At 40.4% G+C, this 106,057-nt stretch overlaps 5 protein-coding genes across 5 annotated transcripts; 1 reads left to right on the top strand and 4 right to left on the bottom strand.

Moving 5' to 3' along the window:
• The first annotated feature begins 2,044 nt into the window (after positions 1-2,044).
• On the top strand, positions 2,045-15,153 carry LOC103354313 (semaphorin-7A). The gene is made up of 14 exons (XM_008277639.1): positions 2,045-2,438; positions 4,550-4,683; positions 4,793-4,837; positions 4,929-5,027; positions 5,384-5,492; positions 5,701-5,808; positions 5,893-6,041; positions 6,203-6,381; positions 7,075-7,183; positions 8,090-8,279; positions 10,669-10,784; positions 11,013-11,158; positions 12,744-12,817; positions 14,769-15,153. Exons 1-14 carry the CDS (start codon positions 2,339-2,341, stop codon positions 15,125-15,127), a joined length of 1,917 nt encoding a protein of 638 aa, XP_008275861.1. The 5' UTR covers positions 2,045-2,338; the 3' UTR covers positions 15,128-15,153.
• Positions 15,154-22,819: 7,666 nt separating this feature from the next.
• On the bottom strand, positions 22,820-75,166 carry LOC103354312 (AT-rich interactive domain-containing protein 3B). The gene is made up of 9 exons (XM_008277638.1): positions 75,095-75,166; positions 73,323-73,955; positions 50,993-51,067; positions 50,362-50,434; positions 31,771-31,954; positions 25,853-26,112; positions 24,009-24,281; positions 23,761-23,853; positions 22,820-23,441 (listed from the first exon to the last, which is right to left on the bottom strand). Exons 1-9 carry the CDS (start codon positions 75,128-75,130, stop codon positions 23,245-23,247), a joined length of 1,824 nt encoding a protein of 607 aa, XP_008275860.1. The 5' UTR covers positions 75,131-75,166; the 3' UTR covers positions 22,820-23,244.
• Positions 75,167-78,450: 3,284 nt separating this feature from the next.
• fam219b (family with sequence similarity 219 member B) lies at positions 78,451-86,399 on the bottom strand. The gene is made up of 6 exons (XM_008277637.1): positions 86,193-86,399; positions 85,520-85,628; positions 83,328-83,421; positions 83,148-83,225; positions 82,593-82,644; positions 78,451-81,138 (listed from the first exon to the last, which is right to left on the bottom strand). Exons 1-6 carry the CDS (start codon positions 86,265-86,267, stop codon positions 80,989-80,991), a joined length of 558 nt encoding a protein of 185 aa, XP_008275859.1. The 5' UTR covers positions 86,268-86,399; the 3' UTR covers positions 78,451-80,988.
• A 2,099-nt stretch (positions 86,400-88,498) lies between these two features.
• Positions 88,499-91,619, bottom strand: cox5ab (cytochrome c oxidase subunit 5Ab). Its single transcript, XM_008277636.1, has 5 exons — positions 91,474-91,619; positions 89,748-89,864; positions 89,417-89,538; positions 88,794-88,916; positions 88,499-88,627 (listed from the first exon to the last, which is right to left on the bottom strand). Exons 1-4 carry the CDS (start codon positions 91,544-91,546, stop codon positions 88,803-88,805), a joined length of 426 nt encoding a protein of 141 aa, XP_008275858.1. The 5' UTR covers positions 91,547-91,619; the 3' UTR covers positions 88,499-88,627; positions 88,794-88,802.
• A 3,326-nt stretch (positions 91,620-94,945) lies between these two features.
• Positions 94,946-102,774, bottom strand: LOC103354331 (synaptosomal-associated protein 25-A-like). Its single transcript, XM_008277657.1, has 6 exons — positions 102,696-102,774; positions 102,347-102,439; positions 101,977-102,094; positions 98,539-98,658; positions 96,303-96,447; positions 94,946-95,644 (listed from the first exon to the last, which is right to left on the bottom strand). Exons 1-6 carry the CDS (start codon positions 102,772-102,774, stop codon positions 95,576-95,578), a joined length of 624 nt encoding a protein of 207 aa, XP_008275879.1. The 3' UTR covers positions 94,946-95,575.
• Positions 102,775-106,057: the final 3,283 nt, after the last annotated feature.

Here is a 106,057-nt window from a genome sequence, read left to right as displayed (position 1 = left end):
TGGTTTAGCACAATGGAAGTCACATATTACTATAAATTATCCTCATGGAGATGCAGCAACACATTTATTTTAAAGTTAGTTTTTATGATTCGTCATCCATTGAGCTAAGTGTTCACATCCATCTTCATTGTGATAAAAATGTTTTGTTTTCTTAAAAATATTGAACATTTCCTGCCATCTACTGGAGGTTTAAGGAACCTAAAGGGTTTCACAAATACTGTCTGCAGGAAACAGCTGTTCAGTCTTCTGAATGGATTTCAGGCACTGACTTAGATCAAATCTTGAAACTAGGTTTTTCTAAAGAAAAAGAAAAAAAACATCCTTAATTAGATTAGATTACTTGACTGGTTTTGATGGGATCCGACGCCAGCATGTAATCAAGACTTTTGAGTAGGATTAGGATACCTATGATCTGAAAAGGATTGTCCTGATCACAGCAGAAAGATGGATTTAGACTCAATTTCAGCAGCAAATTGTAATAAAACTTTAAAAAATTAGTCAAAAAATATAATACTTGTATCATGTAGTATATATACTTGTGTTTATATTTTGAACTTGATTAGTTTAATTGTTACAATGCTAAATGATCATTAAAGATACATCTACAGTAAAGTTAGGATTTTATCTCCATAAATTAATCCACCAAAAATCTGTTGATATCAACCAAAGCAAATACATTTAATTTGACTGACATTTCTGTGGTCTTGAGCATTTCTTTGTCACATTTACATAATGATCTATAATCAAAAGTCATGTAGCTCTTCAGCTCTGTTCCCGTATCATTTTAATGACAAAAAAAATCATAAAAGAATTTTTCAGCTCACAAGGGTTTGAGCTAAAGACCTTTAAAGAGTTTGAGTAATTATATGCATAATGTGTTTGAGCAAATATTTGAAGATGAATTGTGACGGCCGTGCCCACAGCCACACAAGTTGAAGAATTCCCACACACTGATAAACACCATCACCACATGTTCAATTGAGTTACAGCCACTTAAACTACACACACACACATCGTTTGATCTGTTAAAAAAATAGGTTTATGAACACTTTGACAACACTGTTTTCCAGATGGAGGGCACACATTTAGTTTACATTGTTTTTCATTTTGCTATTAATTCAGTTGTCTTTTCTTGGAGTTACCTGGCTGCTGCATGATGACAGATGGGGGCGGAGCATGGCTTTATTCTGAAGGCCCTCTCACAGACCAGACCAAGAGCTCTGATATCATGGAGGGGATTTGGGTTTCTTTGTACTGGTTGTAGTTGTTGCTTATATACTTTCCCCTCATGCGTTAAATTTGGTCTGATCAGCCAGTATATAGTCTGACAGGACTGTTAGTTGAGTTAATGTCCAGTTTTGTTCGCCATATGTATCAGTAGAGTTATATTTTGTTGACCTCTTTTAAAGGACCCTACAGCTCTGATTTTAGTACTTTCAGTTGTTTTTTTTGTAAAATAATAAAATAAATCTGTCTTTTGTGAACTTTAAATCTGTGTTTTTGTGCTTTGACTGCTTGATCCACGACATAAATACTGAAATTAGTAAAGTGAAACGTGCCAAAATGGAAAAGTTGGGAAAGGTAGATTTCAAAAGTAATTTAATTTAAATCAAGTCATGTCTGAAATCAAATGTTTATTTGATTATATTGTTACTATATGTACCTAATGGTAAAGGAATTATAGCTTTAAAAAAATATAAATCAATCTAGCTTTTCCAGGTACCTCCATGTTGGTAACAGGGTGAAGCCAAATATAGCAAATAACAAGTCAAACATACAATAAAACGTAGGCCTTTGATACCTGAGCTGAGCCAATCAAGCTTTTTATAGTTGATTACCTATTACTGATGAATACTTAACAGAAATTTGAAAAGGAGAAGGTTTATTTTTCCAAATTTTTGAAGCCCAAATGTCCTCCAATTCTGGAATGACCCAAATATGATTATTACATATCTGCACTTGAGTCTCTGAACTTGATCCAAGACATTTGCAGACATTTGTGAATTTCTGACACAGGTTAGGTCACACGGCTGTTGATACCGACGGTCTGTCATCCACAACTCTGATGTAGTCCAACAATCTGGCTCCATCTCCAGCCGTAGTCCGGAACGTCACACCCACAAACACGCTGGAGCGCTGACTGTTGATGCACTCACTGGCAGGATGTTTAGTGTTTATCTTCAAGATGCGGTATTTAAAAAATCTTATCGACTAACGACACACACACAAACCATGACGGAAGTGTGTGTTGCGACACACCCACTGAGAGAGCACTCTTCTCATCCTGCAGCGCGCAAAGACGCGGCACAGTTACGCGTCGGTTTAACCTCAGATCACAATGATTCTCCTGCTAACATTATGTGTGTTATTTTTACGTCTGGATGGTTTGTCTGGGACAAACTCTACACATTCACCCAGAATGATATTCACGGACAAAGGTAGGAAATATTTCTCTTTACTAGTCCGTGTATGTTGTCACAGTTTCTTCAGTGGGTCAAAGTCAAAAGTAGCACGAACAAGAAAAATGCGTCCTGCCTCTCATTTAGTTATTATTTCCTCTGTTTATTCAGATAGTCTCACTGAGACACGGGGTCTCATTCTGAAGACAGACCTGTTGACAAAATAAATAACGAGAAATACTATTGCAATGCAACACACTTCTTCTCTTTTTGTTTAAAACAAAGATAAACAGCAGTAGAAAGGACTAAACCAGCTGTACATTTACACTGTCCGCAGCATGAATGAGGATGAAGTGAGCTATTTCTTTGAATTTTGAGAACTGATGTGATGTCTTATCATTTAAACCTGCTTGCATTGTTTTAAGAGTGTCGTGGTAAAAATTTAATACACATTTTTAATTCCAAGGTGCCATTAAAGTCACAATAATGTTGTGATATCAGACCTTCCACAAAGTATTTCTGTACAGAAGAAAAAGAACTGAAAATTAACAGGTTTACACAAGGTTGCAGTAAGGGAAGTTGTGACTTCTCCAAAGACATGTTGACATTTTTTTTTGACATTTAATGAAGGCTGAGTTCCATTTAGCTGCTTCACTTTCAGAGCCTGCAGTGGTCCATTCTGGATCTATCTCCGTCCTACAGGGAGAACAGAACTGAGCTACAGCTGATGTTATTAGTTACACTTATGATTACACTAAGTCAGCATGTCTTCAGAGAAAACAAGTATATCCACTGGAGTCCTGACATGATATCTTATAAACAAAGACTCAGTTCCATCCCCGTCAGCAACAGCAGGTGTCTTATCACATGAAGAAGCGGGAAGAGTGAGTGGGAACTAGGTCACATGAAAGGACCGCCATTGTTTTCATGAGATCAATCACACCGGCTTTTCAGTGGAATCATTAACTTATAAACGAGAACTTTGGTCATGCAGAAGTCTGTTAGCTTGTAAAGTGAAATTGAGCTTCATTTTTTTGTTGCTTTTCAAAACCTCCGTGTATGTTACTACCAGTTGGCAGCTCCTGTGTTCTTCTTAAAAGGCTTGATGTTTCCCGCTTAGGCTGTGTTTTATGACTCCTCTCTGCTGGTAAGGACTTGAACCAGCATTTGGAAAGCTTTGTGCACAAATAAGCTAAACAACTACACAAGAAAACAAAAAAGTTTCAAAGCTTTTCATTAATTTCTTACACTGACAACAAACCCACAATTGTTTGAGCAGCAAAAACGACGACAAAACTTCTCCAGCCTGCAGCCCTGAACTGAAAAGTGTAAATATTCATGATGAATTGTCAAAAATACACAACTGAGGCTCTCAAGTCAGTTTCTGCATCACAAATTCAAACAAAGAAAGATGGACAATGAATAGATCAAATTAAGAGACCAGTGTCAAACTGGTTTAACAGTTTTCCGAGACAGTGTTCTTGCAAAATAGTGACGGGGGTTTGTTCTGTTGTAACGTTTACATACATGAAGGTGAGCAAGGTCATTGGAATGGCTAACTCAGACGCCCCTCTAGCTCACCTTTAGTGACCCATGAACAGGGGCTGTCGTTCCCCAACGCAGCGGTCGTGAGTTCGACTCCCGCTCACGACAGTTTGCTGGTTAACTCACTGAGGAAAATCTGGCACAGCTGCATGGCCCAAATCATCAGCGTGGTGGGTTGCTGCACTGAGTTTTATTTAATTTATCTGACCTTTATTTTACCAGGTAAAAATGTTTGAGAACCAGTTCTCATTTGCAAACTTGACCTGGCCACAACTCTCGCCTCTTCTCTGAACGCTGCAGGATCTCTTTGTAGACGTTCTGGTTGATTGTCTGAACTGGAAAACTCGTACTTTGTAGTTTGGCTTTGAAATACATCTTTTGTGACCCCGCCTGTGGAACTTTTCTGACACACCTCATATGTTAGTCTGGATCAAAGTAGTGAACCGACTCGGTAACATTACTCCCCATGACACTGCTAACAACACAGTTCTTTGTTGTATAAATACATTAGTGTACAGTTGAAATTTGACCCTGTCCTTTGTGCACCCAGTCCATGTCATGTTTATCATTCAGTTTTTTTTTTTTTTTTTTTTTTTCAATCTTAGAAACTACAGTTAAAAGGTCGTCTATACCTGAACAACACAGACCTGTTCAGATCCTCCTGGAAGGACAGCCGGATACTGTCACAGCTGTTGGACACACATACCTGGATTCCTACGACTTCCAAAACCCCAAGAAGGTACTGAATGACTGTACTACAGCAAACTGAGCTGTTGAATTGCTGCTCTGAAATAAACTTCATCATGATATGGAGGAAAGTAATGTCCCTGCATTACGTCTCTTTACAGGCTCCTGTAGAAAGGAAGGTGTTATGGGAGGACTGCCCCGGCAATGTGAGTGGTATAAAATGATGAAAGCAGAGCAGTTGGGCTGTTGGTTCGATCTGACAGTGACTTATTGATGGATCTTCTTTTTATCATTTAGGATTGCAACTATAAAATCACCGTGGTCCACCAGAGGAAAGATGCTCGCCAAGTGTTTGTTTGTGGAACCGACGGCAGTAAAACACTTTGCTGTGACATGGTAGGACACAGCAGAGATATTGAGAACTGCTATCACAATGGGTGTACTTATTGGTGGTAGAAAGACGTCTGTAGCTGTGCTCTGTTGTAAAAAGTCTCTCCACATCAAGACACTCCTTTGTTTAAAATGTCTTTATTATGTTGACTTGCCTGAGCCGGACTGGTAAGTCGAAGCTCTCCATCTCTTCAATAATACTATAAATATATTAATAGCAAGGAAAAGTCAATACAATAAAGACCTTTTAATCTCAGGTTGTACCATAGTTTGGAGGGAGTCTTTTTCTATTGTGCTACCAGTAATGCAGAGCTTTTGGGAGGTCTAAAAATGCACTGTGTGTTTGTTTTCTTTTTTTGTAGAATTCATTAGAGCCGTCACCCACATGCATTCCCTCTGAAAAAATGAGGAGTATATCAGAGACCATCATGGAATTTACCATTAGGGATGGTGAACAGTTTGCACTTGTGGGTGAGTTGATGAGTCTCTGATTAACCAATCTTCTCTGATAAATCCTGAACGGTTACTTTCCTGTCCTGGCCTGTTTGCTGAACATATGTGCTCTTTTTTTAAACCAACCAACCTTCTTTATGTAGCTCAACGTTTGTGATAATTATGTTGCACCAGTGTCTTCTGTTTGCAGCTATATGATACCTTAACATGTGCATGTTTGTTCCAGAATCTGAACAAAGTGCAGATCTCTACATTACATACTCTGGAGCTCAAGACTATGTTGGCATTTACAAGTTTGGAGAAAAAAGAGTCAGACCAGCGAACAATAATAAAGGTATTTCTATAGAGAGAGAGACTTATTTTGTTAAATAGTGTCAACTTAAATGTTCAGAGACAAATAACTCTTATGTTTTTCAAGGTTTAGAGCAGTACTATGTGGGTTTGATGCTCAGCGGAGGAAGAGACGCTCCCCTACAGGACAGAGTTTATGCCTTTTATAGGCAAAAGAACAGAGACAAAGGGCTGTACAGTGAGATGTGGCTGCCTTTTGTGACCCAAGTTTGCATGGTAAGAAATTTTTAGGATATATATTTTTTTTAAATGGGATTAAACAACTGACAGAAACATTTTTGCTTGTATATTTTTGTGCTGTAACCATATTCATATACTAATCACTGCATGTGTGCCGTGGAGGAGTCCTTGATTCTTTGACTGTGCGTTGCTTCTAGGCAGATGTTGGTGGACCAAAGAACAACCTGCAGTTTAGCTGGACGTCTCAGATGCACGCCAGGCTCTTCTGCGGAGACCCCGACAGCAAACAGCATTTCTCTGAGCTGGTAGATACGGCCATTGTGCACGCAGACCGATGGCAGGACTCCAAAGTCTATGCACTCTTCAGAAATGAATGGTAAGACGCAGCTGTCACTGACCGCTTCTACAGGATACTGTAAGGTTTGACTCAAGTGAAAACACTGCTGTGACGTTATGAGATTGTATCAGTTGTAATGAGATAATTATCTCAAATCTGACATGAAGTGCATGATCAGTAGTCAGCTGCTTGTGTAATCACATCATGTGCTTTTCCCAAAAACGTTAGTGAACTTTCCCTCAGCATCATAAGATTAAAGTCAGCCAAAATGAAAATAAAGATTAAAATTGGAATGACTCATCTGCAGCTGTTTAGTCCTCCTGTAATACAGCCAGGTCATTGTTGTTTCATCTTCTTGAACCAAGTCAGACTCCAGAAACACAAACCACCATGAGACAGACAAAGACCTATAAATGGTTGTTGACACAGAAGAAAGAAAAACAGAACTTTAAATCTTCAGTAGACAAACTGAACAAATCGTGATATCAACTTCCTTTGACTGTGACTATCACATTTGATCGGTCAGAACAGATGACACTTTGGGGTTTTTTTGTTCCTCTTGTGTTTTGTGTACAAAGTTTAGCTTCCTGGACCGGCGTCGTGTCGGGTCAGCTGTTGTTTTTTTTGTCACAGTTTATTACTAACGTGACAGAAATCTTGTTGACCTCTGTGCATTGTCTGGTTGATGCGGATGCGTCTGTGTAAACCTGCTGACTTCTTGTGTCTCTGCAGGGGGATGAGTGCTGTTTGTGTCTACAAAGTACAAGACATTGACAATGTCTTCACAACCTCCCTGTTTAAAGGCTTCACCCCAGACAACCAAATTGTCCGGCCTCGGGAGGTATGAACCGTTCTAACTTATCTGATGTGAAAAGTGTCATTATTTAAAGATCCCTGCTGTGTTTTGGCTAAAACCATGTCCTTAAAAATAGTTACAGACCACAGGATGTACCATAATTTCCGGACTATTGAGGCAACCTGAATATAAGCCACCCACTAACTTTAAAAAGAAAACTAAATTTGTACATATGTAGGCCGCACTTGTCTATAAGCCGCAAGTGTTCACGTTGTAACATGAGATAGTTACAAAGAAAGATGTTACACAGAAAGATTTTTTAAACTTTTAATTAAATACGTAACATACACAAATACGTACCGTAAATGCTTCTTTCTGAACAGTGCCTGTAACACGACAGGTTAAGAAAATAACCAGGAAACGTCATTGATCGCTATCTTCATCTTCCTCCTGTGCACTAAAACCACTAAAGTCGTCTTCTTCAGTGTCAGATTTGAACAGCCTCAGATTTACTTTGTCACACACTTCCTCAGTCTCTCTTTCGTTGTTGCTCTCAATGTCACTTCCGTCTCGAGGCAAATTTGTACATAAATTAGCCGCATCATTGTTTAAGCCGCAGTGTTCAAAGTGTGCGAAAAAAGTAGCGGCTTATAGTCCGGAATTTACGGGAACAGACATGACATAGCTTGACAATTCCACTAATTTACTGGGCTTTTTGCGTATTTTCTTTTAGCTTGAAATTCAACAAATGAAATACCCAATAACTCAAAGCTAAAGTGAGAAAAAAAGGAAGCTGGAGACAAGTTTTACCACCAACTCATGATTCTAGTTATTACTGTAATTACACAGCAAAAAAACAGAAAGCTTGACAGCAACTATGGTGGATGAGAGTCCGAGAACATTCAGCTGGTGTGCAGCAGCTGGACTGAAACATGCACCTTTTTCCTTCAGTGTGTTCAAGATAGCACAAAGATTTCCTCTGACATCCTGAGGAACATCGAGAAGACTTCGGAGATGAAGGAATGGGTCCAGCCTGAGGGTGCCTCTGGCCCAATTCTCTTTAATCATCACAACTACACTCATATCCACATTGACCGTTCCCAGCACATGAGGAACAACACGGTTCTGTTCCTGTCTCTGAGTGAGTAATATAATCACTTAAATTAGGAAGGATGAAACTAAAAATGGTTCTGCTATGCATGTGTTTGTACATTTGAAGATGACTAATCACAAGTTCCTCTAAAAAATGTGCTACACTGGGTCAAAGCATTTGAGCAACCTAAAAGTTTACTTTAATACACAGTGAGACACAACACAGTTACGGCAGCTCTCAGTACTGTAGCACCTACGAAAAGTATTCACCCAAGTTGGAAGTTCCTCCTTTAATTGCTTTTCAACATTAAATCATAGTCAATATAAACAGGAGTTACAATCTTCAACAGCTGAGATGGAAGAGACTGGAAATACAATAACTGTTGCCTGTTCTGTAACAGTCAAAGCTTTATGGGAGAGTGCAAAGAAAAAGTCACCGTTGAAAAAAAGCTGATATTAAATCTCATCGAGAGTTTGCCACAAGGTAGATGTAGGAGACTCTGAAGTTAAGTGGATGGAGTTCCTTTTGATTGAAGAGGCCATAATTGAGCTTTTCGGTCATCTGACGAGATGCCAAGTTTGGCAGACACCAAACACTGCTCATTATCACAAACACACCTTCCCCACCTTGAAGCATGGTGGTGGCAGCATCATGTTGTGGGGATGTTTCTTCGCAGCAAGGCCCTTGAGGATTTGTAGAGGTAGAGGATAAAATGAATGCAGCAAAGTATAGGGATGTCCTGTAAAACAACACTTAGGAGAGATTTGCTTTTCAGCAAGACAGTGACCCAAAGCCTACAGCCGAAGCTGACAGACAACAAGGTGAGTGGCCGAGTCAGAGCTTAGATCTCAATCCAATTTAGAATTTGTGATTGGACTGGAAAAGAGATGTTCACTCACAGTCCCCATGCTAACTGACAGTGTGAGCAGTTTTGCAAAGAAGAATGGAGTAAAATTGCTCTGTCCAGATGTGAAAAGCCAGTTGAGGCCAATCCACAAAGACTCAATACTATAGTTGCAGCTAAAGGTGCTTCTACTAAATACTGGCTTAAAGGGGACAAATACTTATGCAATCAGTTATTTTATGTTTTAGATTTTTAGTCGACATTGCTTTGTAGAAATCTATTTCGATGTTGACATCAAAGTCTTTTTTTCAACATTATGCCAAAAAGTCCAAATTGAATTGACCATGATTGAATGTTGAAAAGCAATAAAAGGGAAAAACTTCCAAGTGGGGTGAATACTTTCTGTAGGCTCTGGAGCATCTGGCTGGAAAACAGGCCTGCAGACTTGGGTCAGCAGAAGAGGACTGACTAAGGAAGCTTGTAAAGGGGAGGAATAATCACCTCAGGGACAAATGTAGATGTGTGGTGTGACTTATTGAGGGCTCAGACACAAAGGTTTTCTGTATGGATCCTACAACTTAAAGGCTTCGCACAACGGTGACCGTTTCCACAGAAAACCAAATAGAAACACAGTACAAGTTTGTGGTTCAAGTGAACTCTCTACAAAAGTGTACACACTACCCTGTGTCCCAGATTCGCTTTAGCCTGGCCTCAATATACATGCATAGCAGAGAGAAAACAGTACCTTTAATGTTGTTACAGGAAAGCTTTCTCATGTTTCTGAAAAGGCCTTTGGTTTTGGTTTTGGATTTATTGTGACTTCCCGAAACAGAGCGCATCCTGTGGGATTTTCACATCAGAATAACATTTTTTCCCCACCTCTTATGAGTATCACAATGTGTGTACACTCTTTTTGAACTTTGGCTTTGTTGAACTCCCCTCAGGACTTTCCAAAAGATACCTCAGAAACTGTAAACATGTGTTGACCCCATAGTCAGATGTTAGAGCAACAGTGTCTTCTACCTTCAGTACTCCATATATTGCTCTGTGAGTCCCGTAATGACATAGGTGACCATACAGTGAGTGATGTAGGCAATGCCAAGAACACATACAGTCAGCTGATAACTGTGGATGTATAAGGGTGGCTGTATTTTGGGCGGCTCAGGTGGTGGAGTGGGTTGTCCTCCAGTCGCAAGGTTGGTGGTTCAATCCCCTGCCCCTCCACAGTCGAAGTGTCCTTGGGCAAGACACTGAACCCAAAGTTGCTCCCAATGGCAGGCAGCACCTTGCAGGGCAGCTCTGTCACCATTGGTGTATCAGTGTGTGTGTGAATGGGTGAATGAGAAACACATTGTGAAGCGCTTTGGTTGAAGGTGCTACGTAAGTGCAGACCATTTCTCATTTATAAGGAAAGCCTGAAGCCAGCGTTTCACAATTATCAAGCTATTTTGTGTTTACCAGAGGTGAGGTTTTTGTTACAGAGGGAAGTATCATCTAAGGTCATGAAACCTGGGCTGTGAGTGGGAGGGCTCTGTGCTCAGACTGATTGTGTATTTAGTCATTGTCTTTCTTCCTTCCTTTGCCCTTTTATAGATAATGGAGGAGTTCACAAGGTGATGCAGAACAAAAACCAAGCCTTCATCATTGCAGAGTATCGACCTTTTAACCACAGAGCGCATATTCAAGGCATCATCCTACACCCTTCCTCTGTGAGTAACACACCACTGCCAACACATCTGCCTCTACTCAACCAAGATACAAGAGTGGGGGGTGTGGAACGGTTTCATACCTGTGGCACTTATGGTTTTGTCTAGTGGAAATGGTGATACCTGTTAAAGAAGAGCATGAAACTTTATCCTTTGAATGAAGTTCAAACTTGTTCTTTTTGTCAGAATATAAAAGCCCAGTACAATCATTCAATGCGTGTCTCATTGCAGAGAAAGCTGTATGTCTACTCCACAAATGAGCTGGTCCAGCTGGATGTGGCCAACTGTGGCCGGTATGGAAACACCTGCCAGGAATGTGTCTTATCCAGAGATCCTTACTGTGGCTGGAACGGCACCCACTGCACCCCTCAGACAACGTAAGACCTCTGAGCTTCACGTAACTGCACACCAGTGATCTAAGGCTTTGTTTCCACCGCAGGTTTTTTTCCAAAGGAACTAGGAACCTCTGTATGTATGTATAATGGAACTGATCCAGTAGTATAACTTTCAATTGTGTAGGTTAGAGTAGTTTCACAGTGTTTGAGTGGGTTTTTGTTTTTTTTAGTGTTTGAGCAGCATGGAGAACATTGATCCATGCACTCTAGAATAGGTAACCATGATCCAGCTACAACTAAACCATTTGAATGCAAGAACTTATTATTTTCATGTGAACATACAACTTTGATGGTTTGTTTGTGTACTTCAGGGTTGCATTTTGGACATTTTGAGTCTGCTTTGCTGCTACTACTCTACTTTTCATCATCATCCAGCATTGCTTATTAGCACTTTTCGTGGCCAACTCACCTAATGATAACATAGTATAAGTCATTTTACCACAGTGCTTGAACACTCGACCATACCAGCAACTAGTTACCAAGTCAGCAGACTTGCTGCAGCTTTTTACTTTCATATTGTGCACAGTGTGCCTTTTAACAAGCAACCACAATGCCCCCAATTCTACAGCTGTCATAACACGTGTCTCAGCCATGACTTGTCCTCACACGCTAAAGCTACAAACACTGTTAACAGAACACAATCACTAAACTCTCCCGACATGATGATGTTGTGAATGTTCTTCTCACATGGCAGCTCTGTGTTTCCACTTAAAGCAAACTGCAATTGATCACTTGCAGCAGAACTGTAAGGATCACATGTATTTTGACTTTGCATTGACAGTTTCAACCCACCTCTACGCATGACAGACTTTTTTCTCAGAAACTAGAAGTAACACATGTGAAAAGAGAACAGGACAGAGGAGTTAAAATTAGATTTCTCAGTATGTTGAAGTGGTTTTTTCGGTGTGGTTAAGCTTCAGCCTCCAGCCCCCACCTACAAGCAGGAACTACACCTGTGATCACGGAGTTTTTTTTAATATGACGCAACATAAAACATTTATCAAATAATGATTCACTCGTGGGCCGCACAAGAGAGGAAATGACTGTAGTATCAGTCATAGATCATATTTCTTCATGTGCAAGGACTGACAAAGACAAAGGAGGCAGGAGGCATCATATTCTTAAATGGGAACTTTTTACACTATGTAGTATGTTCTTATATACAATAAGTAAAGCAAAATCCCCAACGCTCCAAATGTGGGAAGCTAGTTTACGATTCACTGAGAACAGGACTGTGTGTGCAATTTGTTTGAATTTGCCATTTGTTTCATAAAATAGGCAGGCACAGTCAAAGAGCAATGGAATAGCACTTGTTAAGATGTTACATTCTTAGTATACACACTAGATAATGATCATTAATGATAACTGAGCTTATTTGTACAAATAATTCTGGAATTTAGAGAGAAATGTAGATTTCAATGTGACCATGACAGTTGTGCACCTTGTTGGAAACATTAAATCAAGTATGAATTCAAATGTCAGATGTTCTTGTGTATAGGTGGAGAGTTCCTCACTTAGGAAGTTACATAAAGGTGATACTAAATGAGCTGCACCTTTTCTTTCACAGTGGGACTCTGCAGGATGCTGAAGGGAATCACGCCAAATGTCCGTCGCAGTTACAACGTCACGTCCCTGAAAAAGGTAGTGAGATATTTAGGAGTTTACCAGTCTGTATTGTTTATTAACAGTGAACTATAGAATTATTCACATACACAATTCTACAATTTCATTGAGCTGGGTCTTTAGTCTTTTCTTAAAGACTGAGAGGGAGTCAGCAGATTGAATAGAGTTTGGCAACTCGTTCCACCACCAGGGAACCACAGAGGAGAAGAGTCTAGCTATCCGCCTCAGGCCCTGTTGTGGTGGCTGTATCAGGCGGTTTTTGTTGGTCGAGCGTAGTGAGTGGGAGGGTAGATCCGACTGAGAGAGTTCAGGGAGGAGGGAGCTGTTCGACATGCTGTATATGATGAACCAACAACCAAGAAATACCACTGATTTGTGACTTGATTAGTGGTTTAACATTAACTACAATAAATGCTGACTGCAGTGAACATGATAGAACTGATTGATATCATTCTGAAAGGTTTTCCTCACACACGAATATTTATACAAGCCACACAGTCATTTTTAATAAAACACTTGCCCTTTACAATAACCACTCAGCTCCAGAACAGAAACAGAAAAACGCTTCCACTACTCAGAGTTTCTGCAGAAGTGGAAGAAATGATTTTAGGGGTTGTTCACAGGCAGACATCAAAGAATTGAGGGAAATGCCCTTTTCAGAGTATCTGTCCCAGAGCAGGCAGGGAAACTGGTAAACAATCAAAGTTATTCAGTGCCTCGTGCCCCAAACTGTGCATTGAGCCCTTTGAAGAAGAGCAGCAACTCAGCTTTTGGACAAATCGAATTTTCATAAAATTTCTGACAGTCAGTTTCTCTCTAGAAGGTTCCTACAGCAATGTCCTCACTGCACTTAAGGGAGAATAATTTAGCACAGAGCCTACAGAACCTGCCTCCCTACAGGAGCATTAGTCAAATATATATGTAAAGCATTTTGGATATATTGACTCAGAGCAGACAGAACTGCCTCAACAGCTCATTTGGCTGTTACCAAATACTGCCCGCTTTTATCAGGTCTAATTGACCTGCCCACAGTGTTTCTGAGGAAGCTCTTATTAAGTCTGCCAGTCCTATCTGTACTGTAGTTTCTGAATCTGTTTTTGTTTGTTACATTAGTGAGGAAATGAGGCACCTCTGAGTCCCTAAAAGCCTGTACCAGTGTTCAGATTTTCATGCCCAGCAACAAAAACTTTGTCTGACCTGTTTGAGCGCTGCTTATCTCACTTCCTCTGTGACTGTTTCTGGCACAAAATTCAATTTCCCTTCTAAAGCTGTGAGCAGCACTACTTCCTACAACAGCAAGCAACCCATTTTAATAAAAGATGGTTACATTCAGTTTATACACTAATGTCAGACCACTGCAAAGCATCACCAAGAAACTGTTTGCCTACTTTGCTTTTTAAATTTTCTTAGAACATATATTACTGGATGTTGTTTTGTGGTCTGTTACTTGAGACACTCAGCTGTTTTCTAATGAAACTGGCATAATCAGAAACAGAAAGTGTTCCTCCTATATGCCCATATGCTGATGATACAGCTCTTTGCTTTGGTAATCTCTTTGGATATGCCTCAACACGTACGGTTAACCAACTTCCTCATTATCTACAAAGCCTTTACTAGTTTGCATTTCTACATAGATTAAAGTTCACATGCAAATGAGAGCAACAGCACTTCTGCTTTTTTTGATAAAACATGTTCCCTCTACAATAACCACTCACCTAACCGGTATGAATGATCTTTATCTTTGTGTTCTACTCTGACTTTAGATCTGTTCCTAACCTACTTTTACTGCACATTTGAGCCTTATTTCTCAGGTTCATTATTAGATGTACAACCCCTCCTGGCGTATCCATTGCATCGTGAAAGACGTTACAAAGAAACCAAACTGGTTACAGATTAAATAAAGAAAACAAAGTAAACATACGCCTTAAAGCTAAATAGTCTTTCTTGTGGTGTTGTTTTTTGTTTTCAGTATCTAGGTATTCCAGTAATGTTCAAGATCGACACAAGCAGGTGACCAGCATCACACTTCGCCCTCAGTCAAAGTATTTCCTGCAGTGCCCAGTGTCATCCCGCCATGCCCAGTACAGCTGGCGCAGCCTTCAAAGCTCCACATCCTGCAGCTCGAGGGAGGAGCAGTGCCTCCTTCTGATCAACAGCATGGGACCTGAGCAGGTGGGAACTTACGAATGTGTGTCAGAGGAGATGGGTTACAGCAAAGTCCTGGCACAGTACCAACTGCAGCTGGAGAGCAGAGCAGTGGGTCAACTATCAAGCCCAGTGGTCTGGATTTGTGTGATGGTTGTTCTGATTAAGAATTTACCCTGGTAGTTCAGAGTATTAGAGAATACAGCAGAAGCGAGTACATCCCTGTGCAATATCACTTAAATGTCAGGCCCCACAGTAGGTCAGTGTGACTGAAGTCAGTACACCTTTCCGTACTGAGATTCAGGTCTTTTTTTTTTCTTGCATTTAGTTTGTTCACAGGCTGTAAGGTGGCTCGGTGGTTAGCACCTCCGCCTCGTAGCTAGAAGACAGGCCTTAATACGTACAAGGAAAAACACCCAATCTGACAGCAGCCACCACAGAGTCACACCTCTGCATGGGTCATCAACGTGCAAAGCATCGAGGCAAAAGCAAATGAAGGCAGCAGCACTACCTCAGACTCTGCCTTCTCGATTAATATGGCGTCTTTCTTTACTTAAAAGAATTTTATCAAAAGGTCAGTGATGAAGTGATGATCCAGGTGGGAAAAATCGTACCTGTTTGTGTAAACTTTGCCCGCCGGGTTTCAAGAAGCAACTCTGTACATCAACAACGCAAAAAAAAAAAAAAAGAACAATGAACTAGTTCATTTTTGGAACTGTAAATTTAGTTCCAAATTTTGAATTATGATCTGAACTAGTTTATTTTAAAATTTGTGAACTAAACTTTGAATTAGTTCATGTAGAAATTGAACTTTCCCAACCCTGCAGCTGGGATAGGCTCCAGCCCCCCTGCGACCCTAGTGAGGACTAAGTGGTGTATAGACAATGGATGGATGGATGGTTTGATGATTGAACATTGACTTATTGCCACACACATTGGCTGGAACTGTGATGTTGTAAATACTTTATTTTGTTACTATTTCCTTGAATTTAGAAAGTTATTTTACTGCACTTCTAGTATTTACTGTCCATAAGAGAAAGAAGGTAAAAAGTACAATATATATGTCAAGGTCTAATGTTAGATTTTAGCATTTCTGAATCCATTGATGCTTTACTGCACTTGATGTCGTCGTGTTTTACTCCTAAACCAAGCTCGCTGCAGTGCTGAGCCCAGTTTGTGCCTTCCATCTATTACTGCATGAACATGTAGCCAAGAAGCCAAAGATGGAAATCTTAGAAACGCCTTGCTTGATTTGTGTGACACATTGATATTATTTGGAACAATGCAACATATTTGTAAATATGAATTAATGTATGGAGTTGTTATACTTATCAAATTTTGCGACTGTCATACAAATCAAGCAAGAAGAAAGCGTGCACTGTAGCAACTAGGCGCTCTGGTTTAGAAAGTGTGACAGAAGCCATTAACCTTCAGGGGTTTTTGAAAGATTGCCAGGGATTGCTCCTTACAAAACCAGAATGTAAGTAGTCATGATGTCAGCAGGATAGTATTTCATTTTAGTTCTTTGGGAAAACTACCTGGAAGTTTCTTGCAGCTTTTTTCCTTTACTGTGAAATTCTGTGTAAATGGACGTGATGCACTTTGCAGATCTTGTAAACTACCTCAGACCTCTGACCTGATTGCAACAGCCATTTTATGTTCCTCAGGACGTCTCTGTTTATCGCGTCAACAAAGTTCAGACTGTGAATTACTGCTGAGATGCTGAAACAAAGAGAGTTGAGACATCCTTTTTTCAGCCGTTCCTGTTTTTAGAAAGTGTGAATCTGAGCACAGAGATAGCACAGCTGTGACCCTCAAACAGGGCTCCCATACAGCAAGCAGTTTGCCGTATCGCCTAATAGTTGAGCTCATATGAAGCAAGCCATAATGTTATTCAATGCAAAAGTCAGTTCACCTGCGTTTCTACACTTGGCTGCTTACCGTTAACTCAAATCCAAGGAGCTGGGTAGCACTTTATTTTGTGTGTGTTGAATTCTGTGTTTTCTAAATCTATGACTATCATCAATAAGGCTGGTTGGCCGAGTTGAGCTTTGATTCATTATTTTTAATCACAACAGCTACAGTTGTCCTCAAATGTATTCATATCCTCCCATTAAGATGGAAAAAACAGGTGTCACTGAAATAAGTTGAAATTGACAAAAGTAATAATAAATAAATAAAATCATGAAAATCATGACATTGCTTTTGAATTGTGGTTCAACAGGAAAAAAAACAAAAAAAAACAAGCATGATGAGACCCGTAACCTAATATTTAGTTGAACAACCCTTTGAGCCAATTACTGCAATCAAGTGTTTTCTGTAACGCCCAATCAGACTTCTGCACCTGTTGACAGGTATTTGGATTATGGCCCACTGCTCATCAGCAAAGTGCTCTAATTTGTCTGGGACAGTTTTTTTTGTTTTTTAAAAATTATTCTTTTAAACCACAATTCAAAAGCAAAGTCTTATTTCACTAAATTCTAATTTAGCAAATTTTTATTTATTATTACTTTTTTCAGTTTCTAGTTATTTGAGTGACTATTGTGAATTTTGCCTTTTCTTTAATGGAAGGGTGTGAATACATTTGAGGACGACTGTATACTCAACTAGCGTACAAATTGCACTCAAAATAACATTGTTCTCGTTTTCTCACTTATCTCTAATTGTATTCAGCCATGCAGACAGCTTTGGCCTTATTGTATATTTTCATCTCTTATGTTTGTGTGATCATTTGAAAACTAAGGAAATGAATTCTGCTGTACATGATGGGTCCCAGTTTCAGACGTTGCTGTTTTCCGTGCACACTGGGTCTTTGTTGGCAATCTGCGTAATATAATAATTTCATTTTAAAATATTTTTTAAGAAATACTGTTAATAGTAAATTCTCGTTTCATTCTGTGTGAATGTGAGAGTGTGTGTGTGTAGGTGTGTGTGATTGTCCATTGGACCCCAAGAAAGAATATGTAGAAAATATTTGTTGGTATTCATTATAGACTTTTATACTATGCAAAATACATTTTCTGATAAGTTGATATAGTTTTGGTTCCAAATGCATGACTAACGTCCCTCTTTTCATATTTTAAAAAAAAAAAAAAAATCTTAAAAAATAAAAAAAAACAATACCTGTCGCCTAAAGCAAATGTTTGTAATATTTCCCTCCTGCTCTGTATGTGAGGGATGCATGATATTGGATTGTTGCTGATATTTATTAAAATATATTTTTCTATTATTTTGGCCCTTTGCTGATGCAAATGTGAATGTATTAAGCCTAACATGTTTTTGGGGAATTGACCTGAGAGCAGATGCAGATATAATATACAGTTCCTTTAAAATATACACAAAACATACATGTGGAACAATTTATTTTTATACAACATTTTCAGGCAGACTGCCAGACAGTTGCCGAAAAGTCAACTTTGGGCCGATCCCAATATTTAACTTTAAATCTTCTATTGACTAACATCAATGTCATCGTGCATCTCTCGTCCATAGCTAAAAATGTTTGGTAAGAAAATATTTTGTGCATTGCTTTTTTATATAAATAAAGATCTGTTTTTAATCCTGACGTTGACTGTCATTGTTCCGACCAGTTCAGTTCTCCAAACTTGGCCAGATCAACAGCTGTAAAATGGGAGCAGTTTGCTATGTGAACTCCCTCATGTTTTATGTGTCACTTGGCCTCTACAGACGTTGCAAAAACACACCTGTAGTTTCAAAGGAATTTTGTCACCTTTATAACAATGACGCGGCTGTCATGTTACACTTGTGAGGAAAATACAACAGAACCGGTCTTTCAGTAAACACAGGGCTGATGGGAAGACCAAATTTTCACAACTTTATGGCGACACTTCCTGAACATGATGTACCAGGAACCTGTAGGTTTGCAGTGTGATTGGTGCAAAGCCGTCAGGGTCACTGAGAAATATATTTATGCATCATCTTCAAATACTGGCACTCACCAAACCCAGAATGACAGAAATACTCATCTCAATAATTGAGCTTGCTCGTAGACTGCAACATGAGTTTACTGGAAAGCGCTTCAAAGGGCGTCAAAATAAATGTCTGGGTGTTTTACTAAGATCTAATCTGTGTGTTGCAGCAAAGCAGGAAAAGCAAGATTAACAGTGACGGCTGTAAATTCCACGTTAGCGAGAACAATATCAGGTGGCAGCAGAGGAAATAAAACAAACACACGTGGAAATAAGATATAAAGTAAAACTTTATCATGACATACAAGTTTAAAGCCCTGAGAACCATATCTTTATATTAACTAATATGAACAAAACTGAATGTGTGAAAAACCACTTTGGAAAAGTGCTCCTCTTAAATACAATCAGCACAAACCAGTTTTTTACAAGCATTCGTGTGTTTTGTCCTATTTTTTTTTGTTTGCTTTAATCAAAGAGAAAACTATAATAATATCAGTAATATCATTATTATCATATCCATAATAATAATAACAGTACAAAAATATGCACAAACCCCACAATTGAATTAATATACGGAGCATTGTACAAGCCAAAACAACAACATAAAATTGATAAATGAGGTATTCGATAACCACTTGCATATGCACCTGTTTTTACACAGATCAGGTTAGTTTTTAAACAATTTAAAACTGAATTAACTCCACAATCATCGGAGAGACAAAAGGTTCCGTAGACTTCCAACTTCACAGCTTCCTGAGTGACGAGACCTTGCCTGCAGTTACTGATGACAAAAAAAAAAGGAAAAAAAAAAAAGAAAAAAAAAAGCAACCAAATCCAAAGTAGCATTCAGCCAAGTGACCACAGCTTCTGTCAGTACTCGTCTCTCAATGCAGCTTTACATCGAACACAACGGCGAGTGCAGCCCACTGCCCTGAGGTACTGTGGTGTGATGAGGTGGGGGGGGGGGGGTCTCTAAAAGGACACACACAGACTCACACACACACACACACCTGTGGGTTTACAGGCACAACGCATCACATCCACACGGCAAGTCAGGCGGCAGGAGGCTGAAAGTTAGTGAAGTGACCAGAAGGTTGAAGCTTGGAAGGCTGACGCCAGAGAGAGGAATCCTACCGACCAACAGCAGAGGAGGACCGTGGCCGGACTGGGCAGTTTCAATGAAATAAATGCAACTGTGGCGCCACCTGCAGTATCTAGAATGTTATTACAAGTGTTCTCACTGCATATACTGAATATATATATATATATATACCTGCTTGCACACTTGCACACACACAAACACACAAAGGCAGTGAAGCTACACTATGGAGCAGTCATTGCTTAGACTAAGCAGATGAAACAGAAAACTTGGACTTAGAAACAAGAAAATGTTTTAGTTACACAGCCTAAAAGATTAAGCTTAACTGTTACTAAAAACAAGGTCCACCAGGAAGGAAAAAAAAAAAGGACCAAAAAACAAAAAACAACACGAATAAATATCAAAACTCAGTTCTTAACACAACAGCATGAATGAAAACTTGTGTCTAACGTCTGATTCAACTGTTTCCCCCCCCAAAAAGTGATGACTCTCCAAAGGATTAAGCTTGAAGAGAGAGTTTTCCCAGCCAGCTGAGGAGTGAAACCTGCACTGACCAGATCTCACCAGCAACTACTTTAAGGCAGCATCTATAATTCTCACTTTTATAAAATACAGTTATGTGTCGCGCAGGGGTTGTGAAGGGTACACTGAAAGACCAACAGCGCCGTCTTCGAGTCCTCAAACCCCCCGAACTGTGATCTGAACTGCAAAATGTCTGCAAAAAACCTGACACATAATGGCTAAATACAATCTAATAAAAGCAACAAGGCTGCCCACTTCAGATCACACTGGGCTTAAAGAGGTTTCTAAACAGTTAAAATGCCTCACATTCAACACAGATAAAGCTAGAAAATTTGTTTTCATCCTTTGTGGTGTTCAAAATGCTAAAAAGTTACTAGGGAGGAGAAAAGTATTTTACAATAAGAGGTACAGCTTCATCCAGCCGTCTGGATTCTCAGGAATTGGATGTTTTAATAAAAAGGGGCTTTTTATGGAGGCAGGCCGCTGTCCACACTGAGGGATGCATCCACAGTGGGCGCTGTGTTAAAAACCAGCAACAATAGCCTCAAACTGTACAAGATTAAATTAGGGAACCAGCTCAGGAGGCCACAGTATCTGGCCTTCTGCTCTGAATAATAAAGAGTTGAATATCTGCTATTGACGATCTAATCTGTACACGTCATGTCATCAAATTTTGAGTCTTTAAATCCAGTTTTTTTCTCACTGGAACTGTCCAATAACCAAGTCATGCCGTAAAATGTGAAAAAAAAGGGATTTACTACATCTCACCTAAAAGGTTTTTTTTTTGTTATTTTTTTTTTAAAACTTGTTTTAGGATACACTCAAAATCAGATTGAAAGAAGTAAGATGCAACATTTTTTTTGCAGTCCAAAAGAGACCTGCCTTGCTAAGCACCACAGCAGGCGTGAGCAGGATTGTACGTGGGATCATTCACCGACTGGGCTAGTCTTTGGTATCTAGCTGTGCAATAACCAGAGGATTAAGGTGTTAAAACACTGGTCACATGATTGTACACATGCATATCATTTCGCCACTGTCACGACTGCGATTCAGGTGCCTGCAGTCAAATTTAAGGTTAACAGGGTTGTTTTCGTGTGTTTTTTTTTATTTTTTTTGACTGCTGTGACCATGAAACCTTAACAATCCTAAAAAATCTGTCAGTGAGGAACAAACTTTTCTGTTCCTCTTCCCTGAAAAAAAAATGCAGATATATCACTCTTCTCTGACAAGAACTTGAGAAACCAAAAGAGAAAAAAAAAAATGAAAATGCAAGAAGTAGCAAGCATTAAACAGGTTCTACAAGTAAATACAGGAGCAAGATAGCAAGCCTGTCCCAGTTTTTTTTTTTTTGTCCCCAAAAACCACCAGCAGTGTGTCAGTATGTCTGTGTCAGTTTCAGTTCAGGTAGGATTTGGGGCGTCAAGTCTCGATGGCTTTGCAGCCGTATGAGGTATGTAGTGTAGCTCCCCTTCTCAGAGAGTCTGATGAGGTATTCGTGAAACAGTCATGTAGGCTTGTGCATTCTTCAGGTATGAATCCTTGTCTGTTTCTCTTTAATTTAACAGTGATTCCTTGCAGTTGTCACATTGCTTCCTGAGAAAGACGCCCTCCAGAGCAGAGAGGCCAGTATGAGGTGTGAGAACTATGCACTGACGATGACGCCTTCCCACTCGACTCTCAGCCATGCGGCTGTAGCTGCAGGAAGGATGCACGAACAAAGTGGGGAACAACAAACTCGTATCTGATTCTGTAGCGGGGGGCTAGGAATGCCTCAGTATAACCTCTGTGGGAGGAGACATGAGCTCGGGGTCTACTAGGCTTGTTGTGGGTGGGTGAGAGTTGCTGTTCCTCCAACTTTGTGCGTTCAATATTTAAAAGACAGCTTGTGCGGACCTGGGAGTGGTTGAATTTGAGATTTGTACTTCCAACCTGTCTAGTGGACTTGATCAGCACACGATCTCAGCTGAGGGCAGTAATGAAATGAGGTATTTAATGCGCTGATCTACAGCATCTGATCATTCACCAGTTTGAGTTCAGCAAGAGGCTACAGCGTGTTATAGAAACCTGAGAGGCCCGGGTTGGAGGCCTGTCACTGTGAGGTGGGTGCTCTGTACATGAGGTTTCATTGGTGAGAGTTACCCGACTTCCCCTGATTGCAACTAGGTCAAAAATAATACAAAAATAAAGTTGATTCAGGTTAAATATACTACAGCTCCTGAGGTAAAGACACCACTGCAGGTTACTTGATTTGAGGTATGTAAAAAGAGAAAAACTAAAAACAAAATCATTCTAAAACACAAAATCAAAAAAGACAACAAAATGGCAACAAACAAACAAATTGTCCTAAAATAAAACTTTTCAAGTTCAGTTGTGACTACACCTGTCAGTGGGTTTTGGCTGAGCTGATTGTGTTTAGCATGTACATTAGGATGAACAAGTGTATGTGTGTGTAGACTGTGTCTGTATGTATGATTGTGTCTGACTGATTGTGAGTGTGTGAGTGTGTGAGTGTGTGTGTGTGTGTGTTTGCATAAGATTAAATGCATAGCAGTGCGTTTGGACACATGTTGTCATACAATATTCTCAGGCTCTGTGTTCACGATTGGACAGCCAAGAGGTTGACAGGGTTGATGAGGTATTTGTTGTGCAACAGTTTCTTATTCTTATCGGTTTCTCATTGTACTGTATATTCATGCTGGGCCTCTTGGAGGAATTGAGGCCTGGGAAGCAGGTACAAAGGGCAGCCTCAGTTAGGGTGACCCACTGGGGGCCGGCTCAGCCGAGCCAGGACCCTTAGAGGAGGAGGAGGACGTGGGGCTGAGGGTCTGAGCCTGGGGTGCAGAGAAGCCAAAGCTGGTGCTGGTTCCAGCAGGGGAGGCTGAAGCAGCAGCAGCAGCCGACACAGCAGGCCCCGGGGCCCCACCAGACTTCTGGGCAAACAGGGTTCCTACAGGAATAAAACGAGAAGAAAATCAGCTGGAGCAACACTTCAGGACCACTGCACCTGTTTTTAGCCTCTCTATTTAACAAGTCTTTGTAATATTGTGTGATTTGCTGTACATGTAATCTGTTTTTGTTGTTCATTTTGTTTGTGTGCCGCCTCTTGACCAGGTTGTCATTGAAAATGAGAACCAGTCCTCAACTAACTTACCTGATAAAATAAAGGTTAAATAAATAAAATACCATTTTAAAAAGTAGTGTTATTACCACTGTGACTGTAAAGGTTCTATTTGGTACTGAAGATGACATAACGCCGCTGTACACACCTGAGTAGATCGTGCCATTAACCTCCACTGAGACAGTGATGCTGGCATTTCCATTGGTTGAGATGCTCAGAGACATGTCCTGCTGCTTCTCATCTGAGGAAACACAAATCACAGTGCACTGATTATTCTTGTGTCTCTTCACATGACATTTTACCTCCAAGTCCGAACATTAAATATACGATACATGTGTTTCTGAAAAAATGGTGGGAGTTGCTTTTTTTTTTTTAAACAAACGTGGCAACACTGACCCCTGGTGGTGATGGTGGGGGCTCCCAGGCGCAGGTTCATGGGCATTTGGGAAGCCATGGCCAGCAGGTTGTGTTGGAAAGCCTGTTGCATCAGGCGCTGCTGCTCCTCTGCCAGGCGGGCCATCTTCCTCTCTGGTCCCTCTCCACCTCCGGTCTCCAGCTTTTCTCTTAGCTGCTCCAGCGTGGCGGCTCTTGCCAAACCAGCAACCTGCTGCTGACCCAGGGCCAGCGCCATGGAGGGTCTCGCTGCCATGATTGTTGGGGTCAGGTCATCTGAGAGAGACAAAGAAGAAGAAGTTTTTAGCTCTACACAGACTAAAAGCTGAAATTCAAGAATCTCCACAGGGTCAAGGTGAACTGTTGTGTGTCTTTTAAATTGTTTATTTTTTACAAATGTTCTATCTATTGTGGTGTTAATTTTTGTTCCTTTTTAGATTGTATTATCATTAATATGACATAATGTAAATATGTTTCTATTATTATTTCAATTATTGTTGGTGTGTATTTTTGTAGTTGTTTTTTGTTCTATTATTTACTTGAGCCTGTAATGCTTGTTTTTGATATTTTATTGTCTGGATCCCAGAAAGACTAGCTGACGTCTTGGTGTCAGCTAATGGGGATCCTTTTAAATAAACAACTAAACAAATAGAAACTATGTTCTTAAAGCATTCCCTACTTTCATACATTATACTGACATTAAGCCGTTCTTTAGTCAGCTGATGGTCATCCTATGACTTCTCCAAGGGACCCTCGATAACTCAATTTTGGAAAACACCGACTTAAAACATAAAAGGCCTCGTTTGTAACTTGCAGTTTTGCATCAACAGCTACCGGGTCAGCATAACTACATGCCATGTGGCTACAGTATATAGTCACATAAAATGAGTGACAAGTTAAAAACAGTCCATTAGTCAAGTCAAACCGATACTGTCGGGGTCCACGGCGGAGTCACATTCCAACCAAGTCAAAGTGACATCAGATAACACAGCAGTGTAATGACAGTTATCAACAGGACCCTACTGATGTGGACTAGACGCTTCAAAGTTCATAAAGTGTCCTCCCTGGTGTGGGAACCATGTTATTAATCAGTAGTAAAGGTGAGGGCTCTCCAGAGCCTGAGGCAGAATCGGCTCACACATGAACTCTTAAACACCTGGACGGACTACACACACAGGCGGGCGTACACTCACAGAGTAATATAAAAACACTACAGACGGTGGGATACAGTGGAATGAAGGAATGTTAAGAGAAGATAATGGTACACTCTCGTACCAATGCACACATTTACACCCATTAGAAAAAGACAAAAAAATAAAATGAAGATGGGCAGGATCAGCAGCTCTGATGAAAACATTTTACTCTCAGTCCATATATAATAAAAAAAAGCCTCCTTATGTTGTAACAATGCTAGCTTTACTTGTAAGTACTTTTCTATTTGTGCAGCATCCATTCACAGAGGGCAGTATTACACCAGAAATGCTTTTAAGGGATCAGCACATGTGCAAGTGCAACACTGTAGTCAACACAAACCAGTACAGAGCAGCTACAGTCTCTGAAGTAAACATTTACCTGGTTCAATATAACCTTTATTAATCCAGAGGAGGGCTTCTGAGAATATATCTTAATTTATTTTTCCAGCAACACCTCTTTCACCCGTCACACTACACTCATGTCAGAGCTGTCTGCTAGCTTGCTGACAGGCTTGTTTTAAGAGTGTAAACCACAAATACTGTAAACTCATCTTCGCTTTTTTCCCCATTAATTTACCAAAAGTTTATATATCAGAATATGCAGATTTGTGAGAAGGAAAAAATAAATAACCTATATCACAATGAAGCGCCTACCTTTCTTCATAGAGGGTCCTGGTGAGGCCTGCAGGCCATTAAGGGCTGCCGAGGTCGCTGCGCTCAGACCTGAAAGGTGCATCTTGGGAGGTGACAGGATGTGAGGGGCTGTGCTGGGAGAGGGCGAGAAGCGGAAGAGGCTGCTGCTGTAGCTCGGGCGACGACCCTCACGTCGGTTGCTGTCGATGGCAGCCTGAAGCTCACCGGGGGAGCTGAGACCTTTCCTCTCGCACTCATACGGGTACAGGTATTTCATGTACCTGAAGAGGAAATCAAACACAAGGCAACACATAAGGTCACCAGAAAAAAACATTCATACAAGTAGAAGAAATACATCAGGGAATGTGTTTGTGTTTACTGGAGTGAACCACCTCTTGTTTGCTTGTCAAACAGATTTTACTATTATCTCCAATCACATCCTTTAAGCAAGTCTGTCTCATTTTGAGTACATTGGTTTTGTACAAAGCGGCTGTCCAAAGGTTTTTATTTTATTTTATTGTAAAGTTGTGTGTGGACATGGAAGGCACTGACAGACCACTATGTTTTAAGGTGGAAATGTGTCTTTTTATACACATATATATGCTCTTTATTTGCTAAATGATATAATAAATAGACATACAACATGCTGCCTGAACAGCCTCAATGCCTCTTAGCACTGATTTTCCAAGTTTCTAAACTCTGCTGGAAATAAAACATCATTCTTCTTAAAGACAGACCCTCATTTGGCGCTTTGACGACGATGCCAGAGAACACTATCGAATATGTCACCACAAAATTTCCCATCAGTTTAGGCTGAGATGTGGCGGCTGTGAAGGCCAGAGCACATGACTCACATAAAAATTCATCCTATTAAAGCACTCAGTGACCCATCGTGGACTATGGATGGGAGTGTTGTCATTGTGGAATAACCACTCCCATCAGGATGGAAATGTTGCATCATTAGATAAAGGTCACCTCAGATCAACTTTTTATTGAGTTGCAGTGACTTTTCCCTCTAAGGGGACAAGTGGGCCCGAACCATGACGTCAAAATGCTTCCTGCAGCGTAACGGAGCCACGAGATGTAAATGTTCTGGGTTTTTCTTTGAATTTGTTTGTATGTACACCACATACAGTATATTTAATTCAATATGCTTAATAGGCATGAATATCAGGTTAACAATATTGCCAAAGCACCAAGGATGGTGTAATATAAAAAAAGTAGTAGTAATTTTATACATTTCATTAATTCCTATTTACTTTGTTGAGGTGGTGGTGGTGGTTTCAGACAGTCATCTGCTCAAGAGCCACAGTCTTAAAATTCTCAAAAGATAATCATCAGTCTGCTGAGAGAGGTGGTGCTCTGATAAATGCTCTGGCCACAAAAAGATTGTGCTCTAACGTATCATGTCCATAGCTCCACATTTTACTGCAAAACTGGATAGGAAAAGAACTGATGTGGGGCTGGCTTCTCTCTCCCCATGATGGAGTTTTTTTTTCATTTTCTTTGCTTGAACAACAGGTGTTTTAAAGATTTTTTTTCAATAGTAGTCACTTCAAATTAGGGTCAAATCAAATCAGCAAACTTTTTTAGAACAATTTCTGCTCAAGCATCTGTGACTTGCCTGAAATTGTTGTAACATAAAATATGGATATGTTGATATATGAAATACTTTGAGACAACATTTAATCTAAAAGTAAAAGCCTGTCAAACTCACTGTAAGCATGGTTTTTATTCTTCTTTTTTCTTCTTCTCACACAAATAGTTTTTTTGTAATATAACTAAGATTTGTTTTTTTTTTAATATGGACCTATTTTTATTTTCTGACATCGCTTTAAATGGCATACATGTTGGCTCGGAGGAGACCCGTCTTGTAGTTTTGGGTAGTTTCTTTCTGCATTAGGTCACAGGATGACAGCAGTACAGAATAAAAATAGCAAAATCCATAGATCTGTTGGGATTGCGGGATTTTTGTAGTGGAAACTCTTCATGTCTATATTTAATGGTAATCTGATGTCCTTCATCAGACTTCAGAGGCAAATTGATTGTCATGATCATTGTGGAAACTGTCTGACAGGACCTGACTTCTCTTGCAATGCATTGGGGATAAGCTTGGCCTTTAGTGTCAGCACCTCTGTACTTGTAGTAATTAGTTAATAATTTACATTAAAGCTTTCCTCCAATAAGTAGTAATGAATATATTCCAATAAGAATATGCAATGTCTGAAATACCAACGTTACACTTCTGTATTACAAAAATATTTTCCTTCGTTATATTTGGAGAATTTGGAGCAATCTTTTCCCCAACTCTTGTGGTACAACTTGTCATACTTGCTTTATCAATTATTAAAGTTCAAAAATGTTTTGTTTTTTGTGGCCAAGTATTTATTAAAATGTATTCTATACACTTTGTTTTGTATTATTGTGACACTGTTTATGTTTTTAAAAAAAACAGTCTCACTAGTTGACTTCTGCATTTAAAATATTTTTTTGTAATGTTTGCTCAAAGAGGGGAGTTTTCATGATTTTTTTTCTTCATATTTGTATTTACTTATAATCAGGGAGCATTCATGTTTAAAAATCAAATATTTATATAAATAAGAATAAATATATACATTTTAATTTGAAAAAAATGTGCTGACAGTGAGTCAACAGGCAATTAAAAATAAATGAAACTATCTTGGAAAGCATTTGATTTATGAATCAACTGTTAACATTTTACAGAGACTGTTTTAAATATTTACTGTTTATGATAAAATAAAACAAAACAAAAACGTTTCATGCAAATTAGAGATGGCTGAGCAGAAGGCCGCTGATGATTTGAAATGCAATAACCCTTAAATCAACTTGTGGTTTTCCACATATTACTGATGTCCTTCCAAATTTCAGGTAATATAATTAAATTCAGTTTCTTCTCCAAGCTGGTGTTTGCTGACTTGTTCCAAAATATGATGAATCGTATCTAACATGATTTTAAAATCTCTATTCTTTATCTGTAACTACCTGAGTATACTATAGGTCAGGCCTTTACTCGCCCAATTTTTAAGTGTTTTTAAAAACTGTTTCAAGTTGGTTCAGTTATTTTCCTTTCTTTGTATTGAGACATTTTTCCAGGCCAATATTATAATTGGCTACATGTATTTTTACCTTTTCATGGTAATCATTTCAGCCACTATACACCACAACACATTCTATAGTCCCATTGCAAGAACAACAATTTGAGGGGAGAGGAGGTGCATCTGTCATTTTCCCTGAAATGTATTTATTCACTATTATTATGGTCTTATTTCTATTTTTCTAGCCAATTCTCTTTTTTTTTAAGATTTAAATTCTTGATGCATCTCAAATACAAAAGACATTGGCACCTCATAAAACACATGTTTCTGCATCTAACATCAATAAGCATTTACTGTTTGTTTTTTTCTTTTTTGTCTTGGAGTTTTCTGTAGTATTGAAGATAACACTATCAGCCCCGAGTTCTAGTGGAAACACAGCCTTTGCTTTGTGTTATCAGAAATGCTTGTTTTTTGTTTTTTTTTTTTACTATATTTTAAATTTATGATCTACATTTAAATGTAATATTTCTTTACTCTATTTTTAGTGTCCTACTAGCAAAATCCCAAGTATCCGTCTATTATCTACTCTCCAGAGCCCAATAATAATAATCATATATGATAATAATAACCTTCATTTACTTACAAAGTTACACCACTCAACACCCTCTGGCTTTACATACAACCCGGTCATGAATTCTATCACTAGGATCTGGTATCAATTCACCCGAAGTTCCTCTTCTAGGGCACCTACAATGAAGAAGTATTTATTCTCCCCCTCATATACAGATGCTACTTCCTGTAATGGCACAATAAAAGAATATGGTGAGTTTTAGCGCTATATAAAGCTGCCGTGGTTTGCAGTGGCGCCGAACTCTTCAACCAAAAACAGCAGCTAACCTATTCCAGTACCTTCAACCACAACATGGTGCAGTTTCCTTATTTCCAAATTACCCCTAAATGCCTCCTACGCCCCCCCTGGGGGATACAGACCCAAACAGAGATGACTGATCTCCAGGATCTATGGTCAGCTTCTGTCATTTGACAAATGTTTCCAAACCAAAATAAGAGCTGCGTGGGAGCATGAAGAATTTACTGAGGAAGGGTGGAAAGTGGCTATTGATAGGACACATACAAGCTCTTTTGGTGCCCAGTTTGGACTCACACATTTTATAATTTACTTTCTGAAGCCCAGCGATCTGACACATATCAAGGAGTAGAAAACAGACGGGACAGATGTCATGATTCTCCATGTAAGTCCACGTCATCTGTTCTATTTGGGTTCAAGGGTTTGCAATAATTAATATTTTGAGACAGTCAGTCAGTTTTTTAAAAACCAGTTTAAATCAAATTTTATCAACTTTTTTCTCTGTCAGATCTTTTTTCATGTTCTTTTTGAAGTCTCATCAGTTTATTTGCAAAGTTATGTCTTTCTTTTTCTCTTTGGTGTCTACTAAATTAAGGTAATGCTTTTATCTTTTTATCTTCTTTTATCGTTTCAAATGTAAAAATAAAAAAATGTACAGTCTTATGTTCAGCTCAAGAAGTGCATTTGTTTCTATATTTTGTTTTGATGTCAGTTTCAGTGTTTGTCGGAGCCTTAATTCCATTTAAGATCAGATGTTATACTGCAATGAAGAATGATCTTTCCTTGTATCCCAGGGACAGCTGCCATAGCGATCCTGCCCCTGTCTGTAGCTGTTAATGTACATTCACACATGTAAAAACTCTGTTTGACATCTGGTTATGTCATACATGGACCAAAAAAAAAAAAAGTCTCTGCAGAAGGAATCTAGGTGCGTTAACTGTTTCTCTAATGTCTTGTCTCTATTATAAAAACTGGGTCACTTGTTTGCAAAATTAACTTATTCCAGGAGGCTTACTTTTAACTCCATTGTAAAATACACTAATGAACACTGAATTTAATACAACAGCATGTATAACAACTATGTAGAACACATTTTGTATGCCGAGTATACTTGGATGACATCACAGCAGCTCTACAAGTATGCACAGTCACAGCTCGGTTATGTTTTCCATCCCATAAATGAGCACACTTTGTTATGTATGCTGACTGCATAATGGTGGAAAAGCAGCAGCGAGGATCGATAAGGAGCAAGAGCAGCAGCATCCATTAGATAGAGGTAGTGGAGCGACGCTACACAACAGCTCAGCAACATTAAAAATACATTAAGGTTCATTAGGGATATCTGCTGGTAGACCGAATAGAGAGGTGTTACTTCTACTGAAGGGCTTCCATCGAGAGAGTGAGAGATTTCTAGTCGAGGCTCGGCATATAAGCTGTCAGTCAAACCCCACCTTAGTCACTGTGAACTATGACCCAAATCAGGTCAATAAATCTATGGGAATCAATGAGCTCTGTGTGTGATGTAATGCTTGGAGGGATTGAATGTGAAGAAGGAAGGTGGCCTGGTGGAGAAAACAAACTCGCATGTGTATAAACACACAGGCACAGCTTCGTATTTACACTCACATTCATAGCAACACACACAAATACTCCAACACTGTATCCACATTAAAGGTGCAGCATGAGCAGCAGGTTAGCAGAGCAGCTCCTTGTGCGCCCACACAGGAGGCGGGTTTCCGTGCACGAGTAAAACGTGAGCCGCTACGACGTCTGCGTAGACAGCTGGACTGATTAAAATAGGAGTGTATCCGTTCCAATAGACACGTGTGAGATGGACGACTGAAAAACATGGCTGAAGGCTTTTTATGTGAACACAGCTTAATGCTACACACACATGTTCACTGCATTAGGAAGGGGTTGGCTTCCAGCTGAGAAGTTATGCACTTGAAATTCTTTATTTAGTTCCAAAAAAAAATGAATTAGTTTGGTTGCTTTGTGACACAAATGCAAACACTTACTGTGTACGCAGAGTAAATGCTGCACTGGTGATAGAGGTAGGCAGGTTGAGTCCCTTTGTGATTTCTCTCCAGATCTTCTTGTTGATCACCTCCACAAGGCCTCCCTTCTCTGTCACCAGCTTGTACAGCATGTACAGGTCCAGGACCTGCTTGGCCATGATGGGAATACGATTGACTGGGGTTCCTATGGTGGACACAGAAATAATAAGAGAAATCAATACGGCACAAATCACACATCTGAATCAGACTAGCTTAAGCCCTGATGGATGACTTTATTTCAAAGTGCATTTGTATATCAACTGTTTGCACAAGCTCAACAGGAGTGGAACCCCGAACGCTGAATCTTTTTCTCATCTCTGCTGAGACATTGTGGCACGTAATGACACATTTAAAGACTGTACAGTGAAAGATAAAGCAAGGGGCATTCTAGATTGCGCATATGTTCATTCAAAAGTCTACTCTGTATCATCGAGGATACTTTTGTGACTTATACACGCTGATCTAAGTGCTGTCAGGATGCTGGTTAGACAAGGGTGGCAAGCCTGCTGCCTGCACGCCTGTTAAATTTGGCTTGAAAACATATTAGCCCAGTTAAGGCAATCTGGCTTGACCTGGAAAAGGGGATTCACAAACAACACAAAGCAAAGCGGCTCTAGACTTTTGATACAGATGCATTAATCTTGTCAACAGCTTATCTGCAGTGAAGCTTGCAGGGCGCGTGTGGGGAGTAGGTGGTGGGAGGAGTAGGGGGTGGCTCCCATATGCAATAGAATCAAAAAGTGCAATGTGCAACAGTGTAAGCATGAAGCGGGAGGAGGGGACTGGGGATTGTGACAACCTGCTAATCCATGGGCAGCTGTGGGTGGGGTCTCCTGGATAGGCCAGTATAATGAAGCTCATTTAGAGGATTGTACCGAGTAAATCCACACCCCTATGCTGTTAGTGTTGCCGGACCCAGCACAGCGAGTTGTACAGATTTGCCCTCACAGTTAATGCCAGGCAATCCTTCAGCCCCTCCACAGGCTGCTCTTAACCTGGAATTGGACTCATTAATGACTTTGTAAAATAGCAGTGTGATCAGGCCATGAAGATTAGCCCTGATTCATTTTCTTAAGTTAGCAACATGTCTTTAAGCCATGTGCAGAGGGCCTAGGTGAACTCATGGACCCGTGGAGCGCGGAGATCAGGAAGGTGCACCGTCAAAGCACTAAGCCTCTAAGTGTACTATTTATTACTGGTTATAACGTTGGTGGGTAAATAAAAGTTTTTACGACTGAAAATTGTTGTTTTTTTTAAGCTTATTTTTGGGGGGCATTCCTTTATTCCACAGTAGCAAGGGGAATGACATGCAGCAAATGGTCCTCAACCAGGGATCAATCCAGGGACTTGGTGTTCAGGGTATTTGCACCCGTGTGGTATGCGCTCCAACTATTTGGCTATCAAGTCACCCCCACGAAACCCCCCCTAATGTTTGTCTCAAAATACAACGTATAAGTGGCAGTGAGTAAAGGCTTACAGCCAGTTTATGCACTGCATATCTCATTATAGAGCTCTCTCAATGGGCTTTGGGGAAACTGGCCAACATTGTCTGTCACCACATTTTGCCCTTTCTGTATAAACAGGGGCTGCAAGTTGGCTCGGTGGTTAGCACTGTTGCCTCGCGGTTTGGACACCCATGATCTTTCTGCGTGGAGTTCACATGTTCTCCCTGTGCAGCGTGGGTTCTCTCTGGGTTCTCCAGCTTCCTCCCACAAGGTCCAAAAACATGTTGAGGTTAATTGGTGATTCTAAATTGTCCGTAGGTGTGAATGTGAGTGTGCTTGGTTGTCTGTCTCTAAGTGTAGCCCTACAATAGACTGGTGACCTGTCCAGGGTGTCCCCTGCCTTCGCCCTAAGTCAGCTGGGATAGACTCCAGCCCCCCACGACCCTGGTGAGGATTAAGCGGTGTATAGATGATGGAACGTTTAAACAGTGGGTTTTGAGCAAATTTAGAGAAAGAAAAAATGTGCTGGTTAAAGACAATAGGAGTCTATTGCCAGGGATTTAAACATTCAAACAGACCAGTTAATAAGCTGGTTGTGTAACATATAAAAAAAATAGGAAATACATGTAGGAATGCAGTAAACACAAAGGAACCTGTTTATTACAGCAGTAAAATCTTGTGCAATACCTTACAACATCCCAAGAAAAAAAATCCTGCCTTTGCCAATTTTATAATGTCCACTTCCATTCACACAAACACAACACATTGAATTAAATGCTACTGATGTATCTAAAATGTAATAAACATACAAAATACATTAAACTAAAATTACCCACAATAGTTACCCATAGCACCACAGCACAGTATACGCGGTTAATGTTGTTAGTTTGTTAAAGCTGCACAAAATTCTGTTCAGGGAAAAAAGCCATCTTATCTTCAGAGCCAATTAACAGATAAAAAAACAAGAGGGGCCCTGCCAAGATGCCGGCTTCTTTTACAGATTATCTGAATTAGCAAAGTACAGAATGAGAGAGAGAGAGAAGAGGAGAGGAAAGGAACAGTCATCTAGTTTTTAATGTCTTTTTAACATCAGATCTGTATTCTCATTATGTTAATCAATAAGTTCATTTAGAAGTATTCTAATTGCACATTCATTGTAACTTTACTTTTAGCAGTCAGTGGTTGCTATTATCAAATTTGAATCCTGTAATTTTAGAATAAAACCCAACAGCAATGTTCCTTTTTACCCAGGTTAAAAGAATAAATAAATGTGTATATAAATGCATAAATTACGACTGGTATTGATTTAATAGTCAACTGTTCAATGAATGATTTAAAAATGTCCTGTTCTCCTGAAGATTGCAAATTTGATGCCACGCATTTCTATCAAACTGAAAAAAAGTTTTTATTTATTTATTCGCAGGTGGCACAGCAAACCCCATGTAGATGGCAAAACTTTCACTGTATCTTTGGGCAGCGGCAACATTTCTAGAACAAGCAGTGCATCAATACATCAGGAATGTTTTTCTGCCGGTGCTTCGTCAGTTATTTAATGCAGTGTTAGACATCAATCCTGCATTAAACAATTAGTACAACTAGAGGGGTCAGAGATCAGCCAGGGGTTATTGATGTGTGAATTAAACTGCAGGTCAGCAGGAAGCCATGTTTTCATACTGGCCTGGCCATGAACAATGACAGCACAACAAATGAGACACAACAGCACTGGCCCCATAGTGACAGGCCAGCAGTTAGTTAGGCTTTAATTCACGCCTCTGCTTTTGTCACCATCTGTTGTCAAATCAAAATCAGATTTTATGGATTTACAAGGCTCTATTTTAAGAGCCCATAGCCACACAAAGAAAGATGAAACATTACTAGTTTCCGTGAGAGAGCAGCGTGTGGTGTGCGTATGAGAAGAAACCAAATAGCTATCTGTATATCTTAAGTGGACCAAAGGTGGTTCTGAAACCAAAAACAGCATTAATTAGTCAACATGTGACATTAGCCAGGTTTCACATTTCAACACGACCAGACCACATGTGAAAGCACTGGGAAAGAACCTTTGATAATACTATAATTGACCAAAAATCGCATTAGCAACGCTTGGGCAGTTAGCCAGAGAGTTCCCTCATTTGAGAGAATCAACGTGTCGCCTGGCTTTGGTGTCCAACATCTGCTGCGTTTCCAACCCTGGAGACATTTAGCTCTAACAGGCTTAATTAGACCAGGCCAAAACATCTCTTTTGATCACAGTAGCACAAGACCTCTGCCTCACAGGAGCTTTAATTCTGCTGTTATACTTGTTCCCATTTCAACCTTATTGCCTAATGTGCTTTAGCGATAACGAGAGACAAAAAGATCGGCAGTGATACGAGACCACTTCATGACATGAGGCCTCAAGTAGGCAACTATTGGGTATTTCATCTCTCTGTAAAGCCCTGATTTGTCCACTCGGCTGCTCTGAGCCAATCTGTAATTGGCTGCAGGCTTCACCTCCCATCATCCTTTGCCCCGGACTGATTTTCCCCCAGGGACAGGGCCATCAGGAGCCTAGTGATTAATGGCACCAAGGGTCAGAGGTCGCTGTGGTGGGAAGTGCCGAGGCTGAGGGCCCCTGAACCACTCCCTAAGTCCTTCCTTCTACTTCCACCACGAACACAAGAGCCACACGGCTAGTCTTCAAACGGCTAGACTTCAAATGATAAGGGTTACAGATAGTGAGTCAGACAGGAGGGGGGAAAAAAAGAAGCAAACACTTAATATTGAAGGTTTGCCTTTCAAAGATTATGATTTGTAATTGTGTGACGATGATCAATATCCTTATATTACATGCCTGTGATGTCTTTGATGTCATGAAAGGCGGAAATCATTTACAGCATTACCAATATTGAAAAAAAATAAATTCTGACACAGAATAGAATGAGACTTAAACACATTTGTGCAAACTCAATTATACAGTAAAATACGTAATCAAGTAAAAAGCCTTTTTGTCCATCATTTCTGAGGCTCGAGGTATTGATCAGGCCATAAGGAATTTGTGACAGAAACAGGCTGTCCATCTGAATCAAACATTAACATTTTGCCCTTGCATTACAGTTCCTTCTTTTTATCTCAATGTGAGGCCACAAAAAAAAAGGAACAAGGTCATTTTATCTGACCCCTGACCTATTTTTAGCAGGAAACAGCTGTTCACATTAAAGGGCCTCTATAATAAATCAATTGGGTGCCCCTGACGCCAGTAGTGGTAAATTAAATATTGCTGACTTCACTTGATGGGCATTTCTTTAAATAATTAAGTGACAGAGCGACAGCCTTACAGCGGACAACACACAGGAAATGAATTTTTTACTGAATGAGCATTGGCTGGTATAAGGTTTCACTGCCATCTACAATAAAAAAAAAAAAAAAAAAAAGGACAGCATAAAGTAGTGGGAGAGAAGAAAACACCACATCATCTCATGGCCTCTGGTTGCTTTACCTCTTCTGATCAATTTGAAGATTAATCTAATGGATTGTCCTATTGTTTGGTATGAGAATGGTTACCATGAGTGTAAATGCAAAGTAAACACAAGAGAAAGAAATAAAGAAAAGAGTACGGAAAAAACAAACTGAAGAAATCCAGCTATTGGCCCTTTTAGGAGGCAGGGAAGGAAGGGAGGAAGGAAAAAAGGATGGATGACAGAAAAAAAAAAAAAAGAAGGGGGAGGTGTAGTAGCTAGCCAGCTGGAGAAAGAGTGGATTACTGCTGTAAGGAAGGTGTCAGCCAACACAAACAGCCCCTGGCCTCATGGCAGTGTCTGAGTCCTTTTAGAGCACCCACACCCCCACACCTTCCTCCACCTCACTGCCCCAACCACCACATCTACACACTAGATCACACCACACCAGGGCTACGTCTCACCATTTCCTCAGTTCAATTTAAGCACAATTGTTTGACGAACAAGAAGTACAACTGCTGGTGATAACCACCCAGCATAATGTCCACAAAAATGTCAGATTATTTGAAGGTATAAATTGGACCAGTCTTGCTGCTGCTATGTCAAACTGCCTAAAGTGCTGCAATACAGTATTCATTGATTCCTACATGGTTAAGATGATGGGCTGTTGGAGAGGTTTTTTAACATTTATATTGCATACGCCACCATTTTTGTGTACTCATAGACTAATATAATATAATTCTCTTTAGACAGGAGCATCCTTTTAGAAATCCTTGCATGTATCAAGGCAATTTTATGTCTGCCACCTTGCATTGAAAGTCTTGATTTACTTTGACTTGTAGAGAATACCAACACAGAACAGCCCAAACCCTTCATTAACATGGGGCAGAGAGATTCTGACAGGAGAGACGAGTGTCTGGGCTCCACATGCTGGGAGTTTACTTTATGTAGGCAGCCCCTGGCTGTTTAGTTTATATGTTCATACGTCGGGCCAGCATATTGTCAGGACCCTGCTGTACGCTGGGGCATGTTTGTTTTATTTTTAATGCATGGCCAGGGACATAAAAGGTAAAAAAGCCTTGAGTGCATGGAATTTGCTATCTTTAGTCCAGGCAGAGCCACCACTCGCATGACGGACCAATTCATATCAAGTGTTAAGATATGTAACCCTCCACATAAGGGAAGTTAAATGTAACGTTACACTATAGATACATTGCTATTCTAAGCATGAAGCTAAAGCCACAGCTGGTAGAGACACATACAGAGAGATGGAAAGAGAAGGACGGTCATCTAATAAAGTCTATAACATCAGTCAGTTAATATGCTCTAAAGCTTTGCAGAGGTTTCATTTGTGTCGTGTCAATAAAGTGCAATTAATGTAAAGCGACAGAGGGATAAAGGCAGATAGAGGCAAAGAAAGGGAAAGAGGCAAGGCAGGAAAGAGAAAAAAAATAGTGACTTATCTTCTGTCAACTGTATTTAACGACAATCTGATAACAATCACAAAAAGCAAGGGAAACAGAATCGTTCCCTCGGCCTGTGAGTTTAAACTCTAAATAAACAACAGCGTGCAGAGTGAATGACATTGTGTTCAGTAAAGGCACATGTAGCAAAATAAAAATATTGTTCTACAACAATGTCGAGTTGTGCTCTGGCAAGATGAGAGCGCAACAACAACAAAGCAGCACCGAGATCAACAAATGTAAAGGCAGCACAATGTGGTATACGCCAGTATTGTCCTGCTCCATCTGTGCAGTGACAAAGACGCCACATTGGCTCACAAATATAAAAGGGTTCTGTCATATGAGAACACTTCACCTATCCCTTTATGGTTTAGCTGAAGAAGTATGAGTTTTGAGCAAATGCAAATGACACATTTCTTTTTTTTAGCTTGCATTATTTAAAGATCAAAAATGAGCGAATCGTTCTCTCTTGTTTCTTCCTCAAAGTGTTCCTTCCGTCTTAATACAAAGAACAATACGAAGGGGGTAGAAAAAAAAAAGCAAACATTCAATGATGGATAAGTCACTTGAAGCTATATTTACTCAGGAAACAGTGAGAGTAGCTTCTTAGCAAGAATTATTACAGTGAGCGGGCGGCCAGTATATTAAAGGAGCTGTCTTCTGCACACTGTCAACTGCTTCGGCCTGTGGTGTAAAACATCGCAAAACTGGCAAGTATCCAAACAAAAGTCAGAAGCTGTAAATCTCACTGGGTGCTGTTCTCACAATGGGGAGCATGTCAGACTACACACGATGACACTCTTTAAAACTGAATTACACGATCACAAGTTTTTCAAGTTCAATTTGACAATAAATCTCTGCAGCGATAAAGCTGAAAAATTTATATGATGTTTAAAGTACTGCTAATGGCATCGTTAATGCCTAGTCTTAATCTTTTAACAGCTCTGCCAGTAAAGCATCTCGGAGCTGAATTAGAGAGAGACGGACAGAAAGAAAGACAAAAAAGAAAAGAGAAACACGACTCCTTCTCCGTGGGTCATAAAGATGGGTCACCTGGTGAAATAGAGGGGGAAGGGGGATTGAAAAGGTTGGATGGCGCGAAAAGTGAGATGGCCTCTCCAACTGTAACCCAAGTCCCCACAATCCCCAGAGACCCGGCAGATCAACTGACTAGACCCCAATCAACACCAGCTGATATGGAGCCAACAGAGAGATGGATGAATGGATGGGTGGATGGATGGTAAAGGTTTCTAATGCTTCATGGTTATTCAGAGTTCTCGGCATTTCAATTTCTGAAGGATGTCAGGTAGAGAGAGAGAGAGAGAGAGAGATTAACTGACATCTGAGAGGTGTATGCCAAACATATTTGACAAATAGTTGCATACAGTCATGTCATTAGAAAAATGAGAAAAAGAGTCATCTTCCAACTGAAATAATGCAAGAAAATCAAGATTTAGACATTAAAATGCTGTAATTTGGTGAACTTGACAGATGTCTGCTACCCATCTCCTCTACGGGGGAAATTTTCCCCAGTTTGTGCTCACCAAAAAGGAAAATTACTGACTGACTGCCTCTGTTTATACATCCATCAGTGCTTCAGGCTGTTGTCTCTTCACCATTGATTTCATTAAGTTAATCCACCCAGAGGCTTTTTTTATTGAAAGTAAGCAACTATTCTCCTGGAAATGTTTGTCTTCTGTAAACATGTATGTGATCAGAAAATGTGCAGTTGGTCAATTTGATATTTACTAGCCACAGGTGGGTGTTTATAATGTGTTACTGTGAGGTCAGCATTTTGCAGACACATTCTTTAATTAAGAAATCAGATAATAAAATTCCCTTTGCATTGTAAAGACCTACTGTGCGGCCTTAATGTTGCAATACTTGACCTTTGTAAAGTCTTGAACATTTTTCTCATCACGTCACGTCTTTATCACTACAGGCTATTTACTTCAAACTACAGCAACCACTAAAACCTGTTGCATTGCTCATGCATGAGACATGCATGTGGCGTGTGAAGAACATTTCTCCACCCTTGTTGCACCATTCTGGTAAAGCTTGGTATTGTTGCAAATGCATGGTGGTATTGCTATTGCTGACAGAAAGTCAGACTGTTCCTTTTTCTTTCTGCTGAGCTGTGACTGTGATTGGACTGATTATGTCTTCTGGCAAAAAAAAATAAAAAATTATGAGCAAGCTTTAGGCAAGCAGCAGATGACAGCTAGAGTTGTACAGACTGTGTGTGCTGGAAGGGGGAGGTAAAATCTTTGTTGACGTATGTAGCTGTTACAAACACTGATCATACAGGCCTGTATTTTGAGTTACAGTCAGTTAGAAAAAGTCAATAAAAGCTGTTTTTTATCAAGGATAAACTACTATCTAAAACCTAAATATGAATTCAGTCAGGTACATTTCAATATTTTTTTTAGCACGTGTTACAGCTGATATCAAAATATCAGAATCCTTTAATGTCATTATACCAAAAAAAGTACAACGAAATTGGGTGCAGTCCCATTCAGTGCAAAGAACAACTATAAATTAGAAGTTAACAAACTGTGCAAAATAAAAACAAGACATTGGTAGAGCCTAGAGATGTATAGAAAAAAATAAATAAGTGACAATAGGTATAAAATGGATATAAAAATGTGAGTATTTACAATAGCAGCAAGGAACAAAATACTTGTGGTAAAATATAAAACATGCTAAAAGAAAATCATTTTTCAAAGTGCTGCAGATGTAAGAACACTAAACATTAAAAACACATTCCGACAGTATGTTCTGACTACATCATAATCTGTATCACCATTTCAAACTTTACAGCTCGGTCAAATATAGTGGTTGACCTCTGCTCTATATTTACATCTAACTGGAAAATCAAGTGAGAGAAAAGTAACCCAATAGCTTGGGCTTGTAAACAACCATCTCTGATCTTGCAGCAGAAAATGTCAAGAATGTATATGTGACAGCAACATGACGATGGTACGTTCTACACATAATAGAGGGAAGGGCTTAGGCACTGGAAGGTCCCATTGATTAAGCTACAGGGGTTAGGGCTAATTTTTTCCATTCACGTAGCTTAAAACTCAACTAAAACCAAGAAAATCTGTAGCAGTGAGGGGAAGGAGACATATTTCGAACAAATAAAAAGGCATAAGAGACCTTGCATTTAAAAAAAAAAACAAAAAAAAACAGAGAGGAAGCCGATGGAGACAATCAGACAAAAACAGAAAAAACAACTAAATATAATCTACGTTGAATCCTTTATGAGAATGAAATCACATGTGTTCCAACACTGGTGACAGTTCACTGGTCTGGCCTTGTTTGGCGGTTTAAAGGGTGTGACAGTGATGTCTTTGCTGCCATGGAGGGGGCTCTCCGTCCCTTACACCAAGCTTTATAACACAGCTAACTGCTTCAATCAATGACCACCCGGACTGACAGATAAAGCCATCAAGTGACGAGCCCCATTTGGAGCCCAGCACCACTGATCGATACGAGAGACATCAGCTGCTATAAGCCGAGGAGAAAGAGGAATATGTTCAAACACAGGAAGAGATCAGTGGGGGTTGTGCTCCTCCGTCTTGCAAATTTTAACTCCCATCAATGCTAATTACTTTTGGCTTTTGGAATCCATGACAATGGCTCATACATTTACCTTTCAGGGATTTAGCTGGTGCTCTTAATGCAGAGCGACTTCAAATGAGGTCAACACTAGAATAATATTTAATTTCAAAATGAAAACAATACAATTGTGCAAGAACCTTGTTCTACTGTATTTAAAACACTGAACTGTTCTTCTGTTTTACTGCCTATATTTCTGGATGTTTAATGCTATTTTTGCAAACTGAAGTTACACAACAGAATTATGTTGTGCAATAATGGCATTAATGTGGCTTCTGCCTGAGTGTCTTACTGGTTTCCTGTTTCTGTTTCCATCATTACTATTATTACTTTCTATTACAAACTATATACAAGTGTACATTAAGTTATTGTTGTTTTTGTTGTTGTTATTACCATTAATAATACCAACAACAATTATATTATTATTATTAATAATAATAATAATAATAATAATAATAATGATAATAATTTATATCGCACCATGCTGCTACTCTCTAGTGTCACTGTTATTGTGTAATGTAAATATACATATTTATTTTATATGTATTTATTATTTTTAATAATAAACATATTATATATATATTTTTTTTTTATATACTCACCTATATTTACCTAGAATTACACTGATTGTTATCATATATTATACAGTATATTATTAGTAATAATAATTATATTGCACTGTGCTGCTACTTTCTACTGTCACTGTGATATTGTGTAATGTATATACACATATTTATTTATTGTTATATATAGAGAGACATATATATGATACACATTTATATTTTATATGGTCACTTATATTTACCTATAATTACACTGCTTGTTATCATATATTATTCAGCATTTTATTATCATTACTTTTATTATTACTACGACGATCACATCGTGCTGTTCTTCCAACTAATTTGTTTCCTGTTTTTTTAATTGACATGTTACTATTGTCTCTGTCAGTGTTGTGCTGCTTCTAGAACCACAATTTCCCTGAGGTACCCTACCAAAGGGATCAATAAAGTTCTATCTAATCTAAATACTAGGAATAAGATCACGATATACCATATACTACAGCATGAATAGTCAAGTTTGAAGCCTAACTGCGGAAGATAAAAACTCATCTTTACCTCCGTACATCATCACTTGCCCACCACCTATCTAATCACGCATCTCAAACAACAAACCGCATCAACTGAAATGTCACTGGAGAGCATCTGCATGCTTCACGTCCATTTCATCCCTCAAATCAAACATCTTGTTTTCCATTAGGCCCCTTTGCATTAAGATCTTGGTTACTGTGTGGCTTATGGAACATTGCTGCAAAGCTGCACTGGAAGTGAGCTCAGGGCTATTGTACTGGTGTAGGGCTCCTCTGGGGGCTGTAATGCATTTCATACCATCCATCACTGAGGGTGTGGAGGCCAGGAAACATTGCTTTAAGAGCACACACAGGACACAGATGGAGAAGCAAGACTTGCAGATATGCAGAGATAGCAGAAGTTTGGGAAATTTGTTGATCACAAGAGAGTTTCTTGTGTGAAATGCTTCACAAGGCAACCGCAGACCATTAACATTGATTGGCCACAGAAATGACTAGTTCACATGAAAAGGTGCAATTGTAAGATTTTGGGAAAAAAACAACTAAATATAAAAATGTATCTTGGTGTGGCTTCCTTGTAATGTGCCTTTTCTTTATTTATAAAAATGTTTAGTCGTGGTTTCACTTATATAACAACCAGAAACCTCGGTAAGGAAAACTAAATCAATACAAAGGGTGTGTCCATCATAGATGTGTGTTGTTTTTATAATGAATGAAAAACCTTAGCTATTCTCATCCTGTTGTTTTTATGAATTAACTATTAAGTTTTGTTCACATTCCTGCCTATTCCGATGAAGCAGGAATATTGGATTATATAATGCCTTTTAAGAAGTTCCTGCATCATAAGTATGTGTGAAATAGTGCTTGCAGCTTCATTTTCAGGCATATTTCCTTTTTCTGAACATCGTCTTTGTTTCCTCTCTAGCTTGTGTGTTAGCTATGCCCTTCACAGATCTTCCACCCATGTTTTTTCCATTCTGTCTTGATAAGTCATTCTCGTGCTGGACCATGCCATTTCTCCATTACCTGGATGAGTGATGGCCACATTTGTCTTTCAGAGTATTTGCGAACGTATTCCACTGAAGACAAAACAAGATGCGCGAATGAACTCTGGAGCCAGTATTATTTTTACCCTGACCAATGACCTCGTTGGGAAGCATGAATCTGCTTAAGGCCTGCACTTGTCCCCTTCCCTGCTCACTTACTTATGAGCATAGTGATTAAGAATCTCCCCACTCTGCAGCTTAGAGACTCAAATCCCCATACAGTATGGTCGTAATTAAAGATGAACAGCACAGTGGCAATCCAGGGCTGTGGAACAGTCTGGCTAAATGACAGAGGAAATAACAGGGAGGTGGAAGGGATTGGGGGCAGGGATGAAGAAACACACAGAGGAAAAGACACAAAGAGTAGCCTTGGTTGGAAGAAACAAACAAAAACAGAAAATAAAAAAGCCTCAAGATTTTAATCTGACATCCCCCAATACACCACATACACACGAAAACATCAGGAAAACTACTATTTCCTTTTGTTTTGAAGGAAGAGCATAACCACTGTGGATGCTTGCTGCCCAAAGGCTGGGCTGTAATTTGCCAGCCGACGGGTGGAGTTTACCGAAGGCAAAGATAATCTCAGCCCTCAAACATATCAACATGGTAACCACAGAATCTTTGATCACAAATGCATGGGAGGATATGTCCAAATAGAATAGCTTTGCCTCTTCTTTTGGAGTCTGTGTTGGAGCAATGATTAGAAAGCAGTGGTTGGAATCCATGTATCATTTGGGTTACCACCCTTTCCTGAGAGTAGGGCCCCTTTTGCTACCAGCTGTAGTCTTCTTGTACGTTTCCTTGACGATTATTCCGTTTGATTGGCAAGCTTAGTCAGCTTCAGCCCACTAACAATGTGCTTTGAAAGGGAAATGAAAGAGCACGGCCTTGTTTCTACACAAGCTGGCTGATGTCTCCTTTAACCTCTCCTCAGTCACCCTGGCACCCCATCTGCCCTTGTCTCCTACTGTGATTTCCATGTCTGCCCTCTTCATCCCTCAACCTCTCTTTTCTCCCTTTTCACACATAGACACGCGACGGTCACTCCCTTGTCTGCTGTCCGTCAGGGTTGCCCTATCAAAAAAGGTTGGCCCCCACTTATTTAGAGATCATTAATCATCTCGTGTAGGACAGGAGGCCCCCTAATCCAGCCACGCCTCCACCCCGGCCTCACCAAGCGAGCCACAGTGCGGCCCTCCACCCCTATCCCCCATGGTGTTATCAAGTTTCAGTGGTTGTAACTGTAGCACAATAAACAGAGGGGGAAGGAGAATTTGGTGGGGGTACAGGAGGAGGAAGGGGATGGAGACAGAGAGAAAGACAAGAGAGGACAAAATGTCATTTCCTCATTACATTTTATTGCTGCATTCTATGTTGAGCAAGCTTCTTGGGTCTCCAAAACTGCACTCATCCTGATTGTATCTGTCATGAATCAGATTATAGAAACCATTAAAAAAAAAAAGAAAGAAAGAAAATAAACTGATCACTAGATGGCAGATAAAAAAACAAACATCTACAGTCTAATAGTGCCAAACAAAATCGCTATATCTCATATCAAAAAAATGCTTCACTACAATCCTACACTTCATCTAAAATGTGCTCACAATGCCAACTGTTTTTGTTGTTAAACCAACCAGGTGCCGCCACTTTCCAGAAGTTGTGGAGTGTTAACTAAAGGAAAATGAGGCCATATCAAAGAGCCAGAGAATGTTCCTATTGTAGTGTGGTGTTTGTACAGAGGGCCCGCCTGTTACGAGGGCCAGTGAGAGGCTGACCGGGGGAGTAATATAATGCATACATGGATCCCCCAGAGTCCATTCATGGTGTAATTGGTGTGGACAGAGCTCTCGGTCTCTGGGTTACAGTTTGGGAACTTCCTCTAATGTCCTGCTGGGAGGCCACTTTTCCCACACTACAAATACAGCAAGAAGAATCCAGCTAAACCTGGACAATGAAATCATTTATTGCTTAAAATGGCAGAGGCGTGATCTATCCTTGTTTATAATTCAAATGCTTTCTTTGACATTCTCTGCATGCTTTTGAAATCTCAGACGAAGAATATACAAATATTACAATGATGCAAAATTATTGACAACACTGCCTCAGTTCTGATTATAGACCAAACAAAAAAACTTTTCTGTAAACTTCAGAGAAGCTTTACAGGATAACACTGAAGAGTTAATGAATGTCATATAAAAACTGTGACTTGAAACGATGCAATTAGCAAATCTGAAATGCTGAAATTTAGGATATATGATGTGCAGAGCATCTGACTTAGTTCATGTTTGAGTGTATGGCTTTGCAAATTAATTTTGTCCTTATTGTGTGACAGTCATGCTTTTGGTAGTATCTCATGTTGTCACACTCTGACAAAATAAAGTCTGTTCAAGAGTGAATCTTAAACTTTGGCTTCTGTTTAACAAAAAATATATTGCTGAAAAAGTGCAATCAAATATTTTATCCAAAGTATTTGGCCCTACTACAGCAGCAAAGAGAGCCTCTGAAAGTACATTTCACTCAGAAGCTGCAGTTCAACTGTTAAATCTGATCACTACCATCTGAACTTTTACACTCCTTCCTCTAATACTATTAATCTTTCTTCAACCCCATCAAGACCAGGAGAACTTAAAGACACAGACAAGTCCTGCTTATCACTTTATAACTATTAACACACCTAAATCTGCTCCGTAGGGATTTTCCCCTAAAATAACTCTAAGGCAGTGATAGCACACCATGTGGTCCCTCTTAAGCTGAAGCTACACTTCCCGTTAAGAGTGCAGCACTAGGATGGATCTTTCCTTTGCTGACCGCGACGTGTGGGGTTTTCTGGCTGCAGCTGAAGGAGGTAAAACACTTGTCTTCACCACCCCTCCCCTTCCCTTCTCAACTGGTGATTTCACTGAACAGGAGCTTCTCTCTCTCTCTCTCTGGCTCTGTCCATCACAGCCTGTGGCCATTAATCATCTCAAGTGGACAGCGCTGACAGGCAGTTGGCTGCATCACTCTTTTATTTTCTTCTTCTTTTTTTCGTCATCGCACACCCGTAGCTCCCGTAGCTTCACTTATTGCCCCCCCCCTCCTTCCCAGCTTCACAACCCCACCTCTTGCCCCAAACCCCCATCCTCAGTAACAAAGCGACCGGGTGTCAAACCAAAACAAACAATCACCCATCTGCTTAATCGAAACCTTTGAGGTGGTTAATAGCGCCAAGCCAGCGATGAAGCTTTTCTCCGCCGTAAGTGGGGGTGAGACAGGAAGACCTGTAATGGATGTAATAAACAGTGACGTCGCTATAACTCATCATACCTAATATCCTCCACCCACACAATTTAAATGTGAGCAGCCCGAGTGCATTTATTGGACGTACATGTCAGGCCATTAGCTATTGTTTCAATATATATACATGAGGTTGTCCAGATAAATAAGACTGAGCTCCTTCAATACTATTACAAGCAACAAATACTACAGAGGTCAATGGTGAAAGCGAACAGGGTTCAGTAATGGATGCAAAAAATATTCCTGTGACCCTACAATATTGTGGTTTGACAGTAAAGTGGTCACACAGCAGTAAAAGCAAAGGAGGCAAAGGTAGAAAAGGTTTATATGTGTGTGTGTCCTCTGTCATTTGTGTGATTCAGAGCCCATCAATGGGCCCCTTTACGCACAGACACTATTTAGGACAGCTGCTAAAATTCCTCAACCATTAACACACACACACACACACACACACACACACACACAGACACACACGCACGCCTGTTTTTAAGCGCACAGGCAGGAAATGGGAATCCCTCGTAAGTTTTCCTTCCGCCGTTGCTTTCCTCTCAAGGCTTAGAGGCCCCACGCCAAGGTGGGAAAAGCACTTCACCATTTGTCTCTCTCTGTCCAGAGACTCCACTGGATTTCACTTAACCTCAGAATCTGCCTCACAAAACCAGGCAGCGTTTTTTTAGCGTTATCCTTTAAAGGTCAGTCAAAATAATAGGCTGGCATTTTTTCCATAGGTCTAGCTTTCATACCTCCTTCTTAGAAATCTAAAAAAAAAAAAAAATGACATCAATTTAGAAAAGGCTTTCCAAGTGCTCTTCAATTCCAAAGAAATTACAACAAAAATTACACAAAGCAATAATCTTGACCTTATACCTCGGAAGTGAAATGGAAGGAGGAGTGAATGTACAGTAATAAGAGGGTACTAGCAGCAAGGGCTTAGCGAGGCATGCTCTTCTTCTAATGTACTCTTGGCACCAACAGTAAAAAGGGAATCCAGCCAAACAATTCCCTGTGATTAAGACTGGTTTGACAGACAGCAGAGGTCAGCCAAATGCCCCTAGTCTTAAGGGAGGGGTGAAGAACTCACTCTCGAGTAGCTGAAATTATACCCTACCCTCCTTGTACAACGGTTTCATCGGTCTCTGATGTCAACAGCAATGTCCACGTCATATCCTGCCTCCATATTTGAAGCCCTGTGCAGCCATGGTCAATCCATTTTCACCTTCACAGTTATGATGGTGTCATTTTTGCTACTACTCTTTCCAAATGAAAACACTAAAATGAAAAAAAAATAAAAATCTCTCACCTTTTTTTCTTTTCTCCTTTGTCTCATTGCTGTCTATAATAGATGAGCACCGTGTAGGTACAGTGACGTTTGTTACACAACTGTTGTCCAGCACTGACCCTTACATTTTCTCGCCACAGGTCACTTGTACTAATGATGTTACAGGAACTTGATCCCCGCGAGCTTATTCCAGTTACACTCGCTGCAATTTACTCTGGAAACGTAATTCAGCTAAACAAGTTAAACAGCTTGTCACCGTGTCGCTATGATGAGGTGGTTTCATAAGATACAAGCTTATTTGTCTTCAGCACTCTTGTAATTCACTCCACGTTTGTGTTTAGCAGCTACACGTTTTGCGAAACGAATGTGACATGGAACACTGTAATCAGCCAGTTATCTGCTGTCAAGTGGCATTTTAGTCAGCTTGATGGATTTTACCGTCTGACCAGTGTGAGTAAAGGGTCAGCCAACCACTCCCAGCGTCTGCCACTGGACAGAGATGCTAACAGGGCTCTGACAGATCCTGTCCCTCCCTCTCTGTCTCAGCTTAATTCATCACCCTCCAAACAAGACCTCCGGGTGCTAAGACCAGACCAGACACTCACAAGCTACTGCTCTCGTGAATCTTAGCTCGCCAACATACTCATACAAGTACACACACACACATACATGTCAAGGCATATGGGCCCTTCTACAGAAATGTATGCATAACGATCATCCATCACAGTCTGACAAAACAAACAATGCATCACATACATATGGCATCACCCATTGCAGCCTGTGACAAAATGTACTGAAGTATAAGCCACACACACACTCACAGACCATCAGTACCCATCATAGCCTGCCAAAACATTATGTGAAGTATGCACCACTGTAATAACATTGTGATTCACCTTGGGAAGTAATTGCTAAAGCCACGTAACTTGCTTGGCAACAGGTTTGTCTGATAAAAGCCTAAGTGCATTAGCAGCCTTGGTCAGAGGGGTCTTGTAGGCAATGTGAAAGCAGCACAAGGTCAGCTGAGCCTCCCTGGGTGTTGGCCAACTAAATAACTTAGGCCACTGCCAGATCCACTTGACTCCGATAATGCAGAAACACAGGATCAACTGGGGCAGATCTCACCTGCTGACACCTTAAAGCCTTTGCTCTTGGGAAGGGAATTAGTAAAGGATTTTCTTAGCCAGTGTGGTGTGAGTTACAGCATGTTTTTTTTTTTGAGTTGATCAGTGCCAAAGTACACTTGGCAATCATCGGACAAGCAGATAGCCTCTGAAAGAGCAAAGCCACAAGAGAAGAGAACTGTGGTATTAGACATTCTTCCCTGCTGAGTTTAATGGGTTATAACAATTGTATGGCCAAAACATCCACACCAGTGAATCAACACTGAAATTCCAGATGGTCTTTGAAATGGTCTTTGAAAAGTAGCAACCTTTCCTCACACTAAGACAGGACTATGTGTCCTAGGCAATAGAAGTTGTGCCGTATTTGCTTTTAAAACCTGGGCAGAGGGTGGGAAATTACCTCTAACCAGTGTCACATCTGTGGCAACTCATACAGATACACTGAACTCTATCATACAAAGCTTTTTTTCTGTAGTATTTACCAGCCTACATGCCTTGACAGTTAGAGAAAAGAGAAAAAACAGAAACCATAGCGATCTTCCCGCCCCCACAAAAAAAGTTCTAACAGGACCATGCTTTTAGAAAATACCACAATGTACCTCGATGTACCTCTTTGAATTTTCTTTGACTCCCAAATCTACCTCCACTTGTATATTCCACACATATGCCAAGCCACTGACATTAGTTAAAGAATACTCTACTCTGCTCTACAGAGTGAAAGAAGCAGCTGAAGCTTAATATGTTATAAATTTGTGGGAGCACACTTACCTCTTTTCTGCATGAATGTAAAGAGATCGTCCAAAAACTCCTTCCTTTTGGGGTCATTGTCCAGCTCATACAGCTGTAACAGAAAACAGAAGCTTATTAGTTCACAACTATTTGTTGTGCATCTCTTTCAGTGTCTTAAATTCTCACTGAAAGGGGGCTGTCTGGCTGCCATCTAAGAAAAATCTTTTATTTGCAAAATTGTTATCTCACATGTTCTCTATGTGGACGATTTACAAGTGGCATGAAAATGACTAAACCATTTAATGTATCTGCAATGCTGTTGGTAGTACAAATGCAGAGTAGTTCTTTCCCCTCACTCGGGCAAAGCACATCCAGCTGGTATCTTTGTAGTCTACTCAAGTTCAGCTTTTAACAGATGAGATGTGGCAGCATGAGGTAATGCATCCTTCAGTCTTTGTCATTCTTATTTCTTTGAAGCTTGTTTGGACATTGAGGTCTTTATGGAAATGTTTATAGCGACGCATTTGAAGAATGCTTCAAAAGGTCAAGACAACTGCAACTACTTCAACTTTCATTAGAATAGATGTTAGAATATAATTTACGTTTTCTTTTGGATGTTCAATGAATGAACCCACTGGAGATCCAGTGATCACATTTTTTAGGTGCTCACCTTAGCAAAGTCTCTGGAGGCCTCTCCTCTTCCTCTGCTGCTGTCAGCCTCATCTGCCCATCCTGCACTGCCATTCTGCAACAGACAAGAGAGAAAACACCAATAAGGTCAGCAAACAAACAGTCTGCACTGAGCTCAAAGCATTACCGAGGAGTTTTAACATGAATTTATAACTTTGTTTGATAGTGATAGAGATAACATGAGAAGACAGTGAAAAAAGCATGAAATGCAACATGGCTGTCGGTCACAATAAAACCATAGGTGTTGTTCAGTTCCTCTCCTCATGTAGATATAAACTAGTAATTCTTCAGAATGTGTTTCTCAGCTTTTTACCCACAAAAGATCCTATCAGGTTGACCCTGACTGAAGGTCAAAAAGTTCACATTAGTCTAAAAACCTGAGTAAGCTCTAAACTAGTTAAGACAACCAACATTCTGCAATACAAACTCATCCAAACTAATACATACTGAAACGCCAAGAATGCATTTTTCCAGAGGTTGCAGCAGTAACCTCTGGAGTTATTGTGCCCCTGAGCTCCTATATCCCCCTCCCCCTTCATCCTCAAACATCTCCATTTGACCTAAACCATCTGCATCTGGGCCTGCCCTGCCCCCACCCGTGTCTTCCGACCCAGCTGGATACAAGGGCCCCCCATCCTTCAATCTTAACGCAGCTGTGACGGGTGGCCAAGTTCATGGAGTGTAGCTGGCTGTCAGGAGGGGCCAGAGGAGGGTGGGCTGGTCAGTAGCCTTAACGCACGCACACACACACACACACACACACAAACACACACATGTGCAAAGGCTGATCATGGCTGTGTGTATGTTTGTGAGTGCAGGGAGGGGGGGGCAATGGCCCCACAAGACGGGAAGGAAGGAAAATAAGGGCAGAAAGGGGTGCACGGTATGTGCCGACCAGGAATGTCTCCTAAAGACAAAACCTATAAAAGCATCAGGAATCAAAACAAGATCCGTTTGGAGGGGACGTTAATAGCTGCAGCCCGGGGTCTAGTTTCAACCAGGAGCCCATTGGTCAGTGGCAATTACAGGGCCTGAAACGAGAGCCAGGAGGGCAAAGGTTGTCAAGGCCCCTGAGAGCAAGTCATTTTCACCCTCTCACTCTCTGTATGTGTAACGGTTGTCAACATTCATGCTCCCTAAACAAATACTCATCAGCCATCAACTTGGAAACCACTGCAAATGTGTCTCAACGTAACTAGCTGAATGCACTTTTCTTTCAAAATGCAGAGCGAACATGCTCTCTAACACACTAAACATACAAAATGCTAATCTTTACTAGCACGGAAAATAAGTTAAATAATACAAATTTGACAAATGTGAAAAATGTTTTCCTTCTAAAACTGGCATGAAATGCTGAGTAACAAAACGCTATATTTTCATTAAAGAAAAACTAAAACTTTTTAAGTTTAATGTTAAAATCTTCTGACATACCAGCAGAATGATAATACATCTAGTTTCAAAAAACAACTTTACATTCTCCCTCAGACGTCTCAGCTGATTGAAAATTAGTCTACAAACAGCTCGTTCTTTATCAAAAACACGTTTCATGGTCAACGTACATTATCTATAATAAGTGACTGAGATTACAACAGGTTGATCATGTGAAGGTGAATATACAGTATGGTGGTACATTTGTAGACCTTTGCACACTATTTGACCACCTCAGTTAAACTTTAACCATTATAAATGATTCTAACAGAAGATAATTCACATTGCAGACATGTGCTTACTGTCACATAAAAAACTTAAGAGCACAGTTTGTGCACGCTGGATGTTTCCCCATTCTACAGCCCCGAGGTCGACACTGTGTAATCTTACTGACAGTAACCGAATAATGAGCCATTAAGCTACACGGTTTGCAAGTTAGTGTGCTCTATTACTAATTTATAATGACAGTTATATAAACCTGCATGCGTCAATGTCACAGCAGATTAAAAAAAAGCAAAAGAAACCTTAAATCCATTCAAATTAAAGTGCCACTGTCAGGACATACAGATAGATCTATTAACTGTGAACTTTACTTAGTGATTTATATCGTCTAATACATTAATTCACAGGAGCAGTCACTGAAAGCGCATTACTATGAGTCGCCTAAAGCTGGTACTAACAGGACTCCAGATTAACTTTTTACAATAGCTTCACTGGTGTACCAAATTGTTTTCATTTAAATATTTTTAGCCGCACGCTTTGGCGCCGCAATAACAAGCATTATAGTGGAAGCTGCTGTATTTACTCCAATAACATTTGTTACTGTCATTTATTCTGACAGTTTATTTTGACAATAACAAATGATGAGGATAAACTGTAATGTAATAAGCTGCCTGCTGCATCTCCGCTCACAAGAGAAAACGCAGCACAAAAGGGCTGAGGATGTGTATAGATGATGGGTGTGGAGCTAGCAGTGGGGACTCGCGCTGGGTTTGTCACTGACTGGTGAACAGTGCATTCATGATTACTAAAGGCTACTGCCTTACCCCTGCCAAATGAAACAATATGAAGACCCATCCCCAAACCAAAGTGACTTGACTCACCACTTGGTTTTGCTCAGACATGGGACATTAACACTGTTTACAACTAACATATTAAATGAGGAGCCCTGATTAACTCCCAGCTTACCAGTATCAAAAGAGCTATAGCTGCTGGGTTACTGGTCATAGATTTGTTACGGGAACACAAACATGTTTATACACAAACCCCACCTACACACACACACACACACACACACACACACACACACACTCCTGCCTCCCTGAGGGACACTCTGTGTTATGGGAGCGCGGGGTCAAGGTGTTTGTGACATCAACTGAGAACAAAGGTCTAAAGTGACTGAACACCACTGTCCAAACACAAAGCCAAAGTGTGACACTACTTTGGCTTCATGTTCCGTCCCCTCCTCTGCTTCAGCCACATTTTCTAAGGTGCCCGTAGCAGATGGGATTTTGAGAAATGTTGTAATTCAGGATTTTTAATCAACTGCTATTCTGTATATAAAAAAAAAAAAAAACAGTCGGCACACTTTCCTTCACGATGCAGGTGAGGTAGTTAAAGAGATCAGAATGTTAATCCTTGTCCAGTAAAAAAATACTCTAGTGTTTAGCTGAAAGTTGCATAATGGTACTCTCATTTGAGAATTTAATTTAATATACTTTGGTGTTTGTCGACAACGGCGGTAAATTAAGACAAAACTGATACTGTGCTATATGTCCAATTAATAAATTAATATCCATATGATGTAAAAATCTAACACAACAGCAAACACTTAAAGTTATTTTTTTTATTGTTTTGCCACAGCTAAATCCAGACCAAGCTGTCACACTGTGATGGACAGCTCTTCCAGCAACAACTGGTTACAATCTCCTATCCACATACACAAAAGGATAATTTAAACCTTAAACATCATATCCACTCAAATTTGCTCCACACAACTGCAGCATCATTTTGCCTGAACTATGGAGTGCTCTGCTGTTTTGAACAAAGACTATTGGTTTCTCCTCTTCCACAGCAATAAAGTATAGAGGGCAAGGTGAGGCGGAGTTGCTGATATAATGAAAAAGGCAGATGGTGGCAAACATAAAAAAAAGAAAACTGGTGCACTGCTACTTTATATATGATGAAACAGGGATGGCTTTTATTACAGCCATAACCAAAGTCATTATAATCAACCACATGTCTGCAATAAAGATATTTCTTCACCACATTGCTAACTGGATGTCGATGCCGTTGGTATGAAACTTCTGGTTTCTAGAGCACGGGGCTTTGAAGACATCTGTGAAGGATTCCCCAAGATTACGTCTTAAGAGTTTAAATTCTGCTGTCACTGTCATAATGCAAATAAGTTCAGCTGCATCAATAGAAAACCTGTCTCCTACTTTAGCTGGTTCAAAAAAAACAAAACAAAAAAAAAACACAGTAATTATAACATGGAAGCCGTTAACCATGAATAGACATGTTGGCTCTTGAATTGGGACCTTGGTCAGCTGAGGAATGTTAACACTATGTTGCTTTTTGTTAAGTTAGAGTGGATACTGATGTGTTTGGACTGCTCCTTATGATCAGTCACCTCAGCCCCTTCATCACATTGAGCACTCCACCCAAAAATGACTTCTTTAAAAAAAGACGTTCCCACACCCTACATACAGTCCTGACAGATGTACAAGGCTTGGCTTGCCTGATATAATTCACAACTGTTTCAATGAACCGCTTAAAACATGTGACTTTATGTTATGTAGGTGGACTGTAAGTAAATTGGCTATTGCAGAGCAGACTTTGAACTTTTTTTTTTCTATTTTAAACACGCTTACATCCAGATATTTAAGAGTATACTTGTGCAAACTACAATTTCAATTAGGTCAAATGAAATTATAATATTTATCTGAAGCATTAAGACACGTCTGTGTGTCTATGCATGTGCATTGCCTGCACATGCTAGTGTGTGTGTGTGTGTGTGTGTGTGTGTGTGTGTGCTGGGTGTAAGATGAACAGAAGCCTTATGTTTAAGCAGCCCGGGTCTCCTCTCTGTCTCTCTCATGCTGTTAGCAGGTTTACTGGCCAGGCGGTGGGTGGCCTAATCACATTATGGCCATACGTGACTGACTGGCGCGGTGCCAAATCAGGGATAAGAATAAGGTAGATGACGAGAAGTGAGCAGAAGCTGGTCATCACAAAGGGGGAGGAAAAAAACTGTGCACATGTTGACATACAAATAGTACCTCTGTGCCTGTACAAGTTCTCTTGATGAAAATGGTTTTCGAGTGGGGGTTCAAAGGTCCCCTGAGGTTTATGATGCACATTTTGATTTGGTATTTATCTCTAAAAAAAAATACAAAAACAAATATGGCAAAGTAATTAACGAGAGCCACTCTTCCTGCTACCATGCAAGCGCTGATATATAAATATGTTCTGGTCGTTGAATAATCATCTACTTATTAAAACCTTTGAACTGTTTTTAGATTGGTAATAAGACTAGCATCATGGCTCTAGTGGTAATTATTTCATTTTTAAATAAACACACTGTAAAAAGCAGGCATTTGCATTCTAAAATGTTGCATTATATGCAACATTACTGCTAAACATCTCAGTGGACAACCTTCAACAAGTTGACATTCTTTGCATAACCCTCTGTCGGACAAACTACGCAACACACTCCTACTTAAATGTCGATGCATAGCTTGGAGGTAATTCTACTCAGCCATTATAGAAAGATGTCTGGAGAAGAGCCACCATTTTAGTGAGGCCAGGCATGCCGGAACAAGAAGGGTTAATGGCTGCTGCTTGGGGAGTGGGGGATGGATGGCATTGATTGCTCAGGATGTTGACAGCACTTCTCCAATTTGATAGTGGAGCTGTTATTAGATGAAGAGGCTTGTCCTTAATAAAAGCCTCATGTGATGTGCCTTCACTCATCCAGTAGGTGGATGGGTAGGCTCAAATAGCAGCCAATAAGCTAAGGCAATATTCACTGCTAAACTCACTTTGAAAATCATCTCAAGATAATATAAACTGTGGGGAGAAAAATGGACCAAGTAAAGTTCCACACATGCTGGTAAACAGGTCAGCAGGCATTTACATAGACTATAAGCACTAGTGAACCCATGTAAAGTAGGTCATTTTCATACTATAGATAACAGGTTGACGACTGACTGGTGGGAAGGCAGAAATAACAAGTGACACCATAGCTCATCTGAAACACAGAGTGGACCTGAAAACAGTTGTGGTATGGCAGCCTGTAAATGTGATCCTATGGACTAAACAAAGGCTAATGAAGAGAGGCACGTGTCTCTGGCATATTAGAGCCCTGTTAGCCCTGAGCCATACCCCTAACCCCTGTCTTCCTACTCCAAGCTACTGTCATAGCTCTCTGTGTCCCACCCTACACAACTACACACTGCAGACCAAGTCCCCAGGGCCATAGCCATTGAACAGGCAGCCCAAATCAATAGCCCTGGATGTGCAAACACAGGGAAGTCCCCAGCCCCCTCCGGACGCAATCTCACAGCACACGTCAATACTCATCATCCTCAGTCATCTACCGCCACGCCAGGGAAACTGAGATGAGGGCAGGATCACAGCTCCCAGGGTGACCTAACCCCTTCACCTCCAGCAAGACACCCTAACTTTGAGTAACATAGTAAAGGTTTCCATGGGAAACCCTCATCAAGTTGCAGTCATCTACAAAAAAAAAAAAAAAAAAAGAACGGTGTAAACAGACACACCTATCCTCAATGAAAACAAAATACATGCTCATACAAGCAAAATCCCCATAGCAACCCCAGGCAGTAAATCAAGGGGGAATGAAATGTTGCAGTGCTTTCAGTGTGAACTCATCCAGAATAGACACAAGAGGGAGGATGACTTTTGTCAAATTCACCAGCATTCCTGTACACCAGAAACAGGATCTCACAATAACAGGAGAGCCCCTCTCATCCCACAGGTACTCTTAACATCTCATTCCCGGACTAATCTTTTTTAGCCAAATTGCTGCCTGTCAAAACAGTTCAGCAAGGGAAATCTTTTAAACAGACACAGCAGCAGTAATTTAATCACAATCAAGGCCTCCAGCAGAAATCTGGATTGCAGCCAACAATAGCGATAAATAGCAAGCTGTCAAAGAAAACGCTTGCTTAGTTGTTAAACCGGATAATTTGGGAAATTTCATTTTAGAAAGCAATTAGAAACTGTACAGGCTAAAGGTTTCTATTTTTCTAAAAGGTAACTCCAATGTACTGTAGAGACCTGGAATAAATACAATTGTTAGGTCTGCAAGTATTTGCTTTGTACACCTATTTGTGGAGAGAACTGGATCTGGGATTGAAGCCGATTACATCAACAACAGTAAGCCTGTTTCCACATCTACTAGAGAGCAAAGCCCCGATGCCTTCAGTTAAGTCCATCTGCGAAGTTGCAGTCATTCTATTAACGAAAGCGAATCTGCTTCCTCTCAGCATGGCTGTAAAAACGAGCATTGTGGGGGGCAGCAATCTCTAATCCAAATCAAATAATTGGGGCCTTGATCCCTCTGCAGGGCTCCTGGAATCATTTATATGGGTTCTTTCCAGGGGGAGGGGGTGAGGGGCGGATGCGTGGGGAGTTGGGTTGAGCGGATGGCGTCCTTTATCGGCTAACTACTGTAAAGGATCTCATGGTGAGCTGGCCATACGTTACCGTCAACAAAGGCTCTGGCTAATCGTGATCCCATGTGCAACAAGAAGGAAGTAAATCTCACCGCCACTTGGGAACATATGGTAAAGTTCCTACTTACAACCAGATCCACTGCTGATTGTGTTCTCATTAGGAATTATTATGTAGCATTAAAAAAAGGTCACATATCACATGAGAGCAGGTCGGCAGCAGACAACAGGACCCCGGGGCGTTCCTGCCTCTGAGTGTCCAGTCATGTTTGTAGCTCGAAGAGATTTCAGGCTTTTTGGGGAATAGACAAAGTGGCGGGGACAAGGGGCTAAACGTCCAGGGGCAGAACGTGTTGCTACCTGCCCTGGCCTCAGCAGTGCTGCACCTCTAAATAGGCCACTGAAAAACAGGCCTCCAGGCAAGACCACCCCTCCCTCCATTAATCACTCCAATTACAAAGCTGAAAAAGAGAAACAGAGGAAGAAAGAGAAAGGGGGAGGGGGGAGTTTACAGACAGAAAGACAGAAATAGGCAGGTAGAGAGGCAAACACAGAAGAAAAACAAACACATGTGCTGATCAACAATTTTTCTTTTTCCACCTTGTTCGATTTTACAGCCGGAGATAGAACGACAGAGAGCACACTGTAACCAAAAGAGACAGACCTAAGCCTGAAAGAAAGAGGTGGATCTGCATATATAGCTCCTGGGTAAACATGTCTGTTGGTGACTAGCAAGTCTGGTTTGCCAAATAAACTGACTGCATTTGTTCAGCTCCAGCCCTTTCACCAAGACACCACATTCCACAGCCAGAGGCCCCATCCCCCATTACACTAGCTGGCCCCTTTCGCTGCCTCACACAAATGCAACGTTTATAGGGTGGTGTGGCCAGAAGTTCACACTCATTGGTTCAAAGACCCTTTCACAGGCAGAGCAAACATTTTAGTGAATCACATCTGTGCCACCACATACAGTACTCCATAAGTTAACCCCTTACACCACAGTGTTTCAGGGCCAGAAGAAACTAGACCTTAAAAAGTACATTTTCCATCTAAACTATGCACACACTTGCATCCCCCCCCAAAGCTCTCGATGCCCACTACCGGATAATTCAATTTGAAACCATTACATTTGCTACGTGGCGTATACAGTGACATATAGTGAGCTGTTTCCTATATGCTTGAGTACTTATTTCGCAAAGACACATCCATATTCTCACAGTGCTTTCAGGCAACGGAGAGTACAATAAATTTTTTCTGCGTTGTAATCAGCAGCGCTTTGAGCTGGGAGCTTACTACTGCATTCAGGTCAAAGTAGCTATTAGCTGTTTCTTCTGGGTTAAAAGCTTTGGCTAAAAATACCTTGCATATCTCACATCTTTCAAAGAGCAAGCATCCACTTCACCCCCATGCTAATGGCAGCTGGAGACATCACACGGACCTGATAGGCCTTTATATACATTCTCATTATACTGACAGTGCCAGGAACTTGATACATTCACAATCAACAAAAAAAAGCCCTCACTGCTATTAGGACACATCACATTTAATTACATATGAAATGACAAAGGTCACAACGCCTGCAGTCAGATGAATAAATGACTTCTTTGTCAAGCGTACGGCAGTGCGGCAAGAAGTATGAGGGTTGGGGGGAGGACCTCTATCAGAGAAGTTACTGTTATGACTGTGTCTCTGAATCTTGAGTATCAAATGTTCAAACCATAAGCGCAATTCACAGCTTTCTGTAGAGTCTAATCGATAGGGAGCGATTTCTCCGTTGAGAGCCAGAGGTATCTGTTTCCTCTCAGCTAGCGTTAAGTGTGCAGGGGCATTCCACCTCTGACAGGCCAGTAGCCCCCGGGGACCCAGGCTGGGATGTTGCAGCCCGTCACGCATCTGGAGCTCATCTCCAGAGGCCGACAAGAAGCTACATCTCTACTGGACGCTCGGAAGACAGCAAAGATACACATAAACCTGAAGGAAAAACAACCATATCAAACCCATGGTTTGTCTGGGAATTATTGAACAAAAATTAAAAAGAAAAACAAAAAAAAAAACTTCACAGCATCATCTGACTGTCTTTGCTGTGGAAGTTATGCAATAGTTATGCAACCATTATAAAGGTAGCAGCTATCAAGTTCACTAGTTTAAAGTGTTGTCACATGGTGCAATAGTACCCCAGGCACTTGTGTTTTCATTTGTCATTTTTTTTGACTACTTAGAAAATACAGAACTAATTTTTTGTAACTCAATACTGTACTGTACTGAACTAATGAGTCACGGTTATACAGATATTTAAAGATTCCAATGATGACTATATCAGAGTTGCTCACAGTGTATTAGGGTGGTTGTATTCATGTAAAGCAATACAAAAACTAATGTTATGCCAACCTTTAAAATTGTGGGTTTGCATATCCTTGATCAACCGTAACTGTGATCGATCAGTCTTGGGTTCATTCTTCCATTTACTCTGTAAATTACCCTTATGCTAAATTACATTTAGCAAGGAAATTATATTTGGTGAAACTAGATTTTTAAATTGCTGAGGGCATCAAAATGAAGAAGCCAATTAGTTCAGTTCAGTCTGTCCATGAACAAACATGACAGGAGTTTGGTATACGTATGATGAGATTAGATAAAACTTTAATGATGCTCATGGGGAAACCGGGTTGTTGGAGCAACAGGGAATATGATATAGATAACAGAGTAAACAGACTGTACTGAATGTAATACAATGGCTGCAAAAGAGTCCATAAAGACCAGTAAAATACATCAATGTATACGCATATGGAATTTCCAGTGATAGACTTACAGGTAAGGAAATGTTTGAACAGTGCACAGTTCACATTCACTCAGTTCAATTAAATGTCACACAATTATAATTTGCAATCTGCACAAACATAACATCACTAAAGGATGAATTTAAAGTATGCATGACAAACTGGGAATACTTCTTTTAAATGCATTACATGTAGTTCCAATTTTTTTATGTTAATTTCTTTAAAAGCCATAGTGACATAGGAGTTGCTGCTGTCTTTTAAACCATTGATCTGACTGCACATCCTCCTTCAACTGAAAGTATGGAGCTTCCTTAGGTTTTGTAATCACATTTATTTAGGGCAGGAAAACCTGAGATGTCTTTGTTTGACCAGATGGCAGGCTAATCAAGGCTGGCTCCACTGGGGGTTGGGGCATCCCAAATCTGCCAGAGACATTATTGAACCATGTTCCACATTAATATGCTGATGTTTGTTACAAAAGGGCTTTGTGATCTGATACACATTCAATGCAATTTCAAATGCAGAGAATTACCCCCTCTACCCACCTAAAACCATCAACTGGAAATAATAATAAATAACCACAAAATAAAACCTCTACACAGAAGACTGCTTCTCATTGAAGAATACCAAACAACGGATTGCCATTTCTTCAGGCTAAAACATCTAGTTCTTATAATAACCTACATTCATTGTAGACCCCGCTGTTAATAATTCAATTTTCTGTGCCACTCTTTAATCATTTACTAAAGTGGCTTTTGAAATTATCGACTCAAGTTGACGTGGTCCATAGTTCTATTCACAGCGTGATTGTCTATTAACCAGATCAGCTTTAGTTCAGAGCCTGATTTTTTTTTCTGTCATCTGAAATGATTCAAAGCAAGCCTTTCAAGTCAATCAAAGTGGTAATTCCAAAAACACGTGTGCTGCTCACATCTGTGCACACCGTAATCTAAAAGAAGGACCATTTTTTTAATTTCCACTTCAAATATTTTACTTTTATGACACTGATTATATAAACTGATATTTGAAATGAAGCACACAGTCTGATGCATTTCTTTTTTGTTCATAAAACAGTGTCCTGCATTTAACTGAAGCTTGGTTTTTCATTAGACCTTTAAAAAAATAAATGGTGTAAGTCTTTTTGTTTAGCTTGTAAAACTGTTTAGGTGCAGTATTGCAGGTATATGCATTCTAAGGTCTCAACATTGGAACTCTTAAAAAAAAAAAGAGAAGAACCAAAAGAACCAAAAAATTGTAATACCTTATAATTCTTCAACACACCGCTGTTGTCCAATAACCTGTGTAAATGAATCACTATTACAAACAGGACTTTGATCAGGCCAGTGGGAAAAAGCTTGTTTCTAATCCTATGTGAACCTGTCTATACACTAGTGCAACGTTTAGGATTTACCCAATGGTTAATGGCTTTTGACAGACACGCTACTTACTGTCCACTTCTTGTGATGATTGTGATTCAGGAAGTGAGCGGCTTCGGGGGATGGACAGGCCTGATGTAGAATGTAAATGTTGGAAGCTGAGCTGTGAACACATTGCTTTTAGTGTAATGTGACGTTTCCTGGGTAGCAGCCAGGAGTTTTTTTTTTCTCTCTTCCTTCCTCCTCTGCTGGTTGCTCAGTCTTACAAGTACATGATTACACTCAGCTTGTGTTTGAAAACTTGGCAGACAAACAACCTGGCCACATGCTACTATAAACTACATGGGATTTTGGCAGCCAGTGCAATGCAGACTGAAAAGCAGACAGGCTATAGTGAAAGGAAAGCCTCCTGAACCTCTTTCAACTCCTTCTCCTCTGCATGGCATTGTGCCAGGTCCCAGTCAGCTGCTGTGTTTACCCAAGTGCCTTGACACAGTGGCCCAGTTAGCACCTACAGGCCCCTGACACTGGCCTGGAGCTCAGCCAAATCAGTGGCAGGAGACAGCCAAGAAAGCCACTAACAATAGACGAGTCTCACCCTTCACCTCGTCACTGCCTGGCCCTTTCTACAAGGTGCAAAACCGAGGCCAGAACCCTAAGAGACTACATCCTTTGTCTGCAAGTGCAATTTGCCAATTGGAAGATGTTAATGGCAGCGTCATAAATGTCACATTGCTTTATGTCCCTGATATGACATTGTTTACATCTTAAATTTCATTGCATTTCTGAAACACCTGCTGTCTGGTAGGTTCTTGGACATTGTAGATTGGGGCTTTTTCAGTCAGCCAATCTCAGCAATATAACACGGGACAACCAAATTAGCAATGGCCCTCGTCTGTACCATATTTGTGTTCAACTACCCCATTAACTTTCGGAAAACCTTTGCCTTCATCAAAGTTGAGGAGAAGCATATCTTGCGCAGTCATTGCCCTGATCAACTGCGCTATCTTTTCAAGGCAACTGGGGTCACAAAGTCAGCAGGTAAACTGTCCTATTAATTTTGCGGAGTGTGGTTAAGGTTGGCTGTGCTAGCACTAACAACCTTCGTTCCTTACAAGTTAATGTCCACGTATCTGTGCTGTGTATGGTTACATATTGCTCTGGTAGAACGGTTACATGCCTGTGTGACGTCCCTCTGAACTGCAGTTATTTCAACACAGTCTTCAGATAACTTTACTTTTCCCTCTTAGATAGAAAAAAAAATACTGCCAATTATGAGATGTCATCTTTCCCACTTTCCATCTGACTAGTTTACAACATCCACAGGTAGAGGGGAGTTTCAGCCTTCGTTTGTGGCTATGTAACAGCTTAGATGGAACAGATAGCCAGTATTGTACATTTATGAAACATTAATAATCACTTCACACATTTATGATAGTGACACATTTATTCAACTAACTGCCCAATCTGCATGCTAATAAAACACTACAACCTAAATTTAAGTTACTCTACAAAATTCTTGCATTTGAAAATTACTTGTATTGTATGATTTTTGTGCAGTAGATCTCTACCCACAAGGAAATGCCACGAACAACAGGAATTGAGCTGTCTTGTGAAAATAGTGAAGTAAAGGCAGAGACTTGACAGCGAGAAGTGTCAAATAACATAAGCTGATTTGCAATTCAAATATTTTTTCAGCCAATTCTAAACTACTTTTTTTAGGCAAAGTTCTTTCAGTTGCTTGTTTTTTTTCTCCATTGTAGTTCTTCCATTGTAATTTTGGTACTCAAAAAGGATTTGCTTAGAGTCCTCAAAACAAGATGTAATGTAGTACAGAATCATGTAGGAGGAAGGTTACACGAATAAATACGTTTAGCTTGACAGGACTTTATCCTGAAAAGTCAGGTATACTGTCTTTTTCAAATCTTAAATGGGTGGTCCTAATCTGTTTAAATACCAAATACAGGTATCAAGTGGGGTGACAACAGACCAACAAGTTAAATACACAGTGCATAGGGGACCATACATGCCACAAGGACAACAGGACCTCGCATACTGTGCCAAGGGTCACTGCAACACAGCGTGAACAGTCGTCGATATACATGGGCACTGTATATGTCAGTATACGCCGTCAGCCTATATAAAACTCAAGGAGACTTTGCTCAACAGTGTCATATGACCTTGGCTCTGTTTCCTTGCAGCTGCCAAAGGCGTTGGTGGATGTCTTTGTTTCATTTGGCTATTCCCCTCTCTCTGTTTGCCTTCATTAAAGAGCAGGTGTTGAGATATGTTCAGAGGGAGTGGTTGTAAAGGACGAATGGAACCAGCAATGGTGTGTGGAGGGGGGGGCTTGTGGTTTCACTACATACTGATCAAATTACAGCAGACATCAGTAGCTCAGTTTCCATTAGAAGCAAGAAAGTCAATCCTCCAGGGTCGATTTGGGAAAAAGGAGTGACAACTCTAATGGGCATACACCATTTGCATTTAAATGTGAGAACTTTTTCTCTTTCAATTAAATTAAATGGAAAGGAGTGGTGTGGCTATCAGTGCCAGTGTGCATAATACATCTTTCAAAATGTAATTTACACGATGTTGCAAGAGCAATCCTTCACACCGTCTGAACTGGATGTCAGATGGTAAGATATCGTAGGGGAATCCCCTCCCCCAACACCTTTTCACCGTCCAATAGGGCGACTGTGTCGCTCATTATCTGTAACTTTCCAAAACCAACTGTCTGACGTTCACACCTAGTCGCTCCCTGATAGGCCAGCTATGTAGAGGGGAGAGACCAGTGAGGCTTTTCTTTTTAAGTTCTCTTTTTTTCCAATTATTAATCAACTTTTCATGGCACTTATCATGTGTAACGGAACACTATGACGTGTGCCTGCAGCTACCATCTGAAAATATGCATCAGTTTGTCCCCTTTTTAAATGATATTGTGTCTCCCCCCATCAATGATAGGTGACTTCTTACTCTGAATAACTATAAACACTTCGGAACATGTTTAGAACTAGTATTGACAGAACAAAACACTTCTGTTATTGGGTATACTTGGCAAAGCAAAATGAAATGGGTCTGTTGGAATAAGCACAACTTATGTGTTCATCTTGTATGACATTTCTGTTAATTAAGTAGAGCATCCAACATGTGACCTGAATGAGAGTATTGACCACTCAGACTTCAAAGGGCACAACTTAATACAAACATGTCCATAATGCAAATTATAGATCATATAAACAATGAGTGCCAAGTAAATGAGCATTTCAACATGAAAACAGCAAAACTTTCTATAAAGTTTGTATGAACATTAGCAACCTTTAAAGTACAAATATGACCCATTACTGAATTTAATTTTAATTTGCAAATAAAGACCAACATTTCTTAATTTGATATTATATAAGTTGTAACATCCACTTCAGTGGGTTCGATGAAAGTAAAACTGCATTTAGTTACAATACACATTACAAATACTTTAAAGCAAAGTTGCCCTTTTTTTCAAACCAGGGTGCCACAAAGTTCCATCTGAAAGAGATTTGGTTCGAGTATTCTCACTGAAGGGCCCAATTTTTAAGTAGTGTAACAGCAGAGAGTGTAATTTTGACTATCAGTGTAAATCAGTTGTCATTTTACCGGGAAAACCCAACGGGATTCCCTCAGAGATGACAGTACCGTGAATCCATGAATGAATAACCTAAACACAGTCTAAATATAGTAGTCTCGTGTGTGGATGGCATCACAACAGACTAGACACTGCCAATTAGTGCTGTGTTTGACCAGGCTGTAGTGTGACAGAGGTGAGGGGACTGGACCCACCACGAGAAGCCTCCTCCCGCCTGTCAGCAGCAGATGTGCCCTTTGGGACTCAGACAAATAAAAAAAACTGTCTCTGCCTGCACCAGCGGGTCCTCCCATCCAGCTCCTCCCATTCAGGCCCTTTGGCTTTTTTTTTTCTTTTACAGCTCCTGCGACACTGAGTGAAATGAATTGAAAGATCACCAATCAGGGACACGACTACAACATGGACACGCACCCACCCACCCACCCCCATCAAACCCCCTGTCTCTTGTTGGGAGCCCCCGGTGGGAATGTTCACTGTTTGAAGAGTTAACTCTTTAATTCCGTCTGGAATGTTTCCTCTGGGTGGGGCAGCGTAGTGTGCTGAGCCAGACCACTAACCCCTCTTCTACTTCCACACCATCTCCTCCCCCTCTCCCTCCCCCTTCATCTCCCTACTAAATTCAATACCTCTATTTCTGGAAAGGGGGGAATCTTCCACACTTAGCTGTTAAAAGAAGGTCAGCACAAAATGAAGCTTGTCCTATGCCAGCCAATGCTAATTTCACACTCAACTTACACACTAATTCAAATAAAACTAATATTTGTATGTGAAAAGTTCTCTCTCACAGTCATTTTAGGTAGGTTTAGTGAAAGTTTTAGTGGTATCAAAAGCATGGAGAAATTTTAAACTCTCAGCTGAGCAAGTTGACATCACTTGCCTGCAGTGTTATGCTTCAACATGTGACAAACTGGCCAAATGTAGTGAGCATTGCTAAACTACAGTGCAGGACTGGAGATTTTAAATACACCATTACCAAAATGTTGTCAGCTTAGTGTGGACAAAAGGGCCCAAAGTAGCAAAAACATGAGAGTTTTCAGATCATAGTATCATACTGTAGTCATTTCCACAAACAGCTCCCATGCTTGGCTATCTGGATAACTATTCTGTCAATGAATTTTATGGTTTGAAGACTAAGATGAGAGATTTTTTGTATTATTTTGACAGCATCATATTTAAGTATTTAATACAACAGAGAGCTGACATTAGGTTTAATTCTCTAATATTACTCTAAACACAATTACGCATCACCGTTATTTGTTTCCATCTTGACACACGTTCAATTGCAGCCAACTGAAGGGGCTCCACATTAAGCTACATCCCTGGTACCACCGATCAGACAATTAAAACGAACCGCAGAGCTAAAAGCCCAGCCACAACTATCCAATCCAGCCAGCCAATTCCTGCTGTTAATAATGTAAAGCAAAGTTCAAAGAGTACAGCACCATAAAAGTGAATGTGTAAATACTCTCCTCATGTCAGTCTATTAAACATACCGAACTACTATAGCACACCTTGGGAAAAGAGGGTTTGGGAGTGCAGAGCTACAGGCATAGACAATTTTGAGTTTATGATTACATCAACCTAAAAACTTAAATATAATCTTTAAATTAAGTTGATTTCAGTAAACAGTGCAAGAACCCTAACCCTCCACAGGATGCACTTTGTTATATTCATAGATAAATAGACAGAAGGATGGATTCATGCAAGAAAACACCAGATTTATCATGAAGTTGATGAGGTTCATGTAATACATGAAATGAAATTAAATGAAATGAAAAAAGAAAAAAATGGCAGGTCAGCCAGCATGTTGAGGGGAATTTTACACCTACACCTTAAATGTTCCAACAATGCTCTTTTGCACTTTTATTAGAGTATTTATCTTATATTTTATTGCTATTGTATTATTCATATCACATTTTAGCTTTTTGCCTTGTGATCACATTAGCTGCTGAAAAGATGATGACAAGCGAAATTTCGTATTTCTTGTACGATGACAATAAAGCTTCTTCTTCTTCTTGAAATGAAGCTAAAATCAAACATTCAGCCGGTGTAACCCGTAAGGAGACCAGTTAGGCAAATTTGGAAATGAGGTTAACACAGTTTAGTGTCAAGGCCATTAATCACAAATGCCATCTGTAATATAATTTTGGAGTCTTGGCAACTTCCGAATGACACTGAAACTGAGGATGTATTAGATTCAAATTCACAAGACAGAATGAAGGTGAAAAGAGCATTAATAAATTTAATTGGGCGTGCATCAGGAACGCACGTAACGAAATCGAGTGCTTCAGTCAGTTTCAAATTATGTGTAATTTGACATACAAGATCAAAAGAAGCACATTCTGATGATTTCAAGTCTTTCATTTCTTTATCACAGTGGACCAGGAGCTACACTCTACTTTTCTTCGAGGGATTCAAAAATTAAAACTGTGTGAAAAGAACTAAAGAAACATATTGCACTTCCACGCTACTAAAAAATAACTGACTAATTTTACAGTTAACTATTTAGTTTGGTCCTTCACTGTAACATTGTTTGATTCTTGGTCAAGTAAAAGTAAAATGATATGGTCACTGTGCCATTCATAACATTTTCAATTACAATTTTGGCTTCCAAGAATGATTAACCAAGACAATCGAGATAAAAAAAATGACGCAATCCATTTCAAAAAGATGCTCTCATTTTGTCTTATGGTATAAACCCAGTGCACTCCTTTCTATTACACTGGCGCACTACTGCCTCTCCCAAAAAGTCCAATGTTCACCAAGCGTTGCATTCTTCACGCACTAACAGGGCATGTTAGCTGGGGTTACATCATTGTGAGATGATATGTAATACACGTAAAATGCATGTGCTTGGCAGAGGAGCCAAAGCTGCCATCTGTGGTGGCCACCTCAGAATCAGAATCCCACTTACATGTAACGCAGCATATAATCTGATGCCAAATTACTAGCGCACAAGCTAATTATTATATTTCCTCAAATAGAAACGGGTAGTCAAGTAAAAGCCGAGTCCCTGATAATGGCTGGTGGTATGGTTTAGACAAATAAAGGCCAGCATTTAAAAACAAGCTGGGGAAAAAACAAAAGGTTAAACTCCTAGTGCCTGTCATTTATTGTTCATTGAAGTTGGGTATAATGTACATGCACTTTTAAAAAGGCTTTACATTTAAAAAAACAAAAAATGTACCAAGTAAACAATCTGTGTTCAAAATCTAACGACCAAAATAAAAGATTTTTTGCCTTCTCCATAATCAAGCAGCTCTCAGTGTCAGCTGTCAGTGTTCGTATAAGTGAACAGTCTGTGAATTTCAGTTCCCTGTGTAGCTCAACAGTTTGAGCATTGCAAGACCATAATGGTCTCCCACATTGCAGTCACGCTTCTTGTTCTGAACAAGTATGCTCCTTTAATGGACCTCTGCCTTTATTTCTCATCTGAATGACCTCCATTTGCAGGCGGTTCGTACAGACGGTAATTCCAGCCTTATTACATCAGCATAACAGGAAGTCCAGTAAACAGAATAATACTAAGTACACCATTTAAAACCCACTGACAGTTATGGCATGTGAGACACCAACATAACATTCAGAGAGCAGAAGCCAGGACAGATTGGCATATACAGCATGATCACAAGGCAGAGAGGCCTCCTGGCTCCCACCGCAACGGTACAGAGAGGCACGGTGACACAGTCGTACATTTCTAACAAATACAGCAGCTTTTCTTTTCAACAATACTGCAGCGGTGTGCTGATGCACCAGGGCAGACTTGTTCGACATTCCACTGGTAAAATGAAAACTTGAGTCCATCTGCCAAATACAATGTCCACCTCATTTATCATAAATGAGCGGAAAACAAGGCCAAACATTCCTGCCTCTTAAAGCTCACACACAACCCTTATCGATCTCTTCGCTGCAGTCATGCAGCTCCCCACTTCCTGGCTGATGTGTTGCTGGGGCGACAGCTAAATTATGCAACAGTGCTGCCTCAACAGACAGGATTCAGTGCCTCAGCAGCAAAAGCAGGGCTCAAGGGTGACAGAAATCACCTATAACAGACACAAGTACCCCAAGAAACCAGATTTGAACAACAGTGGTCTGGTTGACACCCTTTTTCCTGTGGTAAAAGAATTCTTTCCCCAAGTTGTAGACGAGTTCTGTGTTTTTCTTGAGATGTCCGGTTGCACTGATTTCCTTAAGTCCCTTGCACACAGAGATCATGCAATAATGCAGCTAAGAAGACCTCTTCATGAGGCCACCGTTGCTCATTCACACTAAAAGCAGCAAAATTGGTGTAATGCCTTCTCAGTGCGTGCTTTCAGAAAGGATGCCGGTGTTGTGGAATCATTGTCCCAACGTATAACACAACAGCATCAGTATCTAGTTCTGCCATACCACTGGCCTTGTGTGAAAAGGGGCTTTAGTCTGAAATACTCAAACAACGAGTGTCTCAGCTTTTCCTGGTTTGCAGAATCTCTGAAACTAGACCATAGATCAACTTCAAATCTGGTTAGCTACAGGGCAAATTATTTAAATTCAAATTCAAAAAAACTTTATTTGTCCCCTGTAAATGTATTCCTGGTGGCACAATTAGCAAGTATTCCTAAAAATGACTATTTAGCCCTGTGATGTAATGAGAGAAGTGCTCATAGCAGTTTCTGTGTCTTGTAGCTTTGTTGGCTGTCTCCCTCTGATCACAGCAACGCAAATGGAGACATGCTCTGCTCACTGCATTCATTTTGTCTCATTAGTCACAAGTTGAAATTGCACATGAGCAAAAGACTTTTACAACTGCAGAACCAAAGCCACAACTTTCGCACACCACCTGTAGCACACCATCCGACATTTCTCCGTAACAACATCCAGCTAATCCAACTGCACCAATGTCATCGCCAATATATCGGGACGCAATCTGTGTGTGGCAGGCCTGATTAAAACTCTATTAATCACAGACAGACGATCACAAGAAGAGGAGGGGTCTACATATGTGTGTATGTGAGCAGAAGAGGTGGGGCGGGTGGGGGCAGGATTACAGAGGTCATGTAGCCTCTGTCCCACTGCCGTGGAGGCCAGCCGGTTGCCTGGCCCAGCTCTCCCTCCACGCGACGCCTTTGTCCATCCCCTTGTTTGACAATTATTTACTCTGCTGTTTCGGACAGGGCTGAGGTCACCACGCATATATCACTGACACGAAAGCACTGGCTACCATGTCTGTCCACCCCCATCTGACCTGTATAGGACATCAACATTCATACGTTGAAGAAACTCAGGAGGACCCAACTTTAACACAAACTACTAAAATGACTGCAGGCCAAGTTTTGCCGCTGGATGAGGCAAATTGCATCATTACTTTAGATGTGTACTCCAATGGTTAATTTTATATCTGCAACACCTTATGACATACCATTCTTTGTCTCGAGAAATGAATCATTACAATCATTAATTTTAGTTACATGAAATGTTGGTTAATTAGCAAATGGACAATATTAAACCAGGGTATGTCTCTGGAGCCACACTCTAAGTATGGTTTCCTATGATGCAACAGCATGGCAGTATCTCTGCTGTGACTGCGCTCATGGCAATCACACGCAGACTGCTTTGGATAAAGACTCCATCCAATATGACTGGTTACATGAAATGCAAATGTTAATGGTCTTCTGTACAATTGTCCTTTTAGCTGGTATCTCATCTCCCCTCTGTCACTGCTTTTAGAACATAATAAATGTGCTCCCCCATTATTACAGAGGGTCGGTATTTGCGGCATCTGCCAGGCTCGTCTCTGGCCTCTCGAAGACAATGACATCAAAAAAAAAAAAAAAAAAAAAAAAAAAGAAGAAGGAAAAAAAAAAAAAAAAGGAAAACACAGGTCCCCAGCCTCCACTGTCCCCCTCCCCCTACAGCAGTGCAACCTGAAACTGCCTGAAGAGATGAGCCGTCATTAAATACTGCAGAGCTGACATAATGACAGGAAAGATAAAAGAGAGGAAACAAAAAAAGGCCAGACCAATTCTCGTCCCATAATGCCTCCCCCAACCCCCAGGCTCAGCCCGCCTCTCCTAATAAAAGACACCAGGCCACAGATAGGGCACTGGTCAGCTACAACTTTTCTGCTATGATCTTCTGTTCCAACAATATTGAGACAAAGCCACACCATCTGATGGGATAATACTCCTCCACTCGTTCTGACAACTCTAAAAGCAACAATCAGCCACAAGAATGCAGTGAAACTCAATTTCATACAATGTTCATATTCTATGTAGCAATGTGTTTAATCACCTCAATCAGATTCCTGTGAAGGCAGACATACTAGAAAATAATAATAAACTACTATTCTACAACACATGTTAATCATTGTCTTCACTGTGCATCTCTCTACTGCGGGGCTCCTGTGTGTCTTTTCTAATGTCCAAGCTCCAAAGCTAAATTTGGAAATGTCGTCAAGAGAAGCACCATTCAAAGACATTTGCCTTTAAATAGACAGTAATAAAACCCAGACACATGATAGTCCAGCAGCCTCGGCCCACTGATCAAGCACAGATATGTCCGCTGACACTGCCCACTCCTGTGCAGCTAAGGCTTTTTATATCACCCACGGGCCGCTGAGCTCTCTTTAACCTGCTATGTCTCAAAGTATGATGCTAAACCACATGTAGCTCGGCTTGGTTCCCAGTTGGCATTCCAGTGTTCTGTAACACTGTGCTGAGGCAATATTTACCTTCAAGGTAAAGTACTCTTGGCCCACAGCCGAAACTCTTAGGGTGGCGAGAGTGGGGTGTGACAGGTTGCTACTGTGTATTACATCCAACCTTTCCACCCACCCAAAATCCTCGTGCTGACCCGGCCAACCACCCACAGCCTCGCAGCAGCAGCACTGCCCCGCCTGACTCCGCTACCTGGATCAGAGCCAAACCAGAGCCTGAGCAAAGCGCCAAGAGGGACAGAGAGCGAGAGACTCTCACACACACACACACACACACAGAATGCGAGCGGCGAGGGAGAGAGCTAGTGAGCGTGAACACATTGCGCCTCAGCCTGGCCCTCTGCCAGGGCTCACTTAGGAGGATTTTTCGCCACAAAAGCCAATCGGCGGTCAAACCTCCGTAGAGATTTGAAGTGTCTTGCAAAGATACTGCTGGTGCTGCTTGCACCACAGTAAAGATTAAGCAGTCTCTCACAGCAGGGGGCTTGACTGACAAATCAAAGAAAACTCACTGACGCTAAGAAGAGACGGAACCATTTTTATGGCAGCGGTATTGCCAGTGGGCACTCTGTAGTGATAATCTTAAACGATCACTTCAGATAAAGTAGTTCTACACGATAGCCTTTGGTTTTTAGAGACAATGCTTGAAAAGAAGAAATAACTGGGAAAAGATTAACATGGGAAGGAGATACGGCAAAGGTGCAAAGCACTAACCTGTCTGAAGTGATCATCAAAGCCCCAGTCGGCCTGTCCGTTAGGAGAGGTAGCAGAGTTAGGCCCTGCAGGAGACAGACCCTCATCAGGTTCCTGCTTCACTCTAATAGGTGGGGATGCAGCCCTCTGGGGGGCCGACGCAGAGTAACTGCCAAATGGACGGGCCGGGATGCGGGAGGCATTCTGCTGCAAAGCAAGGGTCTGCTTGCGGAGGAATTCCAGACCACTGGCACTTCCCTCATCCTCATCGCTGCCTTCGTCCCCCTCCATCATCTCATTGTCGTCGTCATCGTCCCCAGAATCCCGGCCTCTGTCCTCGTCATCCTCTCTTTCTGAGTCCACACTGCTCTGATTGGACACCCGGGGAGGCAACCCGCCGCCAGGGATGCCTCCAGCCAGGCCTTTGCCCATGAAGCTGGCCCCAGAAGCCCGGGCAGCTGCTAGGATGGCCTGCTGGGCAGCAACCTGCTGAGCATACATGATGTGGGCCTCTCGTAGCTTCCTCTCTTTGCGCTCCATTTCCAGTCGGGCCTGCTGCTGGCGCTGGAGCTGCTCCATCACTGCCTCCAGCTTCATTCCTCCTGTAGAGGTGCTCTGAGGAAAGGCCACACCGGGCTCCTGAGACATGCTGGGCTGTGGGAGAAAGACGAGGAGTCAAGGATGATCTGCTGTACACTCAAATCTAATTACTCCTCAAAGCTCCAGTGGAAACAAAGAAGCCTGATTTAAACATAAACTGACACACGCACACAAATATGGATAACTCAGCCACATGGTTTTCATCAGGTTCAGCTAGTAAAAACTTTATTGTAACTCCTTGTACTCATTTACTTAAGTCAATGTTTGAACCGGAGGGGCCAAAGCTAAGTGCCACCGAGTGAAAGATCTGCAACGACTAATCCCAATTATTATTTGTGAAATAAAATAGACACTGTTGAAGCTGAGGCTCTCAACTTTTACATCTAAACTGCAAGACCCAAGCATAAACAGGAAAATTCCTACGTTCAGTCATAAAAGCAGCAGTGGAGCCAGACCTCTGCAAAAAAAAGCAATTAACAAAAACACTTTTACATTTTTGGGAGATAAACGTCAAATTACAGACACTACAGGAGCCAGACAGAAATTTCCTTTATAAGAGCATAATATCAAAATCACACTTCAAGTATTATTATTACTATTGTAGGACTAGTTCAGAGCTTTCCCACAGAGAAACGTCTTTATCAAAGAAAAAGGATGAAGAGCACTCAGTAAGTTAATAAAGTTAATTTATACAGCTGTAATATCCACACTAGTTAATCCGAGCGTGAGACAAACTGCCTGCAGCACAAACCTCGATGTTAAATGAACAATCTCCAGTAAATATTCGAGAAAAAAAAAGAAGAAGAAGAAGACAAACAACTACTCAAGTGAAAACTGTTCCAACACCTTTTCCGCGTTTAGCTAGTTAGCTGCCACATCCTCAAAATACGTGGATACGCGTATTGGGTTTTAGGCTCAGTTACAGAGCAAACGAGCAGAATTAGGCTACTGACGTATCAACGTGGACTACATGACAGTGTTATCCTAAGATGATTAAATTAGGGGGGTGAAAAAACAACCTACCATATGGTCAAATTACCTCTTAAAAGTTTGTCCTTCTCTTTCTTTAGGAAACTGTTACGCTAGCTAACTCCTTTCCGTAAATAAAAAAAAGGCGGTTAAAAGCTGCGTGTTTTTTTTCGGCTCGTTAAGAGAAAATGTGACGGGATGCCAGGCAAAGGAGCGCGACTCACCATTTGTGCCTTACTACTGCTCGAATTGTCCACCATCCCTCCTTCCTTGGCTTTATCCTCCTTCTTCCCTCGTTTCTGGCACTCGTTCAAACACTTGTAAACACGCCCGCGCACGCGCACGGGAGGAGGGAGTGGGGAGGGGGGGGAAGAGAGAGACAGTGAGCGTGCACCGACCGCAGGCTGAGAGATCCGCGAGGAGCCCAAAGAACCGTCCTGTGTTGTTTGTGCGCGAGCTCTCTGGTCCTGCCCGCCGCCGGTGGTGGAGGTGGTGTTTGTGTCCCCGGTGAATTTTTTTTTCTTTTTTTTTTTTTTGCGGTTTTTTCTTCTTTAATAGAAAACGGGACCGACTGGAAAATGGCCCGATCTCATATCTCGGAAAGCGCTGAGGTAACTCCCAGTCGGTTTTTTTTTTTTTTTTNTTTTTTTTTTTTTTTTTCCTCCCCTTCAATTGACACCCCCCGCATGGCGCACAGCAGCTTTAGGCCCGCCCAGCGCCAGCAACAAGTATCAGCCTTTTCAGTTTCATGACACTCATTTAGCGCTTTACCTGTAATTTATTCATTTCATACATTTCATTATGTGTCTAAAACAGTATTCAGTGGTCTAAAAACTAAATAAAGAGAAGCCCTCCATTAAAGTGTATTTTTAAAGCGCGCTTTATTGTGAACTAGTTAAATGGCGCCATATGCATTCAGCATTATAGTCCGTTAAAACGTAAATAGACACGCGTGGATTTTTTTTATCAGTGGAAATGTTTATATACTAAAACCAAATTGCACGATCGGAAATGGATTTCTACACCTATAGATCTTTCTCCAAGAAGATACATACATGCATGTCCTGGTAATAGAATCAGAGGTTTTTCTAATGTTACATAACATGATCGTAAAGCAATATTTAAATAAGATGCTACAAAAAAAAAAAAAAACTTCATGTAAAGTGTCGGTGAAGTGCAACAGGTATGGCATTAAGAATGGCTCCATGCTGCCCCCTGCTGGAAACAGCCACCACCACGTTCAGCATAATCAGTTTTATTGCCAAGTAGCTTTTCACATAAGACTCTTATGTCACTCTTATATCACCAAGTGGAAGTCCTCTTATCATAAGAGGAGTTACAGTAAAGGCTGTAATGGGGAGTAGGAGATTTAAAATATATATATTTAAAAAGATTGCAAGTCAATAGACAGCAACTGTAGCAAATTGGTGCATAAGTGTGCAAATTTACACAACACATGGTGTAAAATTCACTGTGATCAGAGCTGTATATTAACTAGATGTGTATAATAATTTACAGTAGTGCCTGGCAGATGTATACCCTTTAGAATTTCCATTTTGTCTATTTCTGCATAGATATGAATAATCAGATTTTCACTCCTAAAAGTAAGTGATTTAAACTTTACCTGAAGCTCAATGTACGTCACCAATTAGAAGACAGTTTGTAGTGGACATAAATCAATATTGTGGCAGCTTCACAATAACTTCTCACATGCTGATAACAAATGTGCAAACAAACTTTTTTTTTCTTTTCAGCTGTAGCTCCACAGTAACTAGACACCTGCCACTGACTCAGACCAATAACATTTGTTATTGACTCAACAGAAAGAAAAAAAAAGCATATAAAATACTTTACATAATAGCTTTGGTTGCTGGTGTATGTACACTGTTGCATACATAAAGGTGTAGAAAATGTTACATATCATAAAGAGAATCCAATTACGCTAACCAGACAAAAATATTATACTTGATTAATTATTTATTGAAGAGAATAATTCAGCATTACACATCTGTGAGCAGGCACCTGAACAAGGATCTATTAAAGTCTCACAACATATTCATGGAAGAGCATCAAGGTTTTTATGCACCTGAAGAAGATTACAATCCTCTTGAAAGAGTTCGAACTCCACCAATCCACACTCAGACAGTTTGTGTACAAATGGAGGCCACCCCCAGGAGTGGTTAACCAACAAAGATCACTCTTAGAGCAAGGCGTGTCTGCATGCAGAGTCACAAGGATAACTTCTGAGCAACTACAGCCTTCTTTTACATTGACTAATGTTAATGTTCATGGGTCCACCATCAGACAACACTGAACAACACTCGTGTTTATGGCAGGACTGCTGCTCTCCAAGAAGGACATTGCTGCTCATCTGTAGTTTGAGAAATATCACGTGTACAAGCAAAACAGAACTTTTAAACGAGAAGCATTATGTTTGGAGGAAGGAAAACACTGCATTCCAGCGTAAGAACCTCACCCCATCTGTGAAACATGGCGGTGGCAGTATCATAGTTTCACCTCAGTTAAATTCAAATAACTTTATCGATCCCCTCGGGGCAATTCAAAAGCTCATTGAGTATTTAATATAAGGACATAAAAAATAAACTACATCATAAATATTACATTAAAATACATGGCTATTGGCAGGGAGTCAGCAGGTCAAAGATGGTTGTGCATTTAGAAGGAGGACAGCTCTGGGAACAAAAGCTGCCCTCCTCCTTCGAGTCCGGCAGCCTGGGCAGCGAAGGCCACGTCCAGAGGAGAGCCACTCAAATGCAGGGAACAGCGAGTGTGATGGGTCCTGAAGGATCTTGCTGGCTTTCCTTAAGGTCTGGAGAGGACTCTTACAGGGAGCCCGATAATTTTGGAGCTGATCTTCACAATACTGAGTAGCTGTGTTGTTTTTTTTTTTTAACTTTAGATAGAGACAGAGTGAAACCAGCAAGTAAAAGAGAAGGCAATAACGCTGTCTATGAATGAGTGGCAAAATGTTGTGAGGATGTTTTTGCTTACACTGAAAGAGTTCAGCTTCCATTTAGTTTGGGGTGGTTTTGCTACATCTGGGTCTGAATGGCTTGACATCACTGATGGATTCTGAATTCTACCAGTGAATCCTAAGCACAAATGTTGTTCTAGTAAAGAAGTGTTAAACAGGAATGAAGTGAGTGTTTCGACTCAAAGTCCTGACCTCAATCCAATAGAACTGTTGGGGAAGGACCTGAAATGAACAGTTCATGTGAGGAAACCAACAAACGCCCCAAAGTTGAAACCGTTCTGTAGAGGACGGACCAAAATACCTTCAGAGCCAATATTAGGGACTGATCAACATTTACTGGGAGCATTTAGCTGCAGTTATTTCTACACACGGGAGTCACAGCAGGTCCTTGTGAGACTCACAGGTATGTAATAATGCATAATTTTCCTCAATAAATAAATGAGCAAGTATATTATTCCTGTGTCATTCAAAGTGTTGACAAACTGTCAAGCACCACAGCACATTATTTGCCAGAGTACAAACTTCATTGACATGCTCTACTGATAATGTTTCTGACAAATATAATCACAGTAACACACATGCAAGTGTAATTAACTGAGTTTTATTTAATAATGTAAACCAAATAGTACAATCAAATAAAAGATTTGTGTTTACCATCATAAAAAAAAAACAAAAAACAAAAAAAACAATTTCAGTTATTGCATGTTGCACTCAATAACCCTATCTTGTCACAATGACATAAAACAAGCAGATTGTCCCAATAGTTGCATAGTACAGGTGAGTAAAGTGTACTTGCTACTGACCACACTAAGTGCAAAATCTTCTGTACATAAAGACATCGTGCAGAGCCGGGGCCGGGGCCAATACACTTTAAATTCAGCTGGTCCGTTTAAAGCATTTAGCTCACACTTGTGTAATAGCAGAATCAGATTTTATTCCTAAATCACCCACATTACAACCATGGAGTGCTGAGGGGAGATAGTTTACATTACAAATGTTAATAAGGTAACATTTTCCAAGCAGTTTAATTGCAAAGGTTTAAACAAACTCAATTCCTGAATTAGCACTTACGAACTGATCCCAACTCTGTGAAGTACAAACCAAAGTTCCTACGTTTTGGGGTTTTTTTTTTTTAGAGCATGACATACTCTTTCCAGTTCTGTACTTTGTTTTCAGCAAGCAGTCTGCTATACCATTTATTTATATGACTGAGAGTTTCGGCATCTAACAACCAACATCACTGTGTGAGAAATACTAGTGTGGTGCTTGCTGGTAGGTCAGCGAGCAGCCGCACATTTATCCTGACTTAAAACACTTATGCACTTCACCACATGTGCAACTTTCAATCTTTCATTTTACAAATGAATGTGAAAGGCAAATTGTTTTCTATCTGTGCACTCACTTACTCACACACACACACACACACACACACACACACACACCAATCTCCTGAGAAAGTGATCGCTGTCACTTACTCTGATATTTCTGTTAATACAGCTTCAACACCAACAATGAACAGCAACATATGACCCAGACAGTAACTTTAGTGACCACATACATTTTCTAAAGTGTAAAGAAAAATAATATATTTCTTTTCTGATTGAGTGTTTTCAGCATGTCTGTGTGTCTGTTGTGCAGAAAACGGCGACAGATGCGTCATAACACAAACGGTAAGTGATTCCAACACACTGTTCAAAAGAATGTATGTAAATATGCATTACAAATGGTAGACAAAAAAAAGCTCAAATCTAATGCTAAGCTGGTCTCATTTTAACCTGTAACGTCCCCAACAAATATATGAATAAATACATAAATAAAATAATGTAACTCAAAGTTGATGTCTACACAATTCCTTCTTTAGATTCCTGGATCGGGTTTTAGACCAAAATGCTACATATAGAAAAAAAAAAAAAGTAATCAATGCAAAGCCATTGTGGAACTCTTTCCATTTACACTTAAGTATTTTCTAAAGTTTAAAAAAAGAAAAAGAAAAAAAAGAGGGGGAGAGATTTCAATTACAGATGTCGCTTTTATGTCTACAATTTCTTTGTAACAGATTTTTTTTTCTTTTTTACTTTGGCACATGTTGGTGTCTGGAATTAAATCCTTTTCTACAATGCAAACACTGTAACGTCCGACTGTCACTGGTTCATTTATTAAAGCGCTTCAACCTGCCATCAGTTCAAATTTTGTGCCGCTTACAGCACTGTGACAGTCTTCGTATTCCTTTAATAACAATGGACATTAATAACAGACACCTTTACTTTGTGCTTTCTTCTCAATGTAAATCTTCTACTCGTAGACGATGAGGGCGTCCTTCTTGGTGTGCAGCAGTTTTCTCAATGACTGCTTTTAAAATGTAGTAACTTTCTTGTACATTGTAACACTTAAAGAAAATATTTACTCGTTACGCATAAGCCATGAAGAAATCAAGCTGTTTTACTCAAACACTACACATCTTATTTCGATTCAGTGCTTTGCTTGTGTGTTTTTTGTTGTTGTTGTTGAAATAGGAGTTGTGTTTATGTGATGAGCACATTATCTAGGAATGAAACCTAAATGTGATTACTGAGCAGTAACAATAGAAAAAAAGGAGGGGAATGCTCAAGTGATGTGCCATTACTTCATTTAGCAGTTAGTTATCAATGGGGACATGCAGATTCACCGACGGGCTGAAACATTGAAACACAATACATCATACTCGTATGCATGTCGTGCTTAGAGGGCAGCAGACCTGTTTGTCAGAGAGGAAAAGACGGTAACCAGCTCTCCCAACAAGGGCACATCCCAAATGTTGCCTTACTCGGCCACTAAGTTTAGAGCAGTGGCGTAGTTAGTGTTTCATGTAGTTCTATAAAAAGAAAAAAGAATAAATAAAAAAATAGGTCAAGCTTTGGGGTCACAGTGGATAAGGCTTGTTCTCACGTCCATCTGCGTTCTCAGAGGGGCTGAGCGATCTCAGTGCACGCAGTCCCGCATGAAACATGGTTTGGCTTCAGAGCTGGAAGTCCTCAGGCAGCGCAGCAGTGGAGCTTGGTTAGAAAGAAGGCGTCAGGCACCAGAGGCTAAAGTCAGCTGCCGCTGGAGCCAAGCCATTGTAAGGTTTGAGTGGCGCCACTGACATCACTGCAAAGGGCAGGACGGGCCCTCGGAGCAGCAGCACACAGAGGAGCCCATGGCTTTGGGCGGAATCAGGTCCAGGTCCTCATCATCAGGGATCTCGTCCAGTCGGTATCCATCCTGAAGCAGCTGCCTGCTTAAATCAGGATGAACCTGGAGAGCAAAGACAGAGACCGCCGTCAAAAACACGCATCACAGAATCATAATTAGGTAAACATTCCACTTGTGTTTATCTTCTGTGTAGAGTTACAGTTACTGAAGTTCACAGAGGGTGAATGGTCAAATGGTCAAAATTTAAACTACTGCAATTAAAAGCAAATCCATCATTTTGTGTTTATTTCTCATACAAAGATTTCTGTAATGTCTGACCTGTGTTGGACACATTCCAGACATTTGCTGTGACTTCTAAACCTTATTACTTGGCCATGCAGAGAAACAACAAGTATCACTGGGAGGTTCTGCTTTGATATGCAGTAGACCTACATTACTGAACACAACAGACTTTGTGACTTGTTCAACTGAAAAGCAGGATTGTGAAAACAGGTTATTAGTGAAGCTCAGACTTTGCAGGAGTTTTGACGCCGTGTTCACTTAGATATGTACAAATATGTAACAAGCGTATTTACAAAGCTCCGTTTCCGCTTTCAGATGAGTTTGGACATGAAGCACTTCTGTCAGTCTCTGAGGGGTTAACTACTTAAACCTTTGTCGACTTTGTGTCTTTTACATGTTATGAAAATTGTGTCATTACTCAACAACAACGCAGGAAAACAGGTACGACTGAATTTTTACTTAATTTTTGCTAAAAGGGAGGGTTAAGAACGCCACATATTCTAACATTTAATGTTAGAAAAACAGCCTGAGGCGCTGTGTGTGTGTGTGTGTGTGTGTGTGTGACTGGAAAACAACAGCAGAAACAAAACACACTTTTTACTCTCACATATACTCATGTTCAGGTCCTCACTTCAGAATGTGACACAAACAAAACCTGGCACCGGTTCTAAATCTTTTATACATGTAATGACTTCTTTTAACCAAGTTGTGTTCAAATAAGCACTTTGAGATAAACCTGTTCCTCTAAACCCCTTAAATGTTGTATAATTTGGTGGTGCAACTATCCTGCAAAGCCCCTTTAAATAATTTGCCTGTTTTTTATTGTGCAGACAGATGTATTTCTATTGTAGTGAATATTTACATTGTAAAGGTTTTGCAAATAGCAGGGCAGGGCTTTCAATAATCCACTTTCAATAGTGTGTGCTGACAAGCTAAACCAATGTGTTAGTGAAAGACAACACAAAAGTCACACTGATGAAAGGACTAAATGGAAAAATAAAGCCCACATTATCCCAGCAGCTTCAGTAAAAAGCAACTGGACCTTTTTACTGAAGCTCCCGGGATCACTATGACCTGGATGACTGAGAATCGACACAGATATAAAGTCCATGTTGATAAAAAAAAAACAAAAAAATTTTACCGAATATTGTATAAGGTCGGCCAAAACAATATGTTTTTCACAGTTACATAGCAGCAGTCACACAGCTGGTTTGACAATGTAGTAACAGAGATCGTGAAAGAATCTGAAAAATGTCCCGCAGGGCTAAACTCACCTCAGCCGAAGAGTACCCTGATGAATACTGCTCAAAATCGATCTCTTCATCACTGTAACGACAGGTAGGACACATGCTGTCATTCTGATGTGAGAAACTGTCCACTAAAAACCTGTTCGGGGACACTTTACTCTACTTGCTGCATAAATGCCAAAATGGAACTGATCCTTATCCAGAGGACTTAGTTTTATAGCTAAGGAGGAATACAGTGACTTTAACTGGGAAGTTTTATCTGGAATTGATCTTGATTTGAGTAACAATCTTTTTTAAAAAAAAGCACTGAAACTACAAAAAGATTTCTGTTGAGACACATTTTGCCGACACACTCAAACTGAATCCGAATAAACAGACGAAATGGTCAGTTTAGCGATGACTTTATGGAAAATGCAGTCATTTGTGAGGATTTAAGGACATATTTTTGGAGAAAAGAAAAGCAATAAACAGTAATTAGTCTAGAAGAATAATCTCCGAAGACGTGGTAATAGCGGACCGTCAGTTAGCGCCTATAGCAGGAATCTATCATCCCTGTCCCCTGTACACCTGGTGTGACTTTACCTGTCTGAGTCCAGTGCAACCAGAGTATCCTCGGCGTGTTGACTCAGAGCAGCGTAGCCCTTGTTGTACTTCACTGTCCTAAAACGGGGAAGCAGAAACAGTCAAAGAAGGAAGCTCTTCTTCTGAATCACGCTGACATCACAGAATGCTGCATCCCGTTTCCTCATCCAGCCTCCTCACCTCTTGGCTCCTTGTCTGGGCTGATGTGTCACTGCAGGCCCTGGAGAAAGGGCTTTCTTCTTCAACGCTTTCCTCGCCATCTCTCTGTGTTTCTCTTTGGAGAAGCAGAATGGGAGACATTTATTGTGCTGACAGAACCGACAGTATGAACAGAGGAGGCAGAGAGTAAACAGTGACACAGATTACCTGTTGCGATTCGGAGACTTCCAAATGTTAGGAAGCCTGTCTTCTCCACTATTATTACATAAAAAAATAAAACTCATAGCCTGTACTTATAAAATCTTTTGGAAACACAACCAACCATTATGAGTCAGACTCCAAGCACAGAGAACTTGAGATAACAAAGCTTCCTACTTGCACACTTCTTAATAAGGAGCCTAAGGTCTTTTCTAATGCCAGGCTCAGACTACAGCAGTTTCAAAATCCAAGCAGATTTTGAGATGGTGTTGCATCGCAAATATAAGGTGACTCTTCACAGGTGTTCTTCTCTCTAAGCTCATGCACCGATCTCAGAGATTTAAAAATACTGATTCTTTAAACACGACCGAATATTATTCAGATTATTGAGCCGGAAGGAGCAGTCAGGGAGCAGTGCACTCGCTAACAGATGGAAACAAAATTGAGACGGTGGTGCAACAACATGCTGCAACCAGTTTTAATTTCTATAGCTAACATTAGTCTCAATGGCTAGAATGTGTAGCATTGCACTGCTGCTCCAGACTATTTTGTAATCATCATAACCTGCAGCTTTCAAAATGGATCTGTCAACCCCTCACATTACCAAATAATCCCAAAGATCCCAGACCACATTTCTAGGGTTGTAGAGAGGCTTTAAACTGAGATAAATCAACCCAGAACTGTTGTAGTGGGGGTCCTGCATAAGGGGGATTTGTCACTATGTTAAGATGCTTATATTAACAGGCAGACTGGGACAATAAGTGCAGAAAAACAAACAACAACAACAACCAAATACACAGAAAATTGCATTATTTACATCACGCGCTGCTTATATACAAAGATAAATGCAAAATTACTTGGATCTCAGCTGATCTTTGAGAGGAGGACATCATTCTTTCTGATGTTTTTCACTGTCTTGGTCTTGATGATTATGGTCAAAAAAAAAGAAAGGCTTAAACAATGTACGTTTTCAAACCTACTGGAATGTGTGCGCTATTGTTCTTTTCTTTTTTTAGCTTAAATGTTTAGCAGGTCAGAGCAGTTCTGCAGGCTGTTTTTAGAATGCTGATAAAAATCTTTAATTCCTCTAAATATGTGTCATGTTAAGACCTTTGGTGTGTCTACTCTGAGACCTTTAATACATTTAGACCCACGTAGTGTGTATTGGTGCCTGGGGCTCAGAGGGGTTCTACAAAGATTCAAAACAACATATAACTTACAACATTGGGACCATGATATAACCATTTCTTCTGTACAACTGAATGTGGTTCTGTTTTTTTTCCCCAACTTTTTGGAACACAATAAAATACAGGAATGTGCTCTCAGTAAAATACAAGTATGCTGATTTGCATGGGTTGCAGGCAATAAATTAGACGTCTAAATTCAGAATGTCAGGCATGTCAGACACACACACAGGGGAGTGAGTAAAAGACGCCGTGTGTCTTGGGCAATTTGTTTTGCAATCCTCACATGACAGATTCTCACTACAGCCACTCCCCATGCATGAAACCCAACAGTTACTATTAAACCCTCCCTGTAAAATTTTCTTGGCTTTATGCAAATATATGCAGAAACCCTAACCCTAACCCACAAAGCCTGTTTTAGATGCCAAATTAATGTTATAATCAGATTCGCCAATCAATGATGCACATATGTTTGTTGGCGAAACCTTGAGAGCCTACAGTTATGCAGCAGCCACTGATCTATGTGGTACAAAAACATTGCAGTCTTTGCTGTGATGGAAGTAGGCAGTGGATGACATTATGGAAAGTCAACTATATAAGCGCGCGTTCTATAAGCTCCGTCTGAGAGAAGCTGTGGGTGGACAACGCTGTCAGATGAGTCAGACTTTACTAACTGCACATTCAACACTCCTTCGCCATCCTATCTTATGATGCACACACGAGTATGAACCACACATGTAAACAGCAATCATGAAAGAACTCCTGGCAGACAGACAGGTGGAAAGCTGGCCTTTTTACGTCACCGGTGCCTTGAGTCAGAGAAACACTCACGTAGTTTGAGGTGGATGGCTGGAGCTCTGGACATGATGTAAGGTCCTCTTTTCTCCACCGGCCTGATGCCTCCATCGGTGGTCTTGGGTCTCGTGCCGCCGCTTGGCCCCTGAAGTTTCAGAAAAGAAGGAAAAATATGTATCTGATGTTCATGTATGGTGTCGAGGAACATGAGAGAGCATATGACACTTTCATGATATGTGATAATTAAATGACAAGACAAAGTTTGAAGAGGATCCTTTAAAAAGCTTTCCATCAGATTTACTAATAATCCTCTTAGGAAAAAAAAAAAGTGTTTCTTCCAGAATATCTCATTTTGATCTAATTTAACAACACTGTGGCTCCAGAGGTAAACCTCTACATTTCAGCAGGCATATGAAATGTAGTAAATAGAAGCCTTATCCAAATCTTCCCAGCAGTCCCTTCGTTTATCAGGAAGAGATCATGTTTTTTTAATTGTTTTTTTAAAAGCCTATTAATCATGTCAGTCAGTACAATTTACAGTCAAACTCAGCAGCAACAGAACGCTCAGCCTCTCTACAACTATTCTGTTGGCGTGTCTCATTTAAACAACTGTCAAAAAAAAAAAAACATCCTTATGCTAGGCTAGTTAGCTAGCCTCCCTGTTTCTGTTTACAGTGCAGCGTTAGCCGTTAGCTTTAGCAGACATTACCGACAAAACTTGTGGCTCCTGCGGCGCCTCCAGCAGAGTGTCCTTCTCCGGCTCCTCTATTATGTCGTTCATCATCTTGGCGTTAGTTGTCACAATTCACACCACAACACAGCCATGACGACAGGCGTCCCGCAGGAGAGGGACTTTGGAGCTGTTCTTCAGGAGCAGACACACTCTTCTGTTAGCAGCTAAGCTAATCTGCTAGCAGTGACAGGCGCCAGACTACTTCCGGGTAAAACATAAAAAAAATTAAAAAAAAAGAGTGAGAGGGGATTTTGCAACAAACAAGTCTTTTAAATTAAAAATGTAAAATGTTTAGGGTGAGAAACTACAGACAAAAATCAGTGGCGTGGTTAGAATTTAATGCTTTAATCTAAGCAGTTTTTAGCCTTTAAATTCAATCAAATCTCCTGTTCAGTACAGAAATTATAAAGGAAGTAGATTTTTAAAAATATGTAATTGTATTTATTTTATTTTTTTAAATAAAGTATATAATAATAAAATAAAGGTAAATTCTAATCACGAAACCAGTGCTTAAAAGAAACGCAGATGAGACTAGGGGGAAAAAAACTCCAAAAACACCATAAAGCTAGCCTCTGAGTAGACACATTAACATGATGCTGACTCTACAGCTGGGGGATCAGAGTCACATCAGATTTTATATAGTTTCAATGAAGTCACCAGGATGAATTTCTTCTTCTCACTAGCACCTGCATATCTTCTCCTGGACCATTTAAAGCACCTGTCGCCCAAATTAAATTATTATTAAAAATTCAAATGAGCATTCATAACCTAGCTCAGTGGTTACAAACATTTTAGTCACAAGGCCCACCTTTTACATCTGATTATATGCATGCTTATGTTTATTTTGTGTGCTCTTTTTTTTCCTACAATTTGTCTATTGGACATTTAATTGCATGCATACACAATTAAGTGTTTGTTGCTATAATATTTGCTTAATTTATATATTAGAATATACAATTTCTGACATGTAATACAAAAGAAATGTCTTTGTGTAATTAATCAAGTGGCCACAAAAACATCTAGTTAAAGTGAAATTAAAAGAATTGTTTTTTGTGACAAAGACGCACGTTTCCATGACTCCCATCAAAGAAAGTTGAGAGTTACAGGATACATTGGAAACTCAAAACTGCCTTGATATACATACAGTGTATGTAAATGTTTGTTCTTGTATATACATCAGACTTTACCACTTTGAGATTGTGAAAATATAAAGTGCAATATAAATAAATAGTTTGAAAAATCTGTAATCAAAAACCTTTTTCTTTTTATTGTCACTAAACCATTGTGATAAAAAAAATAAACAAAAACAGTGGCACATTTGTTTCCTTTAAGTTTTAATTTTTGACAAAGAATAGTTTCTCAAGCAAGCTAGAAAAACTTCTTTAAAATTAATAAATAAAATGACTTCTTGAAATTGTTACTGAAGATAGTAACAAAAACTATATGTATTTTTTCTTTTATAGGCCTTCCATTTTCCGCAGCAGATACTGAAGCTCATAAACCTGCAAATGTTGCAATTTCTGCTTCGGGACTGTGTGATGTGCTTGTGACAATGAGACAAAGATTTGCAGCCTTCTGTCGCCTTCTGGTGGCTGTGAAGAGAAAAGACCTGAAGCCTCAGTCTGTAACCGGCTGAATGGTTGTACCAATGAGGAAATAACAGTTCCTGAATATTTGAGGTGTATGCTTATTGCAAGCTCTGTCTACATGTAAATCAAATTAAAACACAGTTTAAAATACAAATCAAATATCCCTCTTTGTACTTTTGGCTCCTAATGAGGCCCAACTCCCGAGTCAAAGATCAGAATCAGCAGGAGAGCAGCAGCTGTGGTCCTGGTTCTTTTGTTCAAACAGTTCTCTTGCTCTATGCTGCAGTGTTTTATCTTCAGCCTCTCAGCTGCTTGTGACCCTGGAGCTCATACATTATGCATTTCCTTGGGAAATATTTGGCATTTAAGAGATTTAATGTGGATAATGTAGGGAAGAACCAAAATCTGCAAAAGACAATTTTTGTTTTCATTTCGCGTGAGTTGATTTTGTTATCGTTTGCTCACAATTTTCAACCCAGCTTTACAGACCTATTATAGCAGCAGATACTTTGACTTGTCATAGCACTGGGAAGCACAGACGTTACTAATTACATTAACAACAGCTCAGTTCCATGTAAACAGCTCAGTAAAGCATGCCTGTGAAGGAGCAGCCATGTATGAGCACACAGATATTATTTCCACCTGTGCCTCCACTGCAGTCTTAGTGCCCCAGAAAAACAAACAACACACACGTTCAATTACTGTTTTCTTTATTAGGTTCACTATTTTGTACATAACAAGACAGCATGGGTTTAATCAACAATATAGACATTTCTGGCTGGAGAGAATCAGTAGAGCTCGTCTCTTTATACATCAGATGACCTGAGGAGAGAAAAACAAAACCTCTTTTCAACTACAAGCAACGTACAATATCATTCATGATCTACTGCACAGCCAGAGAAGGTCAGCATCAAAATACTGGCACTGGACAGCATTAGTTATTTACACCTGAAAGAGGCCCGTTATAGCTTTTATGGTGCAGTCTCACCTGGAACGTCTATAACTTGTCAATTCCCAGCTCTTCTGGTGTTGAGATGCCAAGTTCTGCGAGGGTGGGCTTCAGCTCCTGGATCACATAGGGATAGATGTCTTTGTGGGGGCCTGCTTTGTCCTGGAAATGAGAACAAAATCCCAGCAAAGATGAAAAGTTGATCACAGACCATACTTGCAAACCCAGGCAGTTAAGTCATCATCAGTCTCAAACAATAGGGTCTAGATATCAGCCTCCCTCTAGCAGTGTCCTTTTATTTTTCTTCTGTACTTTGGTTTTTCATTCTCCTTCAAGTTCTGGTTCGAAATCTGTTAAGAGTTGCACCGCTTCAACAAAACAAAGTCCCACAAAAGCATGATGTCGACACTGAGGCCAGTGTTACACTTAACGCCAGACAGAAATTCTGTCATTTGCCAAAGTTTGCGAGAGCCAGTCGGTGCATGCATGGATCACATAAACACAAATCTACTGCACCTGTATGGCACCGCGTCCTCCCAGTGAACTAAAGTAGTATGACTAGAACAACTACGTGCCCATGGTGTCCGCAGCTGTCCGTGTGCAAGCCCGCAAGGGGTTTATAATCCTGGCTTAAGTGAACCTATGAAGGGAATGTCACTCACCTTGACAGCCTCAAGGATGCGGATGGCGCTGGCCAGGTCGTTCAGTCTCCGACAAGCTCTTAGTGCTGAATCCAGGATCTTGGGTTCAGGTACCAGGTCATACCCGATCAGGGTGTTCATGCCTTCAGGATAAAATGGTTGGAAAAAGGCCCATTAGTTAATAGAAGCAGCAATATACTTTAAAGTGACATTATTGCTTAATGCTCTTATCATGATTCCCAAATGAAGTCAAATGGGAACCATGACAATGACAAAACTAGGAAATTCTAACAGAAACAATAGGGAGAGGTGGGCAGCTTCATCATCGAGTGAATAACATCAATCCAGTCACCTTTCCTCAGCTCCCAGGCATCGATGTCAGGTTTGCTGAAGTAAGTGACCCAACGGGAATCGAACTCCTCATCCGTCTCCGCCTTGCCATGAGAGTAACATCTGGAGGCCAGAGGAGCTGGAAAAAAAATGAGCCAGACACTGACTTTTAAATACTAGTGACGATGCAATAACTAAGTATAGCTTCTGTAAAAATAGAAGTACATCCATCCATTATCTATATTGTAGAGGGTTGCGTGGGAGCTGGAGCATATCCCAGCTGAGTTAAAGCGAAAGGCAGAGTACACCCAGTACAGGCCAATATAAGTACATGAGGTATAGAAATATAAAAAAAAAACCTTCTACAAAACCTATTTAATCATCTAACAAAAGAGACCGAATACAAGCAGGAGTACAGTAACTTCACCTGAATGAAAAACAACCTACAACTGACCTAATTTTGATGTAAATGAGTAAATATTTACATAAACAAGATTATGAAGTTGACCAGTCGTTGTGGGCCGGTCTGTGTCTTTTCTACAGATATCCTACATGACTGTTTACACAAGTAAGACAAATACCGCACACCATTATTCAGACATACAGTAGCACGGCAGCACTTCTAACCTCATGAGCACGCTGTACAATTTTGCATCTACAACAAACTGAAGAAAACACCTGTAGTAAATATGAAACAAAGCGTGCGTCTTTCTGGCAAGGTGCACAGCCATTAAATGCTTTGAGGAAGTAAAGTCAGGACAGAGTTTGGCTCGGGTGGCTGATCCTGTGTGTGAATTCCATTTAGGCAATAAACTTGAAGTACAACGAGGTTGCTTTCAGTTTTTTTTTTTTTAAACACACAGTGGTTAGTTGTGTGACTTCCTCAACACGTACACATCTAATTCAACAACATGAAATGAAATCCACACAGCATATATAAATACCATACGCTGCATACTTGTAAAGTATTGCATTTATTATTTATCATGCATAACTATAATGTCATATCCGAACACATATCTGAATAAGAGCTGAAGTAATAACAGATCCCAGTTTTATTAGTACAATAAATCCAAGTTCATCAACTCATCACCAACACTTGCAGCTACAAATACACTTATCTGGAGGATATTGTAAAAAACTTATAAATACATATATACTTTTTTTGTAGACTAACAAGCGTGAATGACACAGTCGTGACCTAGTCTGCACAGACACACACATACTGTAAGCTAGCTACAGTTGACCTGAGCAGGGAGTTCAGGTCAGGTAATTTGACAGAATACCAGCATCAGATCAGATCAGTAGCACAATTATTCAAAACGTCCGCAGTAAGCTCAGTGCAAAAGGTAACTATATCACCAAGAACAAACTAAATGACATGTTCTAAGTTAGCTTCAGACATTACAGCGTGTTGATAAGAGCTGCGTCTGGACTGCGGTCACTGACACTCTCGAACAAAGTAAGGAGGGTCATCGCAAGGTCGTGACTTTTTCGTTAAAATTCAGTTCGCGCCTTGTCATTTAAATTACAATACGAGAGGCTTACATACAAGACGATTTTAATTACAGGCCCACAAGGACAGCAACTCACCAAAACAATTCAATGTCACCCCCTGTTAGCATTTAGCTACACAGACGCACAGAGCAGCGGCTAAGCTAGGTGGCTAGCCGACAAAGCGTATTGCAGTCAACGTTATGACAAGAGGCGAGTCATTTTCGAGCCAGGTGTAAAGCGGACAGTCCTACCTGAGTAGCAGGGTCGTGACCGAGCCAGACTCCGGGCCCCGGAGGCTGACAGGCGGATAACGGCTTGGAACATGTTACCGCAGTGGCTGCTAACCGTCCTGTGTCTGCTAAAGAGGGAGACTATGGACGGAAACACACGAAGAGGCCGGCGAGGGTCACGTGACTGACGGAGATAGCCGAACGCCTCGTCGACCAAGCCGCTAATAGGCAAGTTGCTTAATGATAATCCCTCTGCGATGATTTAGCAATACCATCTCTGAAACCTAATTTTAAACTTCATTTTTCTGGCACATTTGTTTATTGCTGTGTTTGTTACTCATGTAGAATATAAAGTAATGAAGGAATAAATACATGGTCAGTTTGAGACCTAGAAGCACTGAGTAGGATTGAGGTCAAAATTAGCCTTGACCTTAATTGGCTGACTGAGGCCTCCAGACTAAATTAAACAGAAATACTAATTACTCAGAGTTACCATTGTAGAGATTGACAGTGTAATTATTTAAGATTGCTCGATATTTTAATTTACTTCATAATATTTCCAGAAAGGTGACTGACAAAGGGAATGTAGGGTGTTCACTTGTGGAATCATTTTGTGATAACCCATCATGAGTGTTTTAAAATATAAAAATAAAACTATATTATGAGGCCTGGAATTAGCTTCAAAGCACTCCAAAATGTTGGCTTTTGAAATATCATCAGAGCAACAGCCAAAGTAACTGGTTTGATCACCTCAAGTTTGGTTGATTGTTTGATCGAGTGCTCCTGAATTTTAGCCCGTCATATAAATCATGACTGGGCTAAAACAAGATATTTAAGGATGACATATTGGATTTTGGGAACCACAGATCAACATTTTTGATCATGTTCAGACATTTCACAGAGCAAACAACTAATCAGTTCATCTAGGAAACACTAGACAGATGAGTAGAAAGGGGAAATAATCCTTGTTTGCAGCCCATTCAGACTCCTCAAGGCTACTTTTTGATGCAAGAAATCTCAAACCAAAACTGAAATGATCCTGATGACATTATTGGGGAAGAAAGTTCTTAAGGAGCCACAAAAGACATTAAAACTGTTTTCACAAGGTGTGTATTGAACCTCTCATGGTGCCTAAACTGAACTTCATGAGTAAAACTGGTGGTAACTTTATTGTCCAGCTAAAAACAGAAGTGCAGTGCAAAGACTCAAAATACCAGCAGAGGGAGCTGTAGGTTTAAAAAGACATTCTTGATCACTCTGACTACATTATGGGCTACAGTAAACAAGAAGAAAAGGTTTGTTTCATTTGCTGGTTCTGCAGTAAATAACTTGGGAAATAAGTGCACATAACAGGAGTTAATTCTGAAATATAAATATTTTGCCATTAAACTAGATGAGATGTAAGTGTTCTTAGTTTAATAATTGCAATGGTAAGATTCAACCATTTTATGTTTCTTCTTTCTGTGTGTGTTCATACACACAACATGCATGCACAGGGCTGTGTAATGGATGTAATGAAGGTATGGTGGATTACCCTGCCGTGCGTGTGTGTGTCTGTTGTTGATTCAAGTTTGTGTGAGTGTGTGTCAGTGTTCTTAGTGACGTGGTAAACTCTAATCCGCCCTAAGCCCAGGGCACCACAGTGGATGTCCATTAGTGTAATGTGCTGCTGCACATCATTCCTTCTCCGTCTCTTCCTGTCTCTTTCTCTCTCTCTATCTGAGCGAGGCTTTTATTCTCCTCAGTGTCTGCTACACATTAGAGCTTTAAATATCCATGTTGACGTTGCATGTTTTAGCCATTTAGACCTCTGACCTCCCCGTGGAGCAGCGCAAGAAAAAAACACAGTTCCTTTAATTGGATTATATTACATTTGTGGTCCCTTGTGAATTGTAGCATTGTTACGATGGTAACATCACCTGCAAAGATATCTTCACAGGCTGAGTAAAGCGACCGTAACGTTTCATTTTCTTATGTAAAGCCGGTCACATGACTCTGTGTGGAGCATCGGCATTCAAGACCTCTTTAAAAACTGGATCATACAACACAACATGAAATATGAGTTTAAATAAGTGAGATGAGATATCCTGGATCATAAAAGTGAAAGAAAAACAAGGTTTTTGAGAGCGTGGAAATACTTTGCTTACAAGTTTTTTGGCCTTTTTTGCCTTTATTTGATAGGAAAGTCGAACAAGAGACAGTAAAGTGGGAGAGAAGAATGGGGGAAGGACCTGCAGAAAAGGGCCATGAATAGAACTTGAACCCATGACCTCTGCATCAGGGACTATAGCCGCTGAACACGGGACACCAGCTCAACCAGCTGAGCGATCGCAGTGCCTGTTTACATGATTTTAAAGGTATTGCTGTATTCTCCGATATGTGCCCTCACTTAGATCTCTGCCTTCTATCCACTTAATTAAAACGCTGCCATGTAGAAATGAAAAAGCTCACTCCTATCAATCACTACAGGCTTTATCTCTTATCCCAGCATGCTGTCACATGCTCCTGCCACCATTTAATATACACCTTCGCTACATTACTGTGGCTCTGATCTTTGCATCACAATGTTTTTTGAGGGCATCCTCAATGTCAAGCATAAATTGTTCATTATTCTGCACATTAAATAAATATAGAATCTCAAACTGCTACTGGAGCCATAAAAACAACTCCAACAGCCAGTTTAGGTGCTGAGTTGTAAATAAAGTAACCCTGCTGACACTGTTATAGTGCCATGACTTCACACAATTTTCTCCCCACATTCCCCGTCGGTGTCATAAAAACAGACAGGAGGCTCAGTTTGATTCTACAGTTATGATGGTTTTATTGGCATTTTCCAAGGTATTATTTTACAGTGATGGTCACAGTCTGGAAAGGTAAAGAGACATGAAACAAAGAGTGGCACTATTGCAGATAAATACGGGCCTCTCCTCTGTGTGGCCTACATATGTAGCATGCGGTTGCCATGTTAGGATATTTTTGCCTGGATAAATGAATTATTCAGTGTTTGCTAGCAGCGGATGCACATGCATAACACACTTAAAGGACTACTTCATATTGCAAGGGTTGAATCATGGACAAATCGCGGCCTGGGATGTGAGGAGGTCGTTGACCTCACTGTGACTGTAATGGTTGAATTGATTGCTGTTGAACTCTGACCTCCTGCAAAGCTTCACCTCCTTTCACGATCACATGTTAGCTTTTGTGGCCTAATATTTATCTGCTGTTCAGACCATAAACACATACACACTGAACCTTGTGATACAAATATGTGGATTTAATAAATCACAATGTATCAATCAAATATCCAGCCTTTGCTTTTGAGTGGTCAGATTTAGCTCCCTGAGGAAAATAGTTTACAATCTATGGCATCAAATTGTTTTAATACTGCTCCATTAACAGAGTTAGTACAATACTGGTGCATGGTAATGACCAAGAAGCCATGTTTTTATCTGAATGGCCCAAATTCTTATCCATCGTCGGAGCAGCTCCACATCTACATGAAATGACTTTGTATTTTAACAGTGGCCTTGGTAATAAGCTGTATGTTCACTATATTCACGGCAAATCACTGTGGCCTTATCATGTAGCATCACAACATCGTAACTGATGAATACACAGTGTGTCTTACATGGACAACACCAGAAAACTGACATGTGGAAAGGACATCTTGGAAACGAGGTGTACATACAGTTTATATTACACATAGACTTTTAAAAAAAAGGAAGAGTGATGAAGAAAACAGGACAAGTGATCTAAATCACTGAAGCCATTAAAGAAGCACTATGTACAGCGTGGGAAGAGTTGGAGTGGGCGTCATGTAACGGAACTATTATTTCTTAACAAAATCAAAAGAGCGACATCACAGAACAGCACTGACAACAAGGGTTGGAAGGAACAGGGTTTTAGTGACGGGCAGAAATGGGAGGGCAGCGGAGGGATGTAAGATATGTGCATGTGTGCAAACCTCTACCAGTATCACAATAAAAGCATGATTTTTGCGGCGCCTGCTGTCGAGCAAAGGATGTGGGCGCCGGGCGTTGGTGCTGGGGGCTGGGTTCGGTCGGTGTTGTTGTTAATAGGGTGACTGGGGCTGAATGGGGATGAAAGCACTTTTCGCTGCAGCTTAGCCACTGCCCAACATCTTTGTAGCACGCTGGTTGGCCTCATCAATCCTGGTCTTGTTGGAATCAGCCTGGAAGAGGAAAGCAGCAGGTGTTAGAGAGCTCAGCTACCAGTCAGGAGAAAGTGTAAAAAACAGTGATGAAGACACACATACTGAACTGACAGGCAAACTATACCATTAGAATGTTTAACACCCAGATTTTCATCCCTGGCGTGCGAATCAGATGTCCTCCATTAGTGTGTCAAACCTAAATCTGCTCAGAATCAGCACAGCTTCATCCGCTAATGGTGAGCCGGTAATCCATGCTACATATCAGCTAAATACCATATTCTGTATATTAGCTACGTTTTTTTTATCTGTTGCGTTTTGTTTATGTAATTATCCACAATTCTGGTAATACTGGGTTACAACTACAACCTCTGATTTTAGCTAAATGTGCAAATCCACTCACATTCTTGTAGCCCCGTAGCTGTCCATACTTTCTCCTGTAGCTTCATGTTGTTAATAATTTGGAGCATCACATGTCCATTTTGGATTAATCTTTATGCTGCTTCTCCAACAATGAAGAGAAACTGTTTTCCACTGAAGCTGTGTTCCAAGTCAAACTAACTTCCCTCAGTCAGCATGTCCACTATAGAACAGTAACGCGGCAGCTACATCATGGACCCTGTCCCACCAAATAAACTGCAGCGTTCTTCATGGTGGTGGTATAAATATTGTACAGTACCTTCTCCATGATCCTGTCGATCTGGCGGTTCTGCGTGTCGATCTCCTGGCCCATGTCCAGGGCCATGTGACGCAGATTGCCAATGATCCCGCCCACCTGCTCCAGGTTCTCGTCCATCTCATTCTCCCGGGCGTCATCCGTTACCCTAGAACACACAAGACGGGGAAGTGCAACTGTTTATTGGCCAAAAATGACCTTGGAGATATTGTTGTCACCTGTGCTGGAAATCAGTCCACTGTGCAGACACAAGAAGTTTCAAATGATACAGATGTCAGATGTTGGGACATCTCAGGATAAACTAACAAGCTATTCTGATCACTGGCCAGATTGTGTCTATCAACCACACAACCTGCTCTGTTGCTATCAGACATCTGTTTTCAGGGAACTAAAAAAATCAAAAGCAGGAATAACTCTGATGAGTCCGTTGGATCCACAAGGCTTGAACAATATATATTAAAACGTTACTGACAGCCATTTAAAAAAAAAAATTTTGTCAAGAAGTGAAATTATGACATAGAGCTATTGTATGTACTGTGAAGGCTTTTGAGCTGATGTAGGTTGAATGTGTGTTTTGGTAGTTGCGTGCCGAGTCCTTTTGTGAGCATGAATGTGATGCGTTTCTGTCATTGAAGTATTGTTAGAATATTAATGGTGACCCCTGGAAGAGAAGCTACCGGTGCAGTACAGTGGCTAAAGAGGATCGAAATCAAAACAAACAAAAACAACCTGAGGGCCAGAACCCTCCCATGGGTCACAAGATAGATTTGGGGGGTTGCAGGATGATTATCTCTGTGAACTCCAAGCAGACATTTTTAGTACAACCATGGCTAGAAGCAAAGAGAACTAAAAATGTCTTTTGTGCAGTACGACAGAAATAATATATCATCAAAAAGAAAGAAAAAAGTTGAATTGTTTTAATTGCGTATTTTACAAAATTGGAAAAACTTCAGCATGTACAGCATGTTTCCAGTGCTGGGTTCCACATACCATAGATATTTAGATATATTATGTAGATATATTATCTACAATCTCTGCACATCAACTACAGAAATACATTTCACTGTGCCGAATGTGACCCCAACAACTCCCTCCTCTGTATATGGACCTTGATCTGTGCTGCATTTATTTTATTGATCACGTATGTGTTATTTTCCTCTCAGTCTCTCTAATTTGTTTCCATTTTTGTGTCCCTTATGCTCTGTGTAAACACAGCCTGCAGTTCACTTGAAAAGACAGAGTTTTGTGTCATGTGATGATGTGATGAGTCACTTGAGACTTTTTGGTTGAACTAAGGCTTATTTATTTATTTTTTTGTACAGAATCTTCTCAGTGCAAACAAATAATTTGGACACGTTTTTAAAATGAGAAAAGCAAAGATCTGATTACTTTTCCTGCTGGAGCCATACATGACATACGATGAGTTCAGGAGCCGTTGCAAAGGATCACAAGTCATAAAGATGAGAAACCAGAGTCATGCCACTGGTTTCACCAAAGTTCAAACTGTTGCTCCAGTGAGGATTGTTGTTTTTTATCTTATATGAAATGACTGCAACACACTGCATTAACTTTTACTACTTATTGTTGTAGACTGCTTCGTCCCTCTGCTCTTACACATACAAGTGAAGTGCAGTAAAATTGTATCCATTCTTCAGAGAAAACGTTGTTGTTGGATGGGCAAATTTGCATGACAACACAAGTGTACTGGTCTGTTGTCCAAAAAGAGAAAAGTTACTTTAACCTTTTAAGACCCAAGCTCTTGTCCTATATGCATGTTTTTTTATTCCTAAATGCTATTAGATCTGATCAAATAGCAAATAAAAAATATAACAGAAATGAACAAAAAAATATACAAATATAAATAAATAACAATAAAGTAATAATAATAATAATAAAATAATACATATAAAAACAAATTCAAAAAACTTAACTACTGTGGTAATATAAGCCAAAATGTGATGTCCATGCAGGTCTTAGGAGGTTAAAAGTCAAATGTTGAACCAATTCCAGGCTAAATCTCATGTGACATTACGTATTTATGGATGTAAACAGTATCACAAACTCAAAGATATTCGACAACATATCTAAGCATCTATATACACACACAGAAACAAGCAAGCCGCCCACACACACACACACACACACACACACACATGAACACGAACACGAACACGAACACACACTGACGCACACAGTGGCACGCGTAAACCAACACCTACACACACACATATATGCTTACCTGCGGATGAAGCCCCCACTGATGGCCATCTGTTCGCGCTCGTCCACCACTCGAGCCCCCGGCTGGCTGTTCACCACTCCATCCTGGTTGGCTCCCCAGGCCTGGCCCCCGCCCTTAATCCTACCACACACACATTTCAGTCAGGGACACTGTCGCTGCTTGTGAGTCTTTGTGAATATTGCTGTGCATATTTGTGAACTGTTTTGTGAATGTGAAGTGTAGGTGAGCCAGTGTGTGTATATGTGTGTGTGTGAGTGTGTCCATGCAGTTTTACTACATGCATGTTTTTTTTTTTTGCGATTCACTATCAAAACATATACATGAATATATGTTTAGAATGCAATGCAAACATGAGGTCGGGCCAATTAGTCGACTAGAAGCAACATGCCACGTATGATAAAGTTCCATACATGCAGTTTGTTAGTGAATAATTGATCCAGCATGCAGATCAATTGAATCAAAACACAATAAGCTCACACGTGTGCCTTCTGTGAGAGAAATCAGAGCTGAGAAAACCCTCTCCCACAAGCAAATACAAAGAGCACAAACACAGAACACAATAAGCAGACTCCAGACAGAGGAGACACCAACACACACACACACACACAGATACACAAACATGCAGTGAGACAACACGCAAGGCAGAAACATATTACACACTGTTTGACATGGGAAAGGGAAACATGTAAAGAGGAACAGGATCAGATATATGCTGTATCTATTGAAAGAAAGCTGTCCAGTTAGATTCAGTGTGGTGAAAAAAACAACCAAAAGGAAAAAAACAAAAACAAAATCAGTGATCATTTTGCATGGAAGACTAGCTGTGATGAGCCCTTCATTTCATCTGGATGGATAGATCTGTGGGATGATAGACTGCATTCAGTCAAATAAGCAAATGTAATTCTTAGCGTTTGTTTCATGATGCTTGGAGTATCTGATAGGTGAAGGCCTCCACTGAGGACAACGCAGTGAATCAGGTTCATTTTGCTCCGTTTCCAATGAGTGACGCTCATTTTGCGTCTCACAGCGTTGTCTTGAGGTGGTGCATGACACCCATCAGGTGCTCCAGTCAGGCTAGAACAACAAGCAAGAATTATTTTCTTCATGCTATTTGACCCGGGGCTGCCATATACAGAATCTAGATCCAATGAAACACATGACGTAACCACAGGATTACATAACAAGTGGTTCATGAAAGGGAGGACCAAAGAGCTATAGAATATACAAGATCTCAACCCAAAACAATGCCGTCTGGAAGCACTGCCAAGGTGTACCAAACAGATGTGGCAAACACCTAATAGAAACAAACTATTCATCCAAAATCAAGTTGTGGCTATTTAAAAAAACAAACAACCTGGCAACTTATCCTAGAAAATGATTACTAATACAACAGATTAGCTGTATTTGTTAGAGTCAAGATCCTTACTTAGAGGTCAGATATAAAACAGATAATTTATCTTTGGTTCTGTTTAAGAGAAAAGCTGATTTTAACTAATAAGTGACCTTAAATACAATATGTTGCACGTACTTCCTTTAAGGCATCGTTCTGTCAACCCAACATAGAATATAGCCTGTGATTGTTTTTATTGGGAGGGAGGGTTGTCATTCACTTGTGTTTTCTATAGCTCTGAGATACACAACTACATACAGTACATGTATTACAGGTCCCAAAGTAAAGTAAGCTCAGACATGACTCAGTGGCCATAGTTTGGCTGTTGAGGGCTTCAGAACACATCACACAGGAGTTTGGCAAAACTGGCATTAGGATTCCATCAAAGATTTCAAAGTATTTGAAAATTATTGATTAAAATGGTGTGACCGGATGTTGAGTGTGCTCAGAAAACAAGTTTGCCCAACTCATGTATGATATTTCATTATGTTAGACAGTCTTGAGGGAAAAGAAGCATACACTGTAGTAATAGTCTGTAACCTGAGGGCCAAAAACCAAAGCCGCTCTCACTGCTTCAACATCTATTTTTGTTTGTAAGTGATGAAATAGCAACTATAGTTACAGTCCAGAGAACACCTTGAACTATTAAAAGGTTTGTGTACTGTACTGTCAGTAGAGTAAATAATTCAAAAACACTTAGTAAATCTTTGTACAAAAACCCAAAAAATGACTCTTAAAGGAATAGTTCGACATTCTGGGAAATACGCCTACAGAGTTTGATGAAAGATTGATACCACTCTTGCTCGTGTACACACTAAATAAAGCTGCCAACAGCAGACAGGTAGCTTAGCTTAGCACATCTTAAGCTCACTAATTAACACATTAGAACTAATTTGTTAGTCTGTACAAAAACAGCATCGGCCAGGGAATAGTCCGACACGTAACTTAAACAACAACATGTATTCTTTTCATTCTTTGAGTTGTATATACAATAAACAAACTAAATATAATGTATTAATTAATGAGCTTTTGAGATGCTGGTGGTTAGAGTTTATATACATAGCTTGGCTAGCTGTTTCTCCCTGCTGCCAGTCTATGTGCAAAGCTAAGCTAATGGTCTGCTGGCTCCGCATACATATTGACCATCAATGCTTTCACCTGACTCTCTGCAAAAAAGAAAATAAATGTATTTCTAAAAGTTTAAAGTAGATTTCTGATCTGAATGACTCATTAGATTGTCTGACAGCAAGTACTGGCTGTATATTACTTGTATTTTCTTGATTACAACAGCAGCAAGTTAAAATAAAGTTACACATTTTTGAAAACACATTAAGTGAAAACTTCCAAATTGCTGGAAGTAAGATTCTATCACAATGGAACAAAAGTTTCTACTGATCATTTAAAATACCGCTTTGGTTGAGTGTGTCGCAAGAGCCCCATATAATCAATTAATTTGTGTAAAACATTAAAAAAAAGTCAATATTAATAGGTTATCAATTGGCTACAATGGGGGTAACATTTAAAATGAGCAATGAAGAAGAAGGCAACTAGTTGATTTAGTCTTTGGTTGGGTTGGACTTGCACACAGCATGATGGCTCATGCTGCAGGGTGTCAGGGTGGGTGATTGGGTGGGGTTTACAGGGTTGGTGGGTGCCGTGGCCAAGATCCGTGTGGATGCTGCTACCTGCTGGAAGAGAATCTCTCATCCAATGTGGAATGAAGGGCTTTTGAGGACAACAGCCACTGAGGCTGGCATCGGACCAGTCGTGCACATGTTGTGGTGTGTGTTGTCCATGTACGTACACAATCTTTCACTCGACCTCAGTCTTAATTTAAACAGACAAACACACACACACACTTGTGCATGCGGTGCTGGAGCCTGTTCAGAGAGTGTGTTGTTGTTGTTGTTGTTGTTGTTGTGGCATTAGGCCTGACTGCTCACACCACAGTTCACCATGCTCTACACACCAGAAGCAGGCAGATGGATGGAGAGGCAGGTAGGCAGGCACTGAAACACATGCAGTCAGGCGACACAGGCATCACCTACTTGTTACAGGGACATGAACATAGACCACAGAACTGTCCTAGATTGTTCAAATTCTTTTCTGCATCCTTCATGTCCTTATTGATTTGGTCCATCCCCTCCTCGATGCGCTCCAGTTGTTCTGATTACCAACACATTGTCATTTATCCCAGCAAAAGAACGAAAGCACATGAGAAGAGAAGAGAGGAGGAAGAAGTCGCGGGGGGTGGGTAGGGGAGGAGAGTAGAGAGGGGAGACAAAGGAGAGGAGACAAAAAAAGACATTGACTGTGACAAGAGAGACATCAGACATCACCACCACCACCAGCACTGGACAGGCAAGAGCGCGGAGCTCCTCGCCGGTACCTACTTTTTAATACATGGGCATATCAGACCACAGCATTGTCCTATATCTTTTAAATCTTTCTCGGCCTCCTTCAGGTCTGCGTTCACCTTGTTCATGCCCTCCTCCACACGATCAAGTTGTTCTGGTGAGGACAAAGGCATGAGAGCAGTGAAATAAAATGGACTGGTTCGTCTCGAGGTTGGGCGCGCTACGCTACAGTGCAAGAGGCAGAATGTTTCGGGCTGGGTGCAGAAGGCAAAGCAGGCAACAAGCATTAAGAGCACCTTCGTATTTCTGCTTACACAATGAGTTAAAACGATATTAATCCTAATTTCTCCTCATCTGTACCTTTTAGTGTGACTTTTTTCTTCAGCTTTTGCAGTTTTTTTCCCCCCTACCTCCATCCACAGGGACATAATTCTTTTCTCTGTATTTCATCTGAGTGGCAGTAGCAGTGTGCTTCATCCAGAACCTCATCTGTACATGAATTCTGCCACTTTCACCGTTTGAACACTACTGCATGTCAATGAGAGCAGACATGACAAAGAGAGTTAAAGATGAGAACAAATTTACAGTTGCTCTAATGAGGCAAAGTTCAACGGGTGAAATCAACCCAGACGAGATCCAAAATGAATCGAAAGACAAAGAAAGAGTGGATTTAGAAGAGTCTAAATGGACAGAAACAGCCTAAATGAAACTGTGACAGCGTATTAAAGATAATAAATAAATAAATAAATAAATAAATAAAAACCCTAAAAAAACAAACCATGTAATGAATGACTAAAATAAATGACTGAAAAAGCATCATGTAGGTGCATGAAGACTTGCACATTTCCTTCCTCAGATGGCCAATCCGGTGCAGTGCTATAAAAAGCCCTGATTCAAGGTCAGAGCCTCTCTTTGGCTGGTTAATGGTTATAGGACAGGAGAGCTGTTATCTCCATCAGTGGAGGAGGGCATTCTGTCTCTCAGGAAAAACTCCTCAGGGTTTGATTAGTCACATTGTAATGCAGACAATACAGATGGTCATTTCACACAGCTTCAGTCTCTACAGCGGCTACAATTAGCGATCTCTATCTGAAGCCTGCTGTAACGAAGGGCTTCTGAAGCGTTGTTATGATATGGACCTTAGATTTAATTGTAAAAATGTCAGGGAGAGGTCCACAAAATAAACAAATCTTTATGGTGAGGCAGATCTTAAAAGCTAAATTCTTCCAACACTGTGTTAAACTGAGGAGTTAACCAATGAAGTGCTACAGGAGACAACTAAAAGGCCTTCAGTAATTATCCCACACAAAGTGAAGGATCAAGCAGAGGAGGGCCGTGTGAGGGAGAAAGAGAAATTGTTGATCTTCTCAGCTTTGGACAGGCAGGCCTGACTTAACAACTTGCCTCCTCCCCCCCTCTCTGAGGATTACCCTGGGATGGCCTCCGATGCCCTCCTCTGTCCTGCATAGTGAGTCAAAGTGAGATGAGTTGACTGTGGGTGGAAAAAACTGAAACAGCAGTCTCACGATTAAATGTTTTGTTGACCCATCCATTAAGAAGGGGCCAGACCTCATGCCAGGAAATCTGTGAGACAATGGGAGGAGGGTAAGGTTCCTAGATGGTGTGAAGTGGGTCACTACCTTGAGGGTGCCCAGATGTGAAAGAAGACAAACCACTGCTGTTACAGTTAGTTTTACGCTTTTTAACACTGAATGAAAGGTGAACAATTTAACGTAGACTTGCATTTTAACATTAGCAAGATGCGAGGAAAATGAAGTGGATCCAACTTTAGGCTGGTGTTATACTTTCTATGTCCATGACCATATGAGTCTGTCCAAGTGTGTGAGAGTCCACGCAGGCCTCTCTGCAGACGTCTGCATGTAGCTCGAAAGATCTACCTCACATGTATGGATGGGAGGCGTTCTTAGCTCAAAGCGACAAGACAGCAGTGTACGGGCAGTGGTGTATTTCCTGTGTCCTTGAGGGTCCACCTGAGTCCATGTAACGTACATTTCATCACACCCCAAGTCCACCAGATCAGTTAGCTTGTTTTGTATGGTGGTTTTCTGGTTGGTAACGAAGTCATTATTCTGTTACGCTTGTATTTTAAGTTTTTTCAAGCAGGATAACGTTAGACAAACATAAACAACTCACCTGAATGAAACACTGATGTTGTTTACCTTTATTTCACAATTTTGATTTTAGCTTTTCCAACAGGCGAACACCAGCTTCATATAATGCCAAGAAGGCAGTATTTTTAGATATTTTAGCGTACTATTTCTTAACACCAATCACACCGCAAGGAACATTTAGCTACTTCTTTAAACTTGACAAAACATTACGTTAACACTACATTCTTGAGCAGATAAACATGATAGTTTGTCAAGAAAACAAACGCGTTGATCTTCTGCTGCTGTCTTTTCATTGGCTTATGGACCCTACAGGCTCATACTTGGACCATCTTGCATCTATTACGATGTCACTGGATTTTCTCTTCTCTACCAGTCATAATCTTTCCTGCACACAAGTGTTTTCACCCAAGTGAGGGTACCTGCTGGAACAACTCATATTGTCCTTCTTGGGAGCGAAGCAAACCAGGCAGCCATATTGGCCACAGCTCATGAAGCATCATCTATGCATCATCCGCTTTTGTCCTCCATCACATCCTCTGGCTGTTTATATAAAGAATATCCTGACTCTTAGCTTCACCGCAATCTGTGTAATATATATCTTTAACTGTGTGTTCGACCTGGTAAAATTGATATCACCCACAGCATCGCAAAGAGTCAACATGAAGCCAGATGACACACTGATGGGTGCTACACAGAACAATATTCTGTTGATTGTCTCTGAGTTACTGAGGAGGGTTGATGAATCGCTCTCAGTCTCAGTCCAGAGATGAACTGGTAAAGAGAAAAAATGGATCAACCTAGATCACAATTCATCAATTTAATTCAATTATTGCAGGTCCTATTATTATGAATATAAATCACACCACACTTATTGCGCGGCTGAAAACGTAGCCGAGGAAAGCTGAGTTGACTGAGTCAGAGCTATAATCCATCCGCTCTGACTGTGGGTCTAATTCAGGTCAACATGCATGTAACAGCCGAGCAGGGAGGGACTCATTAGCTGCAGAGAGACCTCCAGCACAGGTAATACATCACTGTATGAAATGACAAATCTCTTCCTATGTGTGACCTGTATGTGTGTGTGTGTGCATGTGTGTGTGTAAAGGGCACAGGGATTAGTCACACCCCAGTTTACTGCTCGACAAGACTGTATTAATTATTACAGCTCACGGCAAGCTATTACACCCAAGTATTTATTTCTGCAATGGCGATATACGAGGAATTCTTGAAGCAAATAACATGTGGAATCTGACAGAGCCTCGAACAGCAAAGGCTGCCATCATCAGTAAACGACAGAGAAGGAAAGAAAAAGAGGGAACAGAGGAAAGAGCTACATCATTATTACAGCCACAGTTACATCCAGATGAAGGCAAAGGAGAAAGAAAAGAGAGGAGGTCAGGAAAACAGCAAAGGAAAGAAGAGAAGGAGCATGAAATAGAGTAAAGGAAAGGAAAGGCAGAGAGGGAGACAGATGGGGGGTCAGGTATAGAGGACATTAGCTCAGAGGCAGAGGTAATTTAAATCTGTGAATTGATTGCTGTCCTGTGATAACAGCAGTGAGCTGTGGCAGCAGTTAGTCTGGGGGGAAGTAGAAGGAAGGAAAGAAGGAAGGAAAGAAGGAAGGAAGAAAGGAAGGAGAG

The sequence above is a fragment of the Stegastes partitus genome, unplaced genomic scaffold (assembly GCF_000690725.1).
Source record: "Stegastes partitus isolate 25-593 unplaced genomic scaffold, Stegastes_partitus-1.0.2 Scaffold104, whole genome shotgun sequence".
NCBI lineage: Eukaryota > Metazoa > Chordata > Actinopteri > Pomacentridae > Stegastes > Stegastes partitus.
This window is presented reverse-complemented; position numbering and strand designations above follow the sequence as displayed.

Bases quoted from the DNA above. Each gene is read 5' to 3' on its own strand.
- LOC103354313 (XM_008277639.1), top strand. From the start codon at position 2,339: ATGATTCTCCTGCTAACATTATGTGTGTTATTTTTACGTCTGGATGGT. The intron at 4,838-4,928 runs GTGAGTGGTATA...TTTATCATTTAG, and splicing joins GGGAGGACTGCCCCGGCAAT to GATTGCAACTATAAAATCAC. The intron at 7,184-8,089 runs GTATGAACCGTT...TTTTTCCTTCAG, and splicing joins AAATTGTCCGGCCTCGGGAG to TGTGTTCAAGATAGCACAAA.
- LOC103354312 (XM_008277638.1), bottom strand. From the start codon at position 75,130: ATGGTGGACAATTCGAGCAGTAGTAAGGCACAAATG. The intron at 26,113-31,770 runs GTAAGTGTTTGC...TTTCCTCTTCAG, and splicing joins GCATTTACTCTGCGTACACA to GTACATGAAATACCTGTACC. The intron at 23,442-23,760 runs GTGTGTACAGCG...TTATTCCTGTAG, and splicing joins TAATGGCACGATCTACTCAG to GAACCCTGTTTGCCCAGAAG.
- fam219b (XM_008277637.1), bottom strand. From the start codon at position 86,267: ATGATGAACGACATAATAGAGGAGCCGGAGAAGGACACTCTGCTGGAG. The intron at 85,629-86,192 runs GTAATGTCTGCT...CTGAAACTTCAG, and splicing joins AGGAGCCACAAGTTTTGTCG to GGGCCAAGCGGCGGCACGAG. The intron at 82,645-83,147 runs GTAAAGTCACAC...CTGTCGTTACAG, and splicing joins GTTGCACTGGACTCAGACAG to TGATGAAGAGATCGATTTTG.
- cox5ab (XM_008277636.1), bottom strand. From the start codon at position 91,546: ATGTTCCAAGCCGTTATCCGCCTGTCAGCCTCCGGGGCCCGGAGTCTG. The intron at 89,539-89,747 runs GTGACTGGATTG...TTTATCCTGAAG, and splicing joins TGCCTGGGAGCTGAGGAAAG to GCATGAACACCCTGATCGGG. The intron at 88,917-89,416 runs GTGAGTGACATT...TCTCATTTCCAG, and splicing joins GCATCCTTGAGGCTGTCAAG to GACAAAGCAGGCCCCCACAA.
- LOC103354331 (XM_008277657.1), bottom strand. From the start codon at position 102,774: ATGAGGTTCTGGATGAAGCACACTGCTACTGCCACTCAGATGAAATAC. The intron at 102,440-102,695 runs GTAGGGGGGAAA...TGTCCTCACCAG, and splicing joins TTATGTCCCTGTGGATGGAG to AACAACTTGATCGTGTGGAG. The intron at 96,448-98,538 runs GTAAGCATATAT...TGTGTGTTCTAG, and splicing joins AGTGGGGGCTTCATCCGCAG to GGTAACGGATGACGCCCGGG.